This window comes from Macrobrachium rosenbergii, chromosome 59 (genome assembly GCF_040412425.1).
Source record: "Macrobrachium rosenbergii isolate ZJJX-2024 chromosome 59, ASM4041242v1, whole genome shotgun sequence".
Taxonomy (NCBI): Eukaryota; Metazoa; Arthropoda; class Malacostraca; order Decapoda; family Palaemonidae; genus Macrobrachium; species Macrobrachium rosenbergii.
In genome coordinates, this window is record NC_089799.1 from 25,950,698 (window position 1) to 26,072,113 (window position 121,416).

General features: G+C 38.7%; 2 protein-coding genes across 11 annotated transcripts; both read right to left on the reverse strand.

The window, feature by feature from the left end:
- Window positions 1–737: 737 nt before the first annotated feature.
- LOC136837455 (glyoxylate reductase/hydroxypyruvate reductase-like) lies at window positions 738–64,658 on the reverse strand. Of its 5 annotated transcripts, none has more exons than XM_067102235.1 (10): window positions 64,530–64,652; window positions 46,194–46,456; window positions 28,660–28,761; window positions 28,162–28,292; window positions 27,878–27,960; window positions 16,662–16,768; window positions 14,284–14,456; window positions 11,376–11,540; window positions 4,630–4,755; window positions 738–3,693 (listed from the first exon to the last, which is right to left on the reverse strand). In XM_067102235.1, the coding sequence occupies exons 2-10, from the start codon at window positions 46,274–46,276 to the stop codon at window positions 3,575–3,577; spliced, it is 1,089 nt and encodes a 362-aa protein (XP_066958336.1). In that variant the 5' UTR covers window positions 46,277–46,456; window positions 64,530–64,652; the 3' UTR covers window positions 738–3,574. The 5 variants fall into 5 exon arrangements, with proteins under 5 accessions (XP_066958336.1, XP_066958335.1, XP_066958338.1 ...); XM_067102234.1 differs by having other exon boundaries at window positions 64,455–64,624; XM_067102237.1 differs by lacking the exon at window positions 46,194–46,456 and having other exon boundaries at window positions 64,530–64,658.
- Window positions 64,659–65,350: 692 nt separating this feature from the next.
- On the reverse strand, window positions 65,351–109,904 carry LOC136837553 (glyoxylate reductase/hydroxypyruvate reductase-like). 6 transcript variants are annotated; one of them, XM_067102405.1, is made up of 11 exons: window positions 107,702–107,829; window positions 79,844–79,928; window positions 79,161–79,279; window positions 72,821–72,927; window positions 72,319–72,449; window positions 71,964–72,046; window positions 70,193–70,299; window positions 68,947–69,119; window positions 68,587–68,751; window positions 66,875–67,000; window positions 65,351–65,889 (listed from the first exon to the last, which is right to left on the reverse strand). In XM_067102405.1, exons 4-11 carry the CDS (start codon window positions 72,889–72,891, stop codon window positions 65,771–65,773), a joined length of 975 nt encoding a protein of 324 aa, XP_066958506.1. In that variant the 5' UTR covers window positions 72,892–72,927; window positions 79,161–79,279; window positions 79,844–79,928; window positions 107,702–107,829; the 3' UTR covers window positions 65,351–65,770. The 6 variants fall into 6 exon arrangements, with proteins under 6 accessions (XP_066958506.1, XP_066958505.1, XP_066958507.1 ...); XM_067102404.1 differs by having other exon boundaries at window positions 79,523–79,928; XM_067102406.1 differs by lacking the exons at window positions 79,161–79,279; window positions 79,844–79,928; window positions 107,702–107,829 and adding an exon at window positions 76,103–76,377.
- Window positions 109,905–121,416: the final 11,512 nt, after the last annotated feature.

Genomic DNA, 121,416 nt, shown 5'->3' on the forward strand with positions numbered 1-121,416 from the left:
TCCTGATCTGCTGGCTGCAAGGGGACTGGGTCAATCCACAGACCATTGAGTTCACCTCTGCCAAAACACCAGTGGAAAGCTGTGACCAAAGTAGCTTCACCAATGGTCCTACTTCAGGGATGGAACTCACTACTCACTCCAAAAGAGAGACTGTTGGTAAAGCTAAAGCAGAGGCCACCTTCCCATGATCATTAAGCTTAAGAATGAGCAAAATGACCTCTTGGAACCACTGCTCCAGTCCAAGGATAAAGTTTCTGAAGGGGCAAGCCCTCCAGTGTCTGTTGCTCCACCATGTTATGCTGGAGAGCAGTTCCCTCTGATACAGTAGGAATCAATGATCTCTGCTCCCACTCCTACTCCTGTTCCTGCACCCCAGAAGGAGGGAGTGTAGAAGGACTCTGTACTGACTGGTATCCTGACAGAGATTCCAGTTGGAGTTCTTGGTGGAAGACCAGAGGAGACCAGCGAGAGCAGGAGGAAGTTACATCCTGGTGCAGCACTCCTCTATAGTGAGACAAGAGACTTGTTTGAGAATGGCCATGTTTAGACCTAATGGGTGATAAAATATTTTAAGAATGGAGACTCAGCAACCTACATGATTGAACTGTCACAACACATAACATAAAATTTGATAAGATTTACAGTAAAAGCCATAAGAAAGTCAACATAAATTTCATCTATAAACTGCAACCATAACAACTAAGTATGGTAATTAAGAAGGTAAATTAATGCTAAAATTAATAAAAATTGTACAAATTTACTGTGCTGCAATGAACTTACTTATGTGTATGTCATGATTTACACATTTTACATATCATTCTTCCCAACAGTACAATCTGATATAGCAGAGTATAGTTTTAATTGAAGTGTGACCACATGCAAAGTTCATTCACTAGATAACCTTTATCACAGACTGGTTTTTAAATAAAACTAACAAATAGTACAGTACAGACATTGTACATATGTTACTGTACAGATAGTTATATCAAGTAATTTCTTATACCTTTTAGAGGAAAAATTTTCCTCAAATTCAGCATTTCAGTTACCACTTGTAATATTACAATAAAGATGTCTGAACATTAATTTGCTACAGCCTAAATTAGTCAATCATTTTGATGCCTCAAGTCCAATCAAGGATCTGCCACACCAGGTTTCAGGAACAGTTTCAGTGATTACATGTAAACTAGAAATTCTATATACTCTCTTCAGTACACAACCATTTTTCCCAATAATAATCATTAGTACATTTAGATTATCATCAGCCAAAATATTCTCGTGCCGTAGAGCAAACATTTCAATTTCATGTGTATACTGAATACACAAGCCATCATTATCCCTAAACTCAACATTATTCTTATTATATAGTTGTTTAAACAGACCACTGAGATAATTTGCTTAGCTCTCAGAGGGCTGGCCCCATACTCCACAATACAGCGTAACAAAAAACAAACTGTGAAAAGTGCAATCTTCAGAACTGGACATGATTTCTAGAAATAGAAGCCCATTCAAAACAAGACAGTCTCTTAATTAGAGAATACCAAATCACAGAAATGGCCTTCAAGCTAATAAAACCTAAGGACTTGACGACTAACACATGAAAAAGCCACAATGAAGAAAATACTTCCCATAAATTAGATGCACATACATGAAAAGTAAGATTTGAACAGTATCACTGCCATGTATGATGACTTACTAAATTTGTGTACTACTCTGGGCTTGCTCAAAAATAAATACAATAACACTGATTATGTTGGAGCCTCTGCAATGTCTTGTGCAGAAAACAAATCTCTGACAAAAGAAAAGTTTGACTTAGAACAAAGCAAAAATATCTTGAAAAAGTAAAGACCACACATTCTGAAAGTTTTTGTAATATATATTTTGCTCATGGTCTGAGATTTATGTATGGTATTTACAGCCAGAAGAAATCTGAAAGAAATGCCAAAGTGAAAAACCCATGAAAGTATGTAGTCCTGAAGTCCTGGTGACTAATTGGTTAGGTTGTTCAGAGGTGCAAAGCATCCCTCCATTTCATTGTCTTGTGCGGTTGATGGAAGTATCAACACCACTGTTTACAGCAAATAGATCAGTGTGCCACATATAAGTACCCACAACCAAATATCTGATATAAGCTTAAGATAATGTTTACCACAACCACCACAAATTAATAACAGTTTGAAATACAACAAAGTAAAAAAATCACTATTCATGCGATATCTCATATACAGTAAGTGGAAATCCAAAATGTGAGGGTAGAAAGCAGTGGAATAAGATTCTTTTCCAAAAGAAGAAAGAATATGTAAGGGGGGTGAAATAAAACCAGTGTAAACACTAGTAACAAAAAACTGAAAAGAGGAAATCCAAAAGAACTACACATAAATCATCTTGTTAACTGATATGGGCTACTCTAGGAACAAGAGTCTATCCCATTATAATGATGGCCAACTCGAAAACAACAATGCTTAATCTGGTAAACTATAACTGATTCAGAGTGAAGGAATCTTTACCATACCCTTGCAACCAACTGATTATAAATGTGTCAGATTCAGTATATGTTAGCATAAGAAGGAGGTATCATTTAAATGGCAAAATATGCAGGCAGTAAGGAAGAACACAAGCAATATACTGTACTGTACTTGATTTTACATTTCAAGAAGTAAATGAAACAAATATTGTGGGATGAATTAAAAAAAAAACTCAGCATCAGTATTTAAAACTAAAACTCAACTGTATAATCTTTGAGACTAAGACTCAGCTGTTCAGTCTTTGAAACTAAAACTCAGCTGTATACAGTCTTTAGAACAACTATAATTGGCAATACTATACATGTATTTGTCACTGCTGCCTGAATATTTGGCCATTGAAATAATAGTACAGACCACTGTTTGTATGCAATCATCAGACACTAGGAATGACTTGGCTGCCAGGACCCATTGGAATTGACTACGATCTTCTTACACTTACATAATCCAACTAGAGATGAAATCCCACAATCCAAGAAAAAATCCTTAAAAAGCAAAATGCCTTCAACAATCTGGAATACAGTAGCACCTCTACTTACAGATGTTAGGGATTCTGGCTTCTGATAAAACAAGATCTCATATTTCAGTGTGCGCTTGAATATTTTCTAGATATCTTGCAGCCAACAGTGATTCCACAAAGGTCCTACCCTAAACTAACCTGTACTATGCACTTAACATTTAATTTAAGAGTTTTGTTTAAAAATGTATCACATCTAAAATGGTACTACAGCAGAAAAGATAATTTAACTGATAAGTACAAAAGTCAGATAAGATGAGGTGTTACTATTATTAATCACCAAAACCTCATCTACAATCAGGATTTTTAATAATTACCAATCTGGAAACTACAGAAAAATAGATAAAATCAAATATCCATAATAAAACTTGGGTTTAGCTCAGCCACTTTCAAGTTCTCCACAAATAAAACCAAAGGACAATAATCTTAGAAATTGTTAGACAATTTGCAGTCAACAAAAAATAATTCTCAAAGAATACCAAGTGTGTAATCCACTTGAACAACAATAAAAACTATATTTATATATTTTCAACAAGCATCAACAAAGGTTTTCTGGCATAGGTTTGTTTTCTAGCCCAGCAATAATGTTAGCAGCTGTAAGAGTAGCCATTCCTTCTCTTGTGGTAATTTCAGCACTGCCAATGTGTGGAACTATTGCTGAAAAAATTAGAAAAAGATTACTGTTAATAATAATGGACAACATATACATACAGTATACAGTATGAATCTAGCACTGTACAAAACCCTAGGGAAAATGTTAATGTGAAAATGAAAAAGCTAATACTTGAAATTTTCTTCAATAAACATTAATTTGCAGTATTGTGGAGCAACTTTATACTGTCCCTAACTAAGAGAACATGCTATGCTGAAAGAACCATAATTACCCTCTACATTAACATGAATAAATACAGATTCTTTCTGACTTTAAACATGAGAAACTATAGCTGAGTGAATACTTGCTACTACTCCTGTAGCTCCAGGGGTCTCTCCACACTTGTAAATAGGTTACTCTAATGGATCAATGAGACAACTGTACAAAGTAATAATGAATCTCAAAATGAAAATACCCTCAAGAAAAAATTTTGGACACTACATAAAAATACATTTCAGTACTTTTAAAAAAGCAAGGTACTACATAGAAAGACTACAAAATTATAGAGATGAAAAGTATATGAAGTTCTTTGTTATTTCTTTTTGCCAAATGTAATACAAGCTAATAAAAATATTTTGCTTGAAAGTACTGTGTAAAAGTTATATGCGTGAAATACAACTAAAAAAGTCAAACAAGTCAAATAGAAGTGAGTGATACAGTATATAATTCTGAATACATAGCAGTGGCTAGATAAATTAAAACAGTCATGCTTAGCAGTTCCCTAAAGAGAAAAAAACAGATGATATAAAAATTATGGGTTCAAGAAAAAATAAAAACACTAAACAGTAATTACCTTTGTAGGAAGAGGTTAGTGTAATGGACAAGTAAATAACCTTCATTTATATGACAAAGCTCAGAAAAAGACAGGTGGGAATGTGTTAAAATTTACAGTGATGGTTTGATGGACATGCAGCACAATTTTGGAAATAAAAATATCTTACTACAATTAGGAGTACTGATTAGCTCATGATCTGTAGGAAGTGGTTCTGGTGTCATAACATCTAGTCCAGCTGCTCTAATCTGACCAGTCTTCAGTGCTTTAATAAGAGCATCTTGTTTTATCACCCCTATGAAAGAAAGATGAAAAAATAAGTAAAATTTATTTACAAATAGATAAGCAGTCACAACAGACAACATGGTGAAACTTACTTATGATCACTGCAAGATTGTGATGATAAATATTTAATAACATCATGTTCACTATCAAGGGCATATACCATACCCTCTGAACAGCCGATAAACAGTACCTTCAAAATATCAAAATTAAGTTTTATGCTAATTTACATTCTTTAACCAACCAACTTTAGCCCAGAACACAAATTTGAACCGTCCGCGGCCCATAACCTCGTCCATTTGGTTTAAAAGGACAACATACATGACCATTTTTAAAGGGACTTGCACAAGTATTGTATATACCTTCCTAGCGTAGCAACACAGCTTATTTTTGCCTTTTCTCGACATTTTGTGTGATTATCTAGTGTTTTCTGGCATCTCTCGCTACTCCAATATTCACTAACACCAATGAGTCGTTGGCAATGACAGCGGAGGGAAGGTGCTCACTGCTGGTTAAATAAAATCTCTCTGCAATGATTTGGCATTGTGATGACACCCCAGCAATGAGGCACAAAATTGCCGTTAGAAGAGCAAAACAAAACAACAAAATTAGGGAGAGAGAGAGAGAGGAATGCCGACGACGGTGGCTCTGAACACGTTATCAAGATGAGTTGGTAGCAGTAATCTGTAGTAAGTATTAGAATTACAAGAATGTTTGTCGTCTATAGAATCAATATGCGTTAAAGAAAGCTGTATGTGAGAATAACACAGCATTCTTTAACGTATGATGATTCTATAGACAAGAAATATTCTTGTAATTCTTGGTATGTTGAACTGAAAATTTCAAACCTTGTTCCAATATGGTACTGGAAACTTTTAAAGTGCCATAACTCAAAACACTACTTTTTTTGGATTCAAATGTTTGCCAAAATTCTAAAAATAAAAGGAGCTTCTTGGAACTGCTCTTATGAGTGCATACTGGTTGTGCCTTTCTCAAGTAATTTCGTTTTTTTTATAACGTGAATAATTATAGTGTTAGAAGGAATTTCATTAAGAAAAATGGTATTTTCGTGACATCACGCGCTACATATGTTTTATGACTTTATATACCTTTATCTATTTGAGATTTTACGAAAAACGAAATTTCACATTGTTTGTATGATATTTGAGTATCTACAAACAAAATTAGGTGAGTCTACGGTAAATAATAAGACAGCAATAAGTTTGTGACGTCATACGACAAACAGACGGACAGACACATTGCATTCTTATGCTCACATAAAGTTGGCAATGGTATTATAATTGTACTGTGAAAGTATTAAGTTGAATTATTAAAGACTTTTTTTTATTAATATTTTTGTGTCAGAGGGTACAGTATGCCCTTAATATTACCATTCAGAAGATAAAACCTATTCATATGGAACAACCCCACAGGAGCCATTGATTTGAAATTCAAGCTTCCAAAGAATATGGTGTCCATTAGTAAGAAGTAAGAGGAGGTAAAGGGAAATAAAAAAAGAAGAGACCCCACTTATTAAAAAAGAAAAAATAAATTAATAAAGATAAAATGTATTAAAATGCAAGGAGAATAGCATTAGGCACTAGTTGCTCTATGACATGAATACTGCTTATTCACTGAAACTTTTTCAAAAGCAGCAGTCAGTAAAACAAATTTTGTAATGAGCAAGCATAAGAAGCAGGAACAAAATGCAACCTCGACTTGGGACAATAGGATGTCCACTTCCTTTCTTTTAACTAGAGCAGTCACAGCAACCAGATAATACATATTAATTAACACAGTAACCATTTTTGGCTTTATGTGCATAACACACCAATTCATTTCCCAATTACTGAACAACAAACACTTTATTGTACACCAGGACTGCTTATAATTCTCAAAGTCAACAATAACTGATAAAAGGGATAACAAGTCAAGAGGGAAGACTGCCCAATAACTTTTATTCTAAAAAGATTTTACACTTGTGAAGTTTGCCAACATGACCAACAACTCCATTTTGAACTCTCATAGTACTAACCCAAAGAACATGTTCCAATTATACCGAGTACTTCAATATTATCTTTACTAATGACTTGATAACTAACATTGTCAAAGAAGCCAACCCCTATATCAGATGTTTTAATCACTGACAATCATGGTCAGTAACTTCCTGATCATCCTTATCTCACATGTACAGCCTGTTGTGATGCAGAATACACTTGTATATGTTTTAAAAAACATATTCAGAGACAAATATTACTACTAACATTATTTTGTCCTAGAGGATAACTACTCATTGTACATGTGCAACTTATGTCATTTAACATGCCACTCCTCCTCACAACTTCACCCTCTTTCCACCAACATCATTGCTATCCCAGGCCCTCAATCTCTTGAGACTCTGGCCTTTCGAACTTGCCTTCCTAATCATTTATTTTGTTTTCAGTCAACTGCAGATAAAAAATGGCTATAATGAAATGATAATCTCACTGAGGTGATGAACTGGCATCACAACTCGAAAGTTCAGATCTCTGGTTTCCTGATAAGTAATGAAATGCACTGAGTAATGAAGACCCAAGACCAAGTAATATAGGCTACACAATACCCCAGAGCAGGTGTAATAAACATATGAAACTATCTCATTCTTTCTTCCATTTCTTATTATGAAGTATTATTTCATTGTAAGTTTTGAGCAAAGTCTTGTAAGCTGTTAAATTCAGTAATGAATGCAATGATACAAGTAGAAATTTTAAAATATAAAAAAGTTTGTATGCCCAGCATGTAAGTATGTATGTGGGTGCTTGTTTGCAGATTTTATACTAAGCTAATGGCTACTACTTTGTACTGAATTTTGGTAGATGTACATTAAAAATCTTGTGTGCAGGGATTATCAAAGACTTATTACAATATTGTTATTTACATTATTCAGTATAGCACATAAAATTTATGAAATCCTTACACTGCCCAAGTATGTCATAAGGTACTTGAGCTCAAGCTATCGTATGTCATTGATTGAAACCTTGACTCAGTATGTAATGGACTACATTTCCATCAGCTTCATATAATCTGTAAGACAAAATCTAATTTGCTGAACAAAAGGGTTTAACAAATAATATTCTTTTAATGGCCTCTACAGCACATATAGAGTAAAAGGGAATTACAAGTTTCTGTGATGGCAAGTTTTAAATCATTTTAACCGATGACTGCAGGTATATTGCAGACAGTTCTTATAGAGATTTAAAGCCATCAGTACCAACTGCATGGTGTGAACCTTTGCATCTTATAAGCTCTATTGTGTGGTGCTTATGATGCTCAGGTAGGTACAAAATTAACTGAAATTTAATAGTTTAATAGTTAAGTACAGATAACTATTTTATGCATAACCTAAGGAAGAGGGAGTTCTAGCATTGAAGGAAGCTATAAATAAATACTTTAATACCATAACTATATAAATACTTAATTTAAGATTTATCCTTTAAATACTTACTGCACCTGCAGTAGTTCGACAGATTGAAACAAAAAAACAAGAACACTTGGTTTTCTATGAATATCTGTCTTCTATCCATCTACTTCCCCCCACCCCCAGGACCAATAGGTTACAAACACTCATAGCCAATCAGTCCACTTCTGTCCACTTTGAATGTGGGGAGGCAGGGAGGGCAATCCATATATGGAGAGGTAAGTATTTAAAAAATAAATCTTAAATTAAGTATTTATATTTCTTAAATGAACCTTACCTCAAGATGGAAATCAGCCAACCCTTTACAGGCTACTTAGTAACAAAATATTTTGTACAAAACAAGTGTTTGTTTTAACCAGTGAACTCAATCCACATGCTATCAATGCTGCCTTAGGAGGACTGTCACTCAGGTATGAGATCCACATCATGAAGATAGCTGAGGTCTCTTTGGAGGGTGCCCCCTTCAGCAGAAGGAGGGGTAGGGTTACTGTGCCAAAACCATGCAGAGCCAATGATGGATAACTAACAAGTACATATGTACAAAAAGGTATACTTCTAATACTCAACAATGAGTACCTCAAAGCTTCCCAAAAACCACAACCAGGTTTACAAAGCAGTAGGCCAAAAAAGGCTACCTAGGCCTCAGGACATAATATCCCCTGCATAAACCAGAGGAAATAATGCCTATTGCAGCAACTCTTACCTTACAGGTTCTAACAGAATGAATATTAAAAATCTAAAAGAACAAACCAACAGAAAACCAATTGCATCTGTCGAACTCCTACCAAAACCAGCAACAAAAGTAGACTGATCAGCTATGAGTGTTTGTACCTATCAGTCCCCTGGTGAGGGGGTGGGGTGGGGAAAGTAGATGAATAGAAGATGGATATTCATAGAAAACCAAGTGTTCGCGTTTTTTTTTAATCTGTTGAACTACCATTAGCGCAGAAGTAAAAGTTATACAATGGAGAGGTAAGGTTCATTTCAAAACTGTTTTAATGCCATTTGCTAACTATTTTGCAATACCACTGAACACTAAGGGTGTAATTTGCTACTAAAATTTCTTCCTTGTGAAATACCATTTTCCATTTTATGGGTATTTGAATAGAGTACAATACATGTTACCTATTTGCACCTGGGAAGTGCGGTCTGTGATGTTCTTCATAAAATAAACAGCATGTGGCCTCAAATACTACCAATATATTGCACTTTTAAAATGTATATGGTTTCATATGCCCTTTGGATATTGAAGAAAGACAATAGTTGCTTTTAATTAAAATTCTATAAAAATATAGTCTCCTATGTGGTATAGTAATCACGGCATAAATTTAACTCTTTTTTTTTTTCATCTATATTGGGCTGATAGTTATATTTTTTGTTTTTAAGTACCGTATTAGTCGAGTTTACTATTTTTTTGTCATCAGACAAACACAATTTGTTAAGAGATACAAGCATAAAATTACTAATCAATTACTAAGATCTTGCCCATTCAAGTTACAAATGTAATGGTTTTCAGTGAGGCTTATATATTCTTGGTACCTTCTAAATATACTGTATTCACTATTATAACTGGATCATGAACTCTGTCCATTGTATGTCAATGCATGTTTTGTTGGTTATCTGTGTAATTAATTTTCCTAATTTCCTAAATTTCTCGAATTGGTAATTTCTGTTATATTTACAAGATGTGCAATTTCTCTGTATATATTTTTTATTCTATTATTTCCAACCAAATTTTTAGTAATGGTTGAACGTAAACTGAAATTTTTTATAACCGGAAGTTTTAATAAAAATGTGGAATCTGAGTTCCAAGTTTACTTCATTACCTCCACTGACTGATATGGCTAAACTTGATAAAGTTGATTTTGGATTGAAGATTTAATTAACACTAATTCTGAGATTGGGTTCTTGTTTATCAAAATTTACTGATGCTTTGTTTATTTCTCTTTTCCTTATTGTATTTTGCAGCTGTTCTTATAAATACTGAAGGTATAATCTCATCTGTAAGGAAAGAAAAACAAATCAGCAAAGAGGGGAGAAAGTTCTAGCTAATTTTGTTTCATGCAATATAGTAGAGCAACTAAACGAGACCTAATTCTGAGTGTCAGATCTTGATACCATAATGGTTATTCTTTGATGCCTCCTTTGCCCCACTAGGGGCTAAACATTTCGGAGCACCAAGACTAAATATTTCGGAGCACCAAGAGAGTGTAAGACCATGGTACAACAGCAATGGCATATCTCCAGATTTAAGAACATAGTTCATATTTTAATAGCCATAATCCTGGATAAGTACAGTGATTATATGTTAGTTTTAGAAGTTAATCATTATTATTTTTTTTTCTGCTACCACTTGAAAGTTTTTCTAGCCTAACCCATCCAACGTCATTTACCTCCTCATATACCTTGTTTTCTCTCCAACTTTGCAATTCTTTTTCTTTAGCTTCAATTACGCTTTTATTTTCAAATCCTAGCAAAACCTCTTCATCTTCAATTTTTTTTTCATGACTATAATCTCTTAAGTTAACCCATCCCTTGTCACCTAACTGTGAGTCTTCTACACTGTACAAATCAGCCCAAGATTTGCTGGATCTTTTTCCTGCAAGACTTAATATAGTCCACTCTTCTAAAGTTAAGCAGAAGAGTAGCAAAGTCTACCACTGAAGCAGAAGAGATGCCCAAATTCAGAAAGGGAAATAGAGTTAGAGCTATAAACAAAAAGTGAACTACATGCATGCCTTACAATAACCCATTTAATAATTCCATTAAATGTATAAAATATAACTGAAAGGTAGCGATGTTAAATGGCCCCCAAATATCTAGGTGCAGTTTTGATTATACCACTTAAAACAAAGTGATTTTTACCTTTCTTCCATGCAACCTTCTTGTTGTAAATTGTATGGACACATAAAACCGAGATATACATAAACAACAGGATTTAATACTTATTCGTATAGCTGTAGAACAAAGTACCTGTATACTCACGCTTTCATAAAAAAATAACACTTTCTTGATATTCTTATCTTTCCATAAATACTTTTCTTTTCTCGTGATACACTGCCTTAAAAATGTGAGATTCTGATTAATCACAAACTGAGAGCTATAGTTTTGCTTACTCTACTTTTTACCAAAATGACCAAGATAAAAAGGTGAAACTAATAAAAAATTTAACTAACCTCCACGAGCAGTATTTACAATAATAGCAGAGTTCTTCATTTTTTCAAAAGCATCTTCATTGAAAATTTCCCGAGTTTCATCAGTAAGAGCACATGTTATTATTATGAAGTCTGATTCTTTCAACAGCTCATCAAAGGACACATGCGATGCAGTAAGTTCAGTACCTGAAGTAAATTAAACACTGGTCAGGCAAAATTTAAAACTACATATAAGTCAAGTTAATTAAAAACAAAGATCTTTATTAGGATACTTGAAAATTAATCACCTACTTTGCAGTACCAAAATAAGAATTTAGCAAATCACCGATACAGTGGCACCTCAATTTAACAGACCTCAACTTAGAAGATTTCATTACTCAGCAGACTCGCCAGTGTCCGATAAAAGTAATATAATTATTTTTTAACTTAGTGGAAAGTCCAGTAAGAATGTTATGGTTGACTAAGAACACCCAAGCGGATGACTTCTCGTCATGTGTGGATAATCCACTAAGTAGGCTAGGGGTATCAGACAGTGAACAAACGAACACATACACACACACACAAACACACATGATCAAGGCTTACCTGTTTGGGGCTATAAAGGTGGACAGCAAATGAACAAATAAACACACACAAGCTCCTGGGTGCACCTGTGAGGGTGGACAGTGAATGAACAAATGGACACACACACTCAACCAATGCTTTTCTGGGTGCACCTGTGAGAGTGGATGGTGGAAGAACGAATGAACACACACACACACACAACCAATGCTTTCCTGGGTATGCCTGTGTGGGTAGACGATGAATGAATGTACACAAACACACATGACGATGCTTTACTTTTCGTCCCTGTGAGGGTGGAATGTGAACAAATGCATGCGCACACAACTGAAGATTTCCTGTTTGAGCCTGTGAGCATGGGTCCTTTGTTTCTGTGGTTAGTGCCCTAGCATGCCCTGCTATTTGCATACTGTAGTCAGTCATTCAGCTTCAGTTGTCTGCCCAGTGAAGAAATTGTGCTCTGTTATTAATATGATAATTTTTGTGTTTACTTTTGCTAAGAAAGTAAGTGCTCTTTGTCTTGTGAATATGTCTTACTAAAAATGTAAAATTTCATGACAATTTAATGAGCTTACAGTACATTGTCAAATTTATGCGTAAAAAGTTGTTTTCTTTCAAAGTGAGAGCGTCACTCTTTTTTGTTCTCAGAGTCACATGCCTAGAAATGATGAGATGATTGGTTAAATAAAATGTAATTGCATGCAATCACAATTTCAGCGCTGCAAATCATTTCTAATAATCATTTCTCTCTCTCTCTCTCTCTCTCTCTCTCTCTCTCTCTCTCTCTCTCTCTCTCTCTCTCTCTCTCATACATTATTTTTACTGAATTAAGGTACTTGAAGCAGTACAGCACTTTCTCGTTCTTAATACAATACAGTACTGTAGTGTTACAGATGCAGAAAATTTACTTCAGACGGATGATATTACAGATAAACGTAATATTTCTGCAAATCTTTCTAATGTCTTACCACAGGAACACCGTAGGAATTCTTCGTTGCTGAAATTAATATTTTAAAACTTTATCTAGTGTTACATATTTCAGTATATGTGCATGTATACAGGGTATACACATACACACACACACAAGCATCACATTATGATGAGCTACACACGATGTGTTTTTTTGCTTTTTTGCATGTTCTCTCTCTCTCTCTCTCTCTCTCTCTCTCTCTCTCTCTCTCTCTCTCTCTCTCTCTCTCTCTTATTTATTTTACTGAATTAAGGTACTTGAAGCAGTACAGCACTTTCTAGTTCTTAATACAATACAGTACTGTAGTGTTACACATTTCACAATGTTGCATGCATACAGGGTATACATACACATAAGCATCACATTATGATGAGCTACACACTTGATATGTTTGCTTGCTTTTTGCATGTTCACTCTCTCTCATACATTATTTCTCTCTCGTACATTTTTATTGACTTAAGGTCCTTAAAGCGGTACAGTATAGCACTTTCTTGTTCTTAATACAATACAGTAATGTAGTGTTAAACATTTTTCAATAAGTGTGCATGTGTACAGGGTATATGCACATGCAAGCATCACGTTAGTATGGGCTATACAATTAAGTGTTTGCTTGCCTTTTATATGTTTCGCTCTCTCTCTCTCTCTCTCTCTCTCTCTCTCTCTCTCTCTCTCTCTCTCTCTCTCTCTCTCTCTCTCTTTTGATAAAAAATCTGTTGTTATTCTTAAAAAGAAACGATGTTCATGTTTTTAATATCGTATGGTTTTGTAAATGTATCTCTAAATTTGAATGATACAGTTGACCCCTGGGATTCGTGGGGTATGGGATCACAACCCCCACGAACAGCTAAAATCCACGAATACTTGACACCCCTCTAAAAACACTTATAACTGCCTATTCTGACAGCTTAAACATCAAAAAACCCCTCTGAAAATGCTTATACCTGACTGTTTTAATAGTTTTATCATAAAAAATGTATTTAGTCAGAAAAATATGAAAATACAGTAATTAGTGAATATTTATCTATCAAAAATTCTGCGAATAGGCAAATTTTCCATGAATAATGTGGATATACGTTCACAGAAAAATCAGCAAATAGGTGAAGCCATGAATCCAGAACCGCGCATATGTTGGGGTCGACTGTATATAATTCAGAACTCTAATTAAATGATAATTATAAAATACTACTTAGGATGGGCTGTAATCTGCTGTACTGTGTATGCAATTACACTACAATATAAGCTCTGCAAGTTGGCCCCATGGTACCCGATCATGTAGGTCATTGCCAGTTTTCGTTACTTAGTAGAACGGACAGACCCTAAAACTGTCCGTTAAGTTGAGGTGCCACTGTATAATAAAATCTCTTATCAATCAGGGCTCAACTGAAAGTAAATACTTGCCTTCCTTCTTAGGAGAACGACTTGTATAAATGAATCTCTTAACACCAAACCCTAGGAGACGTCTTACGACAGCTTGTCCTATTCTTCCAAAGCCAAATACTCCTACTGTGGATCCACTAAGTCCCCATCCATTCATCCACAGTGGTGACCAAGCACACTTTCCCCAGCCACCACTAAAAATGTTTAAAAGTTATATATGTAACCAACAACTGTGGTCTGATTAAATTACTATAAAATTATAAAAATAATAAGATTTCACTTCCAAACACAAGAAATCATTTAAACATTTCATTACCTGTAGCCCATAACAAATGTAACTTTTTTATTAGGAATAGTATAAGGATATTGCTTCTAGTCCAAAAATCTGTTTTGTTCCATAACAAACCAAAACCTTACACAGCCACTCTGAGTGCCACATAATGTATCACAAAAACCTTCTCTTAATGAAGTAGAGCACCAGCCATAAAAGGAGAGCAGTGCACATGCTGAGCAGGTTCCATAGGTCTCAGCAAACAACCAAGCTTATCCTTCATTTGGTTGTATGTGCACATAAATGTTCCCAGACTATCTAGAAGGAATTTTTTCATACTTCTAACTCTTTCATTCTGCTTGTTTTCATACTAAATCCTTATTTTCTTACATCAAATGCTCATGGTCTTGTGATATTTAACATGACTGGTGTGGTCTGGTGTCTCCTGAGAGTACTGTTTTCCTATGGATTGTAGCACAGGAAAAATTGTGCAAAATTTCCTTCTTAAAATATTGTCATTGGGCTGTTTTTCAACATCAAGGCCTATTTTTTTATAGAGATGATGAAATGATGAGACAGGAAGATTCCTAGCAATGGTAAATGGGTGACCCTCTGACAAAGGAGACAGCTGCAGAGGCAAGAGCTCCTATGGCCTATAGAGAGTAGACAGCAGATGTAGCTATCTGTGAAGGCCCACAATGTAGGCACAAAGTCCTGATGTCAAAAGGAGGCAGCATGGAGTAGGTGGAAGACTTCTCTAAAGATACTCAGTGTCGCAGAACAATGAGATAAATCTGACACTTGTAGGCACACCACTGCTCAAATCTGAAGCACTGATTCTTCAAGAACAACATGCATGGTACAGGAATTTCCATCTTTATCTAAAAAAGCACACTAAGGAATAATTAACATAATGAAAATAGTAAATGACAAAAGAGAATACTACACACAATTAATAATAAATCAGAGGCAAAACTGCAAAATAGGCTACATTTAATAATAAATTACAAGGGCAAAATTGCAAAATAAGCTAAGACAAAACGAATAAAACTAACGATAACAGCTACTGTAGCAGGGGTACATAGGAAGTAAATATCAGAACACTGCCGTGCAAACAAGAAACCAATACTGTATAAGCTCAAAGCAAGGACAAAAGTCAAGAGCTAATTACAAACACCATAGCAAAACCTCAAACTAGAATTAAATGAACATGAAATAAAAAATTATCGAAATACGGTACTTGAGAAACATTAACATAGGAAAACTATTCCAATGCTAAAATTAAAGGATAAAAATTATAAAAACAAACAGGAAACATAAGGAAACTGAGTAGCAAGTTACTCACAGTAACAAAAAAAAGATGAATAAGATCTGACAATGCATTCAAGAAAATTTTCTGTCAATAACACATTGCAAAAAACTAGAAATGCAGATGCAGTCCTTATGGATTAGAAATATACACAGGGTAAATAATACAAGGTAAGAAGCATGCTAATCACCAAAATAGAAGTAAAAATTAACATTTTCCCAAAACAAAAAACCACAGTAAATTTAGAAAGGGACTGAAGCCACTTCTAAGTGCTAACACAATAACAAGTCATTAGCTGCAAAACAAAAACGTTTAACAAAAGCAGTAACAAATGATCACATAACACAAAATGTAGGAACAAGGTAAATGAATGCAAATAGTAACCATAACCTCAAAACAAGGGTCTCAAAATCAAAATAGCTCCTGGGGACTGTCAGGGCACACTCTAAACACACTCAGGTGCAAAAAGAAGGATCCCAACTGCTGTTGGAGACACTGGGGATTTACTCATACATATACAGTATAAACGGACTGCTGATTCTTCTTTAAACAGGGACTAAGGCATCTGGGACTTTTGTCACACAGCATGCTAGTTATAAGTACAGTAATGCATTTATAGTGAAACAAATATATCTTGCAGCTTCTCAGTAATGATGCTGAGAAATGTGGCAGCTGTGAAAATTAAAAAATTAATTTAGAAATTACAAAGAATAAAGATTAAATTCCGAGAATGGCCTATCAATTTAAATATGAAAGACACATCCCTCAAGTCACTTTATGTGCTATATTGATAATCAACAAAGTACAATTTAAACATACTTGAGCAATTCACCATGAGCTTCAAACAATCGTCTACTTGTTGCCAGTAACAGAGCAACAGTAAGTTCTGCTGTTGCATCTGTTAAGACACCTGGTGTATACCCAACCTGTTGAAAAAAAAAATTTGCATTAATAATGGAAAATAATAATAATTCCACACTCAAAACTACCAAATTGACATGCTGAACAGACATATTATGTAAACATATTAAAGAGCTGTACAATTAAAACTTAACTGCACAGATACTCTTTTCCTTGTATTTATTATTGCTATAAAGTGGCTTAACCCTTAACCCTTAAGGGATGGATTGAGCCTCAGTGTGAAGTAAAACAGGATTGGGGAGGTGGACGGATTGAGCCTGAGTGTGAAACAATATTACACACCACTGATATGGTAAGAATGAGGCGAGAGGTGCCAATACTTCTATATGCTATAAATTTACTAATGGCAACTTTTATACTGACCTGAGAGTCGGGCCAGTTGCTGCGATTGTCTTTTCAGTCATCAGTAATACTTCTGACTTGAAGGGGAAAAGTGCTGCATCTCTCTCTCACCTAAGTCTTTATGTAAATTTGCTTGTAAATATACGAAGGGGTTGCTGTTGTTTTTTGTTTTTGTCTTTTACGATAGTATGTCGGTTGTAAATGTAATTTTACAAAGAAAATCGGAAAGAAATACAGTATTAGAAAAAGCATATAAAAGTAAAAAAATAGTTACTGAATCTTCCTTCTCATAAATTTACGTGAATATTTTTCAACAAATATGCAAAAGATTTGTTACTGCTTTTATTTCTTATCTGTTTTGATATTGTGTGAGCAGTAATAATAATTTTACAAAATACAATAAATTTATTTATTAGAACAAACATACATAAGTTGGTAAAATTTACGATTATCTTGTAAATGAGGCTCCACAAGGGGTTGTAAATAGTCATTTTCAACTTCTCGTGGAAGGTAGGGAAAATTTTTTAGAATTGTTTTACTTATACAGTGTGCATGTACATGTCATTCTCTTCCCATTGATGATTGATGTGATTTTTTTTTTATTTTGCCCACCTCAAAGTTTCCCCGGTCTGGGGTGCTGCACATTGATAAATTATGCCGTCCCTTAAGGGGTAAGGGACAGGCTAATTATATATCATGCAACCCCAAATACCGGGCAAACTTTAAGGTTGGCCAATTTAAGAAAAAAACACATCAGTGGAAAGCAGAAGATATGCAAATGCACATGGTGTAAAAAAATTCTAAAAAATTTTCCTTACTTTCACGGGAATTTGAAAGTGACTATTTACAACCCTGTGTGGGGCTTCTTTTACAAAACACTCATAAATTTTATCAAGTTATACATGTTTTTCTAAAAATTTATTTTATTTTAATTTGTAAAATTATAATTACAGCTCACACAATATCATAATAGGTAAGAACTAAAATCAGTAACAAATATTGTTGTAAAATATTTGGTGAATTTACCGAGATCAGGAGATGCAGTAACTTTTTTGGAGGTATACATGTTTTTTCTAATATTTCTTTGCACTTTTCTTTGCAAAATTACAATTATAACTGACATCATATCATAAAAGATAACTAAAACCAACAGCAATCCCTCGGTATATTTATGAGCAAATGAATTAAAAGACGTCATGGGAGAGGGAGGAGCAAGATATCCCCCAATCAAGTCAAGAACAATACTGATCTCCCTGAGGCTCCCACTGATTGAGCTGAGCTGAATATAAAGTTGCCACCATTCATTTATGGGCCACTGAAGTAATGGAAACTCTTTCCCACTTGATACAGCCAAATCGTACAGCGCGTAATATTAATACTCACATGAGGGGATCCGTCCACCACCCAAAACCTGTTTTAGATCCTCTCATGAAGGGATCTGTCTGCTAAGGGTTAATGCAACCATAAAGTTTGGATTTCATTTATAATTAATGCAGCCATCAAGTTTGAGTTTTATCTACTACATTAAAACTAAAATTTTATATTGGGTTAATTGAATGGATATTCAGACAAAATTTCATTAACTGACTTGTTTTCAAAACTTGACAATCATTGCATACATAAAAAATTGTTAATTGTTAGTGTTATATTACGTACATATAAGGGACTGGATTATGTGGTTACTCATGAAACCCATGAGTCAAACAAGTAGACAACTCTAAGATGAGTCAAAATTACTTGTGTTATTCCCTTTGATATGATGAATTCCACATTCCAACACTGAATTCAACAGAGAAAAAGTACAAGCTTCAATGTTCTTTCAGAACCAAGGCAGTGTGTGAACACTTAATAAGGAAAATCAAAGAAGACATTCACTAAATGGAATCATATGATTTTTTACACTTGGCCTGTCAGAGGGTACCACTTAAATGATACTAGTACTTAAAACCCCTCTAAAAACACTTAGAACTGCCCATTTTGATAGTTTAAACACAGAAAAACTCTGTAAAAATGCATACACCTGACTATTTTAATAGTTTATCACAAAAAGTGCATTTATTCATGAAAATTATATGAAAATACAATAACTAGTGAATATTTCTCAGTGAAAAATACCACGAATGGGCAAATTTTCCGCGAATGATGGCTAGATATGTTCCACAGAGAAACCCGCGATGGTGCGAGTCCGCGAATCATGGTTTACTGCATAGGTTTTATGCAATATTCCTCTGGCCCAAGATGCACTGTTTGCTGCCTTTTACTTTTTATCCATTTCCTTTCATTTCTTCTTACCTAACTGAACTTCTTAAAATTAACCTCACTCCAATTAACTAATCCTTCAAGTAAGCACACCTAGTCTTGGAACATGACTGACTGGTATCATTAAATAAATTTATAATACCATTGTAATAATAATTTCCACTGCTGAGTCCTGGAAGCAATGATCCTCCTAACCCTCGCTCTTTCTGCTAAGTGTATCATTTATAATGCAAATGCCATGTCTCTCATATTTAAACTGTTTAATTAAAATAACAGAAGAGGTAACAAGTTATAAACAGTGGAACAACAACACACCTGTGATTTGAAAATTAAAAAGCAATTATTTTTGTGACTCTGCTCTTGATTGTATTCTGCATTCTGAGTGTAAAATGAAAGGTTTGTACTTTGAGTGGATAATAAAAAAGGGATTTTGACAAAGGAAAAATCTATTTCTTGGGGAAGACCTGTGTTACCCAGTGAAATGGTTCCATTTAGCACATTTCTAGGTATAAGAATTGCTACATATACCAGAGAAAAAGCTATCTAGAATGCCGGGGTTACCACCCACGGAGCGGTCATCTAATCGATGTCGATATACACTAGGGGTGAGCTTACACCACCATCACAGGCCTTCGCCCAACAGATCTCTCTATTCTCAAAGTCCCAAATTGGATGTGCCGTTATAACGCCCGCTCACCCACTAAGCGTCATCACGATACCGCAACGTCATCCCAAAATTAGCACCCACCAAGCTTGGTATATCACCCGGGTGGGAAAGAAGTGCAGGGATGGGTCACTGGGTGACACAGGTCTTCCCCCAGAAATAGATTTTTCCTTTGTCAAAATCCCTTTTCTGGGCTCAACCTGTGTCACCCAGTGAAATAGTAACAGAGAATCAGCCATACAAGAGCTTGGTGGTACGCCTCAAAGAATACTTAATAGAGCTAAACAAAACTTAGAGAAAACTTCACTGTGTTTTAATACAGCCAAATTATAAGATCAACGACAATTTCAAAACTAAGAGGTACACAGTTAAAATTAACCAAATCAAGACACTTAAGGCCAACAAAATATGACTAACTACAAGGTAACTGCGGTACATGAATGGGTCAGGCTGTGAAGCAGAGCTGACCTAAGGCTAGACGCAGGGCGAGCAGGCGAGGCAGGAAGGCTAGAGACTATACCACAGGTAAACGAGGATAACAAATCAAAAGGACAAGGCACAGTCCTAAATTAATCATGAGCTGAACCAGGAGGAACAATACTTCCTGTAGTAACTGTGGAATATTTAAGAGCCTCTAGAGACTTAAGACAGTGACGTTTAAATACTGTTAGTGATTTCCAGCCCGTGTATTTCAAAATTCATATGTGGAAACAGTCAGTTGAGGTGGCCACCGCACGAACATCATGAACCCGAGGTACTGATTCCGGGTTTGCTTGTTTAATGAAATAAAGAATTTGTTGTCTGATGGCCTTTAGGGAAATATTACCTCCACCTTCCCTAACAAAAGGGGCCTTGCAGTTCTTTTAAATGTCCTATTTAAATAGGTTCTTAAAGCATTGACTAGACATAAAGACAGAACCTGTGGAAGAGGAATAATCTTCCAAGGAGACCATCTATTCTGTGGATCTTCGTCCTTTGCTAGAAAACTGGGGTCCGGAAATAACAGAACTTCACCTGACGGGAGGAAATCAACATGATTGGGCTCTCTAGAAAGAGCAGACAGTTCAGAAATTCTAGCTCCTGAGGCCAGACTTCCTAAGAATAATGATTTTCTTAACAGACTCAGGTATGAACATAAACCGTTATCAGTGCCTGATACCAATTTAAGTACGTCATTTAAGTACCAGGAGACCGTGTGTGGACGGGTTTAGGAATTGACTAAAAACAGGAGTCTGTAGGATTAATATTGAAACCATGTAAAAACATTTTTCTTAAGGCAGATTTTGTTGTAGTAACAGAACTAATGGCCAATCCTTACCCGAACAGTGATCTAAAGAAAGAGATCGCTAGATTCGTGGATATTTCATGAGCTGTGTGAGGGCAGATTCTCTCTAATCTGATTCTATGAATAATGTATTAAGAGGGTCAATGTTAGCGCCCTTTTGTGCTGCAAATTTCATGAAGCCCATAACGATAGGGCGTCCAGAATTCTTGAGGAAGCTGACACGGTCCGAGTTGTACTACTTGTGTAAACTGTGGGTTGGGGATATGTTTGTGCATGAGCCACTAGTGCTACTTGACCTTTGAATGATCCCAGTTTGTATAAAACTTTCATTAACAAATTTATTGGTGGAAACAGATAGATCCTTTGCCACCTGTTCCAGTCGATTGACATTGCACCTGTGGGATAAGCTAAAGGATCCAGATTGAGAGCCACGTAACACGGAAGTTTGTGGTTGTTCTCTGTGGTAAACAGGTTTACCTGGAGACCCAGTACCTGAAGGCAAATCCACCCGAACGACTTCTTGTCCAAGGACCAATCCGACCCCAGCGGGGTTGTCCTGGACAGTGAATCTGCAATGACAATCCGAACATCTGCCAGGTGGGTGGCTCACAGGTGCCAACAATGTTTCCTTGCTAGGGAAAAAAATTGCAAACATCACTTGATTGATACGGCACGGCTTGGAGCCTTAGCTGTTCAGGCAATGTACTACTACTGTAATGTTCAGGACCAGCCTGATGTGAACCTGTCTGGCTGGCCGAAGTATCTATAATGTTAGAAACACTGCCACTGCCCCTAAGATGTTGATATGGAACTGGTGGAACACTGTCGACCACGTTCCTTGAACTTCCTTGTGTTGGGAATACCCTTCCCAACCGCTCAGGGAGGCGTCTGTATGGATCACGAGTGAAGGAGGGGGAAACTGGAGAGGTACTGAACCCGACAAACTCTTGACTGACGACCAAGGTCGAAGCCTTTTCTTCAATACCTGTGGGATAAGAGACAGCTTGTCTCTGTTCCTCCTGTTGGCTCGTTTCCGCCATACTCTGTTTATATCCTTCAGTTTGGCTTTCAGCAGCAAGTCTGTTACTGAAGCGAACTGAAGAGAGCCCAGAATTCTCTCCTGGGTACGATGAGAGGCATTTTTGTTTTGAGGAACTGTCTGGTACCTTTGGCTATTTCTTTCCTTTTTGCTGGTGGCAGTGACAGTTTGTGTGCTTAGGTCCCAATGGATTCCTAACCACACTAGGCGTGATTTCTAACTGTTTATTTGGAAACCCAGGTATTCCAAAAAGTTGATTACTATATAAGTTGCTCTTTGACATTCTTTGGCATCAGATGACCAAATTATCCAGTCATCCAGATACGCGGCCAGCATGATCCCTCGGGTCCACAGTTCTTTGACTACTGTCTCTGCCAGTTTGGTAAATGTTTCGGGCGCTATGTTGAGCCCGAATGGCATGACTCTGAATGAGTATGATTGTTTTCGTAGTCTAAACTCCAAGAAAGGAGAGAAGTTTCTCGCAACCGGGACGTGATAATATGCGTCTGTAAGATCTATAGAGGTGGTGACGGCCCCACGAGGAAGTAGGGTCCGTACCAGCAAGACTGTAAGCATGCGAAACTTGTCGCATTGAATAAACGAATTGAGACGGGACAGGTCCAGAATCACTCATTGTTTGTCTGAGTCCTTCTCCGGAATACTGAACAGACAGCCTTGAAATTTCAAGTGTCTGGCTTTCTTTATTGCATTCTTTTGCAGAAGTTCTACTGCACAGTCCTGTAAGACTCGGGATGGGTGTTGATAGAATCAGACTGGAGGAGTAGGCCCTTTGCTCCAGCTCCGTCCCAGACCTTTTGAGATTATGCTATGGGTCCACGGGCTGAAGGTCCAGCAGTCCCTAAAGAGATATAATCTCCCGCCTACCTGGGGTGTCTCATTGATTGGGGGAGGTCCTGCTTCCTCTGATTCCACGGACTCCCCTTCCAAGTGAGAGGGACCTGGATGCTGCGCTACCTCTGTAGGCGGCTCCAGCCCTGCTTCCCCCCGCATGTCTATTGTAGCCTCGAAGCGTTCCACGGCTCTCAAACAAGGCGTTGAAAGCTGAGGACGTCACGAACTGCTGCTGAGGTTGCGCCTTAGATGTAGAAGGCTAGCCGACCTGTGAGACCGGTACCCCTTGAAGCACTGTTGGAGATTAAGGTCTCTTAAAGCCCTGGAATCCCCTGAACCTTTTCCTTCCTTTAGGTTGGGGTCCGGAGGTCTCAGAGAATTTCCTCTTGAAAGGAAGGCCCCAACTAGAGCGGAGACTTTGGTTCACTCTAGTGGCCTCCGCCACAACATTATTGACCTCACCCTTTACAAAAGAGTTAGGTCCCCAGGTAGAACTTCTCACTAGCTTATTGGGCTCATGCAAGTTGGTGGCCTCTGCGAAGATGTGTTTCCCGCAGTTCTATCTGGCTATCACAAGTCATAAAGACCCAATTGGAAGGAAGCCAATAGGGACTTCTTGAAGACTGAAACAGAGGCACATCATTATAAGCTAATGCCGTTACCTCTGAGGTGGTGACTGTGTGCAGGGAGCAACTCAACCTGCACCTGGCCTCAAATTCAGCTTTGAGCAGAGCTTCCGGAATTCTAGGAAGATGCTTGCTGAATAAGGTGGAGGCACACTCGGTGACGAGTTTCCCCACCATAGAGGTTGCCGGAGCTCCCAACCAACACTCCGGGTCCCCGGGGAAGGGAAGAGAAGTAGAATTCGTTCCTCGAAGTTGAGGTATAGGCTTGCCAACTAGCCCCGTCTGAAGGGTCAATTTCGTAACCTTAGTAGTGCAAGGGGTAGGAATGGCGTCACCAAGGGAAAACAACGTAAAACTTCCCTTGAAGGAGGAAAGCTTCGTGTTCCCGCACTCCCAACTTGTGAGAGCGCGCAACAGGATGGATTGAGCTTGGTCCCTCGGGAAGATATCTGTCCCTTTAGGGACCTTATCAGACCAAACCCAGGCTTCTTCCGTTAAACTGGCAAAACCTGGATGGGGTGGGGGGAGATTAGGTCGGCTGGAAAGAACTCCAGTTCCTCCAGATGACGAGTGCCTAAACCTTCGATAGTCAATGTGCTGTTATGCAGTAGGGCATATAAGGCCAGACGCCAAGGGTTTCCCTTAACAAAGGGGGCAGTTTGGAGGCGTCCGGGACAACATGGGATTGATGTGCTGCTCTGGATTGGATAAATCCGGAGAGCAAACTTTCCTGAACCTGCATCTTTTGTGCCAATGGCTGTATTGACTCTTCGTAAGGCTGTAAGCTTGTGACCAGATCCTTTAGCCTAGCTTCTACCTTTGAGTCGATTTTCTGCATTAGCAGATTGACAAAGGCCTCAGAATCAAATCCAAGCTGTGGAGACTTAGATTTTGAATCTCTGGACCTCGACCCCTTATTATAAGGGGGAGTAGCCTTACTTGTGGACGCCACCGGTTTGGGGGCTGGTGACGACTTAGAGGGAGCTGGCGGATTAGATCTTAGAGGTTTAGAGGACTTTGTTAAGTCCTTCTTTTTCTGAGATTTCACCTTGGGCATAACAGATCGAGATCTGTCCCCAAGGTTAGCTGGTTTGGAAATCCCTGGAAGGAAGCTGATCATGACAGAGAACCAGTGATTTTTCATCGCCTTGGGAGAGGCGCGAAGTCGCGACAACTGAGCGGCATGCCACGACACTGGTGACCATACCAGCGGACCAGCAGGAAGAAGAAGAAGGTAAAATAAAATAAAGAATTAACCAAACTAACCTTGCCTGCCTCACTTACTATCCTACCTTCTACCTGATGTGTTTCTACACTCATGGGCTCCAGGTGGATGTTAATAACCGCCACATCCACTGCCACCTCCCCGCACAGGGAGACATCTCGGGAGGGTTGCGTGTCCAATCTGATCTTTTCAATGATTGGGACGACCGACCCCCAGGTAATGCGGCGGAGATCCGAGCACCAGGGTAGAGGAGATTACAGATCTCTTCCGAAAGCACGTAGGGGTTGCTGGACGCAACATTCCTCCTAAATCCACCGACCCAGGTCTTCAGGGTCGACAGCGCAGAGGTACGGATTAACAGGTTAGACTGGAAAAGAAGGTAGGATTTACCGAAATATACTCCTCATTTTGCACGTTTCTAAATGAGGCATCAATACCGAAAGAGGCTAAAGGTTAGCAGGCTCTCATCACTTACAGACTCAGCGGACACCAGTTCGCAGAAAGCGTAACAGAATTCACAGTTGTCTGGGTGCCAAACGGTCACATCCCCAACCTGCAATGCACAGCTGGAGTGCGAGCGGCACACTTCGTCGCACGGTTGCCGGAGAACGGCCGGACACTGTGGTTCCTGACAACGTACCATCTGTAAGTGGATTGATGGTATATGAGTATTATTAAAGCAAGAGCCGCCGGAATAGGTCCGGCGACGAGTAAGAATACTTTAACTTAGCTTAGAAGATGATACAAGCGAGACAAGGCAAAACCCCTCCGGGACTGATCCCGGCAGGAAAAACTAAACTATTGTTTAAACTGATGAATGTTCTAACCTGTTATATAAACAGGTACTCTATGACATTCCGCCGTAAATAGTCACTGAAAACTCATTGTGTCTTAATTTATGGGGACGGTGTCAACGTGGCGGAGCAGGGGGGGATGTATGGCCCCTTACCGACCAGCCAGGGCGGAAACCAGATATTGGAAACCGCCAACAACCGTGACCCGCCCCACCGGGGTGGATAATGAATAAGAACAACGAAAAATCAGACTAGACCGGCGGGGAAGTAAATACTAACATACCATAACTGTTATCATGCAATCACGGAACAATGTTCGACGCTCCAGCTACTAATCAGTAAAACCATTAGAAGCGAGCTAACGAAACACCACCCGTATGGGAAAGGTAGAAAGTGACAGAAACCCGGCAAATTGCGACCGGTCGGGTGGGTAGCACCTTCCAGACGCCGACTATAACCACATAACGGGAGTGCCGAACGCAAGCGAACGGCTTCCCTCTTACGCGGATAACGCTCAGGTGACGTCACCAATTTCTAACCAATAAGGTAAAAGGACGGTAACTAGGCTACATACACGAGAACATGGAGTTAATGATCATAGCCTATTCTCCAAAAACCAAGCTTCTTGGACCAGTCAGGAAGGCCAGGGTTACTGCCACTGGTGTGGGGAGAGAAGGACCTACGTCCTAGCTCAGCCACTGGAGTGGGGAGTTGCCACTGGTGTGGGGAGTGAAGGACCTACGTCCTAGCTCAGCCACCCTTCACAAAACTGGAACAACTTGGACAGAAGGTAAATTAAAAAGTGAGGATCCCTCACGCTAAAGGAACTCGTATACTAGACTAACCTCACCTCCCAAACCTAATGGACTGGTCGGGAGAGTTAGGTAGCCTGAACATCGTGTAAGAGCACCATCATGCCTAGCCTAGGTAGGATAGGCTAGCTAAAAACCTTAATTAGAAATAAAACTACCAAGTATATAAACAAACAAAATATCATAGGAAACATTCATGAAATGGGGTAGCCTAGGATTAAACATATCTAATACCAATATGAATACAAAGTGATTCGACGACAGGGAGGGCCGAAGGAAATGCATTATCTTCGGTAACATTTGGGTAAACGTAAGGTACCCAAAATGGCGCCCCTGATGTCGTATCGAATGCAAAACTTAAACTAGGAATAAATATGTCATCCTTGCTTGTACATAACAGCTAACATCATGAATAAATAATTTACACCAATGAGAAGGAACCAGTCCACTGGAAGAGAAGGGAGACCGATAAAAGGACCCAAATTCTATTGTCAGTAAATGGGGGACCTAAAGCCTACATGATAGCGAAGAGGCAATGACGATACTTCATTCCCAACCAGCGAAACGGTAAATTCTCCAAATAACCTCCAAACTAGATAGAGTAAATATATAAAAACTAGGAGAATTCAATCATTTATCAAAAAAGTTGAGATTCAAGGTCGAAAACGAGCAGAGGCAAACATACAGCACATGCCTGGACATGACGCAGCGCTGTTGAATTTAAGTAAACAATAATTACGTAAACCTAAAATACGATGCCTCTGCGATAATAATCCAACCAGAATTAGTACTCAACTCAGATGGTGAGAAAATCTCGGTGGAAGGCATGATGAGCTGCTAAAATAAAGAACACAAACACCACAAAAACTTTTACGTGTTCTCGTAGCAGTGCTAAATTTGGAATGACATTGCGGTATCGTGATGACGCTTAGTGGGTGGCGGGCATTATACGGCACATCCAATTTGGGACTTTAAGAATAGAGAGATCTATTGGGCGAAGGCCTGTGATGGTGGTGTAAGCTCACCCTTAGTGTATATCAACATCGATTAGATGATCGCTCCGGGGGTGGTAACCCCGGCATTCTAGATAGCTTTTTCTCTGGTATATGTAGCAATTCTTATACAGTACCTAAAAATGTGCTAAATGGAACCATTTCACTGGGTGACACAGGTCGAACCCAGAAAATGTATACTTTCATGTGATCTTACTTCTTACCTTTATTCCACGACTTTTTATTTCAGATAAATCTAAGTGATCGTGGCCAACCGACATAGTACCAATGATTTTTAGGCTTGGACCTGCAAAAAACAGAAACAATAATACAATTTTGAGGGTAAAAATTTATTAAATTTAGGATCAACCTTCTGAAATCAGTATTACAATACTCAATACTTCTTGAATTCCAAAAAATCAAAAATTATATATAATACAGCACCAACCTCCAGATACACTATACAGTACCAGCTACATAAAATTAGTGCAATAATTCATTACATTACCTGCTGCATCTAAAAGTTCTTTATCAATCTTGTCGGTAAGGAGACAAAATAGAGCATCTTTTCCTGAAACCTTCTTAAGCAATTCATCTCGCGGCATTGGAAAGTTCTTTGGCCACATTTCCAGTTCACATCTGGGAACAGTACAGTATAAACATATTGAAATTGTTCTTATATTGTGACTGGATTATCAGTGGAAAAGTTCCTGTTCGTTTTATAATACAGTACAGTACTTTATAATTTTTTGTAAGACTTCCATTCCATCATATGACAAGAGATTAATTAATGCTGACATTTATTAACAGCAATTTTCAATATATTTATGAGTCTGTCATAGTGACTGGTGCTTTGACAAAATTCCTTCCGAAAATCCATGCACAGGAGTGCATTTCATGCAAATTAAATCCCTCATAAAAAAATCAGAATATGAACTTTCTAAAAAATTTATGTTAGTTTCAAGTAACAAAAATCTGAATATATTTCAAAACAGTTTTTACTTACTTTTCATTGAGCATATCAAGAGCCTTCTTTGGAATATCTGCACGAGTTATTAGAACCTTTGGTTTTGACATTGCAAAGGTAGTTGTACTTAGTAACCTGAAACTGAAAGTGAAAATATTAAAAATTTTTCAGAGTAAGAAATATCAGTTTTTTTACATTAGATAAAACTCAAGTGTTTTAAAGAAAAACAATTGTTTTACATTGTCACGCAGAACTAGCTAAAATAAGAAGAGTGATTATAAATTGTCACACAAAACTAGTTTCAGTTAAGAAGTGATTATAAATTAAGTTATTGTGAAATTAACACCCCAATAGAACCAGATATCCAAGTTCCATAAAATCTGCTTTTTCTAAGAGAAAAAACCAATGTGCTGTATCTTTTAAACAGAATGAGGATTTTACATTATCAAAAGAAAGAACAAATGTGAAACAGCCTCTGGGTTCTACCTAATCACAATCTTATCTGTGACTTACTGTTGATTCTTGAAGAAAGGTTGCAGTACCTTTCCCATTTTTATAAGATTAATGAGTGTATACTTTAAGAGCTTTATTTCTAACAAGAACTTTAATGCAACACTCACGAGGATAAAAACAGCATTTTTTTTAAAATATACAACCTTTTGTTACTACAAAAGGTTGTTTTTATCACCTTTTTGTTTTTACAAATTTGTACTGAATATACAAGAGCAAAAAGGGGATCCAATGAGACGGACATCTTGGGGTGCGTGTGCTTAGGGCATTTGGTGGGTATGACCGAAGTGAGCTTTATCCTTATTCATCTCCATAAGAGATTCATCAGTGGGAGACTGCTACAAACTGAAGATGTGACAATCACTGGTGCCTTCAAAAATATTTTCTTGATAATGATGTTTCAGTTCTACAATGGGCATAAAGAAATTCAATAACGGCTTGAATAAATTATACAGTACTTAGTTATCCACCAACTCCAGGGTAAACAAGGTCCTAGAGTGCAGACCTTGTAGTTAGGCTTAGTGGAAATGCTACTCCGACCAATACTGGATTCTCAACCCAGAATGGCAACACTGAATTTCTAGATTTCCCCAGGCTCACCACACTCATGCACTGTTCCCACAACTATTGGATAGTATGGGAGGTGAAGGTCTCCCTTCACAGATATGTAACAGTCCTAATATAAGGACATTCATGACTTTCAGAAGGGAATGGGATCTAGAGACAATGAAGTAGACTGCTTTTGTATCCAGCATTAAAAGATTAAGGTTTGAAGACTTCAAACCCCAAAGAATTAGATTTGGGAATTGGCCAAATGAGTTCCAGGATTGGCATCCTGAGAATTTAGGTGCCTTGTGGATGTGTTTGTCAAGATCAATAGAAAGGCAAATACAAAGATGCTGTAAAACTGATATATAAACGGGGAATACACATTATACTATATTAACAATAATAAAGACAGATACATGATAAAAGAAAAATGGAAAAATGTGACTAGACAAGGATGTTTTGCCTAATCTGTTTCTTTCTTTCTTTATTTAAATCTTCAGCTGAAATCTCTGAAACTAGTGACAAACTTTGAGGTAAAATTTAATCCAGAGCAGGAAAAGAACTTATTTCAACATGTGCCTGAACTGGCATCATGCAATTTTTGGCACCAGAACCTAGGAGAGCAGAAGACAACAACACAGAAAATACCTGAATAACTGACAACAAAAAATCCTGTTGCAGACCCAAACTCTGGGCTACTGGGATCAAATCCCTTGGGCAAAAAACCATCCAACCTTTCTGTACAAAGAAGCCAAAAGTTGGCTTAAAGACAGGGACTGAGAATCCCTCAAAAAAGCCTGGGAAGGTCATAGATCCTAATAAGAAGACTAATGTGAAACCTGTTGAAACTCAGACCTTTAAGGCAAACTAGACCCCTTAAATTACCCTGAATACCTACCAGAAGACCTAGGATAACAAAAGGGAATCAAGAACTGTGGCACAAAGCGCAAGGCAAACAGTAGCGTAACGCCTTGTGTTGGCACAGCACCACAGGTGACTAACCTCTAGACAAAGAAACCTGGTGTGGGCATTGGCAAAACACAAGGAAAATGGGAGGGCAATGTAGCTAAAGTAGCCATCATAAAATCCCATGAATATTTCTACAGTATCCTTAGACTAGCTACATCAGATTCCAGTATCTAAAACCTCATATCCCGAACAACATGGGGAGATTTAACCTGAGAAGGAGAAATGTCTCGAGTGAGAAGGATTGTTATGCAAAGGAGGAAGAGGAGAAGAGCAACAATCAAACTAGCTGGAAAGGCTCTTACTCCTATCACTTACAACTTTAGTTTTAGATGAGCTCTTAGCAGATGTTTCCTATCCCTATTAGCTTCTCACCTCTTCTTATATTTCCAGTAAATATTCACAACACTGACTGGCCAATTAAGGAGTGTGCCAACTGCTGAATTTCAAGGAATTATTGAATTTTAGTTATTAATAGTTTTCAACTGTTTTATGTTGAAATAAATATATCCTTAAGTGATAATGCTAAAAAAAAATTTGTAGATTGGTTTCCTGACAATTTTGTTCATCGCTTGTATGACACTGGGAACCATAATAAACTGTAAAAAAGACTTGTAAAAAAACATCTGTACAGTATACTTCAGAATATGATAAACTAAGTTATACACTGTTTTATGTGTAAATAAACATAACTAGAAATGCTATTGCTAAAAAATAATGTTTAGATGGGTTCATGGACAATTTTGTTCACCTGTACAGTCAACTCCTGGGATTCGCAGGCGATAGGGACCACAACCCCCCCGCAAACAGATAAAATCCCCGAATACTTGACACTTGACGCTTATTTTGATATTTCAAACACCAAAAAACCCCTCTAAAACGCTTATACTGTACCTGACTATTTTAAAAGTTCTATCATGAAAAATGTATTTAGTCATGAAAATAACATGAAAAAACAGTAATTATTGAATATTTCTCTATGAAAAATTCTGCGAATAGGCAAATTTTCCACAAATAATGTGGATATATGTTTCACAGAAAAATCCATGAATAGGTGATTCGCAAATCCAGAAACGCGAATAGGTGGGGGTCAACTGTATGGCGCTGTAACAACAAATTATAGAAAACGTAAAAAGTCTATGCGTGAATGATCCTGGATAGGATATCGAGTTTGAGTTATACACTGTTTTGGACTGTTTTGTATGTAAATAACCATAGTTTGAAATGTTATTGGTAAAAAAAATATTTAGATTGGTTCATGGACAATTTTGCTCATTGCTTGTACGGCCCTGCGATCAACAAATTGTAAAAAATGCATTAAAACCAGTGAAAAAATTTATTCATAAATAATTGTCACCCACTAAAATATCCCATAACTTCCTCAAGATGTCCAGATTCTCTCAGGATTTTTTCAAAACTAAATGCTTGTTTCTCCAAGAACGCAAAACCAAATTCAATGAAACTTTTACAGAGTGTAGTATAACTATATATCTTTATTTTGTCATCGGAAAAATCACTTTTCTTTGCTACTTTTAATTTTGTATATTAATTTTGAAAAATGATGTCATGATTTTTTTCAACTGCAAAACAAATGGACTTAAAGGTCAAATTTCTAAATTTCCCCACAAGAGAATTTTCATTATTAGTTGTAAAATAAAAAATTTTAAGCAAATCCCTTCAATCATACAGCAGAAACACCTTCAATCATAAGGTAGAAACAGTCATTTACTTTATAATGGGGTCTTATGGCATCGACACTCCCCTTAACACACTAGCTACATCAGTCATTGAATGAACAATCCTTGTTCCTGCACCTGAAGTTTGTGACTTTCATAAGCCAACAAGTCAAATTGGGTGCTACATCCACATACCTTGTAAACTCTAACCAATTCATCAATGTCTCCTTTAGCAGAATTTCTAAATAGGAAACAAAGCCAATAAATATAAAACTAAAACAATCTAGTTCAGCAACCAAAAAGCAAATTGAAAACACTCAGTCCACCAGTCCTCTTACCGAACCAACAGAAACAAAACTGAGAACAACAGATGCATTAACCACAGTTCACCTTGAAGGGGTAGAGATTAATAAACTTTATAACTAGATGATCTAATTAAAACATTATTTGTTAAAGACAATTTCATCCTCCCACTGGCACAGAACTTTATAGCTCATAATAACTTGAAGCCTTAAAGTGACGTTTCCAAATCTATTCACAAGATAGTTGTAAGTGGCAAATGTAAACCTAATCATTATGCTATTAAATACCACAAGCTCACTACTGTATAACAGTAGTCTCTGTTCTGTAAAATGGAACAGCTACAAAATGTCGGAAGTGTTCTAGAAGTTAATTTTCTAAACAGCCTTAAAAAACAGTAGATAATTCATAAAAGCTAACAATGCCCTTTACTTAAACTACTGTACTTACCTGGTGACAAAACTATAATGATCAAGGGCCTCATCTAAGGCAACAAAAAATCTTGTTCACAGTAACCCTCACATGTCCCAGCATTATTCATCTACATAAAGAACAATAAGTCTCACATGACCCAGCATTAATCACCTACATAAAGAACAATAAGAGAGTGTATACTTTATATACTTTCAGTGTTTACATGTCTCAAAAGTTCCTGACACTGCATCACTTGTAATACCTACATGATTATATAAATACTCCTGCAACATCCAAGACACAAACCTTCATAGAAAAAGAACTCAATTACGTCAGCACCTGGCAATTTCCACAAGAGCATGAAACCTTTCCTTTACTTTGAATTACCTGATTTTTATTTTAAAAAGAAATTTCCCAGTTAAACTAAATAGTATGAAAAAAATTAAAAGAAGTCTTGGAAAGAATACATTTTTTACCCTTCTGTCAGGCCATTAGAGAATATTAATACACTTAAGCTGTACCTGAAAGCTGTTTACCTTCAGAGCCAAAGACCCTGCTTCCAAATCTGACTGGACATCCAAGACGTGCCCCTCTGGTGAGCCAATATTATAACCTATCTGACTGGGGTTGACCCCACTCTATGAGGTTATACCCACTCTCAGCTTATGAGAGGATTACAAATTTAGCCAGAAGAGGCAGATGCTACTTGAGGAGGCATTAGTGGTGTTTGATATTTGCTCAGAAAAAATTTGCAGAATATGTGATAAAATAAAAAGAAAATGTAGCTCACACTAAACTATTATATTCCATATAAAAAAATAAAATGTACCATTTTGTAATACATCTATAATCCCAACATGGGTGTTCTTTTTCACTATATTTTTCTTGCACAATTCAGCTTTTGGTATGAGCCAAGGTGGAATTTTGGAAGGGGACAATTCATGAACATTCTGAGTCTGTATAGAATTATCATTTACAGATGCATTCAGCCGAATCCGGAATAGAACAGAAGATCTTGGCTTGAAATTGCTAGCATCAAGTTGTTGACAAACTTTATTTGATGGATTGTTAGCATTATTTTTAATCCCAATCAGGTATCGGAGGTCTAACTCCTCTCGTTGTAAATCAATTGGAAGTTGGTGCATGTCCACATAAGACTCTCGACAGGAAATGTTGGAAAAGCCCCAGAGCAAATACACAAACCCATACTGTGGGCTACAACAAGTTTGTGGAGTTTCCTTTTGCATGCTACTGAATAAATCTGACATCCATAATCCAACTTTGATCTACATAGTGCATCATATAGTTGTAGCAAAGATTTCTTATCTGTACCCCAGTTAAAGCCAGATATCACTTTCAAAAGACTGAGAGATTTTTTTACTTTGTACCTCAAATTTTCAATACTGTATGCTTAGACCAAGTGAGTTTGGAATAAAAAAAAATCATTCCTAAAAACTTTATGTCATCTGCATGTGGAAGCACAGACCCATCAAGTTTCAAATTTGGTACAGGTTCTTGACATCTACACCTAGCAAAACGAACAGCTACTGTCTTACTTGTAGAAAACCTGAAGCCATTTTGTTTTGCCCACCTAGAGATAGAGAGGATGGATTTTTGTAAATATCTGCAAGCTGATTTAGCATCATATGAAGTGCAATAAATAATTTAGCTAAATCATCAACAAAAAGTGAGGCCCGTACAAGATTTGAAATTTCATTAATGACACTATCAATAGCAACAGCAAAGCAAGTTACGCTTAGCTCACACCCCTGTGGAACACCTTCTTCTAGTCTGAATGGGGTAGACAAAGTATTTCCTATTCTTACTCTTATAGACCAGTCTGTTAAAAAGGAGTTAATGAACCTATCATATTTCCTTTTACGCCTAATTTATGTAGCTGCTTAATAATTCCATGACGCCATGTTGTATCATATACTTTTTCTAAATCAAAGAATACACCAATTGTCTGGCACTGGTTTACAAAGCTCTGTTGAATTTAATTAAAAAGTCTTAGCAGTGGGTCCAGGGTAGATCTCCTTTTTGCAAAAGCCAAACTGGAGTGGAGAAAGTAATTTGTGTGTTTCTAAATGACAGGCCAAACAAGAGTTGATCATCTTCTCCATCAGCTTGCATACACAGCTAGTAAGAGCTATGAGCCTGTAACTAGTAGTTTGATGAGGGTCTTTTTTTGGGTTTTGAATTGGAATTACTATAGCAATTTCCCATCCTTTTGGCAAGAATCCAGTATCCCAAATTCTAAAAAATAATCTTCAAGAGGTAAGTTTTTGCCTCCTCCGGTAACTGTCGAAGCATTACATACAGGATAGTATCCCCACCAGAAGTATCATCCGCTGAAGAAAGGGCAACTTGTAGCACATCAAGAGAGAATTTAGCATTGTAAGCCTCAAGATTACCACCAAATAAGTCTACAGAAACCTGGAAGTTCCTAATCCTCTGAAAGTCTGTGGGATAATTATTTGGACTTGAAATATTGGAAAAGTGCTGATCTAGGTATTCATCGACATCTTTGGGACTTGTTATTAACCCTTAAACGCCGAGCCTCTATTTACAAAAACGTCTCCCGTATGCTGGTGGCGTTCGGTGAGTTAGCGCCGAGCGGAAAAAAAGTTTTTTCAAAAATCACAGCACGCTTAGTTTTTAAGATTAAGAAATCATTTTTGGCTCCTTTTTTGTCATTGCCTGAAGTTTAGTATGCAATCATCAGAAATTAAAAAAAATCATCATCATATATAAATATTGGAATATATGACAGTGAAAAAAAAAACTCTTATATAATTGTATACAAATCGTGCTGTAAGCACAACGGTTAAAGCTAATGAGTTAATTTTTTTTAGTTGTATTGTACACTAAATTGCGATGATTTTGGTATATAACAAATTTTAAAACGATCAAAGCAACACAGAGAAAATATGATCACAAAATGATGCATGAATTCATAAGGCGCTGACGTAAAAAAATTTTTTTTTCAAAAATTCACCATAAATCGAAATACTGTGCTAGAGACTTCCCGTTTGTTGAAAAATGAAGCTAATTGATTGAATATTACTAGACTGTAAGTGTTTTAGCTTACAATTGCAGTTTTTGACCATTTCGGTCGAGTTAAAGTTGACCGAAAGTCGAATTTTTCTATTTATCGTGATTTATATAAACATATTTCAAAACTGATAAAAGCTACAACCATGAGTTATTTTCTGTTGTATTGTACATGAAATTGCGCATATTTTCATATATAATACTTTATGTAACGACTAATATAAAACGGTGCAAATATTACGACAACGAGACGAAAGAGTTTCTGAGATGTTCGGCCGTGTTACTGTGCAGACGTAAGGAAAATGTTTTTTTCAGAAATTCACCATAAATTGCAATATTGTGCTAGAGACTTCCAATTTATTGCAAAATGAAGTTAAACGATTGAATATTACTAGAATGTAAGTGTTTTAGCTTACAATTGCGTTTTTTTACCATTTCGGTCGAGTTAAAGTTGACCGAAGGTTGAAATTTTGGCACTTATCGTGATTTATGTGAAAATATTTCAAAACTGATAAAAGCTACAACCATGAGCTATCTTCTGTTGTATTCTAAATGAAATTGCACACATTTTCATATATAAAATTTTATGTAACGACTAATGTAAAACGATGCAAACATTACGACAACATGACGAAAGAATTTCTGAGATGTTCGGCCGAGTTACCGCACGCAGACATAAGGAAAAAGTTTTTTTTTTTCAGAAATTCACCATAAATTGAAATATTGTGCTAGAGACTTCCAGTTTGTTGCAAAATGAAGGTACATGATTGAATATTACTAGAATGTAAGAGTTTTAGCTTATAATTGCGTTTTTTTACCATTTCGGTCAAGTTAAAGTTGACTGAAGCTTGAAATTTTGGCAGTTATCATGATTTATATGAAAATATTTCAAAACTGATAAAAGCTACAACCATGAGTTATTTTCTGTTGTATTCTACATGAAATTGCGCACATTTCCAAATATAAAACTTTATGTAACGACTAATATAAAACAGTGCAAACATTACGACAACGTGAACGAAAGAATTTCTGCACGGACGTAAGGAAAAAGTTTTTTCAAAAATTCACCATAAATCGAAATATTGTGCTAGAGACTTCCAATTGGTTGCAAAATGAAGGTAAATGATTGAATATTACTAGAATGTAAGAGTTTTAGCTTACAATTGCGTTTTTTACCATTTCGGTCGAGTCAAAGTTGACCGAAGGTTGACATTTTGGTAGTTATCGTGATTTATATGAAAATATTTCAAAACTGATAAAAGCTACAACATGAGTTATTTTCTGTTGTATTGTACATGAAATTGCACACATTTTCATATATAAAACTTTATGTAACGGCTAATATAGAACAGTGCAAAAATTACGACAAAATGACGAAAGAATTTCTGAAATTTTCGCCGAGTTACCGAGCGGGCGTAAGAAAAAGTTTTTTCAAAAATTCACCATAAATCAAAATATTGTGCTAGAGACTTCCAATTTGTTGCAAAATGAAGGTACATGATTGAATATTACTAGAATGTAAGAGTTTTAGCTTAAAATTGCATTTTTCTACCATTTCGGTCGAGTCAAAGTTGACCGAAGGCTGAAATTTTTTGTAGTCGACGTACGGTACGTCCACCTGGCACCCAACAGACAATTTTAGTCGACGTATGATAAGTCCAGTAGGCGTTTAAGGGTTAATGAATCTCCAACCTTTGAAGAGGGTCTTTTAGGAGGAGAAAATTTCCCTGCAAGCTTCCTTACTTTCTTCCAAACTATTTTGGATGGAGTTTTTTAATTAACCCCATTTATGTAGTATATCCATGTACAGTACTACTGTATTTCTTTTTCCACTACGAAAGTATCGATGCTGTTTGGCTACAGATGTGCCACATGACTTGCATTTTCTATAGTATCTTGTAACTTTTCTGAGAAAAGTTTTCCACTTCTTCTTGGTATAACAGCCTCTGCGCTTGTTCAAACTGTTTTTGAAAAACAGCCATATGCTTCTGAGTGGCATTTAAAAGATTCATAAGTTTTTTCTAATCTTATACCCACCTCATATTTCAGCCAGTCTGCTTCCATTACCTTCCATTTTGGTGGTGCTTCCGTAGGAACATTCCTGACGAACTTTAAACAGAAAGGAAAGTGATCACTACCATGCATATATTCATCAACAGATCAGTTAAAATCTAAAGCTGTCTGAGGAACATATACTCAAATCAACAGCTGAATAGGAATTAAAATGTGTTATGGTAAGTCATCATACCATCATTAAGAAGCACAATATCATTATTAATATCTTCCTCTATCACTTTTCCCCCATTATCTATAGAATTACCTGCCCACAATGGATTGTGTGCATTAAAATCTCCTAATGGTGATGGTAATTGATTTAACCATGACTGAATATCCGCCATTGAAAAAGCAGATCTAGGAGGAAGGTAGATTGAACAGACAGTAATCTGCTTAGATAAAATTATCTTTAGTGCAAGTGCCTGTAAATCTGTAGTAAGGGGTATTCGACAGTATTCCAAATATTTACTCACAATAACAGGAGCTCCCCAAGTGCATGGTTGCCAGCAGGAGAAGCAGAGGAGAAAATCTCGTAATTAAGGCCAGGATTAAAAATCTCGGGGCCTAATTTGGTTTCTTGCAGACATACTATACCAGGATTTCTCTCTCTCAACATGACTTTTAGCTCTTCTGCACACGTACACAGTCCTTTACAATTCCACTGCAAGATATCAAAAGATGCCATTACGAAGACCTTTTTAGTTGGCTGACCAAATGAAGAATAGGAGGCCCTTGAAAGAGAGGGTTTACCTGGTGGAGACCTGGTCATAATAGTCTTTCTTGGTGGCCTATTCAACCTTTCAGAGGAGGAAGACTTTTTTGATGGCATAATTTTACATTTGCTTTGCCTTCTTGGGGGAGGTGACAGAGGAGATCTGGAATGGGTACGCAATCTTTTATAACTTGCCATTTCATATTCCATATTTATCTGATGTACTGTACCTCTGCCACATGAGATACAGAAGCCTGCAATCTCTCTTGTGAAGATTCCCTAAATCTGAGAGCAAGATTGCCTGGGATGAGGCTAGGGAGGCTTCTGAAAAAGCCTGAAGTGCCCCTAAAGAGGGTTGAGAAGCTCCCACAGAGGAAGTTTCTGGAGCTTGAACAATTTCAAGCTCTGAATCAGGAAGGTGATTCTTTCGAAGGATGGAGCTCCTTTGCCTAGGCTGAGGAACTATATTACTTATAAAAGGACAAGAATCCTTCTTTGGTAGTGGTTGTTTGCTGAGGGAACTGAATTACTATATTTTTGTTTCACTACATCACTATAATTAGTTATCCTAGCTATGAGTTTCTTTGTCCATCCCACATTTATGTGTTCTGTATGGACTTTAAGCAAAGCTTCCTGTTCAGCCTTGTAAGATTCACAATTACTATCTCTAGGACTATGTTCCTTCTTACAGTTCATGCAATTCATCTGTCTTGAACAATCACCATGCTCTGGGAGACAGCATGTACCACAGAGTTTAGGTGTTGTACATACCCGGGATGGATGACCATAATCAAAACAGTTGAAACGCTGAAGTGGCCGGGGCTTAAAAGGATGAATATTGATTATTTCTTTTTCAGTTTCAATGAAATTTAGTAAGTCTTCACCATACAATGTAAAAATAATCATGGACGACCTAGGTACTTTAAATACTCTCCAGCCATTAGGAAGACACATATCAAGGATTTCCTCCTCTGAAAATTCATATGCAGTAAGTTCTGGTGGAAGATGACACCTTTAGCATAGCAAAAATTGTAGTGAGGCTTTACTTCTTTGATCTTACCTTCTGGGGTAACCCTCCAGTTGGATATCATGCCTACTTGTTCCACTGATTCAGCATGGATCAAAAAGCTGTTTCATTCAAAGTGTGTAATTCTGGAAATATTGATGCCTCCGACCTGATGTTTCAAATACCTCCTGAATAGTATTGTGTTACCCCACTTCTCTTGAACTGTTACTACACGCCATTTTGCTGGCTTGGGGGTTCTTGCTAGTGAGTTTTCACTTATTTGGTTGCCATCAGGGTATTTTGGATAATATTGTGGCGGGATTTCACAACCACACACTCACACTAACAAAAAAACAACACATACACTCACCTCGTACTAGGCTAGACCTACGAATTCCGGACGGGAAGTTTTGCCAAGCAGTAGGAGGTCACGGAGTCACCACAACCGCCGATAACGCCAACGCTCACCACACAACAACAGTCCACAACCAAGAAAACAACAACCCAACCAGTACACAAACACAACCCAAAACAAGACTCAAAAAGACTCAACCACGAAGACCCAAACTCAACTCACTCAGAACACAGCAGAAAAAAAAAACAACCAGGCTATCATACGACACCGATCACGCAACCAACACAGCACAAAACCCAAAACACGCCCAAGTACAAACACTCCCACCACAAAGCCTCCAAATACCAAATCACACAAACTGAAAAAAAAACGCAACCAAAACTCCGATCAACTACCGGAAAAAACCGTCCTTGCCGCACAATATCTCTGTCAAGACTCCCAAAACAACGAAACACGAAACCACACGGACAATCAAAATGTAAACAAAAGAAAACCACACTCTCTAACGACATCATTCAACAATTACGTACGCCGTTGTTCGTTGTCTCTATCTCTCTCTCCCTCACACAAGACGTTCTCTCTCTCTCTCTCTCTCTCTCTCTCTCTCTCTCTCTCACAAAGAAGTCACAAATGCAATAACCTCATTCCTCCATATTACTCCCCACTACATTTGACAACATCTTCTCACACACACACTACCCAGATTTTATATAGCCTTAGGCAGGACCCACGGATGCTCCGGAACAGGCCCCCTGGATCTTGTTCGAGGGCCCTCATGCATTCTCTCTGTCTCTACTCCCTTCTCAGCACCATTTTCACTCAACCCCTCCAGTCCACCCCATTCCAGACGCACACTACCCTCCTCATCACTATCCTGACCTATCTCACCCACCACTTCATCCACACCCTCCAATTCTGCCCCAAATATCTCTCCAAATTCTGCCACTAACCCATTCAACTCATTCATAGTTCTGTCCAGCTCTCGCAAAGACTCATCCATACTACCAATCACCTGCCTACTAGTAGGTTCCTTTCCCACCGAAATTTCACTCACCCCAGTCAACTCAAACCCACACACACTGTATGTATCATTCATGCTATCCTCAGTATTGCATGCCCTATCAATCATTCTCACCCCGGCAAGCACACCCTTATCACACAACTTACGCTTCTTCCGTTCACTTACTTCCTCCAACTTCCTCCGCTTTCTTCCAACCTCAACCAACACCAACTGGCGGTCCTCCAGACCCATTTGCTCACTGAAACTCGGCTCGCATTTATTCATCCTCAACCAATCACTCATTGCATTCTCCCGAACATATTGCGGCACCTCTCTCCATCTACGCAACTCCATAACACTCTCACTCGGACAGACCACCATCCCACACCCCTTCAAAAATCTATACCCTAACAACATATCGTATTTATCATTAGCCCCCTCAATCACACAAAAATCACTCTCGTCCATCACTACCCCATCAATTTCTATCTTTTCACACATCATCCCTACTATAGGTACCCCTAAATTTCCTATCCCACGGACCTCACCCTTACAATTCCTTATCTCACACTCACCCCGTAACTTATCGTACCCATTTTTAAACAACACATTTACACTACACCCAGTATCAATCAGAGCAATCAAACACACACCCTTACAAATCACTTGCACGCTCATACACTCGTGCGTTTACCCCAAACCCTTTCTCATGCATCAACCCTTCACGCACATGCATTACCCTCACCATCTGCATTCTGGAGGATCCACCCAACTGAACCCCTCACTAATTAGTTTCCCGAACTGGTACTCTGCCCCACTCTCATTCGCCTACACACACTCGCCACATGACCTTCCACCCCACATTCGGTACACTTTGCTCTCACTTCCTTACACATCCTGGCATAATGCCCATTTTGCCCACAGTTACCACAAATTATGCCCCCATGGGTACCCCGACAGCCACTAGCTATATGTCCTATCTACACACACCTATAACACTTGATACCCCTAACCTTCTTACATTCACTCACCAAATGCCCCGTTTCTCCACACCCAAAACAAGCTCCCAATGCCCACCGACATTCATTTTTCTTATGCCCCACTTTCCCACACCTATAATATTTCTGCCCTAGATCATAACTAACTAACTCTACCCTTCCAATACTACTACTTCTATCTCTCTGTGGCCCCTTGATATTTGCATTATTTACGTTTACACTTCTATCAACTACTTGCTCTGCCATCCACCTCGGTCCTGCCAAAACTGCTTCCCTATAGCTTCTAAATTCTGGTACCTCTGCCCTAACACTAACACTCCTACTCTCTTTCGCGCATCTGTCAACCTCACGGTCTTCAACCAGATCCACAATTTCATTCCACCTCAACCTTTCATTCGTCCACTTCATCTTTTCCTTGCGCTTCCTATTTATGAACTCATACACACCCTCAGGTACCGTCGCCAACAACTTTCGTACTAACTCTTTGCACTCATTTATTCCCTCATCACCAAATTTCCTTCTGGCTAATGTTTCCAACCGACAGACGTACATATCCAAAGATTCACCATCATTCATTCTTGCCTCATCGAAATCATGTTTCCTCTTATACTTAACACTATTTTTTGTCCTTCTTGCCTGTTCTATAATCCTACTTTTAATACTTTCATAGGACACATGACCTACACTCATTACCACCCCATACATACTCAGCAAAACCCTGTTAAGAAACCCCTAACTCTCGTGCCCATACCCTCTTATTCTCTCCATATTTAGCCGTGCAATAACCTTCATACTCCCTGAAAAAATCCCTTATATCCCTACTTCCATACTCTTCATACTTCTCACACCGTGGCACTTCTCTCACATACATAGCCTTCCGTACTTCTTTTTCACTCTCACTGTCGCTGCCGCTAGTTTCACTCTGACCTTTCTTACACTCTTCCGAATACAGTGAATCCACTTCCACACTAACATCCATCCTCCCAACTGCGCTTTTCTTACCCTTCTTCTCAACTACCCTTATCCAATCTTCACTTTCCAACTCACTTTCATCTTGTTCCTTACTCTTTTCCAATTTCCCAATATCAACTTTCTTCTCATCCTTCCTAAGCCCCTTTCCTTTTTTCTTCTTTTCCTCACCCCCTTTCTTAACCTTGTCCTCCCGTTTACCTTTAGCCAGCATCTCTCCCTTCTTTTCCTTCTTTACTGCACCTAAATCACTTCCATCACTTTCATCTCCACTCTTCTCTACCTTCTGCAACCCTTCTAGCCCATCCCAAGACCCAGGGGAACCTCCTCCTACAGCTCCTTCTCCAAAGAACTCCTTAAGCATTCCCTTCATCATTTCCTGCATCCTGCTTACTGCAGACTCTAACTTCTTATCCATTCTTTCTTCAGACTCTTTCACCCCCTCTTTCATCTCCTCTTTCATTTCTTCTTTTGCACTCCTTAGCATTCCCCCCATCTCCTCCAACTGACTCCTCAACTCCTCATTCTCACTCCTCAGCCTCCCATTCTCCTCCTCCAGCCTACCCTGGAGTTCCCTAGCCACCCGGAGTTCCTCTCTCAGTTTCTCTATCTCACTCATCCTGACCTCTTACTCTCACTCTATCCACCACAAAACAATCCTAACAGTAAATACACAACAGCCCCACGTTGGGCCAAATAATGTGGCGGGATTTCACAACCACACACTCACACTAACAAAAAAAAACACATACACTCACCTCGTACTAGGCTAGGCCTCACGAATTCCAGACGGGAAGTTTTGCCAAGCAGAAGGAGGTCACGGAGTCACCACAACCGCCCGATAATGCCAACGCTCACCACACAACAACAGTCCACAACCAAGAAAAAACAACAACCCAACCAGTACACAAACACGACCCAAAACAAGACTCAAAAAGACTCAACCACGAAGACTCAAACTCAACTAAGTCGGAACACAGCAGAAAAAAAAAACAACCAGGCTATCACACGACACCGATCACGCAACCAACACAGCACAAAACCCAAAACACGCCCAAGTACAAACACTCCCACCACAAAGCCTCCAAATACCAAATCACACAAACTGAAAAAAAAACGCAACCAAAACTCCGACCAACTACCGGAAAAAACCGTCCTTGTAGCACAATATCTCTGTCAAGACTCCCAAAACAACAAAACACGAAACCACACGGACAATCAAAACGTAAACAAAAGAAAACCACACTCTCTAATGACATCATTCAACAATTACGTACGCCGTTGTTCGTTGTCTCTATCTCTCTCTCTCTCACACAAGACGTCGTTGTTCGTTGTCTCTCTCTCTCTCTCTCTCTCTCTCTCTCTCTCTCTCTCTCTCTCTCTCTCTCTCTCTCTCTCTCTCTCTCACACACAAGACATCGTCAAATGCAATACCCTCATTCCTCCATAATATACCTCCAGGTTAGAAAGGATCGTTTTTACTAATAAACATAAGATATTCTTTCTCGACTTCTTTTGTTCAGAGAAGGCAACCAAAGCCTCTTTACAGTCTAAAAAGGTTATCCAAACCTGCCTGAATGAAAAGTGTCTGCCAATTTGATTCCCATTTCCTTAATTCCATATTTGCTGAATTCCTCATCTATTATTTTGTATCTCATATCTAATGGAAGAAACTCGATGAACAAGGTAGATTTATCTTCCTCAGGCTCAATACTTGGGCATATAAATGGCTCTAGCATTGCCACCAATTTATTTGCACTTTCAGCAGATTCCAAAACAGATGCCTCTTGTCTCAAAGTCAATCCAAAGTCATCAACATTTGAAGGATTTTCAATCTCTAAGGTGGGTGCAGAGGTCATCATCTGTGCCAAAACAGTTAGAACCGACTCTCAAATGTCCAAGCCCCCACCCTACCCCACAGGGGATGGCACAACCTGATTAGAGTGGCCAACCTGCTTGCTAGGACCAAGAGCATTACAAGAATACAATCATCCCCACCCTAATCATATCATGGATAAACCGGATAGATTGCCGAGAGTCATATCCCCAGAACCAGACGCCCATGGAATCCATGGCCCAGTCCTAAAGAATAGTTCTACCCTTGAGCTATCAATCTGATATCTCTCAGGTCCAAACATTATCATGTAGGTGATGGTCCTACCACAGTTCCCACTATTTAGCTTCGGATATAAACCCAGTCCGAGCTATGATATCTTTTCCTATCTATCAGGTCCAATAAATTTTAGCGAAAGTGGAAAATTAAAAAAAAAATTACTACAAAGAAATATACAGTATAAAGATACTGTATATGGGACTCTTGGACTCCGACCTGAGAACAAATTCCTGGGGTTCAAGAGCCCCCTCACCACATCAAGGTGGTCCTAAGTCAAGGAGGTCAGCTGTAGTCTTGGTCTGTATCATAGATACTAATGTGGCTGTTCCCTAAAACTATATAGCCTCCTCTCTAAATACAGCCTATTGATAATAGTTTTATCAATTACAAAATGATATGGGGCATGTCTAGGCCATACAAAGTTTAGTGTAATTGTTTCTGCTTAGTTTATTCCTGCTACAAAACAAAAGTGACCTCTTGTGATATACATGTTTTAACTCTTTTAATTTCCTCCTCAAGTGCTAAAACCTTAAAACCATTTTAACTTGCATGGAATTCATTCTCAATATGACTAGAAATTGTAAATAAAATAGCTACATGTACATCATACACGAACCAATCTATTACATGTACATCATACATGAACCAATCTGTTAACTTAGCACAATGGATGCGTGAGGCATGGCTTCAAGGTGGATGGTGTGGCTTCTGGGTCTTGATAGCCTAATGTGACTATAGTTAACTGTTGCACAGTATTTGTAAGGCGATATTTTGTAAAAATAAATTATCATATCCCAGTTGCATTGCATTAAGACAAAACGTAACTAAAAGAATTATTGTACATACAAACTGTGTTAGAGAGAGAGTAACAAAAGCAAACTTCCATTCATTTTTACCTTGTATACTGACTAAACACACCACTACTGGTTAGTAAGCGGCAGTATGGCACCAGTGCACTTCTCAACATGATGATGTTCATGTTTTCCAGAGATAAGAAATCCAGTCAAACTACTGTTGCTTTTAGCTTGAAAGATCTCATTTCATATTAGATAAAGCCTTATACTGATATGATGACAGATCTTTTATGTAAGAGGTCATCAGCACATCATACAGCAATATGCTTTCCTGTTTTATGCAGTCACTGGTTCATTCCTGAAAACTATTTTTGCATAATTAGCATTTCTACTCTATATTACTTTATCCAAACATACCTGGAGGTAAGAATAGACAGTATTTAGAGAGGCACATTCACATAAAGATAACAAATGCACAGTACTTGAAGTGTATATATTTTTTATTCAAAATTAATTTTCTGAAACAAACCAATTACTTACAATAAACCATTTTTGTACTCATAAAATTGCCCCAGATGCCTCAGTCCCTCTTACAAAGAAAGAAAATCACTGTTAGTTGGTAGTACTGTTATTATGTGGGCAAAAATCATAGTCTCAGGTTGCTACCAGTCCCATTATTCATTGTGGGCACATTCATTCTTTATGTATGTTTGTTGTGAGTAGGAATAGGAACTTGCTACCATTTTTAGCTAATACCTGTTCTCTTTTTCATCCTGGCTGAGCCTTTGTATATGACTGTTGGTGACATGTTAAACAAAGAGTGAAAAGTATATGATGTTATTCAGAACCTTCCTTGGAAGCAGAGCAAGGTTCCTCAAGCAGGAGTGGCTGAAGGTGGAGGAGGTATACATGAAAAGCTGAGGGCTCCATCAAACTGGCATTCTACTAAACTTTTTTAATGATGCTTGTAAGTTTGAAATGAGTTATGGGACGAATAAACTACTTGCACTGGCTCTAATACCTATCTGGTATTAGATAAAAAAATTTGTTTTACTGTTCAAAATAAAGTAGTCAATTTTGGTAATAATGATGAATCAACTACTATATTTTGAAAAACCTCATAAAGGTTTAAAGAAAGATTATTTAGGTTTTGTAAAGTATGACCAAGCTCATCCTTCATATTTCCATCAGTAAGGAATCTTAATACTACTATAAAAAATGCTGGAATACTAACTTATGGTCAAGCTCATCCTTCACATTTCCATCAGCAAGGACTCTTAATACTACTATAAAAAATGCTGGAATACTAACTAGTTCCAAAAATATATTACAAATCGGACAGGTGTGACATGGGTAAACATCATGAGAAAACACCTGCTTAATCAATCTGTGTCCATGCCTCTTGCAAACAGATTTAATGAGAATTACAATGGACCCAAACCAATTAAAAACTGCACTTAATGTCTTCATTTTATACATCTGCCTATAATATTTCAAATAGCCAGAGTGGTAAAGAAGAAACTTCCTAATGTTACTGCAAAAAAGTCATAATGATATGGACTGCAGCAGGGCTGGGAGAGCCAAAAAAAGTTTCACTGTCAATGAAGGTGAATTTTACAACAGCATCCACAATGAAATGGCAAAGCAAAGCAACACGGAAATTTGAAGCACAAGAGCTGAACCCCCTTGATCAAATAGGAATTATGACAGGAATCAGGCAATGATAGATACAGTACTGTGTTGGCATATAAATGGATTAGAAATTGCTTTAGGGTCACCAGTTAATGCAAAGAATGCCTTTCTACACCACAAAGGTTATTTACCCTTATCACTTCGTTTTTGGGCAGAACTCAAACCTACTTCTGAAAGGTACACAAAATGCAAGATTTCCTATCATCCGAATGCTCACATGATGACAATAAATTAGCTATGGTCAGGAACCCCCGAAAGAAGTGTTCCAAGGTGTCCATTTCTGAAGCTGTGATGGTCATAAAAGGGAGAGAAAAATATTTTACCACTATCTTCTGGATCAAAGCCTCAGAACCCAGAGGTGGGTACTGCTGCTAAGTAGAACATCTAGTCATCTTGTAAAACCATCTTAACCTCCAACCTGGAAGAAAAAATGGAGCCATTCCTTACCAAACTCCACTTAGTGTCAGCAATTGTATCAGCAGTGGTACTGGCAATGGGAAGAGCAAAGGACAAGAATTAATCTTCTGCCTTTTTCAGATCAATCTTGCGCTTGCCTGTCAAAAATACCTTCTTTGGTGCCTCCTGCTATTCCAAATTACAGATACAATAGATCCATAATATGAACTCTTTTCAAGTCACTCTTAAATCTGATCTTTTTTGCTTTTTTGTCTTACATCCTGGAACTAAACAAATCTCTCCCTTCAGACTTAGAGACTCCCTTACCTCAGGAGATAGGACCAAACTTGCTATCCCTCTTATGAAACTTAGGTTTCCAGTCTTCCAAAGAGGAATCATTCCAAGACAAAGGAAAAAAGGATAACCTATAGGAAATTTATTTGCATTTCAATACCCATGCTCAATGCTGTTTCCAGGTCAGACTTGTTGGCACGCTGACACCACATGGAAACTACTTTTCGAGATGCCCATTTCTTTGGCTATGGCTGTCATAAACTTCCCACTTCAACATAATGTAACAATCTCTATCCACTTCACGACTGATAAGGATTTCTTAGGCATGTTTGAACATTAAGCACACAGTAGTGCAAACCATACAAAAATTACAAGGAAGGGGCAGGAGCGAATGCATGAAAGCCCAACTCCTCTTTTTGCCACAATGAGAAAAGCCCTCCCATCTGAGACTTATAACAACACTGGCAGAGAGAGGGGGGGTCAGTGAGTAACCCTCACTCACCAACTATTGCACTCACTTTTCCTTCAGCCAAAGAGATTGACTGGGGCAGTTGCAGTGGATTAAATACAAATTTTTGTTTGTTCCTATGGGAATACAAATCAACTTTTTTGAAGGAGGCTTACTCCTTAGGTGAGAGGTCAGTCCCCTTCAACTGACTAGAGTTGAGAACTGCCACAGAATTGCTATGTTTCTGGTTGCCTTGCACAAGCAAAGGTGTTCATAGCTCCTGAACCCATACCAGTCTAACAAAATAGTTGCCTGGGTAGTAGGGCCCTGGGCCCGAGTGCCCCTTCTAAGGCAAGAGGGGTTTACTCAAGGAATGAACCATGACATCTCCCGCAAGATACTTGATGTCTGAAAGTAGTTTGGTCATGGTAAAATCCAGAATGGGTACCAGACTATTCCCCTCTCCCCCTTGCTATAAGGGAGGTTGAGGGAGGTGTCTCTGTCATCAACAGGGAAAGGATGCCTGACTCCAGTGTGTACTTCGGCTCAGATACTGTTCTCAAAAGAGGGAATGAGGATGGAATGGAATCCAGTCATTCCATTTCCAACTCCAGACTTATACCAGGTTTAGGTACATCGAACAAGCTACTTTGTCCAAAACAGAGCTCAGCTGACTACACAACTTGCTGGATAGCCATCACAGGTCCCAAAGGAAAGTGTTCAGGACTTGTGAGCAACATCCCTCAGGTAAAATGAGAAACAAGAAGTCCAACATACCAGACACCCATCCTCATTACCTGGAAACCTGAAAAGTTCAACTGAACAGTGAGGGATGGAGTAGTGCCCTGACTTCAAGATCCCTCCCACAAGAAGGGAACCAACCTCTTCCTCTGAGGCGGTGACAGTTTGATGAACCCATGTGAAGCCAAAGGAAGGAGTTCCTCGACAACTCTTTCCAGCACTGATTAGTACTAATGAAAGAAGAAAGCACTCCAAACTCTGGGACTGGATAACTTTAAATAGTACTGAAAAGCACAGACCACCCAAGCAGTATCTCATCCAATCTCGCCTTAGATTCAGAGGGATGAATTGAGGAAACTCTAAATCTTCTGTCAAGAGAGACAAGACTTGATCTGCTGCTCCTACTTAAGAACGATGGAATGAGCAAGATCCTCATCCTACTGAAAGCCAAAGCACCCCCTGCACCAAAACAATGACAACTGAGTTGAACTGCAATATCATGCAGATGTATGAAATGCATAATGCAAACAACGCTTTAGCAGCAAACCGTCCACTCAAGCACCTGCACTACTTAAGAAGTAAAATATAGGAAAATGCTCATCTTTACTTAAGAAGTATGAGTCACGAAAGCGGTGTAACTGCTCATCCACCACCACCATGCTGATGTATGAAATGCATAATGCAAACAACGCTTTAGCAGCAAACCATCCACTCGAGCACCTGCACTACTTAAGAAGTAAAATATAGGACAATGCTCACCTTTACTTAAGAAGTATGAGTCATGACAGCGGCGTAACTGCTCATCCACCACCAAGAGACTCTCAACCATTCCGAAAACCTCCTATGTCAAACACACCACAAACTCAGTGAGCACAGACCAGTGCAGACAAAGTGCACCTGAAAGGCACACACCTGCCTAAGCAGAGAACATTGTTCAGGACTGCCGTGATAGGAATTGCACCATTACCTCCCTAAGGCCATTAACACAAGAAACCATCTAAAAGGCACTCTCACCAGCTGAGTGTCAATAAGCTCAGGTACTTTATCTGCTGTTTGGGGATGAGGCTGGGTTTCACTTTATTGATCAAAACCTCCATCTGTGATAAAAATGTGAGAAATCCAAGATCTGAAGAAGCTGTGTCTTTAAAGGCCTACAATTCTGTAACTTAAGAGTTTCATGGTAAGCAAATACCCTTTAAAGAGCCCAAACTAAGCTGAAGGAAGAAAGTATGCAATACTCCTGGGAAAAGACCATCACCAATTCAAAACAACATCAAGAACTGGTAGACAATTCTGCCATAGGCAAAGGCAAGGTACTCCCCAGCTATGAAGAATAGGTACTCAAATGTACTCATCCTTCAGTTTCACGAAAGTATGAAGTCCCCTCTCTCTTTGATGGGTACTTGAGCCATACCCATCACAGTGACTAGGATGCAACAGGGGAGAGGTCAAACATCAGTCTCTAACCCCTGGTTATGTTTCTTACCAGGAACCTTGACCATTAGACCACGGAACCAGTGGTTTGCTCCGTATCACTTCCACCCCTGTTGACAAGACCGAGACATAAGCAAATCTGAAGAAATAAGCAAGAGAGGTTACCCTTCATCATGGCAGTGGAGGGGGGGGGGCAATAGCCACTCTTGGCTACCCCTCCTTCTTCCCCTCTACTCCAAACCTGGCATGCCAGAAGAAGAGTAACTCTATATTTTACTGAAGGGAGAAGGGTTGGCTTCTTGCCTGTCCAACACTCAACAATTCCAAATTGAGAAGCAAATAATAAGTGAATTTTGTTTTGAAAAAAGCAGAGAGAAAGATGAACTCTCTCTCTTAAGAAGAACCAAGTTCAGCAGGGAAAAAGTTTCCACAATCTGCTGGAGACAAGGGCACTTCCTAACCCATAGACCAGTGTGTTAACCTTCTCCAAACACCACACATTAACTGACTATGGCAACAAGACCATGAAATGCCTCTGGAGTACACACGAAGGTAAATTCCGTATGTGAGACCAAGGGCTGGAAAGAAGCCATACTTGCTTCCATGGGATATTTCACTCACAGTGAGTGAAATAAACTCCAAGAATGGCCACTCCAGTATGGTCTAGAAGAATTCTCGAAAAACAGGACCATCTAGTCCCTTCCAATCCTTGGAGGTCCATGCTGTTCTTCCCTCAACTACATGGAGAGATCTGACAGAATTTTGCTCCCTAAGGCATTCCCAAACCCATAAAAACTAGAAAAGTCTCTCATCAGAGAATGTACAAGCCACAGCAGAGTCAGTCTGAACCCCATTTCGACTTAAACACTGCCGTTCCGTGTTTCGAGACTCAGTAACCCCAAGAAAGAAGGAGAGGAACAGGCCTTGACACCACTCCTCTAATTTCCCTACCTGTTGTCGGGCTAGCCACATCCAGCAGTTGGAAGAGTTCATAGATCTCTCACTGGAGGAGGGGGGGTCAGACCACATACTCTTCGGCAAGCGCAAATGTCTCAAGCAAGGAAACGACGAAGGTTCATCTAAAAAAAAACCCAAAAGAAGGCTGGAAAGAGGACCTTCCCTGCCTCCTGCTCAAAACCTATCTGTTAACCAGATATGCAACTAATGAACTGGCTGTGCAAATCCTACACCTAGCAGGTCACATGAACCTTCTCTATACAAACCTAAGGACTTGTAGTAAGAAGAGTCACTCTGCTCACCAGTCCATCTAATCATCTGACAGTGGATGGACCAAGAGAGCATTATACCACATTGCCATAAGTAAACTCAATCCACAGACAGACTGGGTGCATGACTAGCAAATGGGCCATGCAAACACCTCACTAAGCGAATCATGCAAACCCCTGTGCGACTCTGTTGAGTTGTGGTGTGAGGGGAACAACTCGAGCACCAGGGGTACAAGCCAAACAGGCTTGACTTGATGTGAGCACAAGAACTCGCTGAGATGAGGCAAGAGCACACTTGAGTCTAAGCAGGTTGGCACCCTGGTGCCGACCCTACCTAGGGAAAGATGATCACTACCAGTGACCTTGTGCCCACGCCCTCCCCCGATGAATACAGCACACAGCAGCAGCCTATCAAGACTTCTCACGTGAGACTAGACTTCCTCTTTCTTGATGACTGTCTGCTCAGGAAAAGGTAGAGGCAGACAACGAAGTAGAAAACAAGGACATAAAGAAAAGCACTAACAGCTCTCCTGCTCTTCCCTCCTTTGTCCTCACTTGCCTCACACCACTAAGCTGGTCAAGTCAGGAACTGAGGACTAAGTCACACTCATCAAAAAATCTCCCAATGAGGAATAACAGTAACTGGAAAACCCTTTACCAATGCAGCAGTCAGTAGAGCCAAGACCACCATAACCATCATTAACTACCTCAAGAGATCACAAAGGCCTTCTTTCTCTGCCAGATTAAATTAGGAAGGCCAAGAAAAAAACTACCTAACCCCTGGTAGACCAAACTCCCACAGAACCTTCCATAATGATAAAGCCTTATGGACACCTGAAAAGTCAATATTATCAGTATGAAAGTCAGAGACCAACACAACCCTTCCCTAGAAGCTGCTACATCCCCAGCAAATCCCAGACAACATTCTAGTAAGAAATCTATAACAGGAAATCCCCTTGCAACAAAATAAATTAGAGAAATAGTCATAACCAGAGACATAACAGCTCAAAAAGGCAGTCATGTCTCTGCAGTGATGGACCTAATATTCTGTAAGAATAAAATGCAAGACGCACAGCAACAACAAAAGTAATTAAACAAAAGAGAATGGCAATGAAAGAAATTTCATCTAAAAATTACAAATTGTATTTTTCCTAACTATACAAACCTGAGGTCCTTTACATAAGGAATTACTTTCAGTGAAGCTGGAACAGCCATTAAACTTTCAAACAAGGTGGTTAGACAGTTAACTACCGTCCAGTAGGAGGGAGTCCCACCTCCCAGATGTAAACATTCCAATTTGCCTTTTGGCCCAGGTTTCAGATTGAGGGGTGGCATGAGGTGGGCATAAAACTGTTAAGGACCTCAGGTTTGTATAGTTAAGAAGAATACAAATTACTTCAAAAATTTGTTATTTGTTCCCACACAATATACAAACCCTCGGTCCTTTACATGAGGAAGACTCACTTAGTCGATAGAGAGAGGGAGAGTACCGTGCCTCTGACATACTGAACGGAGTGTGAGAACTCCAAGATCAATTGTCAGACTTCTGGGCCTTTTCGAGTGAGTGAGAATCATAATCTCATATGAGAACGGACTAGGACGAATCTAATAGTTGGTGACAGTAAGGCAATTACAGGTTTGCCTTCTTATCAGGGTCCCCTTCCTCCCTTGGTAAAAGAAGGGATTGCTTCTATAAATCTAATGAAAGAAAACAGAACGGGTGCTTGATGTGAGACTTACCTACATTGGCCACTAGTTCCAGCATGTGACAGCTCGAATCCAACTCTCTGCCCGAAGAAAGAGAATGAAGGATGGCGAGGAAGGAAGAGGAAGAGAAGCCAGTCACTCATACAAACACTCTAACTTCCATAGGTGAGATGCTACCTGTCCTTTTAGAGGAGCCGGGTATGCTACACAACTTGTTGAGCAGCCACCATAGGTCCCAAGGAAAAAGTGTCCCAGGGACTTGTGGGCAATGTCCTGAAGGTAAAAGGATGTAAACGTGGTCTGCCGTGACCATAACCCCACCTTCAGGACCTGAGGAACCAACAGATTCTTCCAGAATGCGAGGGATGGACCAATGCCCCTGACTTCGTGAGCTCTCGGGCAGAAAATACCTGTGTCGTCATCGCCACCCACAGAGTATGCTCTCCTGATCGTCTCACAAAGCCAGAAAGAGATCGTGTTCTGAGACACTTCTTTCTTGGACGAGCCAGTACTAACAAAGAGTTGTTGACACTCAGGCCAGACATGTCGAGTCCTCTTAAGATAGTAATGCAGCACTCTAACAGGACAGAGTAGCATCTCTTCTGGATCATTATCAACAAAGTCCTTTAGGGAGGGGATCATGAAGGACTCGAACCTAGCATCAGGGACCAACGGGATCTGAGTTTTCACCACGAAATCCGTGACGAAATCGAGTGTAACTGATCCCCATCCCCTCGAGTGTTTAACATTGAAGGAAAGTACACAAAGTTCACCTACTCTCTTCGCCAATGCCAGGGCAAGCACAAAGATGACAGATCCCTGTCATTGATGACTTTCGTATAGGGTCGTACAGTGCATGAGTCAGGCTCCTCAAAATGAGAGCCATGTCCCTCTCAGGGGGTCTGAGGTCCCTGGGAGGGCAAGACCTTTCGAAGCTTCTCATCAGTAGCAAAATCACCAGTGAAGAGGAGATATTCACTCCCTTCAGGCAGAAAACTAGGTCGAGGGAGGCTCTATAGCCTTTCACAGCTGAAACGGAGAAAAGTTTCTCTCAGCAAAGGAAGACGAGGAAGTCCACGACCTGCTGAATAGAGGCTCCAACCGGAGAGAGACCCCATCCACAACACCAACCACAGAGGATGGCCCATTTCTCCTGGTATACAGCTGTAAAGGACACTGAGGTATCCAGCCATCTCTTCTGCTGCTCAGCAAGAAATGCCTCTCGCTCGCAAGAGATGCTGGATAGTCTCCAGCCATGAAGACACAGGGACTGCACTGCCTGATGGAACTGCTCTGCGTAGGGCTGACACAGAAGCTTGTGCCAGGGAGGAATCTCTCTTGGTGCCTCGGAAAAAAGTGCTAGAGATTGGGATCCCAAACAGCATGTGGACACTTGGGAGCCACCAGAATCATCCTGAGATTTGCGAATCAGACAAAATGGAGGGAAGGCGTAGACGTCGAGGTTGTCCCATGGGTGTTGGAATGCATCTTCTGCAGCGGCCCATGGGTCTGGCATGATGGAGCAGAAGATTTGAGGTTTTCTGTTGTGCAGTTGGCAAACAGATCAATGGTCGAAAGTCCCCACAGCTCGAACAACCTCTCCGAAATGTGTGTGAAGGGACCACTCCGTCCCTGTCACTTGATTCTGGTGCCTGAGCTTGTATACCACTACATTCCTCTTGCCTGGAATGTATCTGGCTGAAGCCTCTATCAAGTGAGCTACTGCCCAATCATGCATCTGCATTGTCAACTGATGCAGCAGGAGGGACACAAGACCCCCTTGCTTGTTGACATATGCCACTACTGTGGTGTTGTTTCTCATCAACACCACCGAGAGTCCCATCACTCGATCCTGAAACTCTTGGAGTGCAGGAAGGCCACCTTGAGCTCCAGGATATTGATGTGAAGGTGCTTGTCATCTCGGTTCCACACACCCAAAACCAGCAACTCCTCCAGGTGTGCACCTTAACCCTCAGTCAATGCGTCCGAGAACAGGAGCATGTCAGGAGGGGGAGTATGTAGAGATACAGTATTCCTATTATGAGGTTTCTGTCGTCCATCCACCAGTCTAAGTCCTCTCTCACTTCCTCTGACAGAGGAATGGGAAATGACTAGGGACCTCAAAACGGGGACCAGAAGTTCTTCATTCTCCACTGGAGAGAACGAGGGTGAAGCCGCTCATGAGGGACCAGCTTCTCCAAGCACTACAGGTGACCAATGATGACCTGCCACTGTCAAGCTGGCTGTTCCCATTGAGACAGGAACAACTGCGCTACCTTTCTGAACCTGCTAATACAAAAGTCCGAGGGAAAGACTCTTGCTGCTACCATATCTATCAGTATGCCAAGGTACTTTATCCTCTGCTTGCGGATGAGATCAAACTTCTTGAGATTTACTACAACCCCTAGGCTGCAGCAGAACTCAAGAAGTCAATCCCTGTCCTGGAGCAACTGCAAGCAGGAACTTGCCAGGATGAGCCAATCGTCGAGATAACAGATGTATCCCATGCGAATGGACACATGCTGAGACAAGGGTGAACACTTGTGTGAACACCTGGGGAATGGTCGAGAGCCTGAAGCAGAGTACAGTCATAGCCTGAACTTGCGCGAGGTTAGGTTCTAGAACTCCTCGCGCAGGCCAAATTTTTGCTTAAGTTTGGCACAGTCTCTAAAAATGCTAATAAATACTTATTTCTAAAGTTTAAACATTAAATATAACCCTAATCATGCTCCCAAATTATTAAGCCAACTTTTAAATGAAATTAAAGTTACTGTAATTTCATTTAAAAGTTAGCTTAATATATTACCCTTAAAAAAAGAAATTTTTTAGAAGTCTTCTCAACCTTTTTTTAATAACTTCTCTATTCTACATCTTTCTCTTTGTTCAGAAACACTTTTTCATGAACAAACAGTGTTTTTTATTTGGACTAATACAACGCTTAGTTATTATGCCTCTATGATTTAAAATGTATTTGCCACACTAGCTAGCACATTTACAGTTCATAGATGGTACAGGTAAAATTAGATCAATTTAAACTATCTACCGTAGTGTTAAAGACGTAAAGAGAAATAATAAGTTGCAAAAATGTGTGAGCGCTAACTATGAAAGAGAGAGAGAGAGAGAGAGAGAGAGAGAGAGAGAGAGAGAGAGAGAGAGAGAGAGAGAGAGAGAGAGAGAGAGTTGCCCTTACTTGAAATATCAAGTTAAATTATTTAACTGTTCCTGAGGGTCAGAGTCGACTCAGGTCCTACAGACCCAGAGATCCGATTCTGGACAGCGCCTCTCCTCTTCAGCACCAGGTTTCCCCACAGGTTTGCCATCTGGTGGCCAGGTAGGAAATAGCCCTACCTCCGGACTGGCACAGTTTCCCAAAGATGGAGTCCTCTTCAGGGGTGATCAAACCTGAGGAGGCAGCAACCTTTGATACTGTGAACAACCACAGATCCAGCCAGAGGAGCTGCCATAATGGTGGCTTCCAGGTTCGCTGCTTCTTGCTGCGAGAGAGAGGGATCCCTTCCGCAGTAACCTGCTGCAGCAAAAGACCCAGGCCTAGACAAACCAGGTCCGGGTCTACTTGTTTAGTTGGTAATGAGCCCCACCCCCAACCCCGCAGGTGTGTAGAAATGCTTCTGTCGAAGCAAAGGAGGGGGAAGAAGCTTCTCTGAACAATTAGATCAAAGTGAATTATCCTGCCCAGAGACCAGGTTATTCACTTGATCAAGCACCCCTTCAGAAAGCACGGATCTGGCAGCCCGCCAAAGCTTTTGGTTCCTTTTTCGGACCCCAGAAAGTTTCAAAGTGCGAAGGACAATCCACAGAAGAAGCCATGCTCCCTTCCCCGAGATCATTGTGCTGATGAATCAGCACAATGATCTCTGAAAAGACCCTCTGTAACTCTGGGGTGTCCACATCCTGGGGAAGAGGAACATCCGAGTCCCTCCAGGGTACAGTCCTCCCGATAAACTCTCCCCGCAGGAGGGAGAACCTCGGCAGACCCCTGGGATACTCCCTCGACCACTTTGGCGTACGACCAAGTCGGTCCGAGAACCGAACCCAGAGAGTAGGCCTTCGTGGTAGAACCCCAATAAAAAGAAGCATTCTTGTCGAAATCCCTCCTGTCCAACTCATGCCTCCCAGTGAAACGCCAGGAGGTTGAGGGGACCAGTGAGGGGGATCGAGCACTCCTACCTGTCCTACTGGAAGAACCAGCAGGAGACGAAGGCTGTGAGCGGTTGCAAACCCTCGGTGGCAACGGCAGCACAGGTCTAGGAGAGCGCCTATGCCGTGGCAAGGCACTGTCCCAAGGAGAGCATAGAAATTCATGCAAACACACCAATGCATTTTCCTCCAGCGAGCGGGGACCAGCATGCAAACATGAACGAGGGCTGGCCAGAGCCAAGTGCTCGGGTGCCGTTGGACGTGAACTTGCACAATCCTCCTGATGTGATCCAGTCTCCTGGCAAGAAGGCTGTACAGGGGACCTCCTCACTGCGTCTCCGGTGCTTGGACCCTCGAGTCCAAAGCACTGGGTTGGGAACCTGTCTGAGCACTCGAAGCAGTAATGGCAGGGAAGTGTCAAAAGAACCTGCATGCTTCGGCACTTTCTCCTGCGCTGTGCCTAAACCAGACCAGGGAGCGGACGCTCTGGTGCTGGTTTTGGGTACTCAAGACTCCATGGAGACTCAAGTACTTGGAGTGACTCAATTTTGTCAAGCACCTAACACTCCTGAATCTCATAAAGAATGATCAACGGGAGCGGTCTCCACCAGCGTGTCCGAAGAAACTCGGGAAGAGACAGGCACAGAATCAGTCTTAGAAGCGGACTTCTTAGAGCTGGTTTCGAGTTCATGAACCTTGGGGGCTCGCATACTCGAGGCTCCCGAGACGTGAGACCCTGGTGGGATACACAAAACAGTTCCCAGGTCCGAAGACCAGGGAGAGCCAGCAAAAGATCCCACTGCTTCCCCTGTGGAGGGAGGCAGCCCTTAGAAGTCCCATGGTGGGCCTTCTTAGGGGAGGGAGAGGCAGCTTTCTTCTTCTTTGGCCAGCAAGCCTCAGAAGAAGGGGAGGAGTAGCAGATGAAGAAGTCAAAGACAAAGATGAAGAAGACAACGATGATGACACCTTACGACCCCTCTTCTTCGATTTCTTCTTTGACATCTTCAGGATGGTGGTCAGGTCTCCCATGCAGAAGGAAGCAGCAGGAACCACAGGAGCAGCTGGCACAGCTGGGGCAGCAGGAGCAGCCCAGGCAGCAGGAACAGCAGGAGTAGCTGGGGCAACAGGTGCAGCAGGAGCAGCTGGGGCAACAAGAACAGCAGGAGCAACCGGAACCGCAAAGGTAGTAGGAGGAAAGGACACAGCATATTGGGGAGCAGGAGCATGCAAGAGTCTGCAAGGCAGTCTGCAAGACAGGGTTGTCAGGGTTGGGAAGTGCATAGACACCGACGTGGGAACCTTGGCAAATGCTGTCATGGTCACCATTGTCGTAGTGGTAGTGACAGCAGCATGTGTCACCAAAGGAAACTCCAGAGCATGCAATGCCTTCAAGTGCGCCAGGATACCTTGCACTGATGGGGCGCCGGAGAGACCCAAGGAGATCCACGCCTCATGGGACTTGGCCGCCTCACGGAGATCAGCCACCTGACCTGACCTGAAGAAGGAGGCAAAGTCGGGTAATAAGAGGGAGACCCTCTCACTCCGAAGGAAAAATTTCCCCCTCAGAGCCAGTGGAAGCCCCCGAGAAGAGATCATCTTGATCACCACCTCCGACGATCTTCACCAGATGACGCAAGTGAAGACAAAGAGGGAGAGATTGCTCCTGAAGGAGAAACAGCCAAGAGAAGAAGTTTGGCAGGAGGGAGAAACGAGGAAGAAGGGTTAGCACCAAAGGTGTAGTCAGCGGTGTGTACCCGTACGAAGACACTTTGGAAGCTTTCCTCTTGTACTGTTTCCTTCCTGCAAACTTCACTACTGAACAGGTGACCAAGGAAGACACTCAGCACAAGTTGATTCCAGGGTACAGTCATGCCCCTACAACTGGTGCAGAGGACATGAGGGTCAACATCAATGGGTGATCAGAAGTGGGTGCAACCCTTGCTGTCAACACCAGGATGCACACGCTGGGGGATGGTCTTCCATACAGGTCTAGATGATTTGTGGGTTTGCTTATTCTACAAATATCAAACACACAAGCAGATGTTATACAGTACAGTACACACAAAAGAAAACAAGAAAGATCCCACTGGGAATAGAGCAAAATGGCCATCAGGGTAGAGAGTTAGCAAACACATCTGCATCATATGACGGCCGAAAGCAAATTGGAATGTTTACATCCGCACAGGCAGGACTCCCTCCTACTGGACAGTAGTTAACTGCCTAATCACCCTGTTCAAAAGTTTAACGACAGTTTCAGCTTTGCTGAAAGCAATTCCTTATGTAAAGGACCGAGGGTTTGTATATTGTGTGGGAACAATCCAAGTTCTCAACAGTAGTCAGCAGTCATCTGTACCTTAAAGTAGCAGAAAAAAGTACGTACCACAGTTGGGGGATACTCACCCTACTCATCCCCCATCTCCACCTGTTAACCACCTTGTTACCAAGTTTCAACTGGTTTCCAGCTTGCACTGAAGATAATCCTATATAAAATGTGATAGTTTGTGTTCCTATGGGAACAAATCACTGTTTGAATAAAAGGTATAAAATGATATATATAATTACAGTACAGAAATAATCAACACACAATCATATGTGGAACAGAAATAAATTTCTGACTCACATCAGGATCGAACCCAGGTTGGGGAAAACATGCTGGTATGCGAGGCAGTTAGCCTACCCAGGTAAAGCCTCAAGTACAGTGGTACTTAGATTCCAACTTCTTTTATGACTTGTGTTGCTTAGTTGGCAGCAGCCTTGCCTTTCAACTGAAAGACCTGGGTTCGATCCTGATGTGGGTCAGAAATTTATAATCACAGTACAGTATATTTTATAATTTATAAAAAAATCATTTTTATATACTTTAACTTCTGATTTGAAGTTAAACAGTCTATTTGATATGCAATACTGCCTGCTGAGAAAATCAACCAACTGCAATGTCAACAGGGTGACATGACAGCTCTGGTTCTATGAGATCAAATTGCTTTGTTAAGACTGGAATTATAAAATAAGTACATGTAGCCAAAGATTTCAGATTACACTTGTATGCAAATGGGAAGTAATGTCTTACACAAACATACAAACTAGCATAAGACTAATGGTGATGGAATCCTGGTTGCTTGGCAGATGGTGGACAACATCCAAATACAGTAAATGAAACTGGCATTTACAAAACGTAAATGACGTACAGTTCATAACTAAAACCCTACATTATAGCTTATACTGTACACAAGTATTTCCTAGATAACTTAACTTTAACCTAACATTTAATATGGAATCTTACAGGTACAATGACCAATAAGTCAACATGATGTCTACCTTTATTCATCATGTTCATTAGAACTTTTACTACTATGCGAGCAAATAAATGTTACTGAGGTTTGAATGACTTAAAAATCTTCCTGTGACAAATATCTTGTAAATTTCTGAGATGAAAGTCTGCCAAATGTTGTAATAGGTGTCTCAGTGTTGCTTCCTGTTTTGGTTCAACATAATTGACAAATATCCTTCAGCATAAGCTGGAGATGGTTGTTGAATTTGGTAATAAGGTGGTTAAACTGGTGGTCAAGGGGGAGTGAGTGGGGAATACCCCTCATTCACCTGCAATCTTCAAGCACTTTTCCCATTGCCCTCAGGGACACACCCACAGGCAAGCATTATCAAGCACGCACATATCAAGAGGCCTGTGCAGTCCAGGAAGATCACTAGTGTTACCACAACCATGCACTTGCAGGTCGCCACAATACCCAAAGGAATACCTAATGGTGACCTGGAATGCAAGAATCCTCCGTCGGCACACACAACAGTTAGGGATCATGCACACACCAACTCTCCTCTAAGTACTTCAAGAGAAGTACATGTACAAGAACAGTCCTGGGCAATTCTCAAATTTAGGAAGGAACAGGAAGACATACTAAGCCATGGATGTTCAGAGAACCCACTGTCAACCTTACCTACAGCGAGCATCCCACCCGAGCAGGAGCAAACACCACCATCAACCTTTGGAGAGGAAAGACACTCACTAGATGTACAGGTACTCTTGCTTCAAAAACTAAAACCAGCTTCATATCAAGAAAAACAGATTCACAACAAGCAATACAAGAAAAACATTGCCTTCTCCAAATTGGTGTGTTTTTTGTCACAGGTGAAGTTTGGGTACACCTAAAATCTCAAAGGGCATAACTGAAAGTGGTGCAGCCCCATCCACTGAAACATGCTTCCCTCCACCATCGAAACCTTGGCTAAAAGTCTGTTACTGGATTGGAAATGGGAAATGAAATAAGTACCTTCAAAATCAAGGTAAGGGATACACTATGAGCAATGCTAATGAGACAGAGGTGGCCCCCTTGGAAGTTAGGACTTTGTGTGCAAGGTTAGGTTGGGATGAGTTTCCTTAATTCTCTGTTACAATTTACAGTGCTCTTGGTCATGTTAGGTGGGATCAGTTCCAGCCAGGTTAGGACCCAGTGTCCTTGGTCAGATTAGGTCAACATGTATCCTTCCAAACTTCTACGGAACACTTGGGAAGGTCTCCAGTCCACTTAAGGACCGAGCACCCTAAGTTAAATTAAGTTAGAAAGAATCTTGGTAATTTACTCTGACTTTTATGGCACCCCTCAGCCCAGTAAGGACACACGACCCTAAGTTGTGTGTTAGGTTGGATGACATTATGGTAATATATTCAATTATGGCATTATTGCATTTTTGACATTTGTTTCATTAGCAAATGAGTAATTTTAGAGAGGTAGATCTAAGCCGGCTGTCCGCGGTGAGCTAGGCTATGGCAGTTGACGTTTTTCTATAGAACTTTACCTGCTGAACAAGAATTTAAAGTAATATTTTGTCGCTCAGCTGTAATTAAGCTGTAAATTATCTTAGAACTGGTGTGGTAAAACCCTTTCGAGAATAGCTAACAGTAAGGGAGATCCGTTGGGAATTTGAGTTTTTTGGTGGGGTAAATGACTTGGGAAAAGGTTTTGGTACCTTATTGTTGTATTTCCTGTTATATATGTAATTTTGAACACGAAAACGAGCGTAAAAAGAAGGGCGAATAAATGGATAGTGGGAGCCGTTCCAAAGGCACATTTCATTCATTGCTAGTACTACTGATTCTAAGCCTTAACACGCATGCGCTAGCTTTTGGTTCACCAATCAGCAGTTGCCGGTTTTCAGCGCTTAGCGAGAACTACGAGAGACTAGCAATTGACGTTTTCCTATGTTATTTTACTTGCTGAACAAGAATTTAAAGTAATTACCTCTTGCCAGAGCATACAAGCTTGCAGTAATCTTTAAAAATGCAGATAAGGCACGCAGCGCCATTCTGCTACGGCGACCTATTGAGGCCACCCAAGTTGAAAGCTCACTGCGGACAGCCAGCTTAGAATTACCTTTAGAGATAATGGACCCCATATTTATATTCTATAATTTGAAGGAACACAGTGTGAAAGCGGGACTTTGGCTGGGGGAAATACACAGATGTTAATCACACTGATAGTCCTCATTCTGAATTAGGTAAGGGCATTCTAAGTAGGCTATTAGGTCCGCGCCTGTTTTTACCTTGGAAACTGGTTTTTTCTACACTTTTAGGGCTTCTGATACTGGCGGTGTATTTGTTTGTTGTCGGCCAAATGGAATGTCCCTTCGCTGTGTTTAGTACTGGCCCGGGGGGGGGAGGGAGTTACCCATACGTTAACAAGTTATAGCACTTGCCAGACGGGATATGAACCGTTCGAAGCAGACGTACCAGTGCTCTGTCTCGTGAAGATCGCATACGGAAGCCAAGGATTCCCATTGGGGTCCCCCTTACCGTAGGGTAGAGTTCAAAGGTAAATTGTAAGTTAATTACAGCCGACCGCCAAAAATTAACGTTAAATTGTTAATAAGCATCCAAAATACTATAAGAAACTGCCATTTCTCGCTACATACCCGCCGTGTACCTATAAGTTCTAACCAGTCGTCTTCAGTTGCACAAATAAAAAAAAAAAGGAATTTGATTTGCATTAACCATAAGGGTTATAACTGAACAAAACACAAAATAACCTGTCAGAAAATTGGTAGTTCATGTATTTGGCTCTAAATTCAAGTATCATAGTATTATTATAATACTGCTCTATGAATTGGAAATGCTTTAAGCTGCCGTTGCCTACTCGATATCAAATGGCATACCGGTATGCTAAGCTAAACCGGCATGACACCCTTAGGCAACATAAGCTGTACACCCTGGTGTCGTAATTAACCTAATTAAGACAGCTGTGAAAAAGCGTAAATTACCTGGACCTCAATTATGTACTTAACAATCGTAACTATTCTGACACAAGTTTTGTGTCAGTTTATATACTCAGTTACCGTGGTAGTGGTAGTAGTAGTAGTAGTAGTAGTGAAATGACCTTGAAACGGCCCTTTGCTCGTTCCCTTTACTCGAACGTGAGTGAATAGTCAGTATGTATAGTTGGATGCAGTGGTAGTAGTAGTAGTAGTAGCAGGAATTTGTCTTTAAAATGACTCCCTTACTCGTTCTATTTTGCCCTTGCTGTGTTTTTCTATTTTCATTTCCTTCTTTAGAGAATCTTATAGATATCGATATGTTAGTACTATTAGTTCCTCTGCTATCTTCCTGACAAGGTTGCCACACGAATATTGTTGTATGCTGAGCAGTAAAGTAAGAAATATTCTAGATTTTCTATTACTTCTTAACCATATAAACGTTTACTGTTTTACCCCTTAAATGTTTTCATGCCATTTAACCTTAGGGTGATAAATCTAGTTCAGCTAATCACCTTCTGTCAGTCAACTGTTTCATGTAATCCACTTCCCACTTCCAGCAATAACCAACAATAGCGCAATGTCACGTATCCAAGAAATCGTTAAAAGGTAATCTATACATCATGGTAAGCAAGAATTTTATAATTAACCTGGATCACCTGAGCGCCCAACTTTAGTCAGGGGAGGGAAGTGTTCGAATCCTATAAAAAAGAAAATCAGAAAAAAGGCTGTCCGAAACAGTATCTATGCTTTGAAACTAAAACTCAGCTGTAACTGACAATACACGCATTTTTCACTGCTGCCTGTATATTTGCCCAACAAAATAATACAGTGTATTATACACGAAATCAGACATTTTAATCATCTGTCTGCCAGGGTACAATAATGAAACTTTCAGACTCGTTGGAAGTTATTATAATCCAGTAAATTACAAGCGCACAAAAGTAGAGATGTAATCCAAGAAGCTATATTGAACAAGCAAAATGCCATTAACAATTTGGGCTATTATTACTCAACGAACTTCATCTGCAATCAGGATTGTTAATATTTACCAGTCCGGAAACTTCAAATAAAATATTCATACTGAAACTTATATTTAGCGGAGCCGTTTTTAGCTCTCCACAAACCCTTTGGACAACCACCTCTCAAAATACTGTAAACACTGCGCAATTAACGAGAGTTTTACTTCAAGAAAGTAATTATCGTACCTCACTTGAATAATAATAATAATAATAATAATAATAATAATAATAATAATAATAATAATAATAATAATAATAATAATAATAATAATAATAATAATAATAATCCATTTTCGACAAGCATCAACAAAGTTTTTCTGGCATAGTTGTGTCTTCTAAGCCAGCAATAATGTTAGCAGCTGTAAGAGTGGCCATTTCTTCTCTTGTGGTAACTTCAGCACTCCCAATGTGTGGCATTATTACTGAAAAAAACCAGGAAAATATTACTGTTAAAAATACTTAAATGGGAGTTATATACATTAATCTGGTAATGAAAAAGACGAAGAGAAAAGGTTAACAGTGGAAAGATGGAAAAGTTAAGGACAATTATTTTTTTTCAAAAATGATGAGTTCATCCTATTTACGAAGACCATTCTACTATCCCTAACTAGGCGAGCAAGATAATTTAGTCACAATTTTCTCTCTTGCACCAGTTTATATATTTAAAGAAACTTTCTAATTTTAAACATGTGACGCCAGAAGCTAAGCGAAATGACAGCTGTTAATATAGTCCGGTAGCCCCAAGGCTGTTTCCACAACTGTAAATAGGTTATAAGGTTATCCTAACGGACCAAAAAGACGCTTGATGATCTTAGTCCAAAAATACTTTCAAGAAAAACTCTTCCATACTGCACACCAACACTTTTCTGAAGTTAACTAAAAAAAAAATAAAGTTCTCCATACAAAAACTATAAAATTATAAAGTGTATATGAAATTTTTGCTTTTTCAGTTGGTGAAAAGTAGTACAGAACAAGCTAATAAAAAACATTCTGCCCAAAAGTTCTGTACCATGTCAAGTTACACGAGACCGAAATACTTAAAAAAAAAAGTCATGTATGAGCATGTATCAAATAAAAACGAATAAAATGTAAATTAAAAAGGGATGGTCCATTTCTTCGCGTATGAAGATGAGTGATACTTGTATGTATTTTCCTGAATACATGAAGTAGTGAGGTAAACAAATTAAACAGTTATACATAGCAGAGCTTCGATAAAAAACAGGCATTAGAAAAAGTACGGATTTAAGATTTCTTTGCATGAGGATGCCGGTGTAATAGATAAATAAACTTCTTTTATTTATGAGACCAAGTTCAGAAAAATAACGATAAGAATGTGTTAAATTCATAGCAATGTTTTGATGGTTTAATATTTGTAATACTGAAAAAATAATTATCTACTACACTTACTGCAATTAGGAGTACCAATTAGCTCATGGTCTGTAGGAAGTGGTTCTGGTGTCATGACATCTAGACCAGCTGCTCTGATCTGGCTAGTCTTCAAGGCTTTAATAAGGGCTTCTTGTTTTATCACTCCTGTATAAAAGTAATTTAAATGTGTTTACGAATGTAAAAGGTGGAGATTAATCTTACATTCAGTCACAACAGATAACATACTAAAGCATACATAAGAATACTGCAAGAGTTTTTGTGAAAATACATATTCAATAATATCATATTCACTAGTTGCTTTAAGACATGAATCGTTCATGTGTATTTCTCAGTTTTTAGCTCGGTAAAACTTTTTAAAATTCAGAAGTCTGTACAACAATTTGTAATGAAATGGAATCAGGAGCACAGAAACATACGTCCTTCACTAAGAACAATGGGATGACCGTTTCCTTCCTTCTACCTTGAGAAGTCAGTTACAGCACCCAGCTATTACAGAATAGTAAACAGACAATGACCATTCTTGGATTGGCTTTATGTACCTATCACACTGGCTGATTCGTTTCTTAATAACCCCACTGTCGGTACTAAATTATAGACCAGGATATCTTATAACGCTCAAAGCCAATATTACAGATAAAGAGGATACCAAATGTGGCTAAACCTGACAGAGGTGGTTTTGGACCGAAGATTTTATTAACTTTGTTTCTAAGCGCACTTCTTGCTTATCGGTACTTACTGGTGTTTTGTTTATTCCTCTTTCCTTATATTTTGTAGATGTTGTTTCGATTAGGGATGACATTATTTCATCTTTAGGGAGACAAAAACAGGAGAGAAAGATCTAGCTAATTAGCTTCGAGCAATTACATAAGATCAAGTTCTGAGAGTCACATCTTGATACCGGTAGTCCTGATGCCTCCTTTGTCCCAACAGGGATCTTTGAGTTTTGAAGAGCAATGAATTCGGAAGACAACAGTATGTTTGTTGTGTCATATAGTTTTATTGATAGTATCCAGCATAGGGACCGTAAACTACATGCATGCCTTAATATTTTCACTTTGGTAGGGATGTTAAATGACCCACGAATATCCAAGTGCTGTTTTGATTGCATTTTTTTTTAAACTAACTACAAAGTGATTTTCATCTCTCTTCAATTCAGACTTCTTGTAGTAATCTACTCGTACCTATCAATCACACAGCAAGCATAAGCATATGTATATATATATATATATATATATATATATATATATATATATATATATATATATATATATATATATATATATATGTAAACACACACAAACACACACACACACACACACACACACACACACACACACATATATATATATATATATATATATATATATATATATATATATATATATATATATATATGACTGTAAATTTTATGAACAAAATAACTGAGATTTAAGTTAACAAAAGGAATCAATATTTAAAGCTCTACAACAAAGTACTCAAACTTTCATAAAAAACACCACCTCCTCGATATTCTTAACTTGCCATGAATACCATTCTTTTCCTTTGTTAAGTTGCCTTATAATGTGAGATTCTGAGTGCTCACAAACTGAGAGCTATACAACATTATTAAAGGAAATTTTTTTTTAGATGGTACAAAATATTGAGTAGAATATTTTGTATCATCTGCTTTCTCTGTTTTTCACCCAAACAACCCAGATAAACGAATGAAACCAATGAAAAATTCAACTAACCTCCACGAGCAATATTTACGATAATGGCAGATTTCTTCATTTTTGCAAAAGCCTCGTCATCGAAAATTTCCCGGGTTTCATCAGTAAGAGCACATGTTATTACTATGAAGTCTGATTCTCGTAACAGCTCATCAAAGGACACATACAATGCACCAAGTTCAGTACCTGAAATAAAACTAAACGATGGTTAGGCTGAAATTAAAACCATGAAAAGTTATAGTAAATGATTTTCACGTATTTTTTTAAAAAGATTGTTTAAGGTTAACGACCTACTTCCCAGTACCAAAATAAGCATTTGGTACATCACAGATGTAAGAAAATCCTTCATCAGTTAGGGCTCGACTTGAGGCAAATACTTGCCTTCCTTCTTAGGAGAGCGACTTGTATAAATGAACCTCTTGACACCGAACCCAAGGAGATGTCTCACGACAGCTTGTCCTATACTTCCAAAGCCGAATACTCCTACTGTGGATCCACGAAGTCCCCATCCATTCATCCACGTTGGTGACCAGGCACACTTTCTCCAACCACCACTAAAATTAGAAAAATTAATGTACCCCATCGTCAACTCTGTGGTCTGGTTAAGCCCATACTAAATTACAGTAATAACGAAATTTCAGTGCCAAAAGCAAGAAATTGCCTTCGCATTCCACTAACAGTATTCCTTGATAAATGTACTTTTTTATTTTTGCTAGGAATACCACGTTGAGACACGCTTCTCGTCCAAGTGTTTGTTTAATAACAAAGCAATAACATGCAAACATTTTGAATGCCACGAATTTCCCCACAAAAACCTCTATGACAGAAGAGGAAGAAGAAGAAGAAGAAGAAGAAGAAGAAGAAGAAGAAGAAGAAGAAGAAGAAGAAGAAGAAGAAGAAGAAGAAGAAGAAGAAGAACGGCAACAAGTTCGTTTTCAATATAGGCACACAAAGGAGTGACAGCAGTGGAACTTCAAGGGCATGGGAGGAAGGCCCAGTGGAATCTTTGTTTGAAATGCTTTACTATGTGTGCTTAGATGCATTTCACACGGGTTGTTTATGATTAATGGATTAGAAATGACGAACAGATGGTAGATATATAAGGTAAATATCAAGCTACTTCACCATAATATACAAAAAAAAATTACCAAAAATCTCCCCATTGTACATTCATCAAGTGGCTGCCAAGCAAGGAACCACTTCTTAAGTGGTAACAGGTAAAGAAGTCACTAGCTCAAGAGTAATAGCAAAAGTTCAAAAAAGGTGAAATTATGCACTGCTCGTAGATAGCTGCACCTTGTCAAGCTGGTGCTCTAAAGTAATATTGGCAACAATCAGTTTCTGATAATCATGTCTCTGAACCGGCAAAAAAAAAAAAAAAAAAAAAATCAGGGTGCTTAAATGAATCCTCGGCCAACTACTGAAATTAGCCAGTTTTCTCCTCTGTCTGCAAAGTTGCTGAGAAATGTGGCAGTTGTGAAAATTCAAATATTACTTCAGAAATTACAATGCGTAAAGATTATTTTCAGAGAATGGCTTATAAATCTATATATTTTAAAGACCCAGGCCATCAAAAGTCACTTTACATGCTATTTGCATAATTAGGAAAGTGCAATTTCTATCATACTTGATCACTTCTCCATGCGCTTCAAACAATCGTCTACTTGTTGCCAGTAACAGAGCAACGGTGAGTTCTGCTGTTGCCTCCGTTCCGATACCCGGTGTATAACCAACCTGTTAAAAAAAATGTTTATATTAATATTGGAAAACGAAATCAACTCCACAAGCAAAACTACTGTTTAGACATCATGTACAGCTGCATTAATTAAACATTCTAAGGTACTGTACAAACAAAACTTGCCTTCAATTGTTTTTATTATAAAATGGCTTATTGCAAACACCAAATCACGCTCCCGGACTCGCATACGGCTTGCTTCGAGCATTTTTCTCAAATGAAGAGTAAAATGAAGGAAAATAAAGTAACAGAAATTGGGCCGTAGGTAGGTAGACGGGAAGGTAGGAGCTCGAGGGGAACCAATAAAAATGAAAGACAGGGAGTATTGCGGCTAGGTCTCTAGACAAAAATAACATTAATATTATACACAACGCATCATGCCAAAGATAAGAAAGGAGTAGAAAGAAAAACTTTGGTCATGTCATGGGTACAGGGCCCAAACCAAACAGGTCCAGCTATTCTGTGCTCTAGAGACAAATTCTCGGATAATTTTTTCTTGTTTTCATAAAATAAGGTAACAAGGAATTTAACACGAAAACAGTATGGAAATTCCTTACACACCTCTCACGTCAGTTGTGAAACTGACCCCAATTCTGTACATCATTTAGGATTATGAATCACAATGTTGGTTTAGAGAATCATGATTACCAAATAACCAAGTTCAGAGCTCTGTGTCAGGGAAGACGGTTTCATTACATCTTATGCATTTTTAGTAAGTTAAAAAAAAGGCAAAGTTGACATCAAACAAACAAACAAACAAAAAACAGGAAAGCTGCACCCAAATTGGCTGATTTTATACAAATTGGATTACTACCACAAGTTAGATGGACTGTCTAAATACTTATCGAATAATTCAGTGCTTATGCATACTTACGAAATATCATTAGCTCAATACCATGGTTCTGAGTAATATCATAAACCAACCTTCCTGTTTAAGCAGTTGAAACAATCGAACATCATCCAGTTCCTTTAGTGACTTCTCACATACTAGAACTTCATGAATTCAACTTCGCTCTATTTTAACCTCTGATTCGTGAGCAAATCCTTCGTGTGTACTCTATGAGTGTAGAAAAGTGTTTCAATGGTTTCATTAAACTAACTATAAAACTGCAGTCAAAATAATGTTTGTTGAGTTCTGGATGCAATGATCTTTCTCAAAGGATCCCATGGCTCTGTTATAATTAAACAAAGTTGAGTGACGGTAATGGAAGAGGTAAGTAATGATAAACAGTGGATTAACATGCATAGTGGCGTAACTAAGGGTGGGAGGGCTGGCAGTCCGCCCTGGGAGGCACTGTCTGGGGAGGCGGCACTCTGGCACCTTTTGAGCAGGTCTAGTCTGGCATAATTCTAGATTTTCTAGCATATTTCGTCTGATCGGAACACTGAACAGCGGCTTACCGACTCTGTAGCTTTAGCTTTATGAAATAAAATAAACGATTGAGATGTTAAGGCTTAAAATGTGCTTTTAATTTTCACCACTTGAGTACTTTTACGCCACTGCATACACACTTCTATAAGAAAATGACAAAAAGACTCAACCTCTTCCGCCTTTTGACTTAACTGTAGGTTGTGACAAGCATGAGAATTAGAGACGATAAAAGGTTCGTACTTTGTGTGAACAATAAAAAATGTATACTTTCACAGTGAACTTATTTCATACCTTTATTCCACGACTTTTTATTTCAGATAAATCTAGGTGATCGTGGCCAGCTGACAAAGTGGCAATGATTTTTAGACTTGGACCTGCAAAAATAAAAAAGCACTCATCACCACGAAAACAACGGAAAACACAACATAACTTTGCAAGCAAAAAATGATTATGATTTAATCCTAACCTACAATTAAATTATTAAAATGATGCTCAAGACTCAAGACTTACTTAAATTCCAAAAATCAAAACCGGAGAGAAGGTAAACATTCCAAACTTAAAATCACATAAAGAAATAAAGAACGGCACAGGAATTTACAAAAGCTGTCCCGTTTCATACAGTGAATATAGTAATTCATTACATTACCTGCTGCATCTAGAACTTCCTTATCAATCTTGTCTGTGAGGAGGCATAATAGAGCATCCTTTCCTGAAACTTTCTTGAGCAATTCATCGCGAGGCATAGGACAGTTCTTCGGCCATATTTCCAGTTCACATCTGGAAACAATACAAAGATGTTCAAATTGTCCTTATATTATGACCCTTGATTATCAGATGAAAAAGTACGTTACGAAGTGGTAAAATAACTTGAAGCATCACAGTTCCTGCAAATTTTATCTTTGTTTTCTCGTTTTCGTGAAAATTCCTTCCCATCGGCTGACAAGTGGTTTATTACTGCTGACACCTATTCAAACCAGCCTTCTAAAGATTCAGGTGTCTGTCGTAGTGAGCAGTGCTTTGACACGATTCCCCATGAAAATCAAGAAAATTAGTATATTTCAGTTTAACCTAAATCCTTCATAAAAATTCACGTTACATACCTTCATATATTAAAAATCCAAATATACTTTATACGAGTTTTTACTTACTTTTCATTCAGCATATTAAGACCCTTCTTGGGAATATCTGCGCGAGTTATAAGAACCTTAGGTTTTGACATTGCCAAAGTACTGTAGTTATACTTAGTAACCTGAAACTAGAAATGAAAATGTATTATAACATCTTCAGAATGAGAATGATATCATTTTAGTGTTTTTGTTAAGTTAAACTTAGATTATCTTGTAGCAAAATCCCAGTATATTAAAGCATAGAAGAAGATTGCTTTACACTTCAACGCACAACTAGTTGCTGTAAGAACGAATAATATTAATGTTATGGAACCAGATATTGAGGTTCAACAAAAGTCTGGATCAAACAAGGATACAATGAACTTTACTGTAAAAAAAAAAAAATTAAAAACACAGTTAAGGTTCCATAACAGTCAAACAGAATAAGTCTTTCACAGAATCAAAAGAACAAACAAATGTGTAACAACTTTTGGCTTTTACTTCATCATACTCTTACCTGTAACTAACTGCTGAGAGCTGAATATAGGTTATAGTACCTTATCCGTTTTAAATAAGATTAATAATGTAAATTTACTTTTGACAAATTAACACTGATAAATGAGATTCGTCTTTAAACAAGTACAGTAATAAGAAATGTACAGTAACGTCAAGATGGTAAGAATGACACGTTTTCTTAGAAAAATTACAACCTTTAGTTTTTACAGGATATGACCTTTGCTTTAGAAAAGTACTGCATCAGTTGGGGCAGGAAAGAATTCAAGCAACATTTAGGGGTTTCCGTGAGTGTGGCTTCTGGTATCCCTTTGTTGGCCGAGTCGGTTGAGCTTTAACCGTCATTCGATGACCAATTCCTGATGAAGAGTTAGAGGAATTTATTTCTGGTGATTTCATTTCTCGCAAATGTGGTTCGGATTCCACAAGGTTGCAATAACCAATTGGTTCTTAGGTTTCTAATCCTTCAGGCCAGCCCTGAATCAGCTCAGTGGTCTGGTAAAACTAAGGTATACTTAACTTTTTCTGGTAACAATGGTGAGATTGGTCCATATTCATCTCCCTAAGAGATTTATCAATAGTACGATTGCTGCAGACTGAAGGGATGACAATTGCTGGCGCTTTCAAACATTCTACATTAAAACTGAATAAGATAATTTTAACAAATAATTTTTTTTTAAAAACTCGGCACTGAAACAGAGAAAGAGACAGCTGTCTGAAGTACCAGATAGAAACCTTAAGAACCTCCAGCCAGTGCACAAGAAGTCTCATTCAGAAGGATGGAAACCTGAAAATGAGTTTCCTCTAAATACCTGACAAATGTTGCACCTAACTTTAAATTCAACAAGGTACTGGGTACTGGTAAAGATGAAAACTGTAACACTTTACTTTAAGTAAATGAGTATTAAAGTAATCCTAATGAGGAAAGCAAATCTGGGAAGAAATTGTAGGCATGGACAGATTAGTAGACACAATAAATCATCCAGTTTGATATCAAGGAATATGATGGAAGTAGGTACACTGCTGAGAACTAACAATGAGTCTCTTCTTCCTCCATATTTTCTATGGAAAGTCTGGAATTCTTTCAGTTTCACCAATATGCCAATGTAAAAGTAATGGATGTGTGTGGAAGCAACTTTCCCTGTGTAATCGTACGTGGTGAAATTAATGCCGAAGCCAACTAATTCCGAAACATTTGATAAAATAAAAACATGCTTAGTGTAATTATTTTAATACGCGTAAGTTATAATTTTTGGCGGGAGCGTCACTGAAAACAAAGAAACTTGGTTAATAACCAATTTTTGGGTCCCATGAGACTTAGTGGAGTGTTGGAGATTAAAAAGTTAATTTCTTTAAATTACTTTTACTTTGTTCAAATGATTATTTATTTCATACATTTTTTTTTTGCTGTTGCTAACATATGATTTTTCACCCCTTCACTCTCTACTGCTACTTTCATGACAGTATTTCGAAATCTCTGACTTGAGAAAATATCCTGCTTTCTGATGTTCAAATTCCTCAGAGCAATTTCGTCTTACATCTCCTATTAGAGATGGTACAGAATTCTAACAACATTCCAAGGTACATGAATTATTTATCAATAGCCAGACTTAGCAAAAAACCTTAAGACTTAAACTGACCATTCAAAATCTATCCACAAGTTTATTCCAAATGACAAATCTAAGCCTACTAGTGAAATGTATGATGAACCGCATACATTTTGTTACCAAATCTTCCAAACCCACCGTTATATGATAGTAGCCGCGGTTCAGTAAAGCTTAATAACTACGAAAGATTTGGTTAGATAATTTATACAAAACTAAGAGCGCCATTTACTTAACGTTCTGCACTCACCTGGAGACAAGGGCGTAATGACCGAGTACCTCAACTCACACAAAAACGTAACTTTAGTCACAGCAACTCTAACATGACCCTGCATTAATCATCTCCATGTACAACCATAGGAGCTCTACTAATTTTTACAGTCAACTTATGTATTACAGCTCCTGACACTGCACCACTCGTAACACATAGTAACTTTCCTGTAAAAACTAGAGCTTGAAATTGGTGGTCTCTCAAGTAGGACACTGGCATTATAAAGCACTGCACTTCTAAGTCACTACCTGAACTGGTTGAAGACAGAGATTGAGGACACGGTTGAAAGATAAATTCTGGTGAAGATGTATTCTGTTTATCATCAAGCTGACCTCACGTCAGTTCCTTGTTTAACTGCAGCTGTAACACAACTGTATTTCATAAATGTTGCTTCCAGAATCTTTTCCTGGCATTCTTCCCACTAATAACATTCCATCATTAACATTAACAATGCAAAATCATAAATGCTTCATTAAAAACTTCTCAGAGGATCATAATCATGAAAAATTTGAGACAGAGGAACACAAAAGTCCTGCAAAATTCCATTCCACACTTGTATTAGGCAGGTTACACATTTCCACCTCCAAGGCAACCAAGGCAGGAAAATATTAAGATTTTTAAAAATGACAATAAAAAATTTTTCATCCTTCGTATCATATGTCAAGAGAATGGATAAAATCTTCATCTAATCTTAAGTTCAGGCATAAAATTCAAAATTTTCATTCGGGAGTATCTCTAATCGCGAGCTGGAATCAGTCGTTCACACTTGATAAACTAGTTATCTGGTGGTTATAGAGGGAAGGGGAGTCTATAGGGAATACCTCTCCACCAATCACTTCGTTATCAGGAACAAAGTGGGGTGGTTAAAGATTATAACTTGATAAAAGACTTTGGTTTGTGTAACTATGAAAAATACAAATTACGATAGCCACCTACATCTGAGCCTGATCCATTTTGTACTCTGGTAGAACTGCTAAGCTGCAGAGGAAGTTATTAGAAAGAATGGAGAGAAGCCGGTCACTTTCAGTTTAAACCCAGCCTTACGCCTTTCTGATTGCTTAGTAGGGTGTTTACACAACCTGCTGAGCAATCATCAATTTTTCCAGCGAAAAAGGAGTCTGGGACAGGTAGGATGGTTTAGAAGTGATTTGGTGCTTCGAAATACTTGCACTCATCACTGTTTTACCAAAATGGTTCCATTCCCCATTTTGAGATTGCCTGCCCGCGACTGGTGCTTGTTGGACGTGTCATAGACCTATTTGACAATCACAAAGCCAAAAAAAAAAAAAAAATTCCAAACAAAGTAATTTGTATTTTTCCCAGGTATACAAACCACAGCATGTTTCATGTAGGATTATCCTTTAGTGCAAGATGGAATCAGTTGTTAGAACTTGGTGACTAGGTACCTACCATCACTTTCTTTCAGGTGGCTGAGGTGGATAATGTAAGGTTTTGGTCAGAAATCCTAAGGAAAATACAAATTAAGAGACTTCAAAAATTAGCAATTTGTTCCTACAGGAATACGAACCATTGTCTTTATATAGAAAACTCACTCATTAGGTGGGAGGTAGTCCAACTAAGTTGAAGACCCACCAAGCAATGTCACTGTCTGGCATAGGGACACCAGTGCATAAGGGCCCTCAGCCTGAGCAAGGGTGTTTGGAGCCTTGCTTAAGGAAATTATTGGAGAATCGTGTGTCACCCCCAAGATTTGCAGGATAAAATAATTGAGTTCGTAGTCACCAACCCCACCCATTGCTCAAGGCAATGATTAGGACAGCACTGATGGCCAGCAAATTTTTATACAGGATTTTAGTGCCTAATACAAGTCTTTTGTGATTCAGCAGCATTAACATATACAAAATTTACATAGCCCAAATTTAGCCTAAGAAATCAGAAAACTAATTGTATATGGCACTGATTAGCATGCACTGGTAACTGAGTTTTCTCCATATAATTTGTTAATGCCCAATGCAAATTTTGATTTATTAACATGAATAGGTATCTAAGCAGATCGTTTATAGCCCAAATTTAAACTTACAACACAATCAATTCATCTAATCTCTCAAAATCTTTCATACATAGAAAATAGTTAATCCATCAGTGTTACTCTAATCATTGCCATCTTTTGTTTCATCACTTTCAGATGACATATTAAAAATGTTTTTTGTGACAGACTTTGTTGCAGATAGGCACAGAAAACCATTAAGTTAACCCCACTATGTTGCATCCACGTTGATCATTTCCGTACGGATGTCGACTGGAGCAGCAACAATGATCCTTTGGATCCTAAGTTAAGTTCCCGTTGGAACAAAGTTTGGCGGTGCATAACCCCTCCCCATTTTGGTTTTAGCCAACTGATACTGCATTTATGTATGACGTCTGTAGATAAGCTCTTTTTAGAAGTGAAATTTACCATACCTTAGCTTTAGCCTAAGTGGCTTCTATGACAAGTAACGCCAGCTAACAGGGGCTTGCTTCACAACTTTAGGTAAGGGAACAGTAGTCGCCTACTGTAGCTGAGCAAGTATACTGGTACTAGGGGTTCATGAGAAATCATAGCTTAATTTTAAATATATTATGGCATTTCGTCAGTCATTATTTATCGCCTAAAATCTACAGTTTTTTTACCTACTCAATCAACCGTTGACCTTGATGACGTTCAAACCCATCGATACTCGTGATTAAAATAGATATTTGCGCAAAACATTACGACAAAGTTTGAATGTCTACAAAAGATAGTGAAATGTCCCTGCACCACTCTGAAAAAACAGTGTTGGGTCTCCTGTATACCTAATTTTATAAAACTTGATATTTTGTAATGCTCTGTGAGTTTTAGCCCAGGAGTAAATGCGGAATCATTATACAAATGAGGTAGAGACATTGAAATCTAAGAGAAAAAATGCAAGAAGGAATTTAATTAAAACATTAAAAATATTTGGGATATATAATTATAACAGCATATCCTGTTCACAGAATACATCATCTTACAACTTACAATGCTTCACAGCTGTAAATACTCAACACAATGTAGAATAAACCACCACCACAGAACTAGCGATTAGCAAAATGTCATGCATCCTGTGGAGCAGCCAGTAACAAAACCGAGGAATAATAAAGAAAACAAGAAGTGGCAAGGAGTCTTAAAGGGTGAGAGATGTACACAAACAAGGATTCTTTTAACAAATTATTACAACTCATAAGGGAATAAAAGGTGGCTGAGAAGCGTCACGATCATCTGGCAAGGGACGCTTTAAGATACCCACCATTTGCGAGGCAGGGAATCTTCCATTTTGGCTTTTGCTCCAGGAGCATGCTTTATTTTCCACAGTGAATTCTTGGATAATAAAAGACCACCCAAGCAGGTTATTGCGGAGCTTGGCTCTGAAGGAAAGAGGCAAGTGGTCTGATAAGATTGTCACAGGAGTATCATCCCAAAGATAAACGTTGAAATGTAGTAGTAGTTCAGTTACTACACCACAGAGCTCTTGCAGTACAGTAGACCAGTGCTCCAGTGCTGTTAACTGGCCGAGAGCTTCATGAAAAAGTAATGAAACCAGAAGCAACAGGGATTCATCAGATGGCTCTTCCTCACTCGAGTGCAGAAGCACAGCACCAATACGTGTGTTGAACGCTTCGACCTGCAGACAAAGGCTTGTACACTTCTGAGACTTAGAATATTGGATGGGAAGTTGCAAACTGATTGCAAGTCGACATTCTGCTTTTTGCTAGATATAAGCTCAAAGGTTTTGCAGTAAGAGCCAAGTTTTTGTAAAATCTACTGCAAGACATCCAAAAAAAAAGCATTTTCTTAAAGTCCAGATGGAACTGGATACTCTAAGACTGACCTTATATTACCTTCTTTAGGTGAAAGAGAACCACTGCCAGTTAAATGACCTTAATATTTACTTTGGTCTTGGCAAAGGAGGATTTTGAAAGATTAATGGTAAAACTGAGCGAACTTTGTGGAAAAGTGCATTGTCAAAATGCTTACCCCAGGTGTATATTAAAGCAAACTAGTCATCGGGGCAGGCGTGTACATCAAGGTCTCTGATCAGCTCATCACACGCTGGAGGTTGCAGGTGCATTACACATGCCAGTCTGAAGAACGTGCTGAAACAAGCCAAAAAGGGTAATGAATGCACTGATCTCGAGCATTTTCAGTTAACTTTTTTATATCCCTTTCAGAAGCCTATTTGGGTTACATATATAAGTTTCCAAACTAGGTAGTACTCTGGGAAGACTGTAAGAGTCAACACTATTCAAGCATCTGTAATCTGCACATCCTCACTTGACCATTGGTTTTAGGAATTACAATGCAAAATAAAAGCCCAAGGCGAGCAACTAGAAGCTTACCCATTATCTACTAAATATTCAATCTTTTCATCAGGTGTAGCTTCACCTACAAGCAAAAAGACATGGTTAACTAATGGGACTTGTGTTGGGCAAAATCTTTGTCATAAAAGTGTTGCGTAAAATCTTTGTCATGTAAAAATATCACAATTACCAGGAACACCTGAACATATATCTTTGTATTAGGCAAACTCTGTAATTGTGTTCACAATACTTATCTGAGGATAAAATATCAGCTGGAACAATCTGCCTACAAATTATTCGATCTAAATGAATATCCTTACCATCTTCTTTTGCACTTCTATCACAAAGTTGCACACTTACTTCACAGGACTGTACACTAATACTGAGGAAGTATCATGGCAACGGTTAATTATGTTGACCATGAACTAGACGGGTCGACTTCTTCCTGTCGGGGGTAAAGAAACATTCAGTCAATCATATATTACTCTACATGGTCCAGAGAAGCTTATGCTTTAATGGAGATCCTTGAATTGTTACTAGAACTGTATCGCTCAATTTGACTGACGCAAAGGGAAACGTGGGTCCGATTGGACCCACTTGGAAAAAATACAAAATATATGCAAAAATAAGTTTCTTTATTGAATTTCAGAGATCATTGTAAAAAAAATAAATATTCTTGAACTGTATTATATAGGTTTGGCAGAGTTCGTCCATACTTTTATTTTTCCTATAAAAATAAAAGAAGCTTAGTGAAAAACAATAGTTGACACAAAAATTATATAAAAAAACTGACAGAAAAAACATAGAAAACTATAATTCTTCCTTCTTCAATGGTTGAAGTTCATGAAAATGGGTTTCACATCCCTTGAAGTCATCAGGGATGATGCGCTTGGTATGTTATGGCATTGCACATGTAGTATGTTTTTGAATCACATGCCATACGTCGAGGGTTTGTTGGGTATATACACCCTGAAAGGGCATTTTCCTCTAAAGGTCAACAACTGTTCATAAATCGTCATGGTATCTCCTGGTGTATAGTGTTTTTTGCAGTTTTCTACAAATTTCTGAAACATACCTTGGAAAAGTAGAGTAAACTTGTTGGCGGGTTCCCTTTCTTGCCGTGTTCTTACGTCATCGAATGTGAGACACCGTAAAAGATAATTGAATCTTTGTTCATTCATGGAAGCCCTGTACAGTGGTGCTCCATGCTGAGGGCTAAACATTTCTTGAGTAGTGCGATGGTTGTCGTGTTTGGCACCAGCCTGAATGAGGATGCCAATTAGTGCTCTCAATTCACAGATGGATGTCTTGCCCGTTGTTTGCGTCTTTCTAACATGCTTTGGGCCTTTTATTTCTATGTAATTATTGACACACTGAACAATATCATTCAACATTTCTTCATCAAGAAACAGGATGGAGAAATCCATCGGTGTTGATGCTGATCTTGCTAATGGTGTTGCGAGTCCAGATGTGTACTGTGTTGGTGTCTGCTGCTGTGGTGCTGAACATCGTGTTGACCGTAGTGGTGTTCTTGACCAGTAAGTTTTATCTGGAGCACGACGTTCATCTTCCTCCATTTGATATATGTATTGTGCAGTTGGGTTGGAGCTACCATCATTTTCCTGGGTGACATTGGCCGTAAGGTCCTGGATGGAACTGGTCGTAGTAGGATTCTGGGTGGCGCTGGTCGTGGGGACCTGGATGGCACTGGCTGAAGGGTCCTGGTTGATGTTGTCTTCTTCAGTGTCTGAGTCTTTATCAGTGTCAGATTGTGATAGTGGCTGAAAGTCAGAATCTGAGTCAATGGTACCAGGCTCAGAATCTAAGTTAGGATCAGGATCAAAGTCAGAGTCATCAGACATTTCATGAGTTCTTTTCTGGGCAGCGGGGTGGACATCCTAGGAATTAGTTTGCGTTTAGCATGGCTAGATGCTGTGCGGATGCCTGAAGGGCCAGCAATAGGTGACATGTAGCCTAGTTTAGAATCTTGTTTTTTTTTTTTCTGTGGAGTCACAGTATACTTCATTACTTCATCTACGTCAGTTATGACCTTCGGCACATCCTCATCGAACTCAGCTGGGAGGGAGAGAGGTGGGACATCAAGAGGGCCTCCACCAGCTGTATTTGTCTTTTCGATGGCAAGGACAGGTTCAATGGTGACATCATCCATCAAATCTATTACAGTGTCTTCTGCTAAAATATTGGAGATGGATTCATCAGTCAGTCCAACGCGACGTGACATTTTTTCGTACTTTTGTTTCACACCCGAATAAAAAAAAATGATAGGTCACATATACAGTAGATGACAAAAAGAAAAATTTCATAAAAGTATAATAACCTACTAAACATTTAAACCTGTTTTTTAGTCACTCTGGCCTGAATTATCGTAAACAAGGGACAGCGTAATGATAACGTTTTATGTAAAGGGTGCCATGACTAAAATCCCACAAACGGAAATTGTGGGTCAGCCTGGGGCGCAACCTCCCTGCTTCAGTACCAAGAGCCAAGTGAATTCACGAGAGCCCACTGTACTGGGCTCCACTGTTCAAACGCTGCCACTGCTGTGAAAAAAGAGCGGGAAGGTTAAAATAAAATCAGTGTGGATCAGCGCGGACCCAGTGATACAGTTCTAGGGTTAAGTAAACATTGCCACCCACTTTGATTTTTGTACTTTAGCCTTTTTATATGTGGCTTCTCCTGTGACTCAATCAGATGCAGATTTATGAAGTCAAAATTGGTCTTTCATGTTTTGCAAATACTTAGTAAATGTGACAAGTGTGATTACAGTACTTCAGCCACCAATTAAAATTTTCTTTAACTACAAAGTACATTTCTAGCTTTTCTGCCAAAGTATTCCAAATTTAGAGACTCCGACTCATTTGGGACACTGCATAGCATGAACATCAAAGAGACCCAGATTTTTAACATCAAAATTTAAATTTTCATCCCAGCCTTTTCATCACTATCAAATTCCTAGGCATATTTTCCAAGACTGCTTTTCAATGTCTGATGTAACCTTTCCAACACCCTGAGACTGGATAAGCTGAAGAAAAATCACAAAATGTTTTTAGGAAAACCTAAGGCATTAAGTACTTCAATAAACTTCCCATGACCTTTTCAGCAGGATAAATCATTTAAATGAACATCAATTTTGAAATCTCGTGGATACACATTGTCAAAAGATACAGGTTACTTTACAGGTCCTTGGCAAAGATCCCACAGTCAACTACAACCTTACTGAATGGGTTCATGTGGAATAGCAATAGTGTTCAGTGGTTCGTGTGGTTATCACTTCGTTGGACTTACCAGCTATCTAGTAGATACAACACTGTGCAGTTCACATTTTGCCATTCCTGGCCAATACAAAATTACAAGACAATCTGATGTTTTACTTCCTTTTAAATGATAATTAACACAGGTGAACAATTACAAGAATCTTTGAGTGAGGTTGAAGTATAACCTGTTCACAGCCTACCCAAGATTCTTTCGCAGACAATTTAGAAGGCCAATATAGGCATCAGAATTCCATTCTCAACATAAGGAACGGTCAATCGACTTTTGCACAGCTTTTTCCAATAAACCACTCAAACTACCATCGTCCCACTGCAATTTAACAAAATTGTCTTGTGAAAGGTATAAGCTTAGTTGCTCATCAGAAGATTTCTTTGAACTAGTTACTACACAGATTTCGTCAGCACGACTAACATTTATCGTCAGGACTGCAAATAAAAGCACACAATACTCCCGGCTAAATCATTTACCAAAGACATCTACAAACAGCAACTTGTTTCATTAATGTAAGGGCAAAAAAGTTTTACTTCAGCAAGAGGCAATACTGTAAGTCTGAAACTACTACACCCTCAACATGGACAAGGTTATGTTTAATGGACTGGGCAACCCCCATTTCTCAGGACAAATAATTCGAATTAAGAAAACTATTGCAAAGATTTAGTCCTAATGAGAAACAATGCAAACTAGTTTTATTTACCACAAGCTATGATTAAATTTTAACCGTTGATTGGATGCGTTGCCAGGCTACTCACAGTAAGCACACGAGTTACCACCATCTGCACTATCAGTATCTTCAGACTTACCAGGGGTTTTAGGTTTGTTCTTCTGAATTATGCTGTAATAATGAAGATTCCCGGCTTCCATTAGATCTTTGACCCCTCTCCCAGCTACATACATCGAAATAGTAATCTCAGGTTGAACTCTACCAAGGCTACCGATATCCATGGACAGTTGATTTTTCCACTCAAGCCATCTCTAGAAATAAGCTTTGGCCTGCCAAGTTCTGGAAGTGTTTGAGAAGCAGTTTCAGTAGCATCCCGAAGCAATTTTCTATGATGGAGTAAGCATCTAGAATGTTCTGCTTGATAACTAAATTTTCACCAATTTCTATATAAAATTTCAATAATCACTGATACAAGCCATTCTGGATTAGCAACAGGGAAAGAAATGAAAGAATCTTATAATAAAAAACGGGCATAGGCTTTGCTTTGAACAACTCAAAATGAATAGGGGCGAGGACTAGAAATATCCATCTTCTCCTCTAATCTTGATTAGCCCTGCCTCACTAACTTTATATTCTAATCCTAACTCTAAAATCTGCTTTTCCTCTAACCTCTTAAGAAAAAACTTAATCTGTAACTTCAAAAAGTCTTAACTGTATTCTAGCTTGCTCTAATTCTTATCTACTTTGCCCGACTTAAAATTAACAACCTATTCAGTAGAAACATCCATATCTGCATAGTAATCCAGAGTGGATTCTAGAATTTGACTTGAGCGCAGTGTGGCCCACCTGAACGTTAAGCTGACAAGCGAGAGAAAGAGTCTACCTTCAAGAAACTAGGAAAAGAAAGTTTGCCAGCAGGTTCTGCTACAAATTCAGATATATCAAAAGGCACTTTGGAGATTACCACTACCTGTCTCAAATGTAAGGATTTCAGGAGTAATTTATCAAGATGAAAAACCATGAACTCCTGCTAGAATATATTAAAACCTTGAGGGACAGCCAAGACGATCAGACGTATCAAAGTCCGTTGAAGAATCATTGAAAACATTGGTAATGACTTTGGAAATCACAACTAACAGGCAACAGGCACTGAAGACCTCGTCGATGAAAAATGAAAATCACAGACTAATAGGCAACAGACACTGAAGACATCTTCACCTGACAAAAAAAAAAAAAAGCACACACACATACAATTTGGCAGACATACGTTTATATATGAATGTTCCAGATAAGACTAAGTCACTAGTAACATTAACCTCACACGCTCCGAAAGCAATGTCCTGTGAAGACAAGTTGTTTGAACGGGATCAAACCAAAAGTAAGAAACTCACCTTAAAGACAGACTCGTTTATGCCGATACAATAGAAATAGCTTGACAATTTCCCTAATAACATTTAAAACACGATGCAAGGAACTACACGAGGTGTCCTTATAACTAAACTCGAACACCAACGGATTGTAAATTATTGCCTAGAAGCCAAAAAACCGCAAAGTGGCTGAGAAATTAATCTACCGTAAAGATCGGTAATCAGTTTAAAACTATAAGGCAGTATCCCTCCCTTACACTTCAACCAAATACTATGACAGTGGTTAACATCTGTAAATAAATCAAGATAAGAACATATACGGATTACGAAAAAACATTGACATCTGAAAGAGCAACTGCAGATGCGTGAGAAGTTGACAAACTTTTAAGAGTAAAAAAATTACTGAAAAATAAGTTTGCTATCCCGGCCTGACCCTAAATTTAATGACCTATGGGTCTTCGTCTCTGATTAGGTGATGAATCATAATACAAATGAAGTACATGCACCTAGAAATCTTAAATAACAAGAATAAAATGCAACAATAAGGAACGTAAATGCAATAGGCAAAATATTTGGGTTATAATAATTACATAACATCAGAGCACGTTAATCAACAACTGACAAATAAAATATTTTCTTGACTCACGAATATCTTCATAATTGTAAATACATCGAAGCGTTTTACATATGCAGAACAAAACTAAAAACACCACAACTGAATAGCTATGGAAAGTAAACCGTCCCGCAAGCTGAAAAAATCGGTAACAAAACCGAGAAAGTAAAGAGAAAACGAGAAGTGGCAGGAGTCTAAAGGAAGGAAAGGAAGGGTGGGAAGTGTACACGAACAAGGACTCTTTTAAAATACACGATTTTTACAAATTATACAAACAAGGTTCGTGACACGGGAAATGCCAAAATATGGGAGAATCAATTAGTCATACAGAATTGTAGATAACGGTATTTATGTAGCAAAACGGACTGAGCAAAACAGTTTATGTCGTGGTTTCGCCAGAAAATAGCTACGCGTGTGCGTGTGAATACAATCAAAGTAGAAGCGCGTAATAGCCCAAATATGATATTTATAGTTATTTTCAAGAGGAAGGGCAGCAAGACCCAGAGTAAATGAAATTGCGTAAGAAACAGCGATGAAGAAATGCAATAAGGAAGTGAATGCGAGACATAGAGACAGACAGACAGACAGAGAGGATTTCTGCGCAATTACAATGATTACGTGCCCTCCCCTACAAGTGGTCTCGCTCTTGTCAACATATGCGCACGTGATGCATTAGTTTGTTTGCACGTTAACGTCCCAGAATGTTAAGTTTGCCCCATAATTCTAATGGTAAACTGGTATTTGACAGTAAGACTATTGTGCTCCTATTTACGGTCTGACGTAGTTTGGTTCAGTAAGAGCAATTTTTTTCTTCTGATAATGATTTTTCTTCTTCATTGCGCGATTGCTCCTGAGACTGTGGTGCACGATTTGCATTTCTGACGAAGATCGATTTAGGTGATTCCTCTGTGAATATTTTAAAGGTGTGTCTAGTTCTCTCAGTATCTGAATAATAATCGAATTATCTTTATCTTGACAATTCCACTTTTATGTCAATGAGCAAAAACGCGAATAGTCTGCTTCTCTATTTATTCACTGTTTCTTGGGGCCAAGTTCGTATTACTAACTTTTTTTTGACGAATTTTACTACGCGTGTCTTGATGCATTTTAGTTTGAACAAAAGGGAGATGTGATGCAACTCGAACCTTACTTATTTCATTACGCCTTTCAAGGGCTGCGATGGTTAGCAAAACCGAAGTACTTTGCTTGACAGGCAATTTTGGTATTGAGCTCTTTCAAAGTATTCATCATGCCTCTAGCTCACAATAGAAACGGGTCTTGGACAGTCACAGTTTGATTTGAGATAATGATCTTTCGAGGAAAATTCATGGATAATTATCATCGTTGTCTACTCGTTCACGCTAAATTCTACCTTCTGCACAAAAAGAAGTAAGATATCGTAAAAAATGCGCCCCTTAGGCGTATAAACGTGATTCACCACTAAAGTTGTACAGCCAAAATTACGTTGACTGATCCTTAATTACGTGAATTCTCTCCCTCTCTCTCTCTCATGAAAAAATCGAAAGCATAAAAATTATACAGAATATCGCATGCAACGCTCATCAAAGGCTGTCGCTTGACTGTTAGATTATGGCCCCTAAAAACGTCAGACGAACCAGAGATTAGGCAGTTTCCTGAAATCTCACAACGTAATAAACTAGCACTTTCTTCCTATTCTTAACAGTGTTATTTTTCCCATAATTTTTTTTTTTTTTTTTTGCACCGCTACAACAATTAACGCTAGAGTTGTTGTTGCTGTTTAGAAAATTGCCTATTTCAAAGTTGCTTGCAAAAAGCAAAGTTAAGGCGAACTCGTAAACAAGAGAAAAACGACCTTGTATGTAGATTACAGCTGCTCTGAAGTGTAACCTCCGGTATGTTCCTAACGTGTCGCTGAAAATCTTTTGATGTGTTACTTTTCAGACGAAGATGGAACTGGGACAGATACAGTAAGTTCCCAAATCAGGATGTTTATTACTGACCAGAATTTCGAAGCATTACCCAGTCAAGGAGCTTGTCACAAGGAGATGACGATTCAACAATTGCTGAGGTTATGGTTATTACAACAGAATTTGGCTTTTACATTCTACTCACGCCTCTGAGATCAGCAATGTACTTACCTTCCTACTTTAGTCTCTCTCTCCTGATCACTGAATTCTCTTTAAAACAGGTCGATGCATTAAACCACTGTGCTTTTCTCATTAGCTATTTTGTAACTTACACTAATTTTATCGTTGTTCAAACTACAATGCAGCAGTGTGCTTTCGCTAATGAGTTCCAGGTATGAGAGCAATTTTCAGGAGACCCAAGACTTAAACAAGACCCCGCTCATATTATTTGAAGCATAATCTTTTTTTATTTGAAGACTTCCTACAACCTTAACGATTGGTTTCTTAGAAGACTGTCTACATTCTTAACGATTGGTTTCTTAGAAGACCGTCTACATTCTTAACGACTGGTTTCTTAGAAGACCTTCTACTTTCTTAACAATTGGTTTCTTAGAAGACTGTCTACGTTCTTAAAGATTGTTTTCTTAGAAGACCTTCTACATTCTTAACGATTGGTTTCTTAGAAGACCTTCTACGTTCTTAGCAATTGGTTTCTTAGAAGAACTTCTACATTCTTAACGATTGGTTTCTTAGAAGACCTACATTCTTAACTATTGGTTTCTTAGAAGACTGAATTCTTAACGATTGGTTTCTTAGAAGACCTTCTACATTCTTAACGATTGGTTTCTTAGAAGACCGTCTACATTCTTAACGATTGGTTTCTTAGAAGACCTTCTACATTCTTAACGATTGGTTTCTTAGAAGACCTTCTACATACTTAACGATTGGTTTCTTAGAAGACCTTCTACATTCTTAACGATTGGTTTCTTAGAAGACCTTCTACATACTTAACGATTGGTTTCTTAGAAGACCTTCTACATTCTTAACGATTGGTTTCTTAGAAGACCTTCTACATTCTTAACGATTGGTTTCTTAGAAGACCTTCTACATTCTTAACGATTGGTTTCTTAGAAGACCTTCTACATTCTTAACGATTGGTTTCTTAGAAGACCTTCTACATACTTAACGATTGGTTTCTTAGAAGACCTTCTACATACTTAACGATTGGTTTCTTAGAAGACCTTCTACATACTTAACGATTGGTTTCTTAGAAGACCTTCTACATACTTAACGATTGGTTTCTTAGAAGACCTTCTACATTCTTAACGATTGGTTTCTTAGAAGACCTTCTACATTCTTCTACATTCTTAACGATTGGTTTCTTAGAAGACCTTCTACATACTTAACGATTGGTTTCTTAGAAGACCTTCTACATTCTTAACGATTGGTTTCTTAGAAGACCTTCTACATACTTAACGATTGGTTTCTTAGAAGACCTTCTACATACTTAACGATTGGTTTCTTAGAAGACCTTCTACATTCTTAACGATTGGTTTCTTAGAAGACCTTCTACATACTTAACGATTGGTTTCTTAGAAGACCTTCTACATTCTTAACGATTGGTTTCTTAGAAGACCTTCTACATTCTTAACGATTGGTTTCTTAGAAGACCTTCTACATACTTAACGATTGGTTTCTTAGAAGACCTTCTACATTCTTAACGATTGGTTTCTTAGAAGACCTTCTAGAAGACCTTCTACATACTTAACGATTGGTTTCTTAGAAGACCTTCTACATACATTGGTTTCTTAGAAGACCTTCTACATACTTAACGATTGGTTTCTTAGAAGACCTTCTACATATCTTAACGATTGGTTTCTTAGAAGACCTTCTACATTCTTAACGATTGGTTTCTTAGAAGACCTACATTCTTAACTATTGGTTTCTTAGAAGACCTTCTACATTCTTAACGATTGGTTTCTTAGAAGACCTTCTACATTCTTAACGATTGGTTTCTTAGAAGACCTACATTCTTAACTATTGGTTTCTTAGAAGACCTTCTACATACTTAACGATTGGTTTCTTAGAAGACCTTCTACATTCTTAACGATTGGTTTCTTAGAAGACCTACATTCTTAACTATTGGTTTCTTAGAAGACCTTCTACATACTTAACGATTGGTTTCTTAGAAGACCTTCTACATACTTAACGATTGGTTTCTTAGAAGACCTTCTACATTCTTAACGATTGGTTTCTTAGAAGACCTTCTACATTCTTAACGATTGGTTTCTTAGAAGACCTTCTACATACTTAACGATTGGTTTCTTAGAAGACCTTCTACATACTTAACGATTGGTTTCTTAGAAGACCTTCTACATACTTAACGATTGGTTTCTTAGAAGACCTTCTACATACTTAACGATTGGTTTCTTAGAAGACCTTCTACATACTTAACGATTGGTTTCTTAGAAGACCTTCTACATACTTAACGATTGGTTTCTTAGAAGACCTTCTACATTCTTAACGATTGGTTTCTTAGAAGACCTACATTCTTAACTATTGGTTTCTTAGAAGACCTTCTACATTCTTAACGATTGGTTTCTTAGAAGACCTTCTACATTCTTAACGATTGGTTTCTTAGAAGACCTACATTCTTAACTATTGGTTTCTTAGAAGACCTTCTACATACTTAACGATTGGTTTCTTAGAAGACCTTCTACATACTTAACGATTGGTTTCTTAGAAGACCTTCTACATTCTTAACGATTGGTTTCTTAGAAGACCTTCTACATTCTTAACGATTGGTTTCTTAGAAGACCTTCTACATACTTAACGATTGGTTTCTTAGAAGACCTTCTTCATACTGGGTTTCTTAGAAGACCTTCTACATACTTAACGATTGGTTTCTTAGAAGACCTTCTACATACTTAACGATTGGTTTCTTAGAAGACCTTCTACATACTTAACGATTGGTTTCTTAGAAGACCTTCTACATACTTAACGATTGGTTTCTTAGAAGACCTTCTACATTCTTAACGATTGGTTTCTTAGAAGACCTACATTCTTAACTATTGGTTTCTTAGAAGACCTTCTACATTCTTAACGATTGGTTTCTTAGAAGACCTACATTCTTAACTATTGGTTTCTTAGAAGACTAATTCTTAACGATTGGTTTCTTAGAAGACCTTCTACATTCTTAACGATTGGTTTCTTAGAAGACCTTCTACATACTTAACGTTGGTTTCTTAACCTTCTACATTCTTAACGATTGGTTTCTTAGAAGACCTTCTACATTCTTAACGATTGGTTTCTTAGAAGACCTTACTTGGTTTCTAAGAAGACCTACATTCTTAACGATTGGTTTCTTAGAAGACCTTCTACATTCTTAACGATTGGTTTCTTAGAAGACCTTCTACATACTTAACGATTGGTTTCTTAGAAGACCTTCTACATTCTTAACGATTGGTTTCTTAGAAGACCTTCTTACTTAACGATTGGTTTCTTAGAAGACCTTCTACATTCTTAACGATTGGTTTCTTAGAAGACCTTCTACATTCTTAACGATTGGTTTCTTAGAAGACCTTCTACATACTTAACGATTGGTTTCTTAGAAGACCTTCTACCTTCTTAACGATTGGTTTCTTAGAAGACCTTCTACATTCTTAACGATTGGTTTCTTAGAAGACCTTCTACATACTTAACGATTGGTTTCTTAGAAGACCTTCTACATTCTTAACGATTGGTTTCTTAGAAGACCTTCTATTCTTAACGATTGGTTTCTTAGAAGACCTTCTACATTCTTAACGATTGGTTTCTTAGAAGACCTTCTACATTCTTAACGATTGGTTTCTTAGAAGACCTTCTACATACTTAACGATTGGTTTCTTAGAAGACCTTCTACATTCTTAACGATTGGTTTCTTAGAAGACCTTCTACATTCTTAACGATTGGTTTCTTAGAAGACCTTCTACATTCTTAACGATTGGTTTCTTAGAAGACCTTCTACATTCTTAACGATTGGTTTCTTAGAAGACCTTCTACATACTTAACGATTGGTTTCTTAGAAGACCTTCTACATTCTTAACGATTGGTTTCTTAGAAGACCTTCTACATTCTTAACGATTGGTTTCTTAGAAGACCTTCTACATTCTTAACGATTGGTTTCTTAGAAGACCTTCTACATTCTTAACGATTGGTTTCTTAGAAGACCTTCTACATAACGATTGGTTTCTTAGAAGACCTTCTACATTCTTAACGATTGGTTTCTTAGAAGACCTTCTACATACTTAACGATTGGTTTCTTAGAAGACCTTCTACATTCTTAACGATTGGTTTCTTAGAAGACCTTCTACATACTTAACGATTGGTTTCTTAGAAGACCTTCTACATTCTTAACGATTGGTTTCTTAGAAGACCTACATTCTTAACTATTGGTTTCTTAGAAGACCTTCTACATTCTTAACGATTGGTTTCTTAGAAGACCTACATTCTTAACTATTGGTTTCTTAGAAGACTATCTACATTCTTAACGATTGGTTTCTTAGAAGACCTTCTACATTCTTAACGATTGGTTTCTTAGAAGACCTTCTACATTCTTAACGATTGGTTTCTTAGAAGACCTTCTACATACTTAACGATTGGTTTCTTAGAAGACCTTCTACATTCTTAACGATTGGTTTCTTAGAAGACCTACATTCTTAACTATTGGTTTCTTAGAAGACCTTCTACATTCTTAACGATTGGTTTCTTAGAAGACCTACATTCTTAACTATTGGTTTCTTAGAAGACTATCTACATTCTTAACGATTGGTTTCTTAGAAGACCTTCTACATTCTTAACGATTGGTTTCTTAGAAGACCTTCTACATTCTTAACGATTGGTTTCTTAGAAGACCTTCTACATACTTAACGATTGGTTTCTAAGAAGACCTACATTCTTAACGATTGGTTTCTTAGAAGACCTTCTACATTCTTAACGATTGGTTTCTTAAGACCTTCTACGTTCTTAGCAATTGGTTTCTTAGAAGACCTTCTACATTCTTAACGATTGGTTTCTTAGAAGACCTTCTACATACTTAACGATTGGTTTCTTAGAAGACCTTCTACATTCTTAACGATTTGCTTCTTAGAAGACCTTCTACATTCTTAACGATTTGCTTCTTAGAAGACTGTCTACATTCTTAACGATTGGTTTCTTAGAAGACCTTCTACATACTTAACGATTGGTTTCTTAGAAGACCTTCTACATTCTTAACGATTGGTTTCTTAGAAGACCTTCTACATTCTTAACGATTTGCTTCTTAGAAGACTGTCTACATTCTTAACGATTTGCTTCTTAGAAGACTGTCTACATTCTTAACGATTGGTTTCTTAGAAGACCGTCTACATTCTTAAAGACTGGTTTCATAGAAGACTGTCTACATTCTTAATGATTTGCTTCTTAGAAGACTGTCTACATTCTTAACGACTGGTTTATTAGAAGACCTTTTACATTCTTACCGACTGGTCTCTTAGAAGACTTTCCACATTCTTAACGATGTCGTTTCTTGAATGTGTCGATGCACCTGCCTTATGTTCACACTGCTTTTTTCTTTTCGTTTCGTTTCTGAAAATAACATATGAACGATTATATCTCGCTCAAAGCCTAATTTTACACTCTTACTACTCAATTCTGTCACTCGTTCATTTTCATCAATTAATCTGGAAAGGAAGCAAAGATAGTTTTTTTATTGTAAAGGAAGCTTGATAATTGTATTTCGAGGCAGAATTTAGGAAAATATGACGTTGAATTGTCCTTTCCAGTTTACTACCTGCTAGATATAAAGCATATTTATTATAGAATTGTTTTTTCGTTATATCTTGTCTGTCATTATTTAGTTTCTAAACATTTTTACTTATCAACCATATCTTTATCATCTCTCCTCTCTCTTGATTTGCTAAACCTTTGAAGAAGATCGTAAACATTCATTGTGTCAAAAATTAGCTGGATATCTGTTAGGATAACTCGACAGATTAACAACCTAACACTTATTTATTCATTATTTCTTATCAGTGAATCCTGTTATGAAGATTCACAGGATATTTTGGTACAATATAGTAGTATACGCGAGCGAAACCATAACACACATACCCCTAGATGATTACACATTTGGTGTACATAATTCTGGAAAGTATTTTTTACCTTCGCTCTTTTTACGACTTTGCCAGTATTCCAGAGAAGACTTCATTCCAAACAACTGCCAATGACTCAACACACTTGCATTTAACATAAAAGTATCCAAAAGCGTTCTGTGAGACTTTTTTCATTTACTAATTGTCTTCGCTATAATGATAGTCCCTAAAGCCTTCCTTACCTCCCAAGATGTCATTCTTCATGTTGCGTGTGTTTGTGTGTGTGTGTGTGTGTGTGAGAGAGAGAGAGAGAGAGAGAGAGAGAGAGAGAGAGAGAGAGAGAGAGAGAGAGAGAGAAAATAGAATGATCTTACCCTAATCCTTAATTTTAGTGTATTTCAGTAGAAATATATACTTGCCTTTTGTACTGTCAGTCGATAGTACTTTCATTTCATGTGTTACATCTTGCTAATTTTGTCTGGCAGAATTCGTTAAGTGATGTGGTATTAATAAAAGCGAAGGAAAGGAAGATCACTGTTAAGCAAGAAACTGTTTCTCAAAATCCTCTAAATATTATATATTTTTTTAAAAATAAGAGACACAGACTTTACCTCTCCTGCGTAATTTTGTTAAATTCTGAAGATCTCTTGATTTTCAGTTGTCTAAGAAAGCGCATGACGATGACATCCAGTTCTTTATCTATTTGTTTGCTTGCTTATTGGCCGCTTTCCCTTTTTCTCCTGGCATACGCAAGAGCTCTGGTCCCTCTTTTCTGCTGATTTCCTCTGGCGTGAACTGAACCCCAGCAACCATAGACATTATCCGGCTTAAACCAGTCCTTGTTAGAGCGCACATACACAGCGATGTCATGCAACATTTGCCGAGGCCTTTCATCAGATAACGAACGAAATTAAGAGTGACGCCAGCTCGGTGTCATTTGTGGTTGCTTGGTCACGTAATGTAGACAGTATTGCTACGTGCTCAGAGGTCAGTTCTGGTAGAACGAGTATCTTTATTTTAGAGCAATGTGGTAGTTCGTGTTGTTTTCTAAATGGTGACATTACTCGCGGAGGGCGACCTGAATACATACCGACAAAAGTACTGGACGATTCATTTGATGTCTGGGGTTGCCATGACTGTAGCGGCTGATCGAGCTTGGTTGTTATTATTATTGTTTCTTTATCCTTTTCACTTTTCCTCATCTCCCTGAAGAGCATGAAAGCTCTTGCAAAATCAAAATCACATTCAAAATCACATACATGCACATATATGTAAAATAAGTATCGATACACACAACATACACACATAATTATGTGCACATGTTTGTGTGTGCGTGTCACCCTTCGTTTGCGTCTGTACGCAATTTCCTCCTGAAGAAGTCGGATGAAAAACTTGCCTGGGCAGGTCATTAAATTATCTAGTCCTTGCATTGCATCACAGAAAGGTTTTCTTTTTTAGACGTGTCTGGGGTCAAGGTGAAGAGCTGAGTCACGACGCATCGTTTAGCCTACTTTTGCCTGCGTTTCTTGGCTTCACCTACCCGCAGATTTTACTCCTGCAGTTGTTTGTCCCTCTCTCTCCCTTACTTCTCTACTCTAGTGGGTCGGCCTTGCTCAGCTGGGCGACTGGTTCTACTTTGTACCGCACTAGCTCAAGACAATGGTGATTCGTCAGAGTTAGAATTACATACATTGATGCACAGTCTACATACACATACATATAAGAATATTGTTTAGGAAGTTGAAGGATAAATTAAGAAACGAGATTGCTAAAAGGTGATATTTACAGAACCAGTATTAACTCAGGTCGGTTAAGTGTGGTCTAGATTGCTTGCACAACAAAGTGACTCGTACGAAGCACTGTTGTATTCGTAGGCTTCACTTCACTTCCATAATTTATATCTAGAGGCCTCCTATCGACCTTTATTTAGTCCACCATGCGGGCCTCTTTTATTCGTCAATACTTTTTCTTTAAATGACCTTGACGACCCCAGTAGGTCAGTTATCACTAATAAAGCACCATTTTCTAGTGTTCTCATTCATGTGTCATTTTAATGGACAGCTTTCACAAATATGATGATTAATAACATCTAAGTTAAACGGTGTGGAACCCAGAAATTTGACTATCGTGCTAACTGACAGTAATGTTAGCGAGTAATTTATGCATAACTGTCTCACATGAAGAGGTTTTTGTTTGTTGAAGATTTTGCACTACGCGAGAAAGAGCGGGAAGAGACTACTTTAAATTCAGGTACGCAAAGAAATGCCCCTGACTGATCCCTTCTCGGCCTTTCACGATTTTCTTTCATTATTATCATTAAAATCTAAATAACATGCAGGAGAAGTACAGGAAAAGCGTCTCTCTACGTTTAAAAAGACACAAAAGGAAATTAATAACAGTGCACTTTCGTTCTTTGCAAAAATGGCAACATCCAAATAAAAAACAAATAAAAAGTAATATGACCTTCGATGAGAGTAAGGTCACAGTGTTGTGAAAGATGCTCAGTGTTTGACTGTATACTTCGAATGTAATGTTTGAGAGTATTAAAGCACCGAGAGGAAGAGGAGAAACAGGAAAATAAGAAGCAAGGGATGAAAACCACAGAGTTTTGCAGATGATAATAAGTCAACATATGTCACTGAATTACTGAAAAAGGCAAAATTTTCCGCAAATACACCGTCGAATCATGTAAAAGAGAATTGTGTTCATTGTGCATGAGGACAAGGTATAAGGCATATGCGTGCAGAATGCTGGTACAAGAGAGACAGTACAAATACCGTACGTAGAAAAATTTAGTATCTGCAATAATAATAATAATAATAATAATAATAATAATAATAATAATAATAATAATAATAATAATAATAATAATGAGCGTGGCATGAGTATAATTGTAGCCATGGGTCAAGCTAACGTCACTGAATATCAATCACAACAAGTCGGACAGTAAAGAAGGTATGGTACTTATGATAGCAGCCGTGCTGGCATAAGGCTACCTTAATCTATAACAACAACAACTACAAAAACAACAGCGTGTACAAAATAAATAGAAAACAAATATGTCACTGACGGGAATATCATTTAAGAACACCAGCAATATATAATTGGAAGACATAATTAAAACTGGTTATGACAAAAACTCAGGAGATAAAAAACACGATAGAAAGAGAAAAGAGATACAAAACAGTAATAGATCTCATAATATGATCATACACAATAGGGCCTCCAATGAGGTAGACAGCAATACGGACTTGCTGATGATAATAATGATAATAATGAATGTGGCGGAGGTGTTGAAAATGTCCCCATTAGCAAACAGATCCAGAGGCCGGTTGTCTTGAGATGGTTCGTCCATGAGGAGAAAATGGAAAAACGTAGATTATTAAAAGAGACCTAAACAACGGACGCTAGATGAGCAAGAAGAACTGGAAGGCCAAGGGTGTTCTGGACTGTTGGAATCGTACAACAGTCCAAGGGAAAGAAAGTTTCTGAGAAAAGAGATTGAGCGATCCCAATATAGCCCTTGACGAAAGCATGGTCATATAGTGCCTTGCCTCCGTGTGGCCCTGTGATGCAGTTTAAAGTATTTTGCAATTATTCTCACCATCCGATCAGCAGCTAGACATGGATGGATGATAATGTGTTTTGCCTTCGCCTTCAAAGCTAACCGCCTTGCAAGGTAAACAGCGTTTACCTGACACGCAAATACAAATGAACAACAGCACACTCATGCACAACCATGCGCGCACAAAATTACACACGCATACACACGCGCACATATATATAGATTTATATATATATATATATATATATATATATATATATATATATATATATATATATATATATATATAGCTTAATGATAAATAATATTGCCAAGACCAGGAAGAACATTCTTTATTATACGAGCTTTCGAGGTATAAAACCTCATCATCAGGCTGAAAAAAACTACAAGGATGAGAATCAATAAAATTACAATAAAATGAATTGTCATAATAAATCTTCAGAAAAATACTAACGAAATATATAAAATGAACAAGTAAATACAACTAGCTATCGTGTAATTTCATAGTAGGTACTCAATTAGGTTGTTAAATATTTTACTTTGTGAGTGGTAGTTTGTTTACATTTCACTTTAGTTTTATTTTCATATTTTTATGTTTATGTTTTTAATTTTTCGTTATTTTACGTCTCACCCTTTTAGTTTGTATTTACTTGTTCATTTTATATATTTCGTTAGTATTTTTGCTGAAGATTTATTATGACAATTCATTTTATTGTAATTTTATTGATTCTCATCCTTGTCGGTTTTTTCAGCCTGATGATGAGGTTTTATACCTCAAAAGCTTGTATAATAAAGAATGTTCTTCCTGGTCTTGGCAATATTATTTATCATTAAGCTAAGATTTCCAAGTAGCTCCCTAATTACCGGACTATTATATATATATATATATATATATATATATATATATATATATATATATATATATATATATATATATATATATATATATATATATATATATATATATATATATATATATATATATATATATATATATATATATATGTACATACATATATATGTGTGTGCGTGTGTAAGTTTGTGCACGCGTGGGTATGTATGCGCGTGTTGTTCATGCATGTTTCGTGGCAAGATAAATAGTGGGTCGAGCTGTCGCTCTCTCTCTCTCCTCCCCCCTTCCACGCTCCCTATCCGGTTTTATATATATATATATATATATATATATATATATATATATATATATATATATATATATATATACAGTATATGTATATATATATATATATATATATATATATATATATATATATATATATATATATACATACACATGTATATATATGAAACCGGACAGGCAGAGAGAGAGAGAGAGAGAGAGAGAGAGAGAGAGAGAGAGAGAGAGAGAGAGAGAGAGAGAGAGAGAGACTTTTATTATAGAGAATATATAATCCATATATATTATATATATATATATATATATATATATATATATATTTTTTTTTTTTGAAAAGGAGCAAATCCCGGTAGACCACAAATAATCGATCTATAACCAAACATATTACTTCGCAATTGCAAGTTCCTGCTGTTATTCAACGACAATGATGAAAAAGTCTCTTATTTTAATGTCCGAGGTGCAAAGAGTTTTGAAATTAATCAAAAATAAAAAAAATATGGTTTTATTTATAACCAAAGAATGAACCAGCTAACCAAAACACGCAGAAATCCGCCTCATTTTCCTGTTAGTCTTTTGTTCAGATTTCGAAAGCGAAGACAATGTCGTTCGTTTTATGGATTAGGAAGATTTAGAAAAGAAAGGGGTTACCAAGAACTTTGACTCAGGACTAACCTCAGTACAGCGCTATCTTGACGAATAAAGATTAAGCAATTTGCCCCTGACAACTGCGGTAGAGCCTGTTTTATGAATCAGTCAGTCATAAACTTTGGAGTGACGTAAAATTTTCACACTTTTTTTTTTTTTAGCCTTAAATGTCGTAATCATATTTGCCCCAGTAAGAAGGTGAACATAGATTAAAAGGGAAAAATGCATTGTCATTTATGATGATGATGATGATAACGAGGAGGAGGAGGAGGAGGAGGAGGAGGAGGAAGAGGAGGGGGAGGAGGAGGAGGATAATAATAATAATAATAATAATAATAATAATAATTAATTATTATTATTATTATTATTATTATTATCTTAAAATGATAGCTGTTCTAATTATGGTGATGATAATGATGATTACCATTATTATACTAAAATGATAGCCGTTTTAATGATGCTAATGATGATGAGGATAATGATTATTATTATTATTATTATTATTATTATTATTATTATTATTATTATTATTATTATTATTATTATTAAATGACAGCCGTTTTAATGACGTTATTCATGTTCTCTGTTTTCGATTTTCTTGATTAGGCAGAGAAATTTCTTCTCGCTTGGAGCTGAATTACGCAGTCATCTTGAGAAAAAAAAAAAGCAGCTAGCTCCTGGTCTGGTATTAATGAGTAATAGAGCAGAGTTAAAGTGGAGCTGGGATCCCAAAAGAAGGGAATGAGAAAGCTAAAGAATAAGAAAGTTACCACATCCATTCAGAAGGGTGTGGGAATGACCTGAGCTATTTTTATTGTTTATAATCTATTGGCTGTTCAAGATGGCGCAGGGGTAACAAAAAGAACTTGTAACAGTCATAGTGGGGAGGCTAACGTTAAATTATATATTATGTAATTTCTTACTGATTGCGGTGATGGTTTGTTTAGCGATGTAGAGGAATCTCAAATATTAATTTTATTAGTCGCATGAATAGCAGGTTCAAAGCTCTAGATACGAAGGGCTTCCAGGAAACTGAGTTGGAGGCTGACCTCGAACTGAGCAATAAACTCAGTACCCTTTAGCATCCAGTTCCTCGAGGGTCTTGATTGGTGGTGGCATTTGAAGTGCTTATAGATGGCCTCCTCCTTTGTGTGACGGGAAATCCTTTTAAAAATGGGCACCGTTGTTATGCCTACGTAGTAGTGAGGCATCCTCACTTATCAAGACATTTGCAGTAATAGACGATCTTGAGCTTCCCCGGGGAATCCAGCTTAGAGGCGGGACGGTCTTCTTAAGTCTTGTGAAATCTAATATGAGTTACGTTCGTCTCTGGGTACGTGCTTTTCTTTTTTTTTTTTTTTTTTTTGTTCCTTTGTCTATTGAAAGGAACTTGCTGTTGGATTAAAGGACCGGTGCTCTTTATACCACTGTTCCAGTTAGATACGGATAATTACTGAAAATCATATTTAGCTTCAAGATTATTCTACAGAGCTTGAAGACCTGTTCCAATACTTGACTGGTGTAAGTTCGCGTAGACCAATGCGTCACCATCTAGGTTAGAGTGCTAACTATATTGTTAAGCTCCTTAATAAGTCTTTTTTATATATAAAAGGGGCCATCATAAGATTCCTTGGGAACTTTGATAAGCGATCTTAGTTGGTTAAACTAGACCTAAATACAAGACATTTTTTATTTCTTAGCATGATTAATTTTTCTCTTTTTAAATCAGTGGGTTCCCGTAGGCTAGTCTTGAGGAAGCTCATCGAAGGGTCGAACGAGGAGGTTATTACGAGAGTGCTCCATTGCCATCTCATCGACCAGTGTACACAATTGGTAGTCGTCTACAACCAACTTCACTTGCTTTTTCCACAAAAAAAAAAGTTAAGTATACCTTAGTTTAACCAGACCACTGAGCTGATTAACAGCTCTCCTAGGGCTGGCCCGAAGGAGTTAACCGAACGGCTACTAAGGGCTCCAGCATATTTTAAGGAACCGCGGGAGGCAACTGTGACCCAAAATCAAAATGAATAACAGAAGCTATCCGCAGTCGATTCCGGAGGGAGACTTTGGGCCCTGATAGGTCGAGGGGGGAATCCTCTGGCGCTTCGCACCGGAACTCAGAGGTCCCACTTCTGTTATGTCAGGATTAGATCAAATTAAAGATTTTAATTTGGGCTAATTTCGATTTAGTGCACAATTGCTGCCTACGTTTCCTTAAAATAAGTCGGAGCTCTTTAATAGCCGTTCAATTAACTCACGGATTATGCAAGTGAAGTCGGAGCCAACTATCATTTTGGTCAATGAGATGGTAATGGAACAGATTCTCGTAATAACATCCTCGTCCAGCCAGAGGAGGATATGAAGACCCTTCGGTGTGCTTCCCCAAAACTAGCCGACGAGAACCCACCAAATTTAACAAAGAACAATTAATAATGCTAAGGAGTAAAAATGTCTTGTAAGTAGGTCTAGTTTAACCAACTAAGATCGCTTATCAAAGTTCCCAAGAAATAATAATAATAACAGGTATTAGAAGACAAATGGTAAGAAATTAGTCTAGAGAGCAGCATAGATTTCAGTTTCCTTGAGATGTTTGTATAAAAACTTAATAAAGTATTAGAAAACTGCGATTGTTTTCATACTATATTTGGTGAGAATGACAGAAATGGGTGCACATGATTACTGAATATGTATTATTATTATTATTATTATTATTATTATTATTATTATTATTATTATTATTATTATTATTATTATTATTATTATTATTATTATTCAGCACCTTCGGGGAAGAGCATATCCAGAATATCCAGCGAGATGTCCAGCCCAAGATGAAAAGACCTCAAATTTGGTACTTTCACAGTTTATCATAAATTCGAGCGGTTTGCAGTTACGTTCTTCCATACATCCCAAACTTATCACAATATCATTAAAATTCCAATGGTTTTTGTATGCTCCTCTATAACTAAAAGAACGCTCAGATAGTTTCCAGAGTCCAGGCGTTTTCAGACCCCACTACGAATCTTATAGGTTATTAACAAAGGAGAGATTTCAAAACCTCTTTATTGGAAGAATAAATAGATATATTGGAATGCATGCAATAAATTTCCATCACTGGATGATCCAAAAACATCACAGTGAATGTCCCAGGTTTAATCATTTTTGTTTAAATCATAACAGCTACGCTTTTCCTTTAAAATGAAAGAAAAAATACTGTTTTCAAAATATAGCTACAACTATGATAAATAAAGTAGCCATGTTACCAAAGTACTCTGTACAATTGAATGCTTAGGGTCCCTCTCAGACTAATAGCTGATGCCACCATGTCCCCTTTGTAGGATAAATGGAATTATCATAAACAAAAGGAATTAAGCTCCTCTTCAGAGAACCTAATATCCTGGAAAGGACCGACAAATAAAGCTAAATGAATATGAATATAAACAAAAATATTTAGATTATATAAGATATTAAAAAAAGGAGATATCTATATATATGCTCTGAATACATGATACATGGAAACTATCAGTTCCTTTTTCTATTAATTAAGCACAGCAACATTTTGTCAGTGTTGCTCCCAGTAATCTTTTATATCCTGCAAGGATTTATTTAGTGTCTCGGGAATATAGAAGATAGTAACTACAGCAAAAATAAATGACCCACAAGAAAATAGCCAAAATATTCCATACAGCCCCATAATAATCTTCATACCTACGAAACATTTTGACAGGAGAAAGGCAATTATAGAAAGATTTGTAACACCTAATCCAAAACCTATAGACCGAACAGGCTCAGGCAATACTTCGACTGCACTTGTCCAGGTCGTAGCTCCGACAGACCCAGAATATCCAATCATATATAAAACGAGACCAAACAGCGGTAACCAGCTCAGTGAAGACACATCAAGTCCCTTATGCTGCAAAAAGAAGAAGACTCCAATGATGCCACTAGCGACGCCAGTGAAAATACAACCAACAACCAAGAATAGTCTGCGTGGAGCTCTGTGTAAGATGAAAGCGGAAACGGCGCTGAAGGCAGTGCGGAATAACCCTACGATAACAGAGCTCCACTGGGGAGAAAGGCCCACACCTGCTGCCTCGAAGATATGGACGACGTATACAGCTATGACGAGGTATCCTGTGAACTGGTTAAGGATGAAGATTAAGCACGAGGCAATCACTGCTTTCAAATGACACCTCTCTGTCAGTAACTGCAGGAGAGACTCCTTAGTTTCAGACGCAACTTTTTGATCTAATATGATTTCTGCCTCATTGCAGCGAACTTTCTTGAAGACTTTCCTAGCTTTTTCTTCTTTACCAGCCCTTGCTAACCAAAGAGGGGATTCTGGCGAGATGAGTGCTCCAATAAAGCTTGGGATGATTGTGACAACCGGTATAATCAGAGCGACTTTGTCCCACGAATAAAAACAGGCAAAGAAATAGCACATCAAGTAGCCTAAGGATGCCCAAAATTCACTTAGGGCAACCATAGTGCCTCTGAGACTGAGTCCACAGATCTCATAAATGTATACATTAATGATAGAGATAAGTAGAGCGACGGCAAAACCCTGCAAAAGACAAAGGAAATTGCGTTACTCTCTGACAGATAAAAGGTTAATGAAAATTCAGCTTATATCTAATCTGTTTGGCCATTGAACGTAAATAGTATGAACAAGCATATCTTCAACATTAAATGATCCCAATTATTTTAAGCAAAGCCTTTTCATGACAGGTACTTACTACTTAGGCCAGGAATAAATGAATTTTCCTACAGTATATTAAAGCACAACCTTAGCAACTATCCTGCTGTAATCGCTGTGAAAAATTCAGGTACATTATTGGAAGTATGTTACTCTTTCAAATACAGACCTACTCATGCTTGTACACGTCTTGAGGCAATAATGTAAATCTTTATGTTATCTTTTTATTTATTATTTTTTGTGTGTAACTGAACGCAGTACTTTCTTTATTCAGTAACTTTCCGTGGTGTACTTATACAGGGCATTCCATATAAACACTCACTAGAAAAAAATCATTGCCGTTTAATGAGACGAAAAATTTATGTGAAGGATACACCATATGCACGTCTGAACGATTCAGATTCCCAGTGGTGATCTGTGAAACCAGACGTTCGATTTCTATCAGTGTTTTATCAAACCTGACTTGCGCAGACACTCAAATTAGAGCACAGGGGAGTATAACATGGAAACAAGCTCTAATAACTGTATCTGTATTCTACAGGTATATGTATGCATGAGCTGCGATGTACTTTTATCCTTCTTCATGGTCAGGTGGGTAACGTGACCTCATTCTGACACACCGAATGCGGGTTCGAATCCTGCTGTGGACGTCAGAATTTCTTGATATGGTTCTTCGTAATGACTAACAAGTATAAAATGCACCGAAGTTTTTTCGGCGCAATCGAGTTTTCTGCACAGCGTATAATCAAGGCCACCGAAAATAGATCTATCTTTCGGTAGTCTCGGTATAATGATGCATGAGCCGCGGCCCATGAAACTTTAATCCCGGCCCGGTGGTGGCCTATCCTATATCGTTGTGGGAAGCGCGATTATGGCTAACTTTAACCTTAAATAAAATAAAAACTACTGAGGTAAGAGGGCTGCAATTTGATATATTTGATGATTGGAGGGTGGATGATCAACATACTAATTTGCAGCCCTCTAGCCTCAGTAGTTTTTAGGATCTGAGGGTGGACAGAAAAAGTATGGACGGACAGACAAAGCTGGCACAATAGTTTCTTTTACAGAAAATTAAAACTGAGAAGTTACGAGGTTGCAATTACATACGAATCTGGTAAAAAAAGATCAAAATTATATATATACATACATATATATATATATATATATATATATATATATATATATATATATATATATATATATATATATATATATATATATACAGACACAAACACACATATATATACTTGTATGTCACTAAATAGCGTGTGACAATATATTCAGCCAAGGCCACAGGAAAAATAAAAGGAGTACCAAGCGCTTTCGTGTTATTTCAACACATTTTCGAGGCTGAATATATATATATATATATATATATATATATATATATATATATATATATATATATATATATATATATATGTATATATATATTTTTTTTTTCAGTGTGGCCTGCAATGTGACTGCAACGTGACTTCTAAATTTTATTTTTTTTTACAAGTGTGACTATGGGCCACACTTGTAGAAAAAAAAGTTGAAAGCTACTGTAAAGGGTCATTTCAATGGGGATTAAGGGAAAATCAAGGATTGACTTAGTAGAATATAGTTACAGAAATCAGAAGAAAATTACACAGGAGCTTAATCACTAGTTATTTGGCACTGCAATTACGTTAGTTTGCTTTGTGAATAACATAATTACAGTGCCACGGAGCTAGTGATTAAGCTCCTGCGTAATTTTCTTCTGATTTGTATAACTATATCCTATAAGTCAATCCTTGATTTTCCCTTAATCACCCTTGAAATGACCCTTTACAGTAGCTTTTAACTTTTTTTTTTTACAAGTGTGGCCCCTAGTCAGATGCTGTTAGAACTTGAGTAAAATCTAGAAGTCACGTTGCAATCACTTGCAGGCCACATTGGTAAATATGTATATGTATATATATATATATATATATATATATATATATATATATATATATATATATATATATATATGTATGTATGTGTGTGTGTGTGTGTGTGTGTGTGTGTGTTTGTCTGTCTGTTTTACATATATATATATATATATATATATATATATATATATATATATATATATATATATATATATATATATATATATATATATATATATATATATATTAAAGTAAAACGTCCTTTAATATCTAATTCGCTCTACCTCGGAAATAAAATGCGTCCACTGTAGTCCTGAGTTCTTGTCTTCGGTGGTTCGAGCCCACGAGACGACGAACTTATTATCGACTAAAAATTTCCTTTGGTAACATATATGAAAATATATTATTTCCGAGGTAGAGCGAATTAGATATTAAAGGACGTTTGTAGCTTACTGATTGAATATGAATCACGGTGATGTGATAAAAAAAAAATTCATATATATATATATATATATATATATATATATATATATATATATATATATATATATATATATATATATATATATATATATATATATATATATATGATGATTATTATCACTTTTGTACGTGATTCATTTATCACACATTACCACAGGTGAAAAATAAGAAACGGGGTGTAGTAGGTCCTGACCGGTTTCGACTGTATTTCCAAGCCATTGACGAAGGACTGATACAGAGTATGAGAAGTCACAAATATATATACTACAGGAACAGTACTGACGAACATACACAACCGTTAGAGACTACATATCCCCCCTCAAGCTGGTGTCGAGGTAGGAGTGGCCTTCAAAACTCATTTGGCTAAAAATCACAATATATTCTCAGGGGACAATGCTGATAAACAAACCATAGGCGACCTGTGGTAATGTGTGATATATATATATATATATATATATATATATATATATATATATATATATATATATATATATAATTATAGTCATTTTTATAATTCTTTTTTTTTATGAGATTCTTATGTAATTGCAACCTCGTAACTTCTCAGTTTCAGTTTTTTGTAAAAGAAAACTAGTGTGCCGGCTTTATCTGTCCGTCCGCAAATCAACATGAGATAGGCTTCTCTACAGTATTTTAAGATCGACAGGATCCTGCAGGGAGAATAACCACAATGGATTTGAGAACCTCTGAACTTAGATGTAGGTCAACCGAACCTTATAATAAAGTGAATCACAATGGATTTGAGGACCTCTAAAATTAGATTAAGATTGAACAGAATCGTGTAACATAGGGTCAGTTAAATATATCTTCAGATGTAAAATCTTGAAGGAATCTTTCACAGGGAAGATGGGGAGAAGGCACCGTAGATAGCAGTTGGTACACAGCTTCACAATCACCTATTCTGCAATACAAACGCTGTCACTCGATTGCAAAACAATTAACACGTTCAATTTGGGAATGCTGGAGGCTTAGATTGAGATCACTCAAAGAACAAATAAAATGCAAACTGGTTAACACTTCTGCGTTACGTTACACAGGTAAATACACCACTTCATGTAGGCTCTAAAGGGGGATGCAAGGGGGGTGAATATGAGAGCAGTAAGAAATATAGTAGGAGAAATGTGCGCCGAACAACTCCAATTTCCACTTTACCTTGTCTTGTAGGTGAGATGTCTTGATGTTGAAGCCAGAATGAGTTTAATGCAGGGGGTTAGTGGAGGGTCAGATCTGAATATCCACACCAAAAGTTACTTTTTGGAGAAGAGAGGGAGAGAGGTTGGAAGACTGACCAGCAAGGATTCTGTCTGCTTTGGAGGCTGCCAACTCTCACGAGTGACCCATGACCTCTCCTTATATGCTGGCTTTTCCCGCTTCTCAGCCTCTATCCAAGGCGGGTAACCATTAAAATTTCCAGCTCTCGGTTAGCGTCTTGTTGACAGCTCAGGATGCAGGCGTACTGGAAAAGGAATCGGCGACAACAAACACGCAAAGGAGAGGACGATGGAAACACAATAGGAAGACATTAAGGCCGAGAAGTTGGAGTAGGGTGGAGTTTTCCACGTGAGGGTGTCCGCCGTAGCGAATTGCTAACTGGCAGAGAACGTCATTTATGATTCTGCTTCCGTGGTCCCAGCGACCAATACACATTTACTGTACTTATTCTCTCAAATGAAGATCGTGGAGCCTGCCCATGCATTTGCAATGAATTAATGCACGTGTCAATATATATATATATATATATATATATATATATATATATATATATATATATATATATATATATATATATATACAGAAAGAAAATAGTTATTCAGTAATATCAACATTGACCATGAAGAGTAACAACTCACTTGCACGACCCGACTAGATAGAAGGATAATTTGCGCCAGACCCATGGTCGACATAACCTCCAACGAAGCCAAAGACATGGCCATGAAAGACAGACAGAGTACTGGCGTTAAAACAAGCATCATCTTTCTTGGGCCAAATTTTTCATAAATAGGAGCCGCCATGACTGCCCCGGGAATGGTGATCATCGGTGCCAGGGATGCTGCATTGGTAAAAGTAAAAATTATTCCCTTTTTTTGCTTTGTAATGGGAATTTATTCACATATTACTTTAGAAAAAACTTTAACTTTTAGGAAATTTTAACCCTTGCTTACGAACGTCTGGAAATTTTAGTATCTCGGCTTTTATTATCTCTCACACTGAGAAAGTCATTTTGCGAATTTTTATCTGTATTTCCTCACCAAATTCTCAGAGGTTACAGTCATTGTGTTAATATCTCTAAATGCTATATGAAAAATCATAGCATAATTAATATTGCATAAAAAATTAGGTATTCTGAAACCTCTTTAATGCACTCAAATAACAAAACTAAAAACATAATTAACATTGAATAATAAATTGGTATTTTGAAACCTCTTCATTGTATTAATAATTTTCAATTTGCTGCTAAACATTATAATGACGAAGGCTTACCAAACCAGCTCGCCTGCTCAGTAGTCAGATGAACCTTGGAGTCTTCTCTCTCTAACTGAGGAAGAGCCGCTGCTGGGTAGGCCCAAACAACCACAGTACTTGTCGTTAGTAGACCACCTGTGATTCCTGCGACAATCTAAGACAAAAAAATGAAACATCTTGAGAACTCTATGTACCTGGAATTAGAGGTTTTTTATAAAGTTTGAACTCGTTTCATATTGCAATAGCGTGCACCTACTATCCATCATTAAACTTGACCTCTGCAGCCGTGGAACAATGCTGCAAAACTACTGACTTTATTTCCTTTCTTTCTTTAAATCTTCAGCTGAAAACCCTTATGGAGAGAGTCAACAGACTATAAAACCTAGAGGGCCCCAAAGGAAAATCAGTCTGCAGAGGAAACACATTGTAGGTTCTAGAAGGTGATGAATAAGAATAAGCAAACAGAAAATAAAACCGATACACCTGAAATTCAGGAGGCGCCAGCGGAGAGCAGGAGTGAATTAGCTAGCTTAAATATTTCGAGATCAGAAGGCACTAGACATACTATTCCATATTTTACTTGTAGCCATAGTAAAACTCTTAGCAAACTGAGTAGTATTAAACCTGATGCTAGAAAACGAAACACTGTTTGCAGCAGCGACCTGTCTGGTGTTGCGAGCAAAATTAGTCCTACCATCTAATTCCACTTCCATTTGAATAAAATACTTTCTGTTTCACATTACATAGTTCAGAGAGCGTGTGTTAGACAGAACTTTGTATGGGAGAGTTGTATACCAGGAACCGTGTCAACCATTCATTTCACTTGTTTTATCTGTTTATTTGTGTTACCTTCTGGTTATTGTGCAATTCTCGTTCTCGTTACTCACCTAATGTCCTCTCTCTTTCTTTAAAAATTACTAATAATTTCTTTCAGTGAAATTCAGCCTAACTGATTATTGCATCTGGTGTTATTTTAACTTATCTGTGGTACCTGAGGTATCCCAGGCCCAGCATTTAGTTCATTTTGTCCAGTGGTGAGCTTGACTAACATTTTCAAACACTAGGTAACCTTACCCTTCGCACCGTGGCCCGTTAACGGTCCTGGGACTCATCATCACCTAAGAAAAGAGTGACAATGTTTTACTTAGTCTTCTCGCCTTTAAAATACAACGAAAATGTTTTACTCGCATTTTTTAGTTAAAGAAGTTAGCACGTTCTTCCTCCTCTGAGTCGTCCCTCAACCCCCAAGTTTTCTAGTCCATACAAAATTAAAATTGTTTTAGAGATGTACAGCTGTAATGTATTGTAAAATATCTGAATGACACGAAGACAAATTTTTCGTTTTAGCCTTTGTTTCTATGAAATATTTCTCCATTCTTTTCTGTTTACCTGCTTCGTAATAGGTGTCATGGCGACGAAAACCAACTTATCAGGTATCTTGGTGGCGATATGTGCGTCCAGTCACGCGCATCAAACGCAACTACCAGCCAGCGTGAGGAGAAAGCCGACCAAAGCGAATCTTTTACGTCTTGTATTGGGTGTCGTGTTCACAATGGTGCACTAACCTTGCTGCTGGTTTACTTAGTTATCGCGTTTCCTTCATGGCATTTGAATCGTTCGTACATGAGGTGAATATTAATTAAGTTTAGTGTTGTGCAAGAAGGAGTAACGAATGCCTCTCTCTCTCTCTCTCTCTCTCTCTCTCTCTCTCTCTCTCTCTCTCTCTCTCCGTGTTTACGTATGTGATTTAAATTACACTCATGCTTAAAAAGAGATGACAATATTAGAAAGTAAAACATACCGCCTTACTCATCAGTATTTTCTAAACCTAATGGTAGTGACATATTTCACTCTTTGTGTGCTGTATTTGTCTTTTGTTTCATTCTCCAGATAAACATTTTAATACGAATTATTAATTCTCATCAAATATCTTCTCATGGCAGTCGCTCAGGTTTGTAAAAATGCGTACCGCTGACCCAAAATAACAATTGAATTGAATATAAGATTTAGACCAAAGGCCAAGCGCTGGGACCTATGCGGTCATTCAGTGCTGAAAGGGAATTGACAGTATGAGGTTTGAAAGGTGTAACAAGAGGAAAACCTCGCAATTGTACTATGAAAATTATTAGAGGGTGGAAAGTAAGATGGAAGAAAGTGAATATGAACGAAGGTACAGTAAAAGGAATGAAAGGGGTTGCAGCTAGGGGCCGAGGATACGCTGCAAAGAACCTTAAGTAATGCCTACAGCGTACAGCGTGAGGTGCACTGACAACACTAACCCCCCTACGGGGGATAAACAACAAACAGTTAAAACCAAGATAAATTCTTACAACAGAAGATTCAATTTCGAATTTAAAACCAAGAACATTAAACAACAAATTATTTTCACAAAAGGTCAAGTGACCATACATTTTAGTGCAATCTTGAAATTAAATGCTTTACTTGTGTTTTTTTTAACTTTGTTTAGAATTCATTACCATCGTCCTTCACAGCTACTTGTCAATGTACTAAAATCTTCTTCCTTAACACCGCCGGAATCGAGATACATTTGCATTAAAAATTATTATCAACGTCATTTTCAGAATCATGTTATCCACGAAAGCATCAGAAATATATTGTTTATTCAACATTACTCAAAACTTTCTTACGATTTAAAAATTAAAATCTGTTGTAGATTTATTAGGCGTTAGACGAACATCGAATGGTCGGTTTTCATACAAATAATTGTTTGGTTGATATTCCACATACAATGACTAATCTTCCAATTTCGACTTCCTTTACCCGTTTCTCTCTTTTCTCTTGTTACTAAGTCCTAAATCAGTAAGTCTAATCATAGCTGGGCTAATGTTATAGCAAGCACAGACTCGACCTTTGAAACACAAATATTAAGCTTGTAGTGAGAAACATAGATGAGAAGAAGCATTAATGGAAAACTGGGGTTTGGACAGAAAAGGTAGATTTTGGTGGCAGAGGCTAAAGAACAAGTAAAGACCACACTTCAAATGCTGGTGATGTGGATTAATAAAAAGAACTTATGAAGCTTGTCAATTAATTCTCTCTTCTTGTCTTGGCCAACATTTTAATCCAGGCATAAAAAGAATTTGGTCTGGGATTAAGCGGTTCTTAAGTATGAGATCTGCAGATTCATCCGAGTGAGTACCTTTGAGAGAGAGGTGCGAAATAATGAGCAGGGAGACAAGTACTGCTGATTTATTGATAAAAATTAGCTGCTTATAAAGCGGGATGTGGACGTCTGCGTAGTGTGCAGAGACCGCTGGTACAAAGATTTACAGGTGACCTGAGGTCAAACTAGTTTCTTAAAAAACAGGACAGGTTCATACAGAGAACATACAGTAGTGATAAACAATGTGTGACATATGAAATAAATAACTTGTTACTTGTACACAATACATGATTGCTTGGAAAGACAACATATACATAGTTTATAATTGTGATGATAAACATATATTCTGCTCGACCTTAGGTCGCGGAAGGGCACCGCAGAAAACGGGATGTTCTCCACAGAGAACGCGTTGAGAGGGGACTTTACAATAACACCCCCCCCCCAAGGCAGAGGCAACGTCTGATTACACCAGGTATCTCCTGGGGCGACGAAGGGGGCCTCTCTTTCTGATGGCAACTGGAGAGGGTGGTCGTCTTCCCCGATGTCCTTTGCATTGGTTTGTTGTGGTGCATTTCCGTCAGGTTTCTGGGTGTTCTGGGGACGCCCTCGCCTCCTTCCTGAGACCGGGATTGTTTGAGGGGCTGCCATATCCTGCAGGAGATCTTGGGGTCCACCTCCATTGCCCCCCTCCAGGAATGCGGGTTAGAGACAATCTGTTGACACCCAGTCTTCCCACCCATGGATGGATATTCGGAATGCCTTCTTGTTCCTTTCCAAGACAAGGAAAGGTCCTCTGTAGGGCCTAGTCAAGGGTGGGCACACGGCGTCGTCCCTGATGAAGACGTGGGTGGAGGAGGACATCTCGGAGGGCATGAAAGGGGATGTCCTGTCTTATGGCAGGTGGTGAATTTTCCAACTCTATCTCGGAGCCTCTGTATTCCTATGTCTTCCCTGTTCTCTGAGACGAGTTCCCCTGGGACTACCAGAGTCTCTCTGTAGACTTTTTCAGCTGGGGAGGGGTCACCGTTGGTTCTGGGGGGTGGTCCTCAACCAGAGGGGGACCCAGGGTAGCTGGTACTTCCAGTTTTCAGAAGAGCAACGAGCCATGAGGGACGCCTTCAGACACCTGTGGAACCTTTCCACCACTCCAATGACTGCAGGGTTGAAGGCGGTGGTGCTGTGGTGAGTGGTCCCCATTAGACGTGCCAAGGCGGTCCACAGCTCGGACAGGAAAGCGGGTCCCCTGTCTGTCGTTATGTCGTCCGGGACACCGAACCGGCTGATCCAGCTGGAGAGGAGGGCTTTCGCTCATGCACTGGAGGTGGCTTCTTCCATGGGCGTAGCTTCAGGCCACCTGGTGGAGCGGTCGACGACTGTCAATAGGTATCTGACTCCTCCTGATGGGGGAAGAGGTCCTACTACGTCGACGTGGATGTGCCCAAAACATCTCTTTGGCTGGGGGAATTCGCCCAACCCCGATTCGGTATGCTGCCCTTCTTTACTTGTCTGACACTGCATACATTGTCTTGCCCAGGCCATCATGTCTTTCCGTATGCATGCCAGACGAACTTCTCCATCAGCAGTCTGGCTGTTGTCCTTCCAGAGGGGTGGGATAGGCTGTGGATGATGTCGAAAACCAACCGACGTCTGGAGGCGGGTACCAGGGGGCAGGGGCGTCCGGTACTGATATCGCTCAGTAATGTTGATCCTTCTGAGCCGAAGGGCATGCCTTCCACTTCAGCGATGTGACGGCTGTACGGTAGGCTGGGGTCTCAGGGTCAGCAGCTCATTCGTGGGCGAGGTCCTCGTAATTAATCCCGAGCTGTATGGAATCGATCTCAATCCTCGAGAGGGCGTCGGCTACCGGGTTCTTCCTGCCGAGGAGGTACCTGATGGTGCAGGTGAACTTCGCAATGGCTGCTAGGTGCAGCCGCTGCCTAGAGGACCATGCGTCGCCCAGCTTTGTGAAGGCATGGACCAGTGGCTGGTGGTCGGTCCATATTGTGAAGGGCATCCCCTCTAGAAGGAACTTGAAGTACGGTACCGCCTGGTATGCTGCGAGGAGTTCTCGGTCGAAGGTGCTGTAGCAAGACTCGGCAGGGTTTAGCCTCCTACTGAAGATGGCAATGGGCTGAGGGGTCCCTCTGATGATCTGTTCCAGAACTGCCCTGCAGGTGATGTTGCTGGAGTCCATCATCAGCTGGAGGGGAGCACTGGGATCCTGGTGGGCCAAAGATGTTGCTTTGGTGAGGGAGGCCTTCATCAGGAGGAAAGCCTTCTGCTGGTCAGGTCCCCACACTAAGGTCTTTGGACGTCCCTTGAGGACCTCCGTCAGGGGGGCCATGGTGTGAGCAACCCCTGGGATGAATCTTCTGTGGCAGTTGATCATCCTGAGGAATTCTTGTATGGCCCTGATGGAGGTAGGGGTGGGGAACTTCTCAACGGCTTTGACCTTCAACGACATCAGGCAGATTCCCTCCGGGGTTATCTCATGGCCCAGGAACTCCACCTTCTCAATGCTGAAGGTGCATTTGTCAAACCTGATGACGAGGCCATTCTCCTGTAGGCACTGCAGGACCTTCCGGATGTGTCACAGGTGTTCCTCCCAGGATCTGGGAAAGATTAGGGTATCGTCGACATAGCAGACGCAGAAGTCCAGATCCCCCAGGATGCTGTCCATCAACCTCTGGAAGGTCGCGCCTGCATTCCCCAGGCCGAAGGTGGAGAAGGCGAAGACGTAGGGACCTGAAGGGCGTGACGATGGTGGTCTTGGGGATGTCCTCCGGCACTACTGGGACCTTAAAATAAGATTTTAGTAGGTCCATTTTGGAGAATATCCTGGCCCCGTGGAAAGAGGCCGTCAAGTCCTGCATGTTCAGCAGGGGGTAGTGGTCAGGCTTGTTGCCAGTTTCAGCAGCCTGTAGTCACCACAGGGCCTCCAGGTGCCGTCTGCTTTCTGCACCATGTGAAGAGGGGAAGCCCACTGGCCTGGAGCCTTTTTGCATATGCCCATCCTTTCCATCTCTGTGAAGGACTTTTTGACCTCCTGAAGGTGCTGCGGGGGAAGCCGTCGGAACTTCGTGTGCGTCGGGGGGCCCTTTGGCTTAATATGGTGGTATATCCCGTGTTTGGCAGGAGTCCCGGGAATCTGGCAGAGCTCGGGTTTGAAGTCCTCCAGGAGCTCCTTCAGGAGGGACATACTGGTGGGGCGCAATGGAACAGATGGCAGTCTCCCTGGGGCCTGGCGACAAGGACAGGGACTGGCAGGACTGGGTGTCTAGCAGGCATTTGCGGCCGACGTTAACTGCCAGACTGAAGTGGGCGAGGAAGTCCACCCCCAGGAGTGGAGTCCTGACGCCAACAATGATGAACTCCCAGTTGTACCTCTGGCCAAGGGTGGAGATCGACAGGAGCTTGGTGCCATAGGAGAGGATGGGGGACCCGTTTGCAGCTGTCAGGCAGGTAGTCGGGTCCGGCGGACGTCTGAGGTCCTCTCCTGAAGGTGGAAACACCGAACGCATGGCTCCAGTGTCGACCAACATCATCCTGCCGGAGATCGCGTCGCGGACGTAGAACCCTACTGGCAAGGGGCCCCCTGGGTATTTTTGTTGCTGCTGCCATGGTGGCCTTTGGGGTTGGCTTCTGCCTCCTCCATTTTTTTGAAGGGAAGAAAGGGCAGGGGACTTCGCACTTCCGGGCGGCTCCCCCAAACCTCTGGTGGAAGTAGCATAGCCCCGGCCCTTCCCTCTCCTGCTGGTGGGACAACCTTTTCTGCTCAATGGAGTTGATGGGCTCCAAGGTGGGGTCCTCCGGCAGGAGGCAGTTGGTGGAGTGTGTGGGCATGGTCGCCTGCTTGGCCACCTTCATGGAGTCCGTCAGCTGCTGCACCAACCTGATTAGGTCCTCAACCAGCAGGGTGTATGCATCTGTGATCTGCCCACAGACCTCCGGCAGTAGCTGCTGCAGGAAGATCTCCCTCGGCAGACTGATTTCCTTGCGCCTGCCACTGCTGTCAGTCTCAGGGGGGGAGGAGGAGGAGGTCCTGGAGGGCGTACCACACTTTTAAGAGGTTTCCCTCCTGCCTGGGGTTGAGGGCGAGGTCGAGGGTGCAGGCAGCTCTCTCGGAGACCGGCAGGGAGCAGGTCTCGACAAGAGTGGATTTCAGTTCTTGGAAGGTGGCGGGGACCAACGTCGTCATCAATCATGGGGCGATCTTCTTATAAATCTCCTCCCGCAGGGTGTTAATGTCCGCCTTCAACACCTCGTCAGTCAGGCCTGCTATTCTGAATTGCCCCTCGACCCTGTCGAACCAAGACACTGCGTTCTCCCTGGTGAATGACGGCAGCCGTGTGTTAAGGGCCGTCTTTGGTTGGTCAATCAGGGGGGCCATCGTGTGGGGCGGCGGTACCGGCGTGGAGGTGCATGCGGGAGGTGGTTGCTAGAGGGATGTGTCTGCCTCCAAGAGGTTCGTGGTAATCTGTACATGGTTGGGAATGTCTCTGTCCATGCTTTCTTCATGCTGTCACTTGGAGTGTATGGGAACACTCATGCCAATACACACTGGGGGAGCATGCTGTGTGGGTCCACTAATGACGTTGGCGACCTGCCGACGAGGGTCGGTTAACACCCGAACGCTTTGTTAAAGCACCGTAGCTAGTCCGTTAGGGGCATGGATTAGGTTCATTGGCCCAAGACTTAGTCGCCGTTTGGGTCCGTTAATGGCCTCCGGGAACCCCTCCGGGGGTCACCACTGTGAGAGAGGAACGGAATAATGAGCAAGGAGACAAGTACTGCTGATTTATTGATAAAAATTAGCTGCTTATAAAGCAGGATGCGGACGTCTGCGTAGTACGCAGGGACTGCTGGTATAAAGATTTACAGGTGACCTGAAGTCAAATTAGTTCCTTATAAAACAGGACAGGTTCATGCAGAGAACATAGTGATAAACAATGTGTGACATAAGAAATAAATAACTTGTTACTTGTACATAATACATGATTCCTTGGAAAGATAACATATACATAGTTTATAATTGTGATGATAAATATATATTCCGCTCGACCTTAGGTCGCGGAAAGGCACTGCAGAAAACGGGATGTTCTCCACAGAGAACGCGTTGAGCTGTAGCTTTACACCTTCACTTCACCAGCAAGCATCAAGGAGAACGGAGTTATCCGCCATATAAGCTGCAGTCATTGCTTTTCTCAAAATTGACAAATAAAATATTCTCAATTAGTAGTATAAGAGGGGTTTTGCCTTTTGCCAAGGTTCTCATCTGTGTCAGTTGATGTTAACTAGAAATAAATGCAAGGTATTTGTGCCATTTCCATTACCAATAAAAACTCGCTCAAGCAAAAAGCAATAGAGCAATATTTCACACACAGAAATACACGTAACACATGCACATACACACATATATATACATATATATAATATTCATGTGAACAAACACACACACACACACACACATATATATATATATATATATATATATATATATATATATATATATATATATATATATATATATATATATATATATATATATATATATATATATATATATATATAATATATCAAGTTAATGTTAATGCTGGCAAAAAATATCTTGGGGAATCATAAGAAGACCTAAACAGAGTTGGCTGAACAGTTTGCCAAATTCTTCTTCTTCTTCTTCTTCTTCTTCTTCTTCTTCGTCTTCTTCTTCTTCTTTTTCGAGTGTTTCTCTCTCAAATCGGCAAAATATCTTAGGTAGAGTTCCAATGACGCAATTCATATCTCTATACCAGTACAAATCGTACGATGTATTATCTGTTCGTCACACGGCTAGGCAGGATCTTCTGCTCTCCAGTGCTGGTGTGATGTAAAGGAAAAGATAAAATCTTGCAGTTATAGGTACCAGCCCTCGGGCTGGGCAGTTAAACAGTGGGCCAAGCGACACACTGGCCATGTTTCATAGGTATTGGGACCTGTCCCCAACTGGCTGTCGGCCTAAGAAACAGATCAGCCCCTGCCCTAGGAGCCTGCAGAGGCCCAGGAGGACTTTAAGACGGAAGCATACGGCTGACAAATGTACAAGAAAAAATGCCAGACTGGCAAGGTGCACTGACCTCAGTCTTGTTTAAGCTTCTGTAAGTAAAACATGTGCTCTTGAGCAGCCCTTCGTTGGCTGAGTCGGTAGAGCTTCAGACTGTCACTCGATGGGCCGGAGTTCAATTCCCCCGGCCAGCTGATGAAGAGTTAGAGGAATTTATTTCTGGTGATAGAAATTCATTTCTCGCTATAATGTGGTTCGGATTCCACAATAAGCTGTAGGTCCCGTTGCTAAGTAACCAGTTTGTTCTTAGCCACGTACATTAAGTCTAATCCTTCGGGCCAGCCCTAGGAGAGCTGTTAATCAGCTCAGTGGTCTGGTAAAACTAAGGTATACTTACTTACTTTGTGCTCTTGAGCACTTTTGTTTTACTGTTGCAAGCTTCTCGTTTCATTGATTTATTTGTGCTGGCGTAAATTTTCTTCTGTTGACGTATATGACATTTATATATCTCATATTTTTATGGATGGCACTTTATACTAAAAGGTAATTTAGCCCAGTAGAAAATGTTACCTTTCCGATGCTCAGCCCATGCTTTTCAACACACCAGCCACAAAAAATTTCTAAAGTAGCAATAACCAAGAACAGTAGACTTCTTCGTAAGAAATCAAGCTATCAGAAGACACACACACACACATATATACGTATATACGTACATATACGTGTGTATGAGTGTTATCTGTTACCTTTAATTTTAATATTAGATATTTTTGTAAATACTTTTCAGCTTTTTTCATTCTTAATTTTAATTTTGGTTTTACAATTTTACAATGAATTTTGTTTCCTTTTAACAGTCCTGTTGATGTTATAATATGGACCATTACGAAACGTTGGAATAAAGACAACTTGTACATGTGTGTGTACCCTCTTATCTTTATGATGATTTTTAAAATGGATTGACTCTGACTCCTTACACTGAGATATATATATATATATATATATATATATATATATATATATATATATATATATATATATATATATATATATATATATATATATATATATTGTCAGTATGTGTTAAATTTAATGTAAATTAATTTGTTTTGAATAAGCCACTTTGGCAGTAATTATTTTTTTTTGGAACGTAATGACCCTGTTTCCTCCTCCCCGACATTTCTGACTTGTTGTATAGTTTTAATTACAATGAGCTTGTTTTATTTTCACGTGTGGTGTTGGACGGAGCTGTATTCAGCGCTGTCTCGCCAGGTCTAGGGGAGTCGTTTCTGGACCATTAACATTGTGAGGGCGTGACTTATTTTGGGATTACGAGATCTGCCTTTCTCCAGTTGCTACTGCTGACCTCCTTTGAAAAATTGATTATTCTCCAGTCTGCGCCCTTGGTTCAGTTATTTAGCCAAGGGGACCTCTCTGCCAACTGGTAAGGTGTGATTACCTGTCGGACGGCCGTGTCCATTGATCGTCTTGCGACGTTAAAGTGATTCTTTCTTCTGTCTGTGCCCTTGGCCCAGTGTTTTTGCCAAGGGGACCTTTCTTACGTTTGGTAAGGTCCTAGGAAATTATATTATTCCCCTTGACCCGTGATTTGAAGGCTGTGTTTGCCACTACCACCGTTCAGAGCTCACTTAAGGGAAGCAATTTATTTTTTGATAAATATTTAGTGTGTAATAAGTTAGGTTATTCTGACTTTTCGACATTCTATTACTTTCGGGGCCCTCTCTTTAAAGTGTAATTGCATAGTCTGTATTAATTTGGTGTAAGTGTGTTTGTTATTCGATGTTTTCAGTGTGTGGTTGATTTTTGTGTTTATTTAATGTATTTTGTAAGAGGCTCAGTGGTCATTTCTTTCTAAAAAGTTTGTATTAAATATTAAGGTTTTATTCTCAGTTTTTCTTTATCCTCCTTGATTCCATCTCTGTTGCGGCCATTCCACCTATTGTGGACTTGGTCATTAGTGACTTTATTTGTATTTTAAGAGACTTGTGTATGTTTGATGGGCTTGGGCTATGACAATATATATATATATATATATATATATATACATATATTTATATATATATATATATATATATATATGTGTGTGTGTGTGTGTGTGTTTATATATATATATATATATATATATATATATATATATATATATATATATATATATATATATATATATATATATATATATATATTTATTTATTTATATTATAAATATATATATATGTGTGTGTGTATGTGAGCGTGTGGGTGTGTGTCTTATGATTGCTTGATTTATTAGAAAGGTGTTTACTGTTTTTTGTTATAGCTAATTTATATATTTATAAATGGGTGTGCATGCCTTCCGGTTGTTTTATTTTTACAAGGGTGTTTATTGTTTTTCATCATTGCTGCTTCAAAATCTTTTGTGCTTGATGTTTTCGAAAGAACGAATGAAAACGAAAGTAAACGAGAACGAAACTAATTTTGCAGGATATTCATAAACTAGCTCGCTAAATTTCTCAGGCGGCATCTGAGAATGATGCAACAAGATTTACAAAGCGTGAGTGAGAACTACAATAAGTTGTGTATATTTAGTCCATGTTTTTTTTTATTGGAAGAATGATCTTGACTGTAACCCCGAGATGTGTCCGTGTGGTTTTCAGTTCTCTCTCTCTCTCTCTCTCTCTCTCTCTCTCTCTCTCTCTCTCTCTCTCTCTCTTTATTACAAGGCACGACTAAGTTATTCCAAGACATTTTAGAACCAATATACCGTGTTAAATTGGATTATAGATTACCATTGATAAGGAAGGGGGGACAGGTGTCATGGGTTTAGTGTAAACAATAAAATGTTAGAGGAATTATAACACAAAAAGCATGAACTCAATAAATTCACACTATATTTATGCTGGATTGCAACTGACAGGAAACTTACACAATGACATTACGGAAGTCGGCAGTTCAGTTGACTGACTGAACGAACTTGAATTCTAAAATGACGCGGCTTGTTGAAAACTACCATATCTTTGAGGTTTTATTTTGTCAAAGACTGGCAAATTAAGTAAGAGAGACATTAGATAAGGTTAAGCAAAAGTAAAATTAGAAGACGTTGAAGTAAGCACCCATTAACAATTTCATGTCTGGCACCTCGCCATGGCCATTAACGTGATGAGCCAATAAAGTTCCTAAACGAATAGGCAAATGTGACCTCAACCAAGGCTCTTAAAACAAGCTTGAGGAATTTGCTTCTTTGTATCGCAGAACTAAAAGGGATGAAATAACTAAACAAACCTGGAAATAAAAGGCTATTTAAAAACATTTTACTGGTAAAATCATTCAAAATTAGGATATGCAGTGAAACGGTTCTTGCGACTACTATCCAGGGCCTTAACAAACCAGAGAAATAGATGCTTAATTATAGGTGCTAGGCATTTTACGCTTGACACTAAGGAATGGAATATCAAATTTAGGCCAGAGTCTCAGCGCTGGGACTATGAGGTCATTCAGCGCTTAAAGGGAAGCAGAGTAAAAAGGTTTTAAAGGAGTAACAGCAGGAAAACCTTGCAGTTGCACTATGAAACGATTGTTAGGAGAGGGTGGAAAGTAAGATGAATGAGAGAGAATAAAAACGGACGTACAGAACAGTAAAATGAACAGACCGAAGGGAAGCTGCTGCAAAAACCGTAAGTAGTGCCTATAGTGCACGGCGTGAGGCGCACTGACGGCACCACGCCACCTAAGGGGACGCTTTACACAGGGACGTAAGTTCCTCGCTGGACGAGTCGTAGAGTTCCCGGCTAGCACTCTGCTAGGCCTGAGTTCGAGTCTCCGCCGGCCAATGAAGAATTATAGGAATTTATCTCTGGTGATAGAAATTCATTTCTCGCTATAATGTAGTTCGGATTCCACAATAAGCTGTAGGTCCCGTTGCTAAGTAACCAATTGGTTCTTCGCCACGT

Excerpts from the sequence above, each read along its gene's own strand:
- LOC136837455 (XM_067102235.1), bottom strand. The coding sequence starts at position 46,276 with ATGAACATCATCATGTTGAGAAGTGCACTGGTGCCATACTGCCGCTTA. Across the intron at positions 27,961-28,161 it reads AGAACTTTTAGATGCAGCAG|GTCCAAGCCTAAAAATCATT; the intron begins GTAATGTAATGA and ends TGTTTTTTGCAG. Across the intron at positions 4,756-11,375 it reads TGTAAATACTGCTCGTGGAG|GGGTGATAAAACAAGATGCT; the intron begins GTTAGTTAAATT and ends TTTCTTTCATAG.
- LOC136837553 (XM_067102401.1), bottom strand. The coding sequence starts at position 109,724 with ATGACACCTATTACGAAGCAG. Across the intron at positions 107,902-108,332 it reads TGAGCAGGCGAGCTGGTTTG|CATCCCTGGCACCGATGATC; the intron begins GTAAGCCTTCGT and ends TTACCAATGCAG. Across the intron at positions 103,324-107,701 it reads TATCTAGTCGGGTCGTGCAA|GGTTTTGCCGTCGCTCTACT; the intron begins GTGAGTTGTTAC and ends TGTCTTTTGCAG.